General features: G+C 38.9%; 1 protein-coding gene across 3 annotated transcripts; it reads right to left on the reverse strand.

Annotated features, from left to right (window-relative positions):
- Window positions 1–5,509: 5,509 nt before the first annotated feature.
- LOC149197788 (uncharacterized) lies at window positions 5,510–77,111 on the reverse strand. 3 transcript variants are annotated; one of them, XM_089405972.1, is made up of 11 exons: window positions 76,552–77,111; window positions 76,344–76,458; window positions 10,029–10,139; window positions 9,760–9,932; window positions 9,110–9,436; window positions 8,852–8,977; window positions 7,974–8,601; window positions 7,526–7,602; window positions 6,509–7,364; window positions 6,291–6,384; window positions 5,510–6,153 (listed from the first exon to the last, which is right to left on the reverse strand). In XM_089405972.1, the coding sequence occupies exons 1-11, from the start codon at window positions 76,855–76,857 to the stop codon at window positions 5,976–5,978; spliced, it is 2,991 nt and encodes a 996-aa protein (XP_089262098.1). In that variant the 5' UTR covers window positions 76,858–77,111; the 3' UTR covers window positions 5,510–5,975. The 3 variants fall into 3 exon arrangements, with proteins under 3 accessions (XP_089262098.1, XP_089262097.1, XP_089262099.1); XM_089405971.1 differs by having other exon boundaries at window positions 7,526–7,617; XM_089405973.1 differs by lacking the exons at window positions 76,344–76,458; window positions 76,552–77,111 and adding an exon at window positions 73,674–73,987 and having other exon boundaries at window positions 7,526–7,617.
- Window positions 77,112–144,179: the final 67,068 nt, after the last annotated feature.

A 144,179-nucleotide genomic window follows, 5' to 3' on the forward strand; every position in this document is an offset into this window, starting at 1 on the left:
ACATTGGTTTGGAGAATGATATTTCTAGCCTAAGGAATGAAGGTAATATCCTTTTAATAGGAGACTTTAATGCTCGAACTTCAAACAAACAAGCTATTATTCTAAGCAATCATTCCAACCCTAATCCTCTTTGGTTGAACAAAGACCCTACTCTGGCTAGTAGGTACAAAAGGAGCTCTGAAGACCTCGCGGAGAATCTGTTTGGGTCGGAGCTAATCAAGCTCTGTAGTGCTTAGGATCTCATAATTTGCAACGGTCTAAAGTGGCCCAATTCTAGCCAGATGATCTACATCCATGGGCTTGGTAGCGGTGTGGTAGACTATGTTATTTCCGATCTCCCTTTATACAACGAAATGATAAATCTTGACATCTTAAACGACCACGAGCCTGACTCTGATCATAGGCCTTTACTTATAACTCTCAACTTTGTCATGCATAGAGATCCCATAGAAAATAATCCTTATAGCCAAAAGAACTTAATATTTGATAGAAATAAAAATGATCTCTTTCTAAAAGAGTTAAAAACTAATTTGCTTCCTTTATCTAGTATAGACAACATAGAAGACCTCTACCATAATTTTACTACAACCCTCTCATATTCTATTAACAAGTTCTCAATTGAAGTTTCAAATAATAAAATAAATAGCAAAACCAACCCATGGTATGACAAAGATTATAAAAATGTGAGGAGAGCTATTAAAGAATTTGTTGATGAATCTCTTAAAATGGACAAGATAAAAATATACAAAGCTCTAACTAAAAGAAAAAAGAGGCAGTACATTCGTAAAAGACAAGAGAATCTCTTACACCTCTCTAAGGTAGCTCCTAAGAAATTTTGGAGGCAGATTCTGACTAGGAAAACTAAAGATAATAATAAAATTGCTTTACACAATTGGAATTCCTATCTTAAAAAGCTCTATGAATCTCCAAATGTCATGGATAACTTTGAAACCCTACCCACAGCGAAAGAAGTTTTCTCTCTAGAAGACATTGATTTTGGGGTTAAATGCCTAGCTAATGGGAAAGCTACAGACATTGAAGGTTACCAGGTGAAAATCTTAAAAATTGGAGGCCCTGTCCTCATCCCCCACATCCACAAGCTTTTTAATCAAGCAGTCAAGCAAGGGTTCCCTAAGCTATGGACTGAGAGCCTCATTATTCCTATTTTTAAAAATGGGGATACAAATAACCCCTCTAATTATCGGACAATTATGATTAGCCCTCTCTTAGCTAAGTTATATGGTAGTATTTTGGAAAATAAGTTGAGCATATGGCTTGAAAGTGAAGGTAAGCGGGCTAAAGGCCAAGCAGGTTTTAGAAGACATCACTCAACAATAGACCACCTCGTTACGCTTAGGATCATTGTGGAGGAATGTCGTAATGATAAATCCAATCTCTTTTGTTGCTTTGTGGACTTTAGAAAGGCTTTCGATATGGTTCCTAGAAACAACCTTTGGAATAGATTAGAAGAGCTAAAGGTTCCTTACGAGTTGAGAGTTGTCGCTATTAGGTTATACAAGAATGTAATTCCCAAGCTAAAGAGCAATGAGGGGTGGTCGAAAGATATTAAGTGTAATATCGGAGTTAAACAAGGTTGCCCTCTCTCCCCTACCTTATTTGGAATTTACATTGACAAGCTCGAAGGTTATTTAGAGGAAGCAGGATGTGCTGGCATGATCTTAGCTAGGATAGTCGTCATCCTTCTTCTCTATGCTGACGATATTGTTCTCCTCGCAAGGTGTCCATCTGATCTTGATAAGCAACTTAGGCTTCTTAAGGATTTCTGCTCTACCATGGGTATGACTGTTAACACTGACAAAACAAAAGTTATGATTATCAAATCCAAGAAGGACACCCACACTAATTTTATGTATGACAATAATAACTTGGAGGAAGTGTATTCTTACAAGTACCTAGGAATTGATATTCATCACAAGCTCAACTGGAACTATAGCATTGAGAAAAGGATTAATGGGGGGTGGAAAGCTTACTTTGGTCTTGAAAATAATTGTAAAACGACAAACCTCATAATGTGGGATAAAAAGAAGTTCCTCTTTGAAACTTTAGTCACTCCAGTTATCTTATATGGATTTGAGGTTTGGGGTTGCAGCATCTCTAGAGAACCCCGGAGAAAGATTGAGCAAATCTAGAAACGCTTTATAACGTATAACCTGAAAATTAAAAGCAATACACCCTACCCTATTCTCCTTATAGAAGTAGGTCTTTCCCCTATCAAGAGCCTAGCTATGACTAGGCTTCTGTTGTACAAGCACAAGCTCAATAACATAGGAGATCATAGACTTCCTAAGCTAGCTTTAAATTCCAGCTAAAGCTCAAACGGCGGTGGTATAAAAACACAAGGGCCTGGTTATACCATTGGGAGATCAATGAGAATGATGCATTGCAAAACATTAATAACATTAAAAATATTGTTACTTTTAAATTCAAAGAAAAAATGTAGTGTGAAAAAGATTTAGCAGCTAAAAGAAAATTCAGTTATTATAAGAAGGTCATCAACCCCACCCTAGAAGATCAAAAATATCTCTCTATTTTAGCTAGCTCAAAGAAGAAAATTAATATAGCGTAGATTAGAACGAACTCTCATGAGCTCCATAGTGAAACAGGGCATTGGGCAGTTCCTAAAACACCATGGATGGAAAGGATATGCCATCTCTGTGAGAATAGGAACATTGAGGATGAAAACCACTTCCTCTTAGAGTGCCCCGCGTACAACCACATTAGATCTTAGTTTCATAATCTTTGTCGCAATACTAACCTTCCTAGCCTTTTACAATGTCAAAATTATAATGAGCTTGGGAAGCTTATCTCCAAGCTTTTTGAGCATAGAAATAAAATCTCAATTTCATAATCTTTGTCGCAATACTGACCTTCCTAGCCTTTTACAACGTCAAAATTATAGTGAGCTTGGGAGGCTTCTCTCCAAGCTTTTTGAGCATAGAAATAAAATCTTAAATTCAATCTAAACAATTTGTTTCTTTAGGTCCGATAGACCAAAGTTTGGTCTTAGTGGATGTTAACCACCATCATCATCATCATAAATTTATTTATTTAATTAATATAGATATATATAATTAAAATAAATAACAACTAATTCCTAACATTTAGTTTATAACTAAATATTATTTTAATTAATTTAATAACTAATTTTTAATGACTAATATATTTATCTTAATTAATTTAATAATCCGATGATTTATGAACTTGATTTGAAAAATAATAATCTCATTAATCTGAAAGATATTCTCATTTGCAATATAAATCACAAAAATCTAAGATCTAACATTTTTAAATCATCTTATTTGAAATTAAAAATAATTTTACTTTTATTTGATTTTAATAATTACTATTATTATTATTATTTATTTTTATATTTTTAAATCATCTCATTTGAAATTAAAAATAATTCTAATTTCACTTTTATATGATTTATTTGATTTTATTTCATTCGATTTTATTGTTATTATTATTTCTAATTATTTAATTTAATTTACCTTTATTTTATTTCATTTTATATATTTACTTAAATTTGATGTATAAATAAAAAATTATTTTTATTTTTATTATTTGTTGTTAACGTAATATCATATTAAAATATTATAATAAAAAAAATTACTCTTCATATTTAAAATATTTTTATTTATCTATCAAAATCTATATCTATCTGTTTCTCCAGAGAGTTGGCGTCCAGTTATCGTCCAGTTAAAAATCTCATATGATTTTTTCTGGAAAAAAATTAAAAAATTCCAATATAAACAATATCTTTGATATGTTTAACCAGCCATACCCACGGCTGGCTAGCGGATTACTTTTCCTTGGTGCCGACATTGAGAATTTCTAACAGTTATTAAATAGCATCGACTTATCACATAGCATAACGAGGACTATACCCTTTGAGGTGAATTATCAAATAGTGACTTCTTATTATTTCTGAGAAAGGGTTTCGCCACTTATTGTAATTGTCTACTTACATTGACTCGTGAACACACTTCCGCTTCTCGTTCAGTTGGCCTTTTTGTTTATTTTTCAGTTGTCATTTTTTTATCATTGCCTATATCAAAGACAGACGACAGCCAACAAGGAAAGTTATCCAAATATTCTGGCAATTAGTTTTTGGGATAATCTATTTAGCAACAGGTTTGTCAACAAGTTGAGAGTGTTTATTGTAAGACTTCACAGAAAAATAACCAAATACAAAAGCCAGATGAAAAAGCAATCTGTTCCATAGACTGTCTTTATCCTAGTGGATATTAAAACACTTCTTCCATATCCAACGCCTACTCAAACCTCCTTCTTCTTCCATATCCAACACCTACCCAAACCTGGTGCAACAAGTAGCATCCAAACGGCGGTTAAATATAACGATACCAAGCATATGGAGGCAACCAATGAATTGGCCCTCTAAGAGAAATCGTTTTCATTTTTTCTATTCGACTCGATACACGGTTGGCCACTGACTTATCTCTATTCAAAAAAATATTGCAGTTTCTCGGATCATCATTGGACAGGCCAATCCCTGGGTCTGGCTTGGATACCATATCAAATTATACACAAATTGAATACTGAGGACTGAAAAGTTCCATAAATTGTATTTATCAAATCATAACATGTCTTTTTTTTCTTTTTTCAGATCTAGGCTTTGGTTAGAGCAAGGTCAGCCCACATATTGGATCGAAGAACTATCCGCTCAACTAATATGAAATACTGTCACCAAGATCATGCAAGAGTTAGTCAAACCTGAATATCCCTTGAGACGATCGTGTAAGACAAGATCGAGCCTGGATATGTCTTGAGACAATTTTTATTCTTCACAATTGTCTCCAATATATCTTCTTATATACACAGAAATGAAGAGAAAAACATAATATACGCTCTTCCTGTTGATTCAGTAATAACTCTACAGTATTTACTGTACTGTGTGTTTGCAAAAATTAAATCACTAATAAATATCCATTGTTAATAATTACGCTAAAACTTCTTGAACTTAGTTGACTACATGTATATGCTAAAGCCATGTTGGGTGCACATATAATAACACAGATTCCATAGTAAAATTTCAGCGGACAATCGCATTGACCTCATGCTTTGCAAATTACCAAATCTTTTTTCCGTTGAAAATATCACTTGTGCCCTCATTTCATGGCAGAGAAATGTAGCTTATTTCACTTCAATTAACCATAATTATGTGGCTGTACATTTTATGTACAGTAAAATTATGTTAAAGATAACAAGAGTTCTTCGTATAAAGATTTTTCCTGACAAAAAAACTTGGTTAAGAAAATTCGTCAATTGGCTAAATTTTGGCCCAAGGAAAACCTATGATAATGTCTAGAATATCAAGCAAAATATTAATCCTCAGTGCTTCCACCACTTGTAACGGACCTAGGGAAAAATGGAAATTGCCAACATGTACACCTCTTCCACAAGAAGAGATAAACATGAGAAAATAAATTATGTTTATGTACCACTCCCTATGAACACATCCAAATAATTAGCTTGGGAATATCACAGGAACATCTCTATTGCCCAATTGCAAACACAAACATACATATTTCCAATTGACTACAGAAATTAGATGCTTCTCGGCTGTTTGTTTGTGCTGCTTTGTTCCCTCTTGCTGCTTCAGCCAACCAGACAGTTTTCAACCTGTTTGAAAGTTTCACAAACCAACTTATCTCTGTTTCCACACAAATCAATTTCCATCAACTTCTGAATGGAAAAGCAAATATCTACTCAGATGCGACTAAAGCCAAGATATGGGGAATGTATCGAAAATTGCATAGCTCCACTTCATTTACACCGTTCTACCCCATTGTACTCAATCAGCAAAAATATTGCGGTGTTTTCTCATTCTTTCTGAATGCTTTCTGGTAAGACATTCCACCATGTTACACATCAGATTTAATCTGGAAGTGAACTCAATGGACAACTCTGACAGCTTTATCTCATAATTTTGCCTAACCATTTCTCGCAATAGAACTCGGTCTCTGACCAAGAGTCCTTGCTTTGTTATTGGCAAGTTCTTGAAAAGGATTGCTGTGCCCACTGGAATCTTTCCTACTGAAGTCATTCATGCCATATTCAAATTGTAATTGTTTGATCTTTTTCCTTTTACCACGGTCATACTCTTCATCCCTACATGAGACAGGATATAATGATTAATGCAAGGCATAGAGACATTCAATAGATATTATGTCAAAAAAATCATTTTTTCTAACAAAATATAGATATCCCAGTACAAGATGTGATTTGAATTTCTAAAAAGTCCCTACCATTCATCCAATATATAGCCAATACTAGTGGATCGCTTGTCCCGAGCTCTTTCAATTTTCGCCATAAAATCACGTGCACCATCCCAGCGGGGAACTGCAACAAGCCATAGTACTCCATTGTCAAAAGAACGCTACATATTTATGTAAGCAATGAATAAAATTTGAAAGTTGCAATAAAATTGATTTTAAGATGTTCAAGAATAAATTCAAAGCTTTACCTGCTGCACCATATAATGTAGACTGTTGTGAAGAAGTATCAAAGATTTCTTTGGTTCTTTGGTTCTCTGGGTAACATGATTCTCTTTCATCTAAGGATCTTCTATTTAACTGCTGGGCAGGAAACGATGTTTTTCCCTTGCTCAGATCAGAGACAACAGAGAGACCCTCTACTTCTTTCCCTGGATAGGGTGTCACCAAAGATTCCTTAATAGTTTTAGAACTTGATTCAACATTGGAAATGCTGCTTATAAATTTACTGCTCGTCAAAACTGGTTCATTGGCTTTTTTTCTTGGTTTTTGAAGCTTGTGAATACCATTTTGCTCAGTTATGGCAAGGCCGCAGCCGTTTTCGGCAGAAACAGTAGTCATTCCAGATATGATTTCATGCGGGCCAGAAGTATGACAACATCTTCCATTTGACAAGTCCATTTCCCTGTATTGTAGCAGTCCCCTTTTATAGGCAGTTGAACTTTGCAATCTTTTCACATTTTCAGGTTCTTTTCCATTAACTGAGTCAACAGAGTGTTTCTTTTTAGACAAATCCCCAGCAGTCTTGATCTGCAGCTTGATGTGCTTCTTTTTATACAAACTTCTCTTCCTTAGTATACATATAGCTCTTAGAAGAAAGTGGTGTCTAGTTAAAGGGTGTGTCTGTAGAAACCAAGGCCATTTTAGATGCTTCTTAAACTTCAATTTTTTGCTTCTGCGAAGATGGTTACTGTCCTTGAGGTTCTCTTCCTGTTTTTGCTTAGAAACATGGTTAGGCTTTGTCATAAGCTTGGATGCTCTATCCAATTTATTTTTTATCAACTCCATTCCATTTTCCTTACAGATAAAGGCATCATTTTGATCCTCCTGCAAAGATGGGATATAGTCATCAAAATAAATAAATATGACACCACACTTAAAGTGAGAAAGGAACAAATCTCAAATGCAAACAAACAAAAAATGGCATCTATAAATGAATCAAACACTGTAAATCCAGAACCATTTTCCAAGAACAGAGGCTTAGCAACCTGATGCTTGTTGCACATCAAATCACCAGCCAGGCCACAACTTTCTAGATGTCCACGAGCAAAACGTCCATTCTTAGCTGCATAATTAACATCTGAATCATTCATGCAAAGTTCAGCAGCCAGAAAACTATTCTACTACCTATTAAAATTAACATTAGCATTTTCAAAATCAGCTCTACATGACACCATGCTTGAGCTAATTACATAATATTTGGCACTATGGAACATGAAATAATTTTTCGCAAAGCCAACACAATAACTTTGAGCCAAAACACATGTATTTATCCTGGCTAACATATCTCGTAACTCCCTCAACTATTCAATAAGTCCAGACAATGTACCAAGAAGTGACGGTACGAAAAGTTTACCACTATTAAATGCAGATGCTGCATAAACTATTTTTGGGAAAATACAAGCCACATAAACAAAAAGATCTAATTGCTAATACCTGTCAAATCCTTCCCAATTTGGCAAACATCACGATGCCTTGAAGCAACCCCAGAAGGTTTAACAGTTAAATGTCCCTTATCATCACCCAGAGTGCTGTCTCTGGAATGTTTAACAACCTCAATCGAATTACCGTTATCCACAGTATCCTTTCCCTTTAGCTTAAGACTGTGTTTCAATATCCCAAATTTATGATCAACCACATAACTATTAGCAGATTGTTGATGAGCCTCAAACATGTTGCTTTTACCTTGATTCACCAATGAATCATTGTTTGCTGTAGTGGCAAGTTGCAATGGCACATCTTGGTTATCTACAGGTTCAGGTACAGGGAATGAGATTCCTGCATTCAGACTGTTTTCTGCACTTTCTAAAATGATATCAGTATTTGCCATGTCACCCATTTTCTTTATTAATTTACTTTTCCTATTCACAGTCTTTGAATAAGAATCCTGTAATTGTCTTTCTTCAGGACATTCACTGTTCAAGGATACTACTTTACAAACTTTAGTATCCTTAACCTGCGATTGAGGACCAACAACTGGCCTGATTGTAGTCCTTTTATCTCGTATATAGAATAACATGTAAGCTTTCTGGTCTAGAACAGATTTTTCACTGATTTGATGAACCTGCAAGCCGAGGTGCCATGAGAATGTAAAGTGTTCCTCTTTGAATAAACAACTGCGAGATAAAAGAAAAGTATCCTCCATTATAGGAAAAAATTCCTCCTTTTAACTCTTTTGTATGTATTTAAAAAACCAATACATATGGATGATTTTAGACAGCAGTAACCCTAAGAGGACAACCAACATTGTAATGCAATTACGTATAAATGCACATCTTCATGATTAATTCAAATAATTAGTAGTAAATGAATACCCGGCTATCGTTCAATGCATGCCAGAGGCCTGTGGATGTACGAATGAAGCAGAAATAATGTCCAGAATGTGTGCTCCAACCTGCATGAACCAGAACACCATAAAGGGTATACTTCAAGTCACCTTCCTGTAAAACACAAAACATGCATTATAAATAAATGTCACTATTCCAGAACTCCATTTGCATGACAGATATGATCATACTTGTTTCCACAAAGAATGTGCTTAAAATAAAAGATCAAAATGACAAGTTACTTACATATGTACTGCTGGCAAACGGTTTCAGGTCCAATGTACACCCAAAGTCAATTTTCTTATCTATTTTTCCTCCAGATCCGCCTGTGCTGAATCGCTTAAGATGAATTGCGAGGATATATGGAGCTTTGTCAATTTTCAGCTGTTTGAGAGCCCTAACTTTTACTTTGCATTGTTCACATTGATACCTTTTCTCCCCCCCATCTAATTGCTCCACTGCAGTGAAATGGGATAGTGCTTTCACCAAAGAGTCTGCTCGATTGATTTGCAGGCTCAAATCTAAAAAAGGATCAAATTTATTGGAAGAATGAGAACACTCTGTGCATTTCACCTGCAGGCCAGGTTGTAACAAGCAATCACAAATTAAGAAGTATACATCTAAACAACATCTTGATGTTCTTAATCTACCAAAGATTAGGGAAAGTTTATTTAAAAGATCAAAATAAAACCTATTTACAAACTAATCTATATACAGAGAAGGCAACTGCATACAGGAAAACAAGGCGCAGTCACTTTCCAACCCCCCAGTCTCTTGTATCAGCAATTAAACAATTAAGATTAAAAAAATAAACTCTTCTAACATCATTCTAGCATTAATCAACCTTGGAAATACAAAGATGTCATGCACTCTTTGAGACTAAAGGAAAGGAATACCTGGCTGATGAGTCGGCCACCAAAAATTTTATGTACAAAGCTTTTCTCATACGCAACTGGTGATTCACTTGTTATCCCTGCAGGTAAACAGCATTTGTGCATTGCTTCCATTAAATTCATCATGTATTCATGGGCATCCTCTTGTCTTGATATCCGGAAATTGCGAGATATACCTTTCGACTGGTCAAGGGTTTCAGATTTTACCAAACATGCATTTCAATTGAGTAATATTGACAAATCCAAATCAAAACATAAACATTTTTGGATACATCGTAAGTTCCTAACAAGAGTCGTAGGAGACAAAATCTTGCCCGATGAATCTAAAGCAATCATGACATGGTCCTGGAGAGCACACATGGCACAGAATCCAGCTACACGGCCTTCAAATATTTAAAAAGAAATGCCCGTCAGTAAAAAGCATGGAATAAACTAATAATACATATACACTAGCCACAAACAAGCTGATTATTAGATTTAACATGTAAAAATAGCTGGAGCACAGATGATACATCACTACCACAGATCACATATAAAGCATGGTCAAATACAAGGGGTGATTTGTGATTGCAACTCTGTGCCTTGTACTAACTTGATGTTAGCTGATTTTACAATAATGAATTTACATGAACATTCTCACATCATGAAGCGAAATCAATAGCCAATCAAGTTGATTCTATTAATATCTTAGATATTCAACTTCATCTCAGTATGAACTTCTGGCAAGGCATTTCACACTTCAAATCAAAGCTTTTGAACCGGTGTTGTGGGTAAGCCAGCTCCCCCACACCCCCACCCCCCCTCAACCTCTCCATCCCATCCCGCACCCAAAGTGCACTCTAGAGTCTAAACAAAAGCAAGTGTGAAGCATGCTCCAGGATCACACAACAAACCCACTTTGGGGAGCATGCTCCAGACCCTAAACGAAATGCTACCTAGAGAATTTGGAATTTTATTTCACTTTTACCACTGAGGCAAATATCAACCTAAAATTATATTTTTAACATTAAAAGTTAAAAGTGGGATCCCTATTTCGGGATGTTTGGTAATGGACTCAGACCCATAGGAATCCTAATAGATATTGAGATTGTTTCCTGTTTTCAGCAATAGTTTTTTGACATTTCGGCATTTTATGCAACAGGACATTGCAAACCTTTCCCTTCTACACCACCGAGTTGGTCAAGGTAGTATTATGTGATCATAACTTAGGATCTAAACTCTGGAAAGAACAATCAAGAAAGTACCTAGGTAACATGTGCTAGTAAAGAGCTTCCCCACCCCATTAATACACAGGGTTCAATTTGACAAGTGCATTGTCTGGGTAAGATACTCAGCAATGTGCCTTAAAGAGCCAAATATGTAAAAATATGCCTTGGAAACAAATTGAATTGAAAAGATTAAGCTTAGTGGGTAAGTTAGCTTATTCCTCGTTGGCATATATAGAGCATCCACAGTTGTGTAGGTGCCATGTAGCTCATGGTGGTGCCCATCCCAGTGTGTAGAAATCTCTGGAATCTCCATTTATTGCGAATACAGAAATTTCACCTCAAAGTAGAGCATACACAGCTGCATAGGTGCCATGTGGCTCATGGTGGTGCCACCCCAGTGTGTAGAAATCTCTTGAATCTCCTTTTATTGCAAATACAGAAATTTCACCTCAAACTTGAGGTTTCCGGATATTTTTTCTGTCACTTTCAGCCTTAGGGCTGAATCTGAAATATTAATTTTCGCAGCAAACACTTCACTTCTCTTTAACCCAATTCACAAGGCAGCCCAACAAACTAAATACCAATCAAGTGTACTTCAATCCCACTAAGTTTCAGTCCTTTAGACACACTTTCCAAACATATAGCAGATCTGAAAAGAACTTATTACAGTATATTATTACGGCAGTGAATCTGCTCCTTATCTTCTAGATAGGTGTTAAATCACTTAACAAATTCAGCTCAATGTTATGTCAAATAAGCATGCATAACAGGTGCTAAAATCTACTCAATCATGAAATAACATAAAGCTGAAATTCAAATCTGCACATACAGAAAGTTTGGACAGCTGGAACATTTCATATATATAGAATACGCAGTACACATACATACCAACAGTTCAAAATATGCTGATACAAGTCAAACTCTACAAGTGCCAGTTAAGACATCAACCAAAATAGCAAACCCCAGTCATCAACTCCTAGCTTATAATCACTCCAGCTAATGTTTGTCACTCCAACAAAGATCCTCAACACGCTAGCATACACACTGGCAAGTCCACCTTGGCACCTAGACTTGCATCCCACAAGTGTAAATGATAGTATTCCTCTATCTTCTCCACACGAAGTACTCCAAGTAATACTAGGGTTTCCAAATGCCACCAAATCCTAACCTTCTTCTCTCACAAGAACTGCAAAATCAAGTGCTCCCTTTGCTCCTCTAGGGTTTATCCCAAACTTTAGCTTCCCTTGTCTTTTTAGGGAAAGACCCTAACCCTAGCCTTTCCTAGAATTCCTTCAAGAAGCATAGCACATAGACAAAGAGAGCAAATACAAATGACGAAGAATACGAAAAGGCTAGTTCGCTCTAACTTTCACATCTCTAACAAAAGGATATGGTTACATGAGTGAACAATGAAAGTTATAAAAAGATTCACTTCTCCCTTTATTTACATGAAAGGGGAGGGAGGCCAACAATAACAAGTGGACCTAACCAACAACAAGCAACCTAAATAATCACTAGATAGACCCACATGTGAAACACTCCAAACCTAAGTAATGCATGTCAAGCTCCACCGCATGCACATCCAACAAGCAAGAGTCCAATGCTCCTCCTCTAAAGGCTGCCAATGCTCCAACATTATCTCTTAAGCTCAGTGTTGCACATATCACAATAATATCAGAATTATTGTGATATTATTGTCAAACCTCTGCGCATCAATATTATCGCCTGAATTTATCGCAATATTTTCTATGCTTTCAAATTATCGCTACACGACACAAATTATCACCCTGCTGCTCAATTCAGTGAAATAAAAGCTCTGAGTTGGGTTTTTTGGGGTCATTTTGGGTTTTATGTTGCTAAGATTGAGCACTAAGGGTAGTGTGAGCCTTGTGACCATTTTTCAACCAGCAAACAAGGGAAAATCCATGGTTTTATTTGCCATTAGCTAAGCATTTGTGGAGTGGAGATCTACTCCAGCATACCATATCCATATTTCCAGGTATGTAAAAAAAATTGCCTTCATTTTCTTTGTTTTCAAGATCTGGTAGAGGGTATGCAATGCTTATTAGATATACCTCTTTTTTGCCCTCTTTGAATGGAGGATTGAATACTTATGTAGCTAGGGTATTTTAATTGGAGCATTTTTATGTTTTTTCAATTTTTTGGATTTGTATTATCTTTCTAAGTTCTCCTTTTTTTGTCCCATAGGTTTACAAATTCAATCAGTGCTCTAGAGTCTACACATTTCAAGAATCAAAATGCCAAAGCCATTGGATCCAATATGGGAGTATGGTCTACCCTATGAGGGTCATAATAGAATGAGGTTAAATTGCAAGTTATGTGGTATGGACATGTTTGGTGGAATCAGCCATTTGCAATACCACCTTGCCAAAATACTAGGGAATGAAGTGGATCTTTTCCCAGCATCCACCCCAGAAATTATCAACATTGCAAACCAATCGATTTTTCAAATGCATAAGAAGAGAGATCAAAAGGAAGAAGCAAGGCTTGAGCTAGCAAATAGATCTACAAACTTCTCAGGAATGGAGGAAAGCAAATCCCCGATCCCACATTTTGCAATGCCTAGCCCCTCAACATCCTCATGTTTGTGTTGACATTCGTGCCTAGGGGGTAACCTTCTATTCGATCAATGGTGAAATCGAAGGAGAAGGAAGAGGCTAACAAAATTGTGGTGAAATGATTTCTATGGAATGACATACCATTCAACATTGCCAAGAACAACCCATTCTACCATTCCATGTTTGAAGTTGCTACCATTGTTGGTCTAGGCTACAAGGGCCCTGTTACCACAAAATCTAGCAGCGCCCTAAGGGGAGAAAACCTACGAGACAACTACTAGACTAAGTGACAACAATGGGACAATGACCCACTATCACCACAGTAAAGGTCCCCTACTCTTTACGGACTTTGACCAACAGGAGGAGTTTCAATATGATTGTGATCATCTATAATAGATATTCTAGGTTTGAAGGTTCAAGGTGATTGAACTAGATCTCATTCGAAGAGAGGCTCAATAAAGATACGAGTCACCAAACAAGCAAACCACTCTCTAAGAAAAACCCTAGAAAAGGAGGTACTAGACCTAGAGTTTTGAGGTTTCTCGATCGTAATAGGCTATGATGCATTGGTTTTGGGGACAAGGGAGCAGCGGGGATGAGTCCCCAGAATGGCTAGAGCACACCCCCAAATTTTCAAGGGATGAGGGGTTGGAGACAACAATATATATATATATATATATATATAGATATATGCAAATTCGATATTAACATTTGTAGTTTTTTCAAGCTAGTATTATGCACAACCCTTACACTCGCAAATTCAAATCTCAAACAATTTGAAAAGGGGTTGAGTGACATTCCATTATAGGCCACTAGACATGAGCTTTAGCTTTAGGAAACTTAAGTGTAACTACTTTAAATTTGTAATAAGGTCCAAGAACAATTTATAAAGGAGAGTTGTCTTTATATTAGTTTTTTTCCTCATACTTCTTGTTAATGATGACTATGTTAAACACAAAAGGCATTCCCTTTTCAATAGGCTTTGAAAACTTTTATAGCTGTGTTGAAAACCACTATAAAATAATTTGATTTTCTAATGATATTAAATTCATATTTTAGATTAAGAAGGGGATTGAATAGGAATTTATTTAAACATTTGGTACTCAATCCAATTCACAATTATCTGATTGCTTTAACAATGCTTGGGGCTGGGATGATGGAAGCACTGAACTTGAATGAGTCCTCGAACCCCACATACAATATGTAAAAGCTAAGATGATCCTAAGAAAGAACAAAAAAAATAACCACAAGGATAATCCTTTTAAAACATTGTATTTTCTGTTTTATTGACATGGAGGGTACTTTTTGTAATTTTACCATTGAAAATCCAATATCTAAATCACTAGAAATCCAAAATGAAACCCATCATACAAAACCCATGTTTTGCACTGCAACTTGTACAAAAAAATTAGATTCAATGCATTCCAAAAAAAATGAATGGGAAAAATGATCATATTGTCCAATCATCAATGTCCATGATTGTCAAAACTGAAGCTTTGTGCCTGGATTATCCCTAAAACCTTCCCAAAACGTCCTTGAAATCTGCCAAAAAAATCCCTGAAATTTGTCTGGAACATCCTTGAAATTTGTTTGGAACGTCTTGGGTATGGCTAGCAAGTCCCCAACAGTTTGGGGACGTTTCCTAAGAGTCCAAGAGTCCCCGGAACATGGGGACGCAAGGTACGTGAGTATTTTTTGGGGGGGATGAGTCCTCATGCAACATAAGTAATAGGTATTCACAAGGTCAAGGCCTGAGAGAAGAAAGGACTTTTTATGATTTATTCCAATGAATACTAAGCTCATACAACCCTTAAAGAAGTCCCCAAGGTGAGAGAAAGACCTAGGTTTTCCCTCTTAGAGTAGCACCTAGGGCAAGAGATTTTATGGATGAAACTCAGGCAGATCCTCACCAAACTTGGAGCATAGGTAACCTAGACCCTGAGCTTGATGTTTGGACCCCAGGATTCCCGAAAAATCACCTCCTTGAAATTTCATTGCAAGCCCTAGATTTCTACCATACCTTTAGGGGACCGAAACTTAGCAAGAGAAAATATAGAGAAAGAGGAGTTTGATCACCAAAATCCTTGGACTAGTGCCTAATCCGTTGGGGTATGGAGTCCTAGATGCGCCAAATTGGCCAAATTTTCCCTTAAGGAGGTCAAAAGTTGATGCCCTAGCTACCAACCTTCAACAATTACCTACTATTAGAATATGGATGTTTCATGAAGAAAAGTAACATTTCATCACTAGGAAAATTCATTGCATGTTATATCATGAGAAACATATGCAAGAACCAACCAAATAACTTCCAAAAAGTTTCTTCAACAAAATTAGGGCACAATAGAATTTACATTAGTTGCAGCAATTACATATATTAGACATTTTCAAGAGAAAGATTTCATCAACAAAAGAACTTACAAGATAATCTTTTATCTTGCAATATATCCATCCATATTCAAGAAGTAGCTCCAACTTCCAAGACAAGTTCAAAAATCGGCTCCAAATATCGTAGTGCATCTAAGATATTCCAATAGCTTCCAAAGAAAAAGTGTGAGTTCTTTTACAAGAGAAGGATCCAAGTGATGATGATGCTCTCTCATAATGAGAGCTAGTTCTATTTATAAGAGACCTTTAGAGGTCAAATTCCTATTCTAAAGCCCCAACATTATTTTAATGTGCAAAAATAAGGCCTTGGTGACAAGCCCACCAAGTAGCTCCAAAAATTATGAATAAACCGTCCAATAGTAGACCGAAATGATGATGTCCTGATGAAACGAGGCCACTGGAAGGCCGCATTGAGTCCTCAAAGTGCCAAAATGAGAGAAAGGGCTCCATAAATGATGCACAAGGGAATGACCCCTTCATTTTCATGTCAGTCATCATGGAGTGCTCCAAAGTGGCTCTAGGGCACAAATACCGATCTTATGGGTCTCCTGGTGAAAGATAGGCATGTAAACTGCTCCAAATGAAGGCACTGACAATGGTGCTTGCCCTCCAATGTCTCAGGGGTGAGACAAACCTCCTTTAGGCCTTGGATCAACTATTAAACTATGTGTACATTGCTAAGCTGGCTAGGGGCAATGATGGTCCAAGTGCATCATCTCGCTAATAATGTGGGGCAATGAACAAGTCGTTGAAGGTGCTAAGGGTGCCCGTGAGATGAAATAATGCTCTATCACATGATAGAGTACCCTAGCTCTCAACGCACCTCCTACAAGTGTCAATATGATCCTTTGTTAGGCTTGGGCCCCAGTTAAGTTTCCAAACCCATGATGAAGCCACCTGCCAATTACACACAAGATCCACTACGTCTCCTCACCATCAGTTACAATAATTCATTAGTGCATCTAAATGAACCAAGCTTGTTAATGAAGGGCACGAATGAGACTTCATAATGGGTTGCCCTTTGGGATTTTCGGCATGTAATAGTGTTACCTCCCTAGGCAGGAGTGGCTAATAAACAACCCTATTAGGTGTTCCCAACCCCTAAAGGGAAAGAAATGTCCAAGGTACATCCTTCAAGTGATAGGGGTCATGTGGATGACAATGAGGTGGATTGGGCCACAGGGGTCTCAAGGCCAAATGCCATGGGTTCAAGGGTGGTAATGATGGGGGATGTCCACGCATTTGGGTGTATAGATGTAGGAGGGAGCAATCATGGTACATGAGTTACACTGAGCTTTATTTTTCCACCCTTCTTCATTTGCCTTTTGCCTTTTCTCGATAAATTTTTTATTATACTGCTCGAGGATTCAAGAGATGAGATCATGTTGTGTATGATATAAGCAATGATTATCCCCTTAAGGTCGGACAATTCATCGCCCACTAGGCGTTGGGAGTCGAGACATGCATTGATTCCTTAATGATGTGGGGGGCACTCAAGGAGCCCTAGGAAACAAGGTGATGGCCATAATGAAGGGGTAGAGCTTGTGTTTGGTTTTTACCTAGGCGTTAATATATTGTCCCGACCATCTTTTGCATTTTGTGATATTACTTTCTTTTGTATGTGGCCATGATATGCTTTTATCCCTTTTCTTAAGTTGCATCAACCTCTGCAGCAACATTTCCAGGCTCAACCCAGACATGTGGACAAAGGGAGTGGGAGAACCAGGGCCTTGTGGACCCAGTGGTCATGTGGACCTAGAGAGGGAAGATGATGAAATAGGGCATGTAATGTGCGGAGGGGAGTGAAAAATGTGAAATGAGAAAACAAGGCCGTGCTACCAAAATCGGAATTTCCCAAGTAGTGCCCATCCTTGAGCTATAAGCCAATAGGGGAGATCCCACGGGACTAGGGTTGAGGATTAACCCCCCATTTTAAGGTGAGGTAACAAGAGTACAGTCAAAACCCTTCCTTCTTCCAAGTCACCCAATAATCCATACCCAATGTACCCAAGGAAAAACAAGCATAAGAACCAGATTGCACAATGAAAAACATACATTTAGTATCGGATGGCCCACCTTCAAACATATGCTCTCAACAGATGGGCGAGGGGGCATATGATTAGCTCAAGGAGCGAAGATCAACTAGCAGGACATATCGGCTACATTGGCCACTATGAGGGACTGCTAGCTACCGGCTGAAGACAAATCTAGGAGACAAATTCTCCTATGGGGTCACCCACTAGTGGTGGGTAACATCTAGCTCCAACTAGGACATGAGCTCTCTGTGGAATGTACTAGCCATGTACTTGAACGGTCGTGAAAACACCAGCGATCCTCTGGGACTGTAGACCTATATCCTGCACATCACAAACAATTGTTGGAAGCATCTATCCTGGGCATACTTTATCGCCCATGTTTTCATCAAATAATAATAAAAACCATACAGTAAAATAAAATTTCGGCATGGAGGATTTTGTGATTCATGATTAAAGTAAAACTCTTCTAGATAAATCACATCAATGTTTTAGGATCGACGCACTTTGAACCCTTGTTGAGGTTCATCATCAAGACATGTTTAATTTAGAATAAAATTTATTTTAAGATGCAAGTTTAATCTAAATGCACCTAATCTAGCATAAGAACGTGATATGATGATGTTAGCTATACAAAAATCAGTATGCAATGCAACCTACGCTAACATGTGTGGCTACATTATATAGTCATATAGCCAATGTAACGAACATATCAATAGATCAATATAAAAACACTTGCCCCTATGATTACTCGTGATAAATCTAAGAGCAAGGATAAGAATAATCATACGAAGGATCACAAGGGTGGGAGGTGGGAAAATAAGAGATCTATACATCATGGAAAGGAGAAATCTATTAAGGGAAAGACACAAAGCTTGCAAAACTGAATCCTTTCCTATAAACACAGAATGGAGGATTGAATTACCAAGCTTATAAATTCCATGTCATGGACCTCCTTAGTGATGTCGTGCCTCATAGTTGCCTTTAGGTCATGATGGGAAGAAAAATGGGGTAGCTGGTATGGATAATCACAACAACTAGGTTGCTCAATGTGAGGATCATAATGGAAAGGAAAAATCATCACAGGTTCTTTATTTCCACAACATGGCTGGGAAACATTAACAATCATCTCATCTTGATGATATGAGAGATAAGGTAGGACAAAGGTCCTATCAATATCATCATCAGTATTATAAATAGGGTATTTTTCAAAGTGACAATTAATCACCTCCCATTGTCCTTCTTTAATGTGCAAGTGATCTCCAATGTCATCTTCTAAGAGGGGAATGTGATCACCTTCCCTTTTGACGATGTCAATAGGTACATTAGTAACATCCTTGAAAAAGGGAGGGATAATTTTAATGTCACCTTCTTTAACAATGTTGTAAACAAGGTCACTGTCGAAATGGTGGCTACTCATATCCCATTTTACCTCTTGTACTAAGAAATCATAAACATCAACCTCTAAGGACTCGATGGGATCACCCTTTTCAAGGTTCTCAAAAGATGCTTCATCATTAATAATATCCTTGAAAAAGACTTGGCTAGTCTTAACTTTACTTTCCAAAGATCCATTTTTATCATACTCTTCCTCATCCTCTTTGTTGTCATATCCAATTCCCCAATTGGCAGCCCAAAAATCATTCATATGTCCCTCATCAACTTGACTACCTAGAGAATCATGATCTTTTGGAGTTGTGGCTTTCTCAGAATCCTCCCACTCCCTTGGCTCATTTGGCTCTAGCATTTGATGGTTCTGCTGCGAACTATGATGTTTTTCTTGAATAGCATCACCAAGAGTGTTCACTACATAGTTTTGGTAATAAAGTTCTAGGAAAAGGACATCCATAGGATTTTCTTCATATTCACACCACATCTCATAGAGCTTTCCCCTTTCTTCACAAAAATTGGATAGGAGATCCTTATCCTCACACTCTTCTATTAGTTGCTCGTAATACTTCCTATATTCATCCATCCTTCCTTGTATCACTTGAAAGCTTATGGGATCTAGAGCATCATCATAATCTTGGGAAGAAATGCTTTCTAGTTCATAATTCTCTTCTTCAATATGGTCTTTGAGGTCTCCATCAATGGCCTCATCTCAATGATTTGAAAGGGGACCCTTTTCTTCCTCGTGGTCCTCCTCATGTTCACTAAAGGCTTTCTCAAATGTTGTGTCAAGGTTTGACATGCTTCTTCAATGGTTTGAAAATTTGGTCATTTATGCAATAAGAAGCATAAAACCAAAATAGAGAAAGAGGAAATGCTTCTAGGTTCACACGATTTAAGCCAATTAGCATCAAGAGCAATAGATAAGATAAAAATTCCATCGTGTCATGAACCTGAGTTATATTGCGTCTTGAGATATACCTTATGAAATTTATTATATGATTGGCTATGAAAAGTGGACTCTCATCGCATGTCAGCATATCCCTCATGTGTTTGTAACTTGGATATTGTGGAATCCATGGTATATCTATGGCAGGAAAATGCTCAATCAACATGTTATTTTCTATATGTTAATGACATGGGAGTCACCAGAAGAGGATGTATATATTGTCGTTGTAAGAAACTCCTCTTCAAATATTGGAGCTAGGAGGGAAACTTCCTTCCTCCTCGGCAATGGCACCAAAAATGTTACCACAAAATCTAGCAGGGTCCTAAGGGCAGAAAACCTATGGGACAACTACGAGACTAAGTGACAACAATGGGACAATGGCCCACTATCACCACAACCAAGGTCCCCTTCTCTTTACGGACTTTCATCGATGGGAGGAGTCTCGATATGATTGTGATCACCTATAATAGATATTATAGGTTTGAAGGTCCAAGGTGATGGAGTTAGAGCTCATTCAAAGAGAGGCTCACTAAAGGTACGAAACTTGAAAGAAGAAAAACACTATCTAATAAAAACCCTAGAAAAGAAGGCACTCGACCTAGGGTTTTGAGGTTTCTCGATGGTAATAGGTATTCACAAGGTCAAGGCCCGAGAGAAGAAAGGGATTCTTATGATTTATTCCAATGAATACTAAGCTCATACAACCCTCAAAGAAGTCCCCAAGTTGAGAGAAAAAGACCTAGATTTTCCCTCTTAGAGTAGCACCTAGGGCAAGAGATTTTATGGATGAAACTCCAACAAGTCCCCACCAAACTTGGAGCATAGGTAGTCTAGACCCTAAGCTTGATACTTGGACCATCGGATTCCCGAAAAAACACCTCCCTAAAATTTTGTTGTAAGCCCTAGATTGTTGACTTACCTTTAGGGGACCGAGATTTATGAGGAAAAAATATGGACAAAGAGGAGTTTGATCACCCAAATCCTTGGACTAGTGCCTAGTCCTTTGGGGTATGGAGTCCTAGATGTGTTAGACTGGCCAAATTTATCCTCAAAGATGTCAAAAGTTGATGCCCTAGCACCTAGGGCAAGAAATTTTATGGATGAAACTCGGGCAAATCCCTACCAAACTTGGAGCATAGGTAGCTGAGACCCTAAGTTTGATGTTTGGACCATCGGATTCACGAAAAATCACCTCCCTAAAATTTTGTTACAAGCCCTAGATTTTTGTCTTACCTTTAGGGGACCGAAATTTATGAGGAAAAAATATGGAGAAAGAGGAGTTTGATCACCAAAATCCTTCGACTAGTGCCTAGTCCTTTGGGGTATGGAGTCCTTGATGTGTTAGACTGACCAAATTTGTCCTCAAGGAGGTCAAAAGTTGATGCCCTAGCTACAAACCTTCAACAATTACCTACTATTAGAATATGGAGTTTCATGAAAGAAAGTAACATTTCATCACTATGAACATTCATTGCATGTTATATCATGAGTAACATATGCAAGAGCCAACCAAATAGCTTCGAAAATAATTCTTCAACAAGATTAGGGCACAATAGCATTTACATTAGTTGCAGCAATTACATACATTAGACATTTTCAAGAGAAAGATTTCATCAACAAAAGAACTTACAAGATAATCATTCAATATATCCATCCATATTCAAGAAGCACCTCCAAGACAAGATCAAAAATCACCTCGCTAATATTTTGCTGCAGGCACTAGATTTTTGCCTTACCTTTAGGGGACCGAAATTTATGAGGAAAAAATATGGAGAAAGAGGAGTTTGATCACCATAATCCTTTGACTAGTGCCTAGTCCTTTGGGGTATGGAGTCCTAGATGTGTTAGACTGATCAAATTTGTCTTAAAGGAGGTCAAAAGTTGATGCCCTAGCTACAAACTTCAACAATTACCTACTATTAGAATATGGAGTTTCATGAAGAAAAGTAACATTTCATCACTATGAACATTCATTGCATGTTATATCATGAGTAACATATGCAAGAGCCAACCAAATAGCTTCCAAAAAAATTCTTCAACAAAAATAGGGCACAATAGCATTTACATCAGTTGCAGCGATTACATACATTAGACATTTTCAAGAAAAAGATTTCATCAACAAAAGAACTTACAAGATAATCATGCAATATATCCAGCCATATTCAAAAAGTAGCTCCAAGACAAGATCAAAAATCACCTCCCTAGAATTTTGTTGCAAGCCCTAAGTTTTTTCCTTACCTTTAGGGGACCAAAATTTATGAGGAAAAAATATGGAGAAAGAGGAGTTTGATCACCAAAATCCTTTGACTAGTGCCTAGTACTTTGAAGTATGGAGTCCTAGATGTGTTAGACTGACCAAATTTGTCCTCAAGGAGGTCAAAAGTTGATGCCCTAGCTACAAACCTTCAACAATTACCTACTATTAGAATATGGAGTTTCATGAAGGAAAGTAACATTTCATCACCATGAACATTCATTCATATGCAAGAGCCAACCAAATAGCTTCCAAAAAAATTCTTCAACAAAATTAGGGCACAATAGCATTTACATTAGTTGCAGCAATTACATATGTTAGACATTTTCAAGAGAAAGATTTCATCAACAAAAGAGCTTACAGGATAATCATGCAATATATCCATCTATATTCAAGAAGTAGCTCCAAGACAAGATCAAAAATTAGCTCCAAATATCTCAGTGTATCCAAGATACTCCAATAGCTTCCAAAGAAAAAGTGTGAGTTCTTTTACAAGAGAAGAATCCAAGCAATGATGATGCTCTCTCACAATGAGAGTTAGTTCTATTTATATGAGACCTTTAGATGTCGAATTCCTACTCTAAAGCCCCTAACATTATTTTAATGTGCAAAAATAAGGCCTTGATGACAAGCCCACCGAGTAGCTCCAAAAATTATGAAAAAACCATGATGAAATGAGGTCATTGGAAGGCCACATTGACTCCTCAAATTGCAAAAATGAGATTGAGGGCTCCATAAATTATGCACAAGGGAATGGCCCCTTCATGCTCATGTAAGTCATCATGTGGTGCTCCAAAGTGGCTTTGGGGTCCAAATACTGGTCTTATGGTTCTCCTGGTGAAAGATAAGCTTGTACACTACTCCAAATGAAGGCACTGATGATGGTACTTTCCCTCCCATGTCTCAAGGGTGAAACAAACCTTCTTTGGGCCTTGGATCAATTGCCAAACCATGTGAACACTGCTAAGCCAAATGGGGGCAATGCTGGTCCAAGTGCATCATCTCACGAATAATGTGAGGCAATGAACAAGTCCTTGAAGGGTGTTGAGGGTGCCCGTGAGATGAAATAATGCTCTATCACATGATAGAATCACATGGCTCTCAATGCTATTTTTTGTATCATCGGATGGTGTTCTAGTCTAGAGACCTTGTGAAAAGGCTAAAACACAAGAGTTCTCCAAAACCTAGAAATCGTTTCTGGAAATTTCACCTAGAGATGGTTCAATTAAATTAACTAACATAGGAAAAACGGTTAAATAATAGTAATTAATTGAGAAAAGTGAGAATTCTCTAGAAACTCACACGGATCGACTTGGAGATGATCTCAACCAACAATTTAGTTTTAATCTTGGTCGTTGGAGTCCCAATTGGAGATTTTAAGAAGAGGTCGATGGATAGATGGGGAACACACTAGTAGCAGATACTCAGAGTTCTAGGCAGTTTGATTTCCCAGTTGCAAGTGATTCAGCAATAAGATCGAGTCAGTGATCAAGTAGCAGGTGGCAGAGGGGCAGCATAGCAGTATTCTAGAGGAGTTTCCATTTCTGGAGAGTCAAAAAGAGGCCAAAATTATTCTCCAGGAGGGTGCACAAGCATTGCGCAAAGCCTCAAGATAAACAATTCGATTTCGCTGAAGGGAAGTTAATTTTCAGTTCCAGAGGTCGGGAAGATTTTCCAGAGTACCGGAGAGATATTTTCCCAGTCAGCAACAAGCAGGAGGACTTGATTCAGATTCGGGCTAAGCGTGAGAAGGTCTGCATAGAGGTGAGGGAGGGCCTACGCAAAGGGTTTGGACGGCTAACTTTTCAGAGTTCAACCTAAGTCGAGGTTGCTTAGAGTGAGGGTAAAATTCCCTCAGATATTTTTGCCAGTATTTCTCTTGGATATAATTGCCAGTTTGGTGACATTTTATTGTATTCAAAAATTTTGCTACTACACAATAATAAAAACCCTCACCACTGCATCGGTTTCCCACATTGTGTTTCTCCGGGGACAATTGTCCAAAAATAATAATGTCAAATTCTTGTGTGTGTGTGCTAGAATTTCTCAGTTTCCAACATTTTTTTGCTTCCGCAATATTTTTATTTGTGAAGAATTGGAGTGTGAATTATTCGTTGTTTGTCGTAGCAAATAAATTTCTTAATAATTAACCAGTTAGAAAAATAATTTCTAATTGTTGCATTTCAAGGAATTTTCACATGGTATCAGAGCTAATTTGACGGACGAACGAGAAGCTCAGAAGCAAAAGAGAAAATTTCGTTGTTCAGAGGGAGCAGCAGAACAAAATTTTCAAGGGTTGCGCAATGCTAGCTAGGCAGTGCGAATTATTGGACAAGGTTCGATTTTCCAGTTGCAGGTGGCAGAAAAAAATTGATTTGTCCGAAATAGCGATTCCAGCAGGCAAAGGGAGCAGCAACTCAGTATTTTCGCTGAGCAGATTTCTTGTTTGGGCACAAAAGGCTTTTGCAGTAGGTCGCTAGATCAGAATCAGCACCGGGTGGAAGAGAAAGTTCACACAAAGAAGGAATTTCTCTCAAAGGGTTTCTAGCTTCGGAAATCCAAATTTCCAGTTGCAGCAGGCAAATTTTCTCACTCCAGAAGGGAGTGCGAATAGCATAGCTAGCGGCCTAGCAAGTGAAAGAGGGAGATTTCCATCCTAGTTCAAGTTTTTGTAGAAATGGCCACAGTTGGGCTTAGAGATCAGGACAAGTTGGAGGGCGCTTCCAACTATATCAATTGGAAGGCCAAAATGTCCTTCTTGTTGGATGAGCATGGCCTGAAAACCTATGCAGAGAACGTTATGGTAATACCTACTGATGTAGATCAACTGAAAGTGTACAGGAAAGAAATGGCCAAGGCGAAGCGGGGATGATACTGGATGGAGTACAGGACCATATAGTCTCACATCTATCTAGCAAGAACACTGCCAAAGAGATGTGGGATGCTCTCTTAGGGCTATATGAGAATCCTTCCACACAACGGAAGATGTTCCTGAAAGAAAAGTTGAGGAACACAAGGATGCAAAAGGGTGAGGGCATTGATCCCTTTCTCACCAGAATTCAGGATATTTGAGATCAGCTTGCAGTCGTAGGAGAAGTGCCTCAAAATACAGAGCCTGTGTGTTTGGCCCTAAACGGTGTCTCAAAGGAATGGGAAATCTTCATCCAACGCATTTTGGGACGAGATACATTACCAAGGTGGGACAAGATGTGGTCAAATCTGCAACAAAAAGAGATGAGGCGATCTCTAGTAAAGAGCTCCATCAGCAGCAGCAGCAAAGGATCGAAAGGTGTGGAGGAGAAAGATAATGTTGCCCTTGCATCAAAGAGGAAAGCAAAAGGTTCCAATTAGGGAGAAAAGAAGAAGATGAAGGATCTATCTAAGGTCAAGTGCTTCAAGTGTGGCGAGTTTGGCCACTACAGTACTTAGTGTCCTCAAAGGAAGAAGGACAAGTATGAGAAGCGGGATCAATGGGCAACATCCGCAGAGATAGAGAAGTTGTCCTCCAGGTTGGAGGAAGATTTCACCATGTACGCAACTATACCTCTAGGAGTGAGGTGAGGTGATATGGAGCTTTGATCCAAGAGTTGCGCAAAGATTTGGGTAGGATCCAATGAGGCAAACATCGAATGGTGTTTGCATCAAATGGTGTTTCCTCATGGATCATTACCCTTGCAACAGGGGCCCACAGTATTCAATAGCAGAAGGATCAATGTAAGTTGGCTCAGACAGTTCCAGAGTGACAGTTGCAAACCAATGGTAGTCAGATGTTAAGAAGCGCATAGCAATGTTGATAAGCAAAGCAGGAGGCTCAGTAGCAAAGTTAGCAGCAATGCAGATTTCTCAAGTGGGCAGTGCAAAGGCTAGAAGCAGTGAAATGCTCAGGAGACAATTGTAGCATAGAGACAGTTGATTGAGTATTTTGGATGCTTCTCAGTTGTACTAGCAGCAACAACAATGAGAGGGAGTGTTAGTTGAGTTACAATGCAGATGCAGACTTGGAAGCATTACAAAGTGTACAGTGCAGTGTCAACAGCAGCACAGATGAAACATGGTTCAGCCACAATTAGTCGCAGATGAATCAAAGTTAGCGCAGTGGTTGGTGGACAGTGGAAAGCAGCTACAGTTGTCAAACATCAACAGTGTGTATGGAGGATGTTGCAAAGACAGGGCGTTGTGGAAGATTGAGGAGCATTAGAGAGAAAACACTTTCGTTGCTAAGAGGGAGTGTTCGTTTTTGAAGCATCGGATGGTGTTCTAGTCTCGAGACTTTGTGGAGAGGCTAAAACACAGGAGTTCTCCAAAACCCAGAAATCGTTTCTAGAAATTCCTCCTAAAGATGACTCAATTAAATTTATTGACTATAATTAAAATTTTCCTAAGTCTAAATTAGGAAAAATGGTTAATTCTCTAGAAACTCACAAAGATTGACTTGGAGATGATCTCAGTCATCAATTAAGTTTTAATCTTGGTCATTGGAATCCTTTAACACCCCAAGTCAGATAATAACAACAAATGATGAAATTTAACTCAACAGTGAATTCATAACCAGAATTTAACAATTCACAGAAGCTCTAAGTTTGGAAAATTTATATAATTTTAACATAATTTATACTCAGAATATCTAGAGAAACTAAAATTCAACCATTTGTTTGCAAGTACTTGACTAAACATTCGTTTGAAGTTGTTTTCAAATTGTTATTGACCCAAATGTACTCCTGTTTCCAAAGTGACCAAACCTCCCTGCCACACTGGGCACAATCTCGATACCGAGCTCCAAAATACCTCAGATTGAAGCACTCTGGCCCCGTGCCCAAAAGCTTCAAGAACAATCAAGGCTTAAGTCTCTATCTGTGGCTCTCTGTTGTAAATTCCTCCTTTATCTCTCTAAAAACAAACTCCATAATGAATTTTCCCCAAACTCCCTTCCTCTCCTAAATAGTAGAGGTTCCTTCACCTCTACGTATCCATTCATCGTCTTATAAAAGAATATTATTTTATTTCAAATGGTCGCCGCCATTTTAGTGTTATAGAATTAATTTCGGGGCCTTTGTAAGACCCACCGCCTCATCATGTTCTTTGCATTCAACTGAATTGGTTGTTGACATTATAACATTAGGTGAAATCACTTTTAATTTTAAGTGTTGGTGTTTTGATTTGATATGATAGTATATAGTCATATAGTGTTAAAATGTTTTAAATAAGGTTTATTTTTATAACTTATCAGATTTAATAATACAATTTTGGATTTAGTTTATGTAATAATTTAAATTATATTTTGGGTTATAAGTGTATTTGTGTAATGCAGTATAATTATATATATTGGGTGGTAAACCTATGAATAAACTCAATATATAAATATTCACTACATATCTTACTTAATATATATTCATTCTATTTATGAGAGTTAGGTATTTAATTAGCACCTTCAATAATTAATCCATTTATCCTATATTTAGAGATTCTTCCTCAGTAATATATATATATATATATATATATATATATATTAGTGCAATGTATGTGATGCATGCATATGTAGCTATCATATGCATCCCTCACATGCATAGTAATATTGCTATGTTGCTCGTGATTCGATATGGGTCGTTACAAATCCCAAAGGGAGATTATAAGAAGAGGTCGAAGGGTAGATGGAGAACACACCAGTTGCAGATACTCAATGATCAAGGCAGTTCGATTTCCCAGTGGTAGGTGATTTAGCAGTGAAATCGAGTCAGTGATCGAGTAGCAAGTGGTAGAGGGGCGGCATAGTAGTGTTTTGGAGGAGTTTCTAGTTCTGGAGAGTCAGAAAGAGGAGGCCGAAATTATTCTCCAGGAGGCTACGCAAAGCTTCATGATAGGCAGTTCAATTTGGCTTAAGGGCGGGTTGTTTTCAATTCCAAAGGCCGAGAAGATTTTCCAGAGTGTTGGAAAGACATTTCCCCAATCAACAACAGGCAGAACGGCTTGATTGCCAGCAATCCTGAGCTAAGCGTGAGAGGATATGCGCAGAGGTGTTACAGGGCCTGCGCAGAGGGTATAGACGTCTAGTTTTTCGAAAGTCAGACTAAGTTGGGATTGCTTGGAGCGAGGGTAAAATTCCCTTAGATATTTTTGCCAATATTTCTCTTGGATAGAATCGCCAATTTGGCGACATTTTATTGTACTCAGAAATTTTACTGCTACATAGTCATAAAAACCCTCATCGATGCACCGATTTCCCCACATTGGGTTTTTCCAGGGACAATTGTCCAAAAATAATAGTGTCAAATTCGTGTGTGCGCGCGCTAGCATTTCTTAGTTTCCAACATTTTTTTCTTTCGCAGTATTTTTATTTGTGAAGAATTGCAGTGTGAATTATTCGTTGTTTGTCTTAGTAAATAAATTGCTTAATAATTAACCAGTTAGAAGAATAATTTTCAGTTGTTGCATTTCAAGGAATTTTCGCACTCAACGCAGCCCCTATAGGTGTCAATATGATCCTCCGGTGGGCATGGGCCCCAATTAAGTTGCACAGCGCATGATAAAACCACCCGTCAATTACGCATAAGATCCACTACGTCTCCTCACCAACAGGTACATTAATTCATTAGTGCATCTAAGTGAACCAAGCTTATTAATCAAGGGCACAAATGAGATTTCATAATGAGCTTCCCTTCCAAATTTGGGGCTTTTAGCATGTAATAGTGTTACCTCCCTAGGCATGAGTAGCTAATAAACAACCCTATTAAGTGTTCCCAACCCCTAAAGGGAAAGGCATGTCCAAGGTACATCCTTTAAGTGATAGGGGTCATGTGGATGACGATGAGGTGGATTAGGACATAGGGGTCTCAAGGCCAAATTCCATGGGTTCAAGGGAGTTAATGATGAGGGATGTCTACACACTTTGGGTGTATAGATGTAGGAGGGAGCAATTGTGGTACATGAGTTACCTCAGCCTTTGTTTTTCCATCCTTCTTCATTTGCCTTTAGCTTTTTCCTGATTTTTTTTATTATATTGCTCGAAGCTCCAGGAGATGAGAGCATGTTGTGTATGATACAAGTAGTGATTATACCCTTAAGGTGGGGCAATTCATTGCCCACCAAGGATTGGGACATGCATGCGTTATGCTGTGGGGGGCACTCAAGGGGCCCTAGGAACCAAGATGATGGCCATAATGAGGGGGTAGAGCTTATGTTTGACTTTTGCCCACGCGGTGATATATTGTCACGACCATCTTTTATATTTTCTGATATTATTGTCTTTTTTATGTGGGCATGATATGATTTTATCCTTTTTTTAACTGCATCAACCTCTGGGGCAACATTTTTAGGCCCAACCTAGACATGTGCACAAAGGAGTTGTGTGCTATTATTGAACATTTACTAAAGGTTCTTCGCTTGGTCGATGGCAAGAAACCTGTTGACCTTGTCCCTACACCTACCAGTTAGTAAGAAAAGCCCTTAACCCCACAAGGTGTGGTTGATGGCAAGAACTAAGAGAAGGGGTTGTCACCTATTCCCAACTCTCTCCATTTAAGCTATCTCCTAGGATAGCTAAAGGGGGTGGTCCCTAAATGAAAAACTAAGTTAAAAGAAATGAGGTTTCTAAGAGATGTTGGAGTGAAATAGATTATTTTTTTGAGATTACAAACAAATATAATATGAGCAATATGAGCTAAAATCAACTTCAATAACCATCAACACATGAGATAATAATAAGCATATGTAAAACCAGTGCCTTCAAAATATTGCTCAAAATGAATTATACTTGCTCAAAATAAAATAAGGTGTTTCAAACTGAAACACAAGTAATCCTGAAAATTAAACAAAAGATGTTAGCAAAATCAATGCAAGATATTAAAATGCTTTCAATATATATGATCACTTATTAATCCAAAGCATACAAGGAAAGAATATTTTGCAAAAGAAACCAATTAGAATTCTACTTGCTCAATGAGATGATACTTTCCCAAAGTATCCAATTCAACACATATTCATAAATGACAAGTGTAATGACTATTTGCAAGTAAAATAATAAGATGTGTTAATATGAAATGCACCTAAACTAAAATTGGATGCAATTATCTTGGTTATTTTTAATCTAAATGTCTAATCTTGGTGAGAGATCTTCCTCTTCAGCTCTTACCAAAGGGTAAAAATTGGTGTAATTGTAAGAAAGAGGGACTGAAGGCACGGTGGTGTCATTAACGATACCCTTCCCCTGAGCCTTACTAACCAACATGTGCCTTCATTCCTACAAGGGGAGAGGCCACCTTTGTAACTGCAGGATCACACGCCTTTACCTTACTCCGTACCAACTGGAAGAATTTTCCAAGAAAGTCTTTTTCCTATGATTTCTATCAAACAAACTTATGCTTGGACATTAATTTGCTTAAAATGCAACTAAATTAGAATGACTAATATGATATGCAAGTGAGTTTGCAAGTGCTATGTAAAAGATAGAATTGTTTCAAGTAAATATGCTCCACAAGATCACTTGTATAGTTGTTCAAGTAAACACAAGATGCATAAGTTTTGTGAACAATTAAAATTATGAGTTTTTAAAGATAAATGATGAACCAATAACAAACTAAAGCAAATGGAGCTTGAAATGTATGTGCTTGCAAAATGAGCAAATAAAATGCATGTAAAATTTCTCGATGTAAATTGCAAATGCTTTGAAAATTAATTAAGATAAGATTGATGCCCACAATAGCTCTACAAAAAAGAACTTTAAACTTGAGAAAAAAAAAGATTAGTTTGACATGAAAGTAAATAGTTGTTTTGAAAAAGAAACCTATCCAATACACAATGCTTCAATATACTTAAAATGGAAATGTGGCATAACAATAGAACATGAATTATTTAGACAAGTGTCAAGCTAAATGTATCAAGTTTGCTAAAAATAATAGAAATGCTTGCATAAAGTAAGAGTAAATTGCTTTGCAAATGGAAATGTAAACTTGAAACTTGTAGCAACAATGATAAGTGGTGCAAGCTTAAAGCATGTAACAAACTTGAAGAAAAGGAAATGTGATTTGTGTTACTTCCCAATTATAGCATGAATGTGATGTGAAAGAAAATGGAAATGGCAAAGCCAACAAGTCAATCCAACCACAAATTCTCTCCCCAAAATGGAGAGATAGGAATGCCAATGGATAGGACCCACGCTCCCACAAAAGAAAAATTTTATTTTATGGTTTACAATGATGGTTAGAGCCTCTTATAGGGTTGCCCAAGGAATTGATGGAGAAATACAAGGTGAGATCTTGAAACAAGAAGGAAATCCCTTCAAGTATGGGATCCTCGAAAGAGATGAAGAGGTTCTACAATTAGAGAATACAAGCTCCAAAATGATACACAGCCTAGCCCCTTTCACAAACTCTCCTAATGCCCACGACGTCCATGGAACGAGTCTTGAAGCTTGGAAGGACCTACAAGAAAGAATGTTAGGGCCGCAAAACTAAAACAAAAGTTAGTGTGAAAATGAGAGCATGTAAGTGGGTGATAATGCTATAAAATAATATACAAAAACTAAATCAAGTGACGAGAAAAGACCCCATCACTTGTCTAGCTTATAAGAATCTCTTGATTAGCTAGGTAAAGAGACAAAAGCACAATATCAAAAGTTATGAAGGCTTTTTTTATATTTTGACTTGTGCATAAACTATGTAAAAGAGAACCCTGCAAGAACAAGTACTTCTAAAGATTAGACTTATGAAATTCAAAGAACGATGAGAACTCCTTGAAAACAATTCCAAGAGTGGGTTGGTCTCTTGAAGACTTCCCCTCGCGCTTGCTAGTTGATTCAACAATTATTCTCTACAAAAATTCCAACACACACTAGCTCATATGGATCAAATCAATAAACAATGGTGAGATAACTCTAGAAATTTATATGAAAACAACTAAAGGTAGTCTACACCTATAGCATATTCATAAACCAATGGTAAATGTAAGATAGTTATACATATACAATTCTATAAAAGCATAAGAGCAAATGAAATACAACTCAAAGGCACAAGTAGAGAGGATTATACCATCAACGAACCAAATATATGCTCCAATGGAATAACAATCATGAATGAACCTCAAAGTCTTTTTATTCAAATGAAGAACAAGAGTATATAGAAGCAGAGCTTCCCCAAGCACAATAGCTCGTTGCAAAAGATACAATATGAGAGCCCAAGGCTCAATTATATAGGAGAATGGGCGGAAATCCCAATGAAGAACCAAATGCCAAGTGTGATGATGACAATCTCAAAGCTCTCTCATGCAATTCAAATTCCCCAGAGAGGCCCACGCAATCCTTGAGAGGAGCTAACTCGTTGTTGAAGAGGCACAAGTGTATAAGGGAGTGGAGTTGTAGGTGACCACTCTCCACTCATCTTTAGTCAAACTCCAAGTCAAAGCCCACCAAAAAGATGACTCGTCGAGGCAATTTGAGTTCCTCTCCCCAATAAATGTGTTTTTCCTTGGAAAACTTGTGGTCCCCTCCAAAAATTCAATTTTATTGGAGCACATCTTTTCCTTGATTTTAGTAGTCCACATCACCTTGGTATTTCACTTCAACTCCTCCATGATTTTGCATCTCATTTCCACATCATTTGGCATGTGTGGATATTTATTTTTCCCCATTTATTTAATTGTTGGCTTAATTTATTGCCACATTTTCCACTAAACTTAGAAAAAGTGGGTTTTGAGGGTCCAAAACATATTTTTAACCCATCAAAGTGTGTCTTAGAAGAAAGATGAGGGTGAGGGGTGCAATTTTTATTATTTATACTCCATACAACTTCTCTAAACATCACTTATTACATTTTAGATACAAATTTTATTCCAATTTCCGCTCGGAGGGAAATTTAAAAATGACCCTTAGACATAACCAAATTACACGAAACTTTACGAGTGATCTAATATGGTAATATACAACGACTCTAGACACTATGACTCACCCAAAGCCTCACCATCAAGTCGTACTCCGGCTTTGGGGTTATGCTTGGAGGAAAAACTTAATTAATTATTAAGTCCTCGTCAAGATATGATAAATAACCAAGTGAAAAAAACCTCCCAGAGTAATACTCACTTAATGACAAGGTACCAAGCTACCTAGGCATGTTACATGACTCAAACTCGTCATACTAGCATCACTTTACATCATCCCCGTAGGTCTTGTGGAATCTGGGTACAACAGAAAATGATAAGAAGAATAAGTAGAGTTGAAAAACTATGGTAATATGATGATCTCTGATGGTACAAACATCCTTTGGTACATCCTTGGGCATGGAGTTTTCAAATAATCTTCAGGTGCCACTCCAGCAGTCAATAAAGCCCACAACAGGGTACTTGTATGAAGCCACGAATAGGGCCAAGGAAGCTATCCATCGATACTATGAGGACAAGGGGGAAGATGGATTCACTAAACGAGACAAGAAATGGGGTGTGATTGATGAGCGATGGAACAACACTCTCCATCGTTTGATTCATATAGTAGGGCTTTACCTCAACCCTGCATTCTCTTATGCATGTGGATTTAGGTTTCATGCAAAGGTTATGGATGGATTTTACCAATTTATTTAGAGGATGGTGTTGACTTTTGCTAAACACATTGATATTTCCAAACAACTTGAGGTATACAAGGTGAGTTTTGGGACATTTGTGTATGGTATGTCTATCCAAGACAAGACAAGACAGCTAGGATGTCAGGTAAGCTACAAGTAAAATTTGTTTTAATTTTCGAAGTTTCAAATTTAGATGTGTTTCCTTTCTATATATGATTCTATTTGACATGTGTCTCTTAATGGAAAATTGAACTAATTAATTGTCTTTCCTTGGAAATTTGAATCCTTTCCATTTATTTGTTGTAGATGTTTGGTGGGCAAACTATGGTAAAAGAGTCGTAGAGTTGCAAAAACTTACCATTCGGGTGCTAAGTTAAACTTACAGTTCTTTAGAGTGTGCGTGCAACTGAAGTGTCTTTGAAAAGATACACTCCAAGAAGTATAACAAGTTAGAAATTTTCAAATTTAAATTTAAATTATTTTATAAGTTCATGAATATAATTTATGGCATATGTCCATGGGACATCATCATCTAATCACAAAATGCCCCTCATGCATGTTAGAGGTCCACCGCCTCAATGACGTGGTCTATGTCTACTACAATCTCAGGTTATGGGTCAGGCAGATGAGCAAAGTACTTGATACAGAGGCCATTTCATTAGAGGCACTTAACACCACGAGTTTGTGGAGGGTGGAGACCGAGAGACCTATCATGAAAGAGGCACTTGAGTGGTTGGAGCAAGAGGCTAGGGATTTGGAGGAAGAGGAGGAGGATATTCCACTTGTAGGAGAGACAAATTTGGCGTAGGGGAAGGATATTGAAAGTGTGTTGTAGTCAATGCCACCTCCAGAGACCCTGCCAACTAGGGCAAGATGTGGAAGACATCACACTTCATCTTCCACCTTTTACCCGACAGTTTCACCTTCCACCTCAGGCTCCGGCTCAACACGTCCAAACACTGCTTCTAGAGGAAGAATGACACAAGTGACCTTTCCCTGTAAAAGGGGTAGATGGAATTGTTGATATTTTAGTGCAGCACGATTATCCTTGTAGTGTCTAGATGCCTCATGATGATCATCTCATGAGATACACTTTTTTGTATTGATGTGATTTTCTTTTATCTTATCAGAACTTGTGACTCAAGGCAGAAATCATATTTCACTATTGATGTCTGATGTACCACTTGACATCTTATACATTTTATATAGTAGTTTTATCTTCGTATTTACGTAAATATATATTCCTCGTATGGAATATATAGCACTGCATATGTGAAAAAAAAAGTATAATGAATTGTTTCTCTAATTTCATTTCTTAACTTGTCACAAACGTTAATACTTTAGCTCACTTCAATGTTTTCAATGTCTAATATCAATTTTATATAAATTGGGAATGCAACCTAGTTTGTAAAGATTTTGTAAGATACCCCCCTGGAAATATGTCAAATTTACCCCCATTTTTCTGAGTTTGTTTGATATGGTCTTTGTGAAATTTCGTCAAACAGTTTGTTAACACATGGTTGTAGGTGCACTTTATGGTTGTTTAATCCCAACAGAGATACATGGTGACCAAATGATTGACAAAATTACTTTAAATCAGCAACAATATCTATTATCTTCTTATAACACTCAGGAATAGGACAATACATTGAATATACATTTAATCAACCATATAACTAAAAACAAGCAGCCATCTCATCAATTGGAAATAAGAGTTTATAGAGGGTAACACAATAGAGGAACCTGGGTGGTATTCAACAGTACAAATATTAAAAACCAGTCCTATTTTTTGTCAGATCTGAACCCTTCATAAACAGAGGAACTCTAGGTAACAAATGTGACCCCAAACACTGATACGCAGCTCCCAAAGGTACTGGGTAATGTTTTAGCAAAAATATAACACTGGCACCTTGTCGGGAGAGTTGTGGCAATGGCCTTCGAATCTGATATATAAACTCAGAAAATACCTCAGCAACTCGTTCCAGCGAATATACCAGAGAAACTCGTCCTCCAAAACCACTGAATGTTGGGGATTTCTGTAGATATAATCAGCCAACACACAGGAGTAGAAATGGGCCTATAGAGCGACCACAAAGCCACAGGTGTCTTCAGACTCAGCCCTCTTAATGACTGATAAAACTCAGCACTCAGAAGCAATACACTTGTCCCACTTTCTGCCATGAAATCAGCTCTTTAGTGACTATAAACTCAGCCCTTTTAATTCGACCAGCAACAATTAATAAACTCCACTTCTTTTGGCAGTGGGAAGCTCAGCCACTTAACCAACAAACTCGTTCAACAAACCCACAAGTAACTCCACACCTTTTCCAATAGAATTTGGCCAGCAATATGTAGAAAAATCTCGGCCCTCCTCTAGGAATCTCGACCCAAGGAACAGTGCTCAGCCCTTTGGAAATGGACGGTACTCGTCCCCTTGCTCTCAGCCTAAAAGAAGATTTAAAAAATACACAAAATCAGATCTTGAAATCAACCGATAACACTTTGAACACTTACTCCAACTCTGCCATGTTTTCTCCTATGAAGCATAATGATGAAATCTAAGTGATCCTGCTCCCAAACTAGCTAGGGTGTATAGTTTCAACACCGAAACTAGCGAACCAGAACGAGGGTTTTCAAAAACCCTAGACTCTTTTACAAGAGCTCTCCAAATTCCTTTTTCTCAACTGAGCAAATGCAAGAATGAGAAAACACCCCCTCATTCCCCTTTTTTTATAGCTCACTTGACCCTTTCGCCACCCTTTTTACCTTTTCCCTCCAATTAAATAATAAAAGCATTTTTCCTTTCTTATTTTAATAGTGTGACTTTTATTAACTAATTAAAGCTACTTTTAACCCCGGAAAATGCTTAATTCGCCTCCATGATCACACCGGCCACCCGAAGCCCCTTTTCATCATCCTGCCTTGTAGATCTTTTCACCTTGATTCCAACGGGCTATTACACTAAGATTTTCCTCCAAATAATCAACGCCAAATAGCACCTTAAGCGTAAATAATTAAAATGTCTATTAACCTTGTTTTACAGAAATCGTCGGAATGCAACAAAACCAAGAGTGAACCGTGCAAAATTGATCCTGATGATGAAATATGGTCAGCGATCCCACTCAGGCCCCATAAAATTCCTCCAAACCTGTTGGGCTCACCAATGGTGTAATTCTGCTCCTATGATCTGGCTGACACAGGCTTTGGGATCTCCCTTAACCCAATCACAAGGAAATCCAAAAATTGGGGACATTACAATCCTCCCTCCCCAAAATTGCTTGTCCTCGAGCAATGTCGTCACCAGCTGAGCTAATACTGAACTAATACTAGTATCCCAAATATGCCACTGAACCACTCCATACCACTGTGGCACCCCAACATAAATGAATCCCTCGATACCAAGGTCCCAAATCATTCTGATCAACGTGAAGCATTCCTTGTTCCACTCACTCCCCAACAAAGCATAGACACCAAAGGCCCTCTACATATTGTTAATAAGTAGAGCATATCGATAATGTAAAATGCAGATCAACTCTTTGAAAAGTTGCTCTACCCGAAAACCAATCCCATGTACCTCAAGAGTGAACTCTTGAAGGTACAATCCTCCTCATCTGCATCAACTAATCACGCCTTCATCCTATTGATCACACTGTCGTGCTAATGAGGCGCTCCATAATATGAACAAGTCACCTAGAAGTGAAATGCTTTCCACGAAAATGAGGTCCAATGGAAAATTTGAGTGATATCCCCCTGTAAAAACCAGCTCATCACTAATGGTAGTTGAAATGCCAAGCCCTGTAATGTCGGGGTCCCATGCTAATCTCAAAAAGAAACCACCGTGCTAACGTTGTGCTTCTTTGATCATAACTGACTGCCCATTGTTCTCATATTGAATCCTCCTCTCCTAGAACCTCTTAAAAAAAATATTTGTAAGGGCTAGACATGCCCTGCCAAGGCATCTCCACGATGTCAAAGCCTACCAATCCATGGCTAGTCTTGATCCTGAGCAACAACAAGGGAAACCTACCTCACCATATGGTAAAGGCCTCAGTGATCCCCCATGTGTCAACCCATGAAGGAACTGGATCACTTGCTATCATAACCCTACTCATCAAGAAGTGGAGTGATCCGATTATCAACTGGATCCTTAGATACCCTAGCCAAATCAAGAGTTCACAACTCCCAACCCCTACTGACTATGGGAGAGATGTTGAAACCCATTTGTGCCTCGTCTTTAATCCCTATATGCAACCAATAGATGAACACCATGTATCGATAATCAGCCTATTGCATGCCAAACCTCCTTGCTCCTGCCAAATCACGCAGACAAATCTATTATCCCATCTCGTGATGATGCACCCTAACACTACCTGGAGTCTAAACACCCTCTTGTAAGAGAGGTCTACCACCCATTGTACATGCTCATGTAACACCTTAGAATGTCCTTCCAAAAGTGTGTCACACATCTCCTTAATTGTGAGCTCAAGGACACAACCTATGTTATCTCTGCAGTAGATCGAGCCATCCCCAGGCCTGCAACTACTAACATGCGCCTTGACCATATGCCACAACTGGTAAGTCTCTATCCTGATGCATTGTGTCCCATCCAACTGTCTCAAGTGAGCCTCTCGCATCTTGTTGCTCGAGATGAGAGTATCAAGGGACAAAAACCAAATCCTTTGTGACTGTAAGCAATACAATGGAGAGATAGGTGTGTGAGTCCCTAGGGGGATGGACAAAAACCAAATCTTTTGTGACTATAAGCAATACAATGGAGAGATAGGTGTGTGAGTCCCTAGGGGTATGATCAAGAGATGCTCATTCATTCCTCATCGACACTAGGTAGGCTAAACCCAATGGTATGCCTAGCATCCTTGTCAGAAATCTCTCTGGACCTAACACTCTAAAATCTTGTTGTGTAACTTCATACACTATCGCATACAACCACGTAAGTTCATACACTATCGCATACAGCCACGTATCCTTGCACTCCTTTGCATAAAAGTGTACTCTGTGGCATATGCCTATGCACCATTGGATACCACTGCCTATTGTCGTAGCACCTTATATCGTCTGATATCCTGAAAGTGTCAATGTATCTGACACTTTGTTAGTGAACCCATTATGATGTGAGTCATATCTCCTCATCTGTTCTAGTAGACCTGAGTGGCATAACTCCTCACATGCTAATGAGGATGTCTTTGTCGTGTCAATCCTAGGTGGATCATGTGCTCAATACAACAATGGAAGAGCACTGTCTCCATACAATTCCTTGCCTGGTGGCATAAAGCCCTCCCATTCGAATAACTCTTGCATGTAACCCTGTACACGGACGATGTGCCAAGACATCTCGTAGAGTCTGCTCATAAATTGACTAGCCACTAGTGTTGACTATAACTCCGCTAAAGAATGTGTGCGCTCAGTCGTTGGGTCAACCATCCCACCAACGCCATAGTCATCCTGCACCTCTAGTATATGATGGAAAGCCCCACCTGGATCCCAATGCCACCCTAGGCTTCCAGTATCCACTCTACTCGTGTCAACTAAACCTAGATCCCAGATGGATGTATCCTCGTCTGAAATATACCTATCTCCACATCCCATGGGTGCATAATTAGAAACCTCTAGGACATACCTCTCTGCAAGTATCAGTTCATCTGGGTGTTCCTCGTGCTCAATTATCACAGGAGGCTCCTCTATCGAATCATGAGTGCCCCTAACATCCTCTTATGTCATGGTTCCCATGGTTAATTGATTGTCCGCGATAGAGGATGAAGAACGCACATAACTCAACTCCATAAAAAGTTGCTCAACTTGCAACTTTGATTCTTGAAGGGCCATTTGAGTGCTCTTCAAGGCATTCTAGGTAATCTCAAGCTCATGGTAAGCCTGTCAACTTCCTCCTCTTTCCCTACTAGCACATCGTGATATATCTAAACAAGCATGAGTAGGTGATTTTTGTCTGAAAGGAGGTGTAGGTAGTTAGATTTCATATCTACCAATGCCTTTCTAAAAGTTTGGAAATCTGCAAGTGAAGGCCCTCTTCCCAAACTATCATTTGTCATTGCAATTCTCCAACATTAATCTGCCACCACTATATGTGTATCATCATAATGCGTTGGTCAATAATTGTCATCGATGAAATATATACTTGATGAGCTCTCCTATTAGATGCTACACTATCACTGCATTAGTACATGATGACACTATGATCCTATGACATATCATGATGACATGAATCCTATGACGAAGCCATGTTGTCCCGAAAGAAGCCATGATGTCCTAATCATCCTCTACACTAAACAATTCAAGGGAAGTAGGAAAAAAAATTGGGATCTTGGAAGAAGCCTATCACAATGAATCCTATACCACCTTAAAGAGAATTTCTTCCTCTTTCGAAAGAGCCCTTACTCGCCTCCAAACTCCCGGCGGTTAGTGAGAACTTGAATTTTTAAGTTGGAATATATATTTACTTATGAGCCAACCCATACCCTACTCATGTCAGCCTATTTGTAGAGACATGTCTCTTCGTTTATCATTGCAAAAAACACTATATATTAGGCATCCGACTTCACTATTCTATCATCAATTCGATCATCAAAAGAAGAACAGTGAGTAATAGTTCACATCTCGTGAACTTTAAGGGAGGAAAACATAAAACTAGAGGAAGAGGAGCTCGAAACTTGAACAGGAGCTATCTTTCTAACTCGAAAAGGGATCATACACCTTGACAGGCTCGATTTCTAGACAGAGGCTCAGCCCCCCTGAACAGTGACTGCGGATACCTCGGCTTTGTGAGGATTGATCATCAGACTGTGCCTTCACCCTTAAAACTTCGAACAGTGTCTTCACCCTTAAACTTCGGACTGTGCAGCATTACAGACCTGTGATGATACATCTTCGGACTGTGGTGTAGAAGCTCGGATCTTGACTGAGCCTTAATAACAGTGGATCGAATATCATAAGTGTGCCTTCATTAACACAGTGACTCAGATTTTTGCCTCCAATATTACTCAAACTGTGGTAAAGTGTTTCAAATTACGACTTGTACACTCTTCTCAGATAGTGGTAATAGTGGTGGATTCTCTATGGTGCAGTGAAGTGCAATGACCAATTTGTACAGTGGCTTGGAGCTTGTAATGTAGCTGGGCTCTGGTATTATGAACTGAGTTTGCAGCAACAGTGAATTCTAGTGGTGGACAAGGTACGGTAAAGAGTAAGTGAATTCAATCTCAAGTATGTATGGAATAGTGAAGAATTTTGTCAAGGACATTCAAGTAAGTACATCACACATTCTCTATTAAAAGGAGACAAAAGGATTGGTGTCCTAGGGGTTGGTGCCTCTAAACACAAGGTTGGAGATTTGAGAAGGATAGAGTCGAAGCCCTAGAGGTTGGAGCCTCACTAAAGTCCAAGTTGGTGCTTGGCAACATGTTGGTGCCTGGAAAATTGAAGGGTTGGTGCCCTCAATTTATTATTGTACTCAATTATTTGAAAAGAGGATTGGATTCCTCCCTTGTTCTTAATAAAACTATTATTATTCATTTTTTCTAATTATAATTATGAAGAATCTAGTTGGTAAAAATAACAATTGAAAAGAAATATTGATAAACCCCCCTCTCAGTATTTCCAACAATTGGAATCAGAGCCAAGTTCTTCATTATCAACCTAACAGCTAGAAGAAGGATTCTTAGGTCACAATGAAGAATCAGGAAGTGACAGGAAAGATTCCCATGTTTGATGGTACAAACTTTGGTTTTTGGAAAAAGAGGATGTCCTACTATTTAATGTCCCTTGGACCTGAAGTATGGCAATTTGTTTTGGATGAGTACAAAGCTCCTCCCACTCCTCCGACTAATCAAGATGGAAGAAAAGCTTACATAATGCCAAAGAGCACTAAATTCCATAACTAGTGGAATCACCAACTTTGAATTCACGAAAGTCATGAACTGTGATTCTACTAAAGAAATGTGGGACAAGCTCATTGCTTTATATGATGGGGACTCCAAAGTTAAGAAAGCGAAGCTCCAAACTTATAGAAGGCAATTTGAGAGTCTTAAAATGGATGACGAAGAAGATATTGCATCACCCTTTCTCCGAGTGACTGAAGTCGTCAATTCACTTAAAGGCTTAGAAGAAAATATTGAAGAAAACACAATTGTTCAAAAAGTCTTGAGATCTCTTCCAGAAAGATTTGACTCCAAAGTAAGTGCCATAGAAGAAATGAAGGATTTGGATGTTTTAAAAATGGATGAACTTCATGGAATTCTCATTGCTTATGAAATGAGAAAAGGGATCCCAAATTCCAAGGACGTAGCATTCAAACCTTCAAAAATCAACAAAGGGGGGGAAAAATTGGAATACCAGCAGTGATGACTCCGACACTGAATCTGAACTGGGACAATTTGTACGAAAGCTAATAAAAGGATCCAAGCTAAAAGGTAAGTATCCTCTCATTTGTTTTAAATGTAGAAGAATAGGTCATTATGCTACAAAATGTCCTCATAAATGTGATAGTTATAATAAGGAGGAATATAAAAAGGGGATGTTCAAAAAGAAAGGATCTAATAAGAAGAACTTCTCCATACAAGACAATTCTAATGAAGATGAATTTGTGATCACCAAGAAGAAATCAACTAAAACTATCACTTTTCACAAAAGAGATGATGATGAGTCAGATGAGGAAAATGACTATGCTGGAAGCACAGAAGTATTATTCATGGCATTTACAAATGATGATGAATCCGAAAAAGAAGGTAAAGGAAGTGTTGATGAGTTGCTAATGAGTGCCACTGAATAAAATGAGAAATTACGAAAGAAGATCATTTCTCTCAAAGTAGAAAAGGAGGAAGTAAAAAGGAGGGAAGACTTCTTGAACAATAAACTAAGAGAGAAAAAAGAAATTTGAGAAAAAACGTGAAGCTGAAATTGTTTCCCTAAGAAAAGAATTGGATCAAGTTAAAAAGAGTTGGCAAAGTTCTCAAACACTTGATAACATTCTTAATACTCAAAGACCTCAATATGACAAACCTGGGATTGGTTTCAAAGGAGAATCATCAAGTACAAAGGAGAATGTGAATAAGGAAATCCAAAGAAGCTATGCTGACATTCTTTCTAGTCATCCAAAAGAAGAGAAGTCATCCCACCAAGAACAAAGGTCCACCTTTATCAATCCAAGGAATGAAGGAAGGACAACTCCAAGGAAGAATACTACTTCAAGTCAAGGTTATTCTAACAGGTACCAAACAATCTTTCTTGGTTATTGTTTTTATTGTAAAAACTTTGGTCATCAAGCCAAGCATTGCTACTCTAGAAGTCAATCTGCCAGTGAAATCGACCTACTGGTGTGTGTCTTCTCCAAGCCCCATCGAGTTTCTTCTTATAATCTCTCGTTGAGACATCAACGGCCACGATTAAAATTTAATCAATAGCTGAGATTAACTAGAACTCAATCCAAGTCTTTTTCTAGAAGATTCTCACCATGACTTAATTAATACCCTTTAATTAATCATATTTCCTAAGTTTAGACTTAGAAAATATTAAAAAGTCGTCTCTAGGTGGAATTTCCATAAACAATTTATGGATTTTGGAGAATACATGTATTCTAGCCTCTCGACCAAATTTCGTGGCTAGAACACATCCGATGCTACAAAATCTAACACTCATCTCACCTAAAACCTTACTTATTGGACATTATCTTTGGGTAATTTTATTTGGCAAAACTTAGAGGGTATTTATCCTAGGATATTTCAGTTACCTAATCTCTGAGATCTACTGGAGAAGCCTCCCTTATGGGGATAACATCCAACCACAAAATAGCAAGGAAACTATTACTAAGGTGACAGTGACGATTGGCACCGTTGTTTCTCTTGATTGCTCAATGAAGCTTTGCACTAGGGTACTAGATTTTGCGGTAACAAGCACTTTGCATGTTGACCAAGTTGTTATGCCTTTTCCTAGTAGTACACCCTCTCTTGGAGACTCTTGGTGTAATCCTTTTCCTGTTCCTGGAGGAGGCAATTTCTCTTTGAGAATATTGTGTCCACATATTGTGACATGGTCAACCGCGATTGAGGAGATATCCAAATAGTAAATTTTTTATTATTTCTTTGACTTGTCATGGAGTTCATTAGCAAAAAAAAAAAAAAAAATTGTATGACGAAAAAAGCTTCCTCCATAAAGAGGATCCTTTTCTTTATTCTAATGCTTGTTGAGGATTGAGGAGCTCTCCCATTGGAAACTGAAAATAAGATTGAAGATGTAGCATCTTTTATTGTGAGGCTTCATAATAGTAATGTTTCTCATATTGATTTCTACTATAGAAAACCCTTGTATTGTTTATGTGAAGGCCTTGTAATGATCCATGATTCATTAGGATAATGCAATGTGAGGATTTAACCCTGCTTCTTGTTGTTTTATCTAGCTTACAACTAATAAACCCATTTGTTGTTAGCACGATATAACATAACCTTCATACCAACGTTTTGAATAGCACGCCTATATTTCTGAGGACAATTTCTGCAATAGGTTTCACCAAGTTGATGGGCAGTGTTTGCCTAATTGACCACTTCGCAGCGATTTCCAGTGATAGAGAGTCAAATCAGGTTGAAGATGTGAAGGAAGGAGGTATAACAAAAGCCAGACATCAACAACGTCATGTTCCCACAGAGCAACAAATTGTAGATATACTCACGAAAGCTCTAGGGAGAGCTAAGTTCATCTATTTAAGAGAACAGATGGGTGTTGTGGAGAACATCTTCCTCACTAAGAGGGAGTGTTAGTTTATGGTAGCATTGGGTGGGTGTTTTAATCTCGGATGATGCTAAGAGGCTAAGGAACACTAGATCTCCAAAATCCATAAAAAGTTTCGTGAGATAAGCTTGGGAAACACCTTAATTAAAATTAATTTGCCATAATTAAATTAATTCCTAAGTCTAACTTCGAGATTGTTAAGGATGTTCGAGAATGCTAAGGATGTTTGAGATTTCTCTAGAGACTTCTATTGATGAAATCTAATTGATCTTAGTCGTCGATGGAGATTAAATCGTGGCCATTGAAGACTCAACGAGAGATTATGAGAGCAGGTCGAAGGGCTTGGGGAGAGCATCAAAGAGATCAGTGTGATCGAGTTGTGAGAGGCAGATCGAGCTACCCAGTTCACAACTTCAGTGAGGGTGCAGTTCAAGCCAGGAAAAGAGTATCAGAGAGAGGACGCAGCAAAGATTTGGGAAGAGCAGGATTCTGAAGAGTTTCCCAGTGATTCTCCAGTGTCAGAGAGGCAGGAGAAGGGAGGTTGAATTATCTGCAAAGAGGGCCACAGCAGCTAGTGTGAATAGCCAAAAACCCCAATACAAGTTGCTGGAAGGGGATAGATTCAGTTGTCAGAGGCCTGAAGAGTGTCCAAAAGGCAGAGCGATTTCATTCCAGACATAGAGGGAGGCAAGACGGCTCATCCAGAGTCAAATTCCAGGTGGTGCGAAACTCCATTCAGCCAGAAGTGTGCATTTCAAGTGGCCAGTGCAGGAAGTGCAAGCAAAGCAAAGGAGGTCAAGTTGATTGCAGAGAGAGATATTTTATCTCTAGTATTTCGCCAGTGTATTGTCGGAGGATTGCTAGTTGGGCATCCAGTTGTAATATTTCTCAGTTGCATAATAAAATAAACCCTCATCTGCTGCACCGGTTTTCCCTTCGAGGTTTTTCCAGGGACATTTCGTCCAAAAATATTGGTGTCATTTTTATTGCGTGTGCATCTATTTATCAATGCCTATTTTCTTCCGCAATGTTTTATTGTGAAATGCATCAATGATTTATTCGTTTTTAGCCGTAAACAAATAAACTGCTAATAAGTTAGACGAATAAACTCCAGTTTGTGCATTCAAGGAAATTTTCACAGGAAGCCCCCCTTAAGTTGGAGAAGAGCCATCCACAAGTGAGACGAAGAGCTGCTGTGGTGAGCTGTGACCCTCTATCTGTTATAATCTCCCGTGATACCCCAAATTAGATGAAGATTTGATGCTGATTTGATTTTAAGTTGCAAAAGACTAGTCCCTTGATGCTTGGGACTTGACATCATTTGTCAGTGCTCGATTTTGTTGTAACACAAACCATCAAGACCACTCAAAGTATCAATAAGCATGAAAGCTTGCAATACCTCAACAGTAACAGCATTACCAAAAACAGTTCATAACCAGATCCATGAAAGAGAGAAATGTCAGAGAATGTTATCACCCCACTGATAACTCCTCCAAAAGTTTCTCAGAATGCTGGACAAGCTATGCTGTTCAGCCTCAAGTGGAATGATGCACATGTATTTAGCTACATGCATTTTATAGGCAATCCATAGTACATACACCATGTTTACTATATCAATCTCAAATTTTATCAGCTTATTTGCAATCCTCTAATTCCAACTTTGTATTTGAGTTTTACAGCTTCTTGTCATTCCACAAATCTTATATGTACTGCTGTGGTAGGGAACACCAATGCCAGTAACAGAACTACCATCATGATAACAATGTTTAAAATCTAATGATCCTTTCAAATCATTGCTTATGTGGATCTTCTCTCTCATGACCCTTCTCTGATTTCAGATGATTATACCTCAGAATACCTTTCCTACAATCCAACACTGCTTTGCAGCGGTACCAAACACTACCATGCACCCATCTATTTGATATGCTATGATGGCTGGTCCATTGCCTTGAAGATTCATGTTATATACTGATAAATTAATTCCTGCTCATCAAAATCACGGATAAATAACTCGAAGGAACAATACAGTTCCAAAACCAATACGATTTATTTATTTAAGCTTCCTGTAGACAGCTATAACAAAAGTCTGGAATTGCATCCATCTGCTTCTTGTAAGTTTATGTCTGCAAATTTGCCATGAAAGAATCTTTAGAAATAATTGAACCTTAATTTACCATCTTGATCCACATGTCTGGGTGCATGTTTTACAATCTTGATCCACATGTCTGAGGGTGCATGTGAATTCATACAAAACCCTATCATCTTGCTTCAGCGTGGCCTTCAAAACCAAGATTCAAGCATTTCGTTGAATTTTCAGAAAAGGGTCAAAGTATACAGAGCTGGAAAGGGAATTAAACCTGTTAAAAGTAGAAGAAAATGGAACATACTTCTGCATAGAGGCAGCAAGCGTGCATTGGGAATTATCCCATTGGCTCCACCTACTATATTGCCACCCACTTAACAGACTCGGGTCCATTTTTCCATTAAATTTATGCTTCAAATCAAACAACCCATATAATCCAGCAAAAATTTCAAACCACGTCACAAAGGATTGGAAAATAAGTCTGGAGAATTTGAATAGCAACTGGTACTGTCCTTCAACAAGATCTCTGATTTTTCAAACGAAGCTGACATTCTTCCCTTGCAGCCTTAGCAAACTGAGAATCAAAATCTAATTACGAAAACATTGCGGTAAACAGGAGAATCAAAATCTGACAATCTTTAACAATTGTTGAGCGCCATATGGAAAGATAACTCGACGTATTTTGCACAGAAGAGAACTATTGTAAAGAAATATGCTGAAACAAAATACATACAATATTTTACACAGAAAAAACAAAATGCTATTATTGTATGAGTAAAATATACAAGAGATTGGAAGGAAGAGGACACCCCACCATAGTTTGCTCCTAAACTCCTGCACATTTCTTTGAAAAACTCCCTTTGCCCCTTTAAGAAACAGGGAAAAAGATCCTCTTCCATGCATGGCACTGCCCTTTTTCTAGCTGATTCTCAGTTACATTCCTTATGAAGATTTGAGAAGACTTGCCAACACTTCTGCTACCTCTTCAGTTACAAAACCATAAAATTTTAATTTTGTCTTGAATAGTCATGCCTTTCAGATTTCTATGGGTCAGCCTCGCTCACAACAAGCCAAAAATCTTATTGATTGACCAATTTAAATTTCCCTTTACGAATATCTTACCTCTTATATTTCATAATATGACAAAAATGCTTGGCACGGAAAAGCAAAAGCAGCATTGTTTTGCAAATCAATTGCAAACATTCCCTCTCTTTATAATATGTCGAAAGAGAAATGGGAACAATGGCGAAAAGCGTGAGCAGGTAGGGTTTCTATGGTTTCACTAGATCCACCCTGACATCCCTGCGAGCTTACAACCAGACGAAGGACTGCAGAACCAACCCACGGAGAATCTGCTGAAGAAGCAATGAGCGGAATGGCAGGGGAGGGAGAGATCCCCTCCTATCGGAATATTGCAGCAGGTGAATCGAGCCAGCATGGAGCAACTGGCAGCAATGGAGGAAGAGGAAAAGGAACACCGGTCTTTGGAGCTAAATGGAAAGCGAGCTTGGGAGGGAAATACTTGCCAAGAGCTGCTAAAAAACCAAGATTCGTTATCCCAAACAAGAAGCTAGAGGAATATCGAAAATACATGAAGGACCATGCCCTTATCTGCAAGTTCATCGGGGCATGGACGACAGAGAAAGAGTTGATAAAGTGGATTCAGCGACGGTGGCAGCTGAAAGGACACATCGATCTCAAGCTAGGGGCAAAGGGGTTTTTCACAGTGATTTTCTCTAACCTGGAAGATAAAGAAAGGGTTTTTGAAGATGGGTCGTATTTCTTCAATAATGCAGGACTCTTCATTAGACATTGGGAGGAATGCTACAATCCAGACCAGGAAAAGCTCTTGGCCACCCCAATCTGGGTACGGTTGTTTGGCTTACCAATGGATTTCTGGGATCCAGAAATCTTGGAAAAAATTGGTAACTCTATTGGAACCTTTGTCAAAGTGGCATATTCGACACGAAAAGGTAGATATACTTCCTACCCCCGGATTTGTGTGTACATGAATATCACGGAGCCGCTTCCAACTTATATAGAACTGGAATACCATGATGAGATATGGCAACAACCTTTAGACTATGAACATATACCTTTCAGGTGTCGACGATGCCATGAATATGGCCACTTGTACTGGGCATGCCCACTCAACCAGAAGAAGAACCCCTCTACGGATAAAAGGGCATGGGAAACGATGGCAAAGGAAGATGGGAGAGGTTTTTGTTAATTTTAGGTATGTTCTATGCTTAAAGCAATTTATTTCAATTTTCACAGTTAGCTCAATATCTTTTCCAGATTAGCAATCACATCAGCATTAAAGTAAACTGCAGATAGAACATAAACATAAATCGCAGAATACAAGCCAAGACAAGAGGACACAAGATGTGGCGCTAGCCAGGGACAAACCCCAATGTGGGGAAACCCTTGATCAATTCTTCTTATATGTTCTTCAATAGTTCAACAAAGAGAGAGAGAGAGATAGTACGTTTACAACGAAAGTCAACACTTTGACTTATCTAGATAAGAGCATAGATCATCTCTAAGAAGATGATACATGAGATCAATTGAAGACATGCTGCTTCAACTAATTCTCCAAGGTGACTCGTTCACCTATCGTTGTGTTGCATTTCGTCATCATGCTACACCATGCTGCACCCATCATCACTATGCTGCATCTCATCATGCTTCATTACCCATCACTGTACTGCATTATCTGCCATTGTTGCACCATGTTGCCATACTGACCTATGTGCTGGTTGCATCTTGCTTTCTTATTGTCCCTAGCTTGCTTGTTGTCCTTAGTATGTTTGTTGTCCTTTGCATGCTTGTTGTTGCATTCTAGTTGTCCCTTGCATGCTAGTTGTAACAATGCATGCTTGGTGTATTTGCTGCTAAGTACCATACAACTGTCCCCATGTTAGTTAGTTGTCCCTTGCATGCTGCTCTCCTTCGGAGACAGATGCTCGGGCTGTTCCGGGAGTTTCGGCAATTTTGGTTGTTCCCAGCAGTTCCAGCTATTCCCGACAATTCCGATAGTTCCGACTTTTCCCGGCAGTTCCGACCAATGTTTTAAAACTCCGACTCAGCCGAGGGTCGACTCTGACTCGGCCGGCTCGATTTCAGTGACTCGGTTGTTGTAAAAAATACATTAAATATTTATTTTTTATAAAAACACATCATTTTAAAGATTTTCATTCATGTTTCCAAACACACAACATTAGAATATAGATAGAAGACAACATATGATCAAAGTAAGCTCATGAATATATCCATTATATCAAAATGGCAGCCAGTGCACTGTCTAATACATACACGATGATGATATAGAGATCAAAACAAAAACACATAACTGAGGAAGCTAGAAATGGCATTTACAACAAAAGTCCGTGACCAGTACTACTGGCTACTGCTAGAGTTGCCAACATCATCTGGTTCAGTGTTACTTGGGAGCTGAAGCGAAAGCGGGGAGCGGGAGCGAAAGCGACATTTTCATAAGCTCCCAGTTTGGAAGCGAATCCCGGAGGAGTTCAACAACCAATGTCACTAACATCAAGGTACATAGAGGGATTGGTGCTCTTGATTAAATACGAGTTCCATACCCTAATACATGACAAAATTCAATGGAAACATTGCAATCCTGAAATCCTGAAAAACTGATAAGTTTGTTGGATTTTGAATGAAATCTAAAATTCTACTTTCTCCATATGAAATCCAATGAGGCCGGAACCACTCTCAAACATCCTGAGTCATTTCATGGTAATGTTAAAAATTTAAGTAAAAGGATGAAAATGAAGATTAAGGAGAATGTCAATTTTACTTTAAGAATTTAACATTACCATGAATAGTATATCAATACTAGGGGTCAGAGTCAGACAGGGAAACCCATGAATCAAACAGGGAAGCCCAGGGAGTCCCCCACACTCAGAAAAAACATAACAAATTGCGTTTTTGGGGGTTCACTGGCCGTTGTCCGTGACCCGGCCGAGTTGATACGGACTCAGCCGAGCCGGCCAGGTTAATACCGAGCCGGCCGAGTCATGTAATGACTCGGTCGGCTCAGTATTAACCCAGCTGGCCGAACCAGTCCAAAGGCCAAGTTGAAATTTTTTTTACCGACTCGGACCAACTCAGCCGAGTCGGTTCCGAGCCGGTTGGGTTTTAAAACAATGGTTCTGGCAATTCTCAGCAGTTCCGGCTTCTACCCTCTGCGTCAGCTTTCCCGGCTGTTCCGACAGTTCCAGTTGTTCCCGACAGTTCCAGCTATTCCCAGTAGTTCCAACAGTTCCGGCAATTCCGACTATTCCCAGCAGTTCTGGCAATTCCGATTTCTGCCCTCCTTTATGGCTATTCTGGCAGTTCCGACTTCTGCCCTCTGGATTAGGGCAACGTTATCGCTTAGGATCTCTCCTCCTACTAAAACCCAAAGACAAGTAAAGAGGAAGAGATCCCAAGTGTGTTGAAATGACTTGAAGGCCACCTATATTTGTACTAAAACGTTGAGCACAAGTGGGGTTTACTTGGTTGTTGGCTGACCTTGACGAATTGTCCCATAACACAAATAAATTCATATCTCCATGAATACTTATCGGAATTGGATGATCTTTAGATCAATCCTACACCTCTCGATGAGAGGGATCCAAGAAAAATATCAGCTTCCCTTAATAAGATGACCCACATGGAGTTTGGCCCTAGTTGCCAATTTTAACACTCCCTCTCAACTAGGGAGAACTCCATCCGTTGATCCATATGTTTGAATGTACTATCTCTTGCATCAGTGCCCTGCACTGCTCTGCTCTACTCTGTTGAGCTCTGCTTTGCTCTGCTCTGCTGAACCATGAAGAAGAAGAATTGATCGAAAATGTCTCATACCATTCTCTACTGACCCGAAGTCAGTTTCATCTGAAGAGAGTGTGTCACATCACTCTTACTGACCCGAAGTCAGTTTCATCTGAAGAGAGTGTGTCACATCACTCTTACTGACCCGAAGTCAGTTTTATTGATCCCAGATCAATATCACAAGAGAGTGTCTCAAACCACTCACACTGATCCCAGATCAATGGAGGTCATCCCAGCATAGGGACTACGGTAGATACATCGATGCGTCCATCGATAGTACTACTATGGTCCCTAACCCCATTTCCCTGCTCATTGATCAAATGAGAGGTACTTCCCATGAGTCCCAGACTGCATGGGTAGGATGCCTCAACAGGAGAACTAATCATCCTATCCACAGGAGAACGAATCATCCTGCCCCACAATCGCCACGGGAGAACTAATCATCCTGGTCCACGGGAGAACTAATCATCCTGTTTCACAGTTGCCACAGGAGAACAAATCATCCCAGCCCACAAGAGAACTAATCATCATGTTCCACAGTTGCCACGGGAGAACTAATCATCCCAGCCCACAGGAGAACTAATCATCTTATTCCACAGTTGCCACGAGAGAACTAATCATCCTGACCCACAAGAGAACTAATCATCCTGTTCCACAGTTGCCACAAGAGAACTAATCATCCCGGCCCATAGGAGAACTAATCATCCTGTTCCACAGTTGTCACAGGAGAACTAATCATCCCGACCCACAGGAGAACTAATCATCCTGTTCAGCAGTTGCCATGGGAGAGCTAATCATCCCAACCCACAGGAGAACTAATTATCCTGTTCCACAGTCACCACGAGGTATCACAAGGGAAGGTTGAACCTGTCATCTTGTACATAGCGCAGCACCAAGAGAGGGTGAGTCGCCCTGTGGTCGTATGTTGCTCCAGTAAGTACCCCAAGCCCCCCAGAGCTCCCAAAGCTCAATGCATGCAACATGCAGGACCCTTATAAGGTCTCTCAATGACTCCAAGTCGTTTGGTAAAGTCACAGATTTGACCTTTCCCCGTGGCTTTGACAAAATGTCTGCGACCTGTACATCAGTCTCAATGCAATGGAGCCTCCTTGCTCATCGACTTACCATATCCCAGATAAGGCAATATTTGATGTCTATCTGTTGGAGCAATCATCGAATACGGGATTCCTCAATAATTGAATCCCCCCTCTAGTTGTCACAGAGAATCACAGTGGCATTCATCATGTGCACAAACAACTCACTTAAGAGCTTCTGCAACCATGCAGCTTCACACGAGATCATACTCGTAGCTATGTATTCGGTCTCGGCGGTGCTTATAGCAACCGACTTCTGCTTCCTGCTCATCCATGATATTGAAGCAGAATCCAAAGAGAACCAGCACTGAGAAGTGCTCTAGTGATCCTCCACACTGCCTGCCCAGTCAGCATTCAAATAATCATGCAGTTTCATATTTCCGACAGCGTATCTCAATCCATAAGAGATTGTGCCCCGAAGATATCTCAGAAGATTCTTGACACCAATCCAGTGAGGCTCAACCAAATATGAGCTCACCATGCTAACTGCAAAACATATATCCAGACAGAAGTTCACCAAGAACATCAACGCAAATGAGTTTATGAAACTCAGAGGCATTTCCCAAATCTGGTCCGACATAAATACCATATAACTTCTTAAAGTTAAGAACCTCGAGGTCGTCACAGGCTTGCAGTTTATCATTCCACATCCGGAATCCAACTCCCTCTTACTTCTGCAAATGAGAGGGTCAGCACCTGTCAGAAATAGGTCGTCCTCATAAGGCACTGGTATGAGAGGTCTATCATCCACAACCTTCAAACAATGGTTTGGATCAGCTTCACTCTTAGTGAATCTCAGCTTCATCTGACAGCTATCAATCCTCTCATACTACGCTTGGGGAGTTTTGCTTCAAGCCATAGAGGGCTTTCTTCCACCTGCATACGTGAGATTCTTGATCATCAATCTCAAACCCCTCGGGTTGTTCCAAACCTGTGGACCTGCTACATGAGGGGAATGGTCCCCTTGTAAGATTTTCCTTCAGTACATCTCAGACATGTACTTTCATGCTCTTTTTGAATTCAGGCATCCCTGTCACCATCTGACTCACAGACCTCTGGTGCTATGTGTCAATGGACATGGTCCCCAGTGGACTTCCTGCAACTTGATACAACCTTGATCTCAAAAAAATCTTTGAAAATTCTATTTTCAAATACGTACCTTTCCATCGATGAGTGCCACCTCGTAACCTTTGACTTCCATTGCTGAAATGGACACCAGATTCTTCTTGCAATCAGGTACATAAAAGAGATTCTGTAAATGAATCGAGTTACCCTCATTCAATTGAGGGGTAACATTCCCTACACCCTTTCCGAGATAGGTGGCATCGGCTCCAAGTATAATCCCACGATTGTTTCCATCTCTACCAAATTAGAGAGTGCACCCTTCGATCCGATGAAGTGCCTTGAAGCACTACAATCAATAAACCAGATTCCCAAAGAATTTGAAGGAGAGAGCCAATACAAGATAACACTTCTTTATCTTATCAAAAACAACATTTGATTCTTCATACCTGGGGTTCCTTGCTTTCTTTGAAGAGTCGGCCATTTCCTTGATGACCTGCATTACCTATCATTCCTTTGATCATTGAAGATGTCCTTGGAATGATTGTTATCTTCATCAAGAGATGTGTCTCTGCCATTCGGACACTCCTTCGCATAATGGCCGAACTTATTGCAACCAAGGCATCTGCCTTTCCTTCCACCCTTAGATCCGGACTTCCCATTGAAGTGATCTTTAGGTAGGCCATCAGAAACTTTTGTTGCGCTATTCTGATAATATTCTCTGCTTCGACTTCACCCTCGGTGAATTTGAAGAGGGATGAGGAATCTACTAATCCTTTGGTCCTTTCCCAACTATCTTCAGTGATAGCTCTTTCACTCTTGCTTGGGCATTGTCTTCACCTCAACTCCGATACCATGTTAATTTTAGGAATGTTCTATGCTTAGAGCAATTTATTTCAATTTTCACAGTTAGCTCAATCTTTTCCAAATTAGCAATCACATCAGCATTAAATTAAACTACAAATAGAACATAAACATAAATCGCAGAAGACAAGCCAAAACAAGAGGACACAAGATGTGGCACTAGCCAGGGACAAACCCCAATGTGGGGAAACCCTTGATCAATTCTTCTTATATGTTCTTCAATAGTTTAGCAAAGAGAGAGAAAGAGATAGTACGTTTACAACGGAAGTCAACACTTTGACTTATCTAGATAAGAGCATAGATCATCTCTAAGAAGATGATACATGAGATCAGTTGAAAGGATGCTGCTTCAATTGATTCTCCAAGGTGACTCCTCCACCTATCGTTGTGCTGCATTTCGTCATCATGTTGCACCTCACCATGCTGCACCATGTTGCACCCATCATCACTATGCTGCACCTCATCATGCTTCATTAATCATGACTATACACATCACTGTACTGCATTATGTGCCATTGCTGCACCATGTTGCCACACTGACCTATGTGTTCGCTGCATCTTGCTTGCTTGTTGTCCCTAGCATGCTTGTTGTCCTTTGCATGCTTGTTGTTGCATGCTCGTTGTCCCTTGCATGCTAGCTGTAACATTGCATGCTTGGTGTATTTGCTGCTAAGTACCATACAACTGTCCCAATGTTAGTTACTTGTCCCTTGTATGCTACTCTCCTTTGGAGACAGATGCTCAGGCTGTTCCAGCAATTTCGACAATTTCTGCTATTCCCGGCAGTTCCAGCAGTTCCGGCTATTCCCAGCGGTTCCGGCAGTTCTGGCTTTTCCCGGCAATTCCGACTTCTGCCCTCTGTGTCAGCTTTCCTGACAATTCCGACTTCTGCCCTCTGCGTCAGCTTTCCCGGCTGTTCCCGACAGTTCCGACTATTCCTGGCAGTTCCGACAGTTCTGGCAATTCTAGCAGTTCCCGCAATTCCGACAATTCCCAGCAGTTCCGACTTCTGCCCTCTGCATCAACTTTATGGTTGTTCCAGCAGTTCCGGCTTCTGCCCTCTGGATTAGGGCAGCATTATCGCTTAGGATCTCTCCTCCTACTAAAACCCAAAGACAAGTAGAGAGGAAGATATCCCAAGTGTGTTGAAATGACTTGAAGGCCACCTCTATTTATACTAAAACGTTGAGCACAAGTGGGGTTTATTTGGTTGCTAGTCAACCTTGACGAATTGTCCCATAACACAAATAAATTCATATCTCCATGAATACTTATCGGAATCGGATGATCTTTAGATCAATCCTACAACTCTCGATGAGAGGGATCCAAGAAAAATATCAGCTTCCATTAATAAGATGACCCACATGGAGTTTGGCCCTAGTTGCCAATTTTAACAGTTTTCAGGAGGTGCAGCGGAGGAAACGGAATCAAAGACAGACAGCGAACCAGAGAGCAAGCCAAAATGAGAAAGAACAAAGAACCAAGAATCGATTCGTTGTTCTACAGGAGGATGAAATGGGAGAGCTCACGCCCAACAGCACCGTGGAAACGGAAAGCCAAAAAGACAAGGGACCGAAGGATAATAAGATGAAGAATATGGAGTCAGGAGCAAATAAAGGAAAGGAGGGTACCATGCAAATGGCGGAACAAAACCTAATGGAGATTGATAACCAGAAAGAGGGCCTAAGTGCTGAGGAGCAAGTGATGAAACTGTTGTTATAGGAATGGAGGCATTTGGATGAACAGTTCATTCCGAAGACCGAAAACAATTCTATAAAAAAACTTTCCAACAGTATAAATACAAACAGGGTTCAGCTATTATAACCCAGCCAAACCATCCAGGGTCTCAAGTCAGCCAAGGGCAAGACACAAGAACACAAGGGGGAAAAAAGCGGGGAAGGAGAACAATGAATGAATCCATCCAAATGGTTGGTGACCTGCTAGTAAATTCTGGAAGAGTAGGTCCATTGTCAGAAGTCTTCCAACAACCCTTAAAATTGTTGAAATGATTATTACAACCTGGAACATTAGAGGCCTCAACAGCAGAGGCAAACAGAGGTACCTTAAAGAGAGATTGAAGAAAGATAAGCCCAGTATTATGATAGTTCAAGAAACCAAAATCAATGAAAGAAAACTTGAAGAGATTTTGGACCACTTTAAACCTGAGTATCAGGTCATGGCCCAGGACGCTAGTGGTAGTGCAAGGGGATTGGTGATCTTATGGAATCCTGAAGAAGTTTGGTTCGAAGACTGGGTCAGCCTACCAAGAATTCTATCAGGAAAATTCCAAAATATAGATTCCAAAGAATGGGTGCTGCTTACAGGGGTATACGGACCTCATATCCCTGGAGAATAAGGCACATTCTTACAAAAGTTGGCAAACTTGAGAAACCTCTACCCAGTGGACTTGTTGATAGTTGGAGGAGACTTCAACATGATCACAACCCTGGCAGAAAAGAAGGGAGGAATGCGAAGGGCGGATGCAGATATGGAAGCCTTTAGCGAAACCATAGCAAATCTACACCTCATTGACATGCCAACAATCATTGGTGTTCACACTTGGAACAACCGAAGAGGGGGTCACATCAAATAGCATCCCGACTGGATAGGTTCCTCCTCTCAGAGCAAGTCATAAGTTGAGATATATTCATGGAAGCCTCGATCCTCCCATGTATGGGTCGGATCACTGGCCGATATGACTGGAAGTGGACCTAAAAGCAAGACCTAAGAACCGACCCTTCAGGTTTGAAGCCTTTTGGCTAAGAGATCTGGAGCTCATTAAAAGAATCGAGGAATGGTGGAAAATGAGTGAACAGCATGGCAAAAACTGTATGCATACCTTCCAGCTGAAACTTAAAGAGCTGAAGATGAAACTCAGGAAATGGAATAAAGAAGAATTTGGACACATTATTAAGGACCAAAACAAGATAAACAAGAGTATGATAAAAGTCCAACAACAAATTATCTAGGAAGGGAGATCTGAAGAGCTTGTCCGAGAAGAAGGAATGTTAATAAACAAGATGGAGGAAGGAAGAAAACAGGAAGAGATTCTTTGGAAACAGAAATCTCGAGTTCACTGATTGCGAGAAGGTGAACGAAACACAAGATTCTTCCACAAAGCCATGGTGCAACACTGACAACATAACATAATATACTACTTGAAAGATGAGGAAGGGCAATGAAGAGTCCAACATGAAGAGATGGAGGAGCTCCTTGTACACCACTTCAAAGACCTTCTTTCAAAGCCCCCAGAAAACAAAACAGAAGCCATACAAAGAATTATGCAACACATACCCCAACTAATAACTCGAGATCAGAACATGGCCCTGATGCGTGCTACTACCCTGGAAGAAGTGGAAGAGATAGTCAATGGAATGCAAAAGAATAAAGCCCCAGGACCTGATGGGTTCACTGCAGAATTCTATCAAGCCACCTGGAAATTCATGGGACAAGATATCCTAGAGGTTGTCGAGGAATCTCGTCGTAACCAAAAGGTATGCCCTAGTTTGAACTCTACTTTTATAGCTTTGATTCCTAAAACTTCGAAATCTGAAGATCCTCAAGGTTTCTGACCTATAGCCTTATGTAATGTTATTTACAAAATCATTGCTACTCTTATTGTAAAACGGCTAAAACCTCTACTGTCGAGCCTCATCTCTCCGGAGCAAACAGGATTTGTAGAAGGTAGGCAAATCCTAGATGGATTCATCACATCTCAGGAAGTTGTCCACTCCCTCAAGGCTCAAAGGCTTCTTGATATGATGATAAAGCTGGACTTATCCAAGGCTTATGATAGGCTTAGTTGGGGTTACCTGTCGGGCATCCTCAAAGCCTATGGTTTTTCCCAAAGATGGATAAACTGGATCCTCACCATGACCTACTCCCCTATTCTCTCTATTCTGCTCAACGGGACTCCTACCTCGATGTTTAATCCAACTCGAGGCCTACAGTAGGGGAACCCTATATCTCCTTTCTTGTTTATCATTGTGGCGGAAGGGCTAGGCTAGTACATTAAAAATAAGGTTAGAGAATCTAGGCTTCGAGGCCTAAGGATATGGGGTAATGACTTAACCATCACCCACCAACAGTTTGTATATGATATCATGCTCTTCTGTCAGGTCTCCCTCGAGGAAGCCCGTCAAATCAAGGAAATTCTTAGCACTTTCACGGAGACCTCGGGGACAAGGATAAACAACAAAAAATCTTGTATTTTTTTCTTCAATACCCAAGGGAATGTCAGGACCCATCTAGCCAGAATCCTTGGGTTTAGCACAGGAAATCTCCCGTCCAGATACCTGGGTATGCCCCTATCAAATAGCCCTTTAAGGATATCCTGTCGGCAGCACATCCTCGAAAAATGACAAGGAAAGCTAAATTGTTGGGCCTTTAGATTCCTCAACATTGTTGGCAAAACAGTCCTACTCAAAGTTGTGCTGCAATCGATACCCATTTACCAAATCTCAGGCATGGCAGCCCCCAAAGGGGCGTGCTTCAAAATGGTGGATATATTCAAGAAATTCCTATGGAGAGGGGCTCAACAGATCAAGAAGTGGGCACTAGTATCGTGGCAAGGCTTGACAAAAAATAAAATGGGCAACAGGCTTGGTCTCAGAGATCCCTATATCTTGAGTCAAACAATGGGAGCAAAACTATGGTGGCGATGGATTGGAGGGGGAATGGACCTATGGAAACAAATATGGATAAGTAAATACAATATGCTAGAGAGCACAGAGGATATCTTGAGATATCAAGACACCCCAAAAGGATCGATTGTGTGGAATTTGGCAACCCAAAATAGACATCTTATTAACCAGCATGCCTTTTGGGAGATATGTAATGGCAAAACAACAAGATTTTGGATGGACTCCTGGCAACAAAGGGAAAGAATGATAGATAGGCAAGATCTCAGGGACATATACCAATATACCAAGGACAAGAATATGCATTTGGTTGAGCAATTCTGGAAAGAAGATCAAGGAATGGGAAGCTGGAGGAGATGGAAGAAAAAGGAAGACTAGGACCAGGCAATGGAAACTGAACAGTGGACAACTCTAGACAAAGAATTGAAATCAAGATAACTAACAATCCGACATGATCCAGATATTTTGAGATGGGGGACATACCACAAAAGGAACCTTCACCATAAACGAAGCCTATGACATTCAAGTAAGACAAGATCAGGACAGGCAAGATATCATATGCAAAAAAAAATTGGAAGGGAGGATGGTGGCCCAAGGTAACCCATTTCCTTTGGATGGTTTGCAAAGGGCGGATCTTGACCTGGGATCAATTGCAGAAAAGGGGATTCCAAGGCCCCTCCTTTTGTTGGCTATGTCATCAACACAGAGAAGACATGGAGCATATACTAAATACATGCCCGTTTGCGGTGCAGAAGTGGAGGCAAATGCAAGGAGTGTTTGAAAGAATGGACCAAGATCAAAATAGCATCAAAGAAGCAATTCTCCTCTGGAGAAGCCATATATTCTCAAGTCCAATGTTAAATCGAGCATGGGGCTTGGCCCTAGGATTCAATCTATCGGCGATATGGAATGAATGAAACCATAGAGTCTTTAAGAATGAAGCCACAACTCAGGAGAAGGTGTGGGAAGGAATAGTCCAGAACATCAGGGAAACAATCTTGTTGAGCAATGGCACCAAGAAGACTGGCAAGTGCCCCCCCAAGAAGCCTGTATCCTACAGAAACTCAACCTATCCCCGGAAATGATAGCCTCTTTGGCCTGGAAAAAAAACCGGGCAGGCTCGATATCCCAAACTCATTTCACTCCTCCTGAAGAAGGTTTCATGAAACTTAATTTCGATGGAGCGTCTAAAGGGAACCCAGGTGAGGCAGGCCTGGGTGGCTTCTTTAGGGACCCCCAGGCTAACACCCAGCTAATTTATGCTAACTCTTGCAGGATAGCTAGTAACAATGAGGCTAGGTTTGCAGCAACACGACAAGGACTCCTAATCCTGTCAGAATGGGATACCGAAACTTAGTGGTGGAAGGGGACTCAAGCCTGGTCATAAACACGTTGGCAAAACTGAACAATGGCACCAAACGGGACAAGCTCAACCAAAGCTGGAGGACAGCACGACTCATCCAAGAAATAGGGGAAATAATTCCTAAGTTCGACTACATTCTTGTGAGACTTGTCACAAGGGAGGGTGAATAAAGTGGCAGATTTTCTTGCGAATTGGGGATGCAACCACCAACACCATATGTTGGAAAAACGGTGGCGAGTCCAATATTTGGATGAAAACTTCAAAACCCTTGGGGAAATTCTAGAAGAGGACCTTAGAGAGAGCATGGATAGTAGCCCCCAGTAACTCAAGACCCCGTTCGAGATGTGGGCCAACAGTTGGGACAGCCCGGTCTTATTAATGATCGGTACCTCTCAAAATAGTACCACTGCCCCCCACATGCTCAAGGAAATGGTTGCAGTGACCCTTGGCATGAATGCATAGAGGAGTGGTGGGAAAGGTGGAGGGACACAAGGTGAGGTGATAAATAAAGGAAGGTAATGCAAAAACGCGAGCATTGTTAAAGTGTATGCTTGTGGTAGAAGGTGGTGTTGTAGTAGCTCGAGAGGGAGACGGAACCTGCGACTCAAAGCTTGACGACAAACACAAATTGAACCCGAGTATGTTATTTGGCCTCGCTCCTCCACTGTAATTATGTTATGGTTGGGGTTTTGCTGGGGTGAGAGGAGGGTAAATAGGAAGAAGTCCTCGTGGGTAGAGAACTCTTGGTGGCAATGGGGAAGGAAATTGGTGGCAATTGCCTGGTTCTGCGTCTATATCCTTTGCCAGTTGGGTAGTGCCTATGGTCGTTGGGGGGATAATCTCATGCTGTCGGGTTTGGAAATACCAGGCTCCTTAAACCACGCTTGGGGCGAGGCTGACTATTGCAAGCAAATGGGTGAGGGCAATGAGATGGAAGAAGGGGGAAGGGGGGAGCAGTCGATAAGTTGCATGGGAAGCAGACATTATAGCTGTAGGCAAAGCAAGTGTTGGGTTAACCGGAATTCCTCTCCGGACTATGGCAAGGCCAGAGAACCCGATTGGAAAACTAAATGGGTGAATGTGAGAAGCAACCCTATTACTCCCTAGGCAGAGGGGGCAAGGGTCCCAATTTCTTCCTGGAAAACTGTAAGGAGGAGGAGGGGACTGCATGAATGGCTTAGGCAAGGGAAGGTTGACCTGCATGTGAACGAAAGTTATGGGGCTTGGAAAAGGGGGAGCGACAGCGGGTTCGGTCTATGGACCACCCCATTGTCGAGTTCAGTCTATGGACCACCCCAGCTCTGAGGCCAAGAGAGCAAGAGGAGAGGAGAAGCAGGGGGTGGCACATAGTGCTGGCAAAACAATTCAGAAAAGGTCCCAAACTGCAATGCTTTGTTTTGGTTTAACAAACCATTGTTGTCACCAGGGTTCAAGAAATTTGGACATGGCTCAACCTACGAGGGGATGCGATCGTGGAAGGAGAGGCTCGGCACCTAAGAAAGACAAAGAGCCAAGCACATCGAAACCTCGAAGGGGCGGAAAGTTGGTAGAACACCTTATCACTGAAGAGGCGGAGGCTTACCACGAGGGGACGGATGAAGGAATCCGAAAACTGTTAGAAGAGTGGGAGGAGGAAATAAAACAAGGCAGTGAGACAGAGGAAGACATGGACAACTGGAGGACTTTAGTCCCGGATCCGGGCAACACCCGAGGAAGAATTATGCAGTTCAAACAAACTCTTTACCTCTATTGGTTAATGAAGAGTTTATTAGGCAAAGCAATGGAACAGATTTTTGTGGGAATGGCAGTGACACTCCAAGGTATACCGAGTTACAAGCAGGATTTACAGAAAATCCTATTCCAACTTCATAAACAAGACATCAGGCTGGATAGAATTGACCACCACATTCCTTACATACTGGAATTGAATGAGATGCCTGGGCCATCATCGAAGGATCCGACACTTGTTGAATCTTCCTCAGAGGAGCAGAAGGGATAGACTCTTACCTATGCATATTTTTGTTTCATGCAGATAGCTTTTAATTTCTGTTATGCAAATATCAGTTTAGATAGATATGTAGTGTATGGACATGAAACAGAGACATATCTAGCTTGGCTAGAGAGATTAAGACTGAACTGTTTTTGGATGGCTTACAATGCGGACAGGCGGCCAACAGACTTGGTTTCCCTTCGAGGCCACCTAGTCAATCTATGTGGTGTAAATTTGTCTTTGTTTAATAGAAAATGGAATGGTCCTGCTAAGCTTAACAAAAAAAAATATGACAAAAACGTTTGAGTCAAATTTTTAAAATGTTGCAGATATGATGATCATGAAATGTGTTAACACTCCTGCTCCCAACATCACCGTTTTGATTCTTGAACCAATACGATCATTACTTGTTTTCAAATTTCTAAAAGAGAATTTTCAAACAAGGTATAAAATGTACATATCTTTTGCAAAATACTGACGTGTCACTTTTATATGCACAAGAGAAAACAAGGAAGATACAATGAAATGTAAGACAGATCTAAGATACAATACAATCTTGGATCTTTCCAAATCACCCAACTAATAGAACAAGATCAGCCCAACCACTGAAAATAGACAGCATAGATGGATCCACAAGTATACAGATGCTAGCCAATACATCAGGTCGTTAATACACTGAGCAATTTATGCTATTCAGATAGGCAACATAGGCTGTCAACTAAGAATTTTGTGTTGTAATCAGCCTGGAGAACCAAGACAGCTTTGTTTGCCTCACGTAGAAAGTATATTGTTGGATATACATCAAGGAATACATTCAGATAGGCAAATTAGGTAGTCAACTAAGAATTCTGTGATGTAAGCATCCTGGGGAGTCAAGACATAATTTTTTGGCTCACTTAGATAATGTACCAAGCATTCCACTTACCCTCAAGCTTCAACATAATTCAAGGATGTTCATTCACTAACACAGTTCCAACCCAGAGAGACTCATCTCAAATAAGGAATATTCCACTAAATCTTCTTCCAGTGTACCTCAAATTTCGGGGAAGAAGATATGATATACCAGTTAAAACCTTTTACAAATCTGGAATCTACCTGCATTGACTATCAAAAAGTTGCAATCAAAAATACTAAACATAGAGCCAAAAAAAAACCGAAACACAATTCCATAGATAAGATAATAAGAAGAAAAATTTATTAATGTTCAATGAATGCCCACAATAGTAGGTCAATGGAGCTTAAAAAGGTACATACAGAGTAGGTACATGGTGGGAGTGTGAAAGCAACTCCTATAGTGACACTATTAAAAGCAATGTTCCACCAAGTTTCCAAGAAGTGGGGACGGGGGAGCGGGGATACACAGGAGCAGCCTATGCAAAAGCTCCCCACCATTTTTTAGGAAACATGGGGGGACCTCGGGGTCCTTAACACAAAGGACCCCGACAAAAATAGTAAAATAAAAATACTAAAAACTTATAAATATATCATTGAAATTTTATAATTTAAGTGTCTTTATTATTATATAACACTTACGTCATGAAGGATAAATTGATGAATTATATAACTGAAACAAATTTAGAACGAAAAGCGTGATACAATCATACATCATACATGTCATTGTACAGTGTAACAATGTACAATGAAAATAAAAGTTTAAACTGTATTGAAGTTCCAACTATAAATATTGAATATTGAAATAAAAGTCAATTTTGATACATCAAGAGTCAATTTTTTATAGAATCAAGTCCAATATATCATATATCAAGACTCAAAACAAACTGAAGTCTGAAACAAAAAAGCAAATAACATAAGAACATATCAAATGACAAATGAGCATAATTGCTCAAGGTAATGCCCCACTAGTCTTTGCATCCAGCTATTGCATGAATAAATCAGGATCAACCATGTCACCATCTGAATCAGAATCACTTGCATTCTCAAACATGCTAAGTGGCACACTAACCAACCCCATCTATGTCTCATCAAGTCTCCATATCTACCTTTGCATCATCCTCTGGATCAACATCCCATCGTGTTGTTGGTCCCTTCAAATACTCAGGTGTCTTCCTATGCTCAAGACGTAGGGCATTGTGCATAGCAACTAACTTCTCCGCTCTTCCAAAGGTAAGCTTGTTCCTCTTGATTGAGTGGATGAAGCTATATGTGGACCAATTCCTCTCTGCTACAAAGGAACTAGCAATCTGAGACAACAAACGCATAGCTAGATGTTTGAGCTCTGGAGCACCATCCCCATGCATCCTCCACCAACCAATCAGGTCATCTTGGGCTAGATCTATGTGATCTACCCGAGCACCATGTGTGTTGAAGGGACCACTAAGAGAAGCAAACTGAACAAATTGCCTTCGAAGTTTTTCCCCCTCCTACTCATTGTACATCTTTGCAATTACATCTAGGAAGCCATTCTTTACCTCATGATCATCAATAGGAGGCACTCTACCAGGCCTTTCAACATACCATTTTGGTTTTAATGCATATGTTGCCATGTGCAAAGGTGTGTTCATGCGATCCCACCTACGTTGAATGATGGGTCGAATCTAGGATGTATAGAACTCTAATGAGGGCTCCCTTTGTTGAGTGGTTGCCTTCACATGACCCAACATGCTATTAAAGGTCTCATAGATCTCTCCAAGACTAAGAGAATTTGAATTAGTGTAATGAATGACCTCCACAAAAGGGACCAAGAATGACACCAAATAAGAACAATTTGCCCACCAATCATTGTCCAACACCTGAATCCTGACATTCTTCCCCAAGTTTGTCTTTGATTCTGACCACTTTCCCCACTATGGACTGACAACCAAGGATTGTAGTGGTGCTTGTACCTCTAACATCCTCTCCAATAAGAGAAAATAGCTAGCATATCTAGTATCGGTGGGCTTGAGGAATTCCTTCCTCGTGTGAGCCCTATACATGGCCAAGGAGGTGTGGTGGTTGTAGATAAACATTTGCACATCTCTAACATTTGTCACCAAATATGATATCCACTGAATTTTGCCAATGTCCTTCAGTGCATGCACACAACAAGAATCCAAAAATTATGTTGATACCTGCTTTGAATCAATAACCCGTTTGATCTATAAACTGCTATTGCATCTATCACAACCTACACCACACTATCAGCCCCAACATCCTCTACAGCTTCTCGAAGAAGCTCAAATTGGAAAGATGCATCCTTGCGCTTTCCAGAATAGTCAACAACTTTAAGAAAGAATGGACCTTTTGCAGATGTCACTATGATGTTCATTAGTATGCATTTTTGGATGTCAGTCCATCCATCCAAAACAATAGAGCAACCAAGCCTCAACTATGTTTGTCTCATTCTCTCTTTTTGCACATTAATTTTGGACACTTGTCTATCTAAAATTGTTGTTCTAAGCTTATGTTCTCTGGGTGGTACATATGAAAGCCCTATTTCTGCAATTGCTTGGACCATTTCCTTGTAATAAGGAGAACGAACAACATGGAAGGGAATTCCATTGGCAAAAAAAATTTGCCAATTGCATCATTTGTGTCATTTCAATCTAGAACATTGTACATCCCGGACATTGTAGCACACATTGCACAAGAACAAGATGTACCAATAGAACCCTTTGTCTTTTTTGATGCAGCACTAGATAGAGGCATATTTGTGCATGGATCAACATTTTTGCTAGAAAACGATCATTTTCCCCTAGCTGCCCTTTCTAGCTTCCCAAGTTGTTCTCTTTGAGTTGGGTTTAGGTTCTATGAGGGACATATATTGACTCCTTTACCTGTAATAGCCAAAATATATTGCTTCACCCTAGTATAGCTGCCAACAAAGTGATGCCCACAAATATTGCAGACCCAATCACGTGAGCCACCACCAACTTTTGGATTTTTTTCGGTTGTTTGGTTACATAGATTAGAAGCAATTTTAGAGGATTAAATGTCCCCTTTGCAAATTTTGCCAGATCTTTTGGTGGGCCTTCAAAATCTACACCATGCAAAGACCTATTTTGATTTCCTGCCCTCCTGTAATTGCTTTCAATTTCTTCTTGTGCATCATGTGACTCACTACCACCGTAGTTGCTATCACTATTCCGAGAATAACTCATAGTTGTAACTTGTAGGTTGTAACAAGGGTTTTGAATTGATTTAAAAATTAAAACAATAAATATTAATAAGGTTTTATGTTGAAATTTGGTACTGGAGGACAAGTGGTTCCCTTAGGCTTTGATCTTTGGCCTAGGGAAAAGTGTCCAAAAGAATTTAATTTTTCTCCTAAAGTGACTTTATAATTTTATAAAGTTAAATCTAATTTAAAAGTGACTTTAAGTGATAAAGTTACTAAGTCTAATTTTAAAGTAACTTTTATAAAATAAATGAAAAATTAGAAAGGAAAAGTGACTTTGGAAATAAATGACTAAGTGGGTCTTTATTAAAGTGGGGTGAATTAAAAAATAGAAAGTGAGATTTAAATGAGCATTTAATCTCAGCCATTGATCTAAATCTATTTCAGCCATTGGATTTAGAGATCACCCAAAAGTCACTTGGATCACCCAAAAGTCACTTGGAGTTATATTAAAGGAGGAAAAGGTCATTCATTCTTTCATGAGCAGATTGGGAGAAGGAGAGCAAGAGAGCAAGAAAGATTTCTGAGCAGGGAGGAAAAGGAGACAGCAGCTTGGCACACATTCCAAGGCAGCAGTTGAGCAGATTTGTACAGCTGATTCAGCACATAGTGAAAGGCAGATTTTTGCACAAAAATCGAGGAGCAGTTTGCTGATTTTTCTGCACACAAAACGGAGGCCGTACAGCATTTATTGCTGTCCTGTTTGCTGTAATTTCCAGATTGCTATGAGGCACGGGAAAGGAGATAAGTTGTAAATTTGCTTGCTGATTTTTTGCTGAATAATTCTCACTGTAAAAAGGCAATTTTCAGAAATAAAGAAGAGCTCTCAAACTGGTTTTCCCCAAGAGTTGTAGGGGGTTTTTCCAGGGTCAAGTTGACCAAAAATATCAGTGTTTTAATGTGTTTTAATGGCTGTTTTTTATTGCTGATTTTTAATTCTGCAATTTCCAGCATTCTGAAAAATTTCCAGAATTTGTGTTTTCAGCAATATTTATTTTTTTCAGTCTGTTAAATGTATGGTTATGGGAATGGGCATTTAACTACATGGGAGAAATAAGGAGAAACTGAAAACCGGGGTTGGAAAACAGAAATTTTTACATGGTATCAGAGCTTGAGTGCTGAAGGGCAGTTTGGGACAGCAAAAGGAAAAATTACAGTTGCTGATTTTTCACTCAGAAAATTCCAGCAAGCTGATTTTTTCATAAACAGCGGTTTTATCTTTACTACAGCAGTGCTATTTTTCAGTTTTAGGACAGCAGGATGTCATTGGGATTGAGGGTGGAGGATAGGCTGGATGGGCATATAAATTACAGCGTTTGGAAGGAGAGAATGCAAAGTATCTTTGAGGAGGCAGAACTCTGGGATATCATGGTGCATACCACACAGAACCCTGTTGTTGTGTCCATTGATGTTACTCAGTTGGCTGAGTATAAAAAGAAGAACAATAAGGGTAAGAGGCTGATTCTAGACGGAATCAAAGACCATTGCATTCCTCATGTGAGAGGAAAGAGCAATGCCCATGAGATGTGGACAGCATTGTCCAATCTCTACCAGAGTACCAATGAGAACCGGAAGATGGTCCTGAAGGAGAAGCTGAAGAACATTAAGATGGGTAATGATAGTGCAGCTGGATATCTCACAAAGATTACTAATGTGAGAGATGAGTTGGCAGCGATTGGAGAGGCCATTCCACCCACTGAGTTGATGCGGATTGCAGTGAATGGCCTCCCCCGTTCATGGTTGAACTTTGCTGATGGGGTTTGTGCACGTGAGACCCTTCCCACATGGGAGAGGTTTTGGGATGATTGCATTCAGACAGAGATCAGGAAAGGTCAGCTTGGGGCAGCCAAGCCAGTTGAGCAGGATGAGGATGTAGCACTGGTGGCAGGAGGCAAGAAAGGCAAAGGGAAGAAGCAGGCTTCCACAAGCAGTGGTGGGGGCAAAGGCAAAGGTAAAGGTAAACAGGGGAACACACAGAAGGACTATTCCAAGGTGAAGTGTTGGAATTGTCAAAAGATGGGACACTATGCAGTTGTGTGTCCGGAGAAGAAGAAGAAGAAGGGGAAGAACTAGGACGTGGCAGCTTCAGCAGAGATTGAGGACTTTGCTGGTCGTTTTGACCGAGAGTTTGCGTTCACTACGTGTGAGTCCTCTAGTGCAGGATCACCTGCCACACAGGTTCAGAGGGAGCATGCTTTTCCCTCGATTAGCGGAGCATCTTCAGGTATCTGGTATGTGGACAGTGGGGCTTCACGTCATATGACAGGAGTCCGTGAGTACTTCTCAGAGCTTTCAGAGAGTGGTACTGATATTGAGGTAGTACTCGGTGATGACAGAGTTGTTAGAGCAGTCGGGGCGGGGACAGTGACATTTCAGAGGGAGTCCAAACCTCCCTTGAAGGTGTCAGAGGTTCTTTATGTGCCAGGGATGAGGAAGAACCTCATATCCGTCTCAACTTTGGAGGACAGAGGATATGAGGTACTGTTCAGGGGAGGACAGGTGTTGTTGTATCCCAGGGGCGCTCCAGCTGATTCAACTAGAGTGATAGGTGTACGCCATGCAAAGGTGTACAAGTTTGCATTCCAACCCCTTTTGGCATTGAGCAGTAGTACCGACAGCAGAGCTAGCAGTTCTGAGCTGTGTGAGATTTGGCACCGCAGGATGGGACACATGTATCATGGAGCCTTGAGGACATTGCGGGAGATCACCACAGGTGTGCCAGATTTCAGTACTGATCACTTTGATACTTGCAGAGGTTGTGCAATGGGCAAGTTTGCCAAATCCCCTTTTCCCAGCAGTGACAGCAGAGCGACGGGGATACTTGATTTGATTCATTCCGATGTGAGCGGTCGGATGTCTCATGTTTCCTTAAGTGGATATGAGTACTATGTCTTATTCATTGATGATCACTCCAGGAGGACCTGGATTTATTTCTTGAAGACCAAGAGTGAGGTCTTCAAGCGGTTTCAGGAGTTCAGAGCTCTTGTGGAGACTCAGACAGGTCGAAAGATCAAGTCCCTGAGGTCGGACAATGGAGGAGAGTACACCCTTGGAGAGTTTGTTGATTATTGTGCGGAGGCAGGCATTAGGAGGGAGTTCACTGTTCCTTACAACCCCCAGCAGAACGGGGTTGCGGAGAGGAAGAACAGATCCATCATAGGGGCTGCCAAAGCCATGATACATGATCAGGGGTTGCCATTGTTCTTGTGGGCAGAGGCCTGCAACACAGCTGTTTACTTGCAGAACAGGAGTCCGCATCGTGCCTTGGGGCACATGACTCCGGAGGAGGCTTTCTCTGGGAAGAAGCCTGATCTTGGTCATCTTCATATCTTTGGATGCATTGCATACTCCTATATACCCAAGGAGAAGAGGACCAAACTAAAACCGCCGCAGAGAAGGGTATCTTTGTGGGCTACAGTGAGACCTCAAAGGCCTTTCGGATTTACATTCCTGCACAGAGGAGAGTTGTTGTCAGACGGGATGTGAAGTTCGAGGAGGACAGGGCCTTTAGGAGGTCACGGGAGTTAGAGTATCTGGATCAGCCAGACCCTCAACAGCAGTTGAGTCAGTCGCAGGGATCCAGTGGGCAGGGATCAGAAGGATCAGGAGGTACATCTATGAGGATGTCAGGTCCGTCAGTGAGCAGTGGCTCATCGAGCCAGAGGGGTGGTGCTCCGGGCAGCATGCAGAGCAGTTCACAGAGCAGTTCACTAGGGAGTCCACTGATGGACAGTTCACACAGTACCTCAGCTTCTACAGGTTCAGGTGCAGGCAGGAGGACAGCAGACAGACAGTCAGGAGTTCAGGCTACTGAGGATGATGAGGAGGAGGAGTTTCATTCTCCGGTGGGAGAAGTGCGCTCAGGGAAGAGGAAGCCCAAGTGGCTTCAGGACACCTTGAGAGATGCCACATCTGTTGCTGAGCCGAAGAGGCCGGTCAGAGAGAGTAGACCACCTGAGAGGTTTTGTAGCTATATGGCGATGGTCACCAGCATCCTTGACTCTGAGCCTTCTAGCTATGAGGAGGCAGCTAGCCAGCAGGTCTGGAGAGAGGCCATGCAGGAGGAGTATTCTTCTATCATGAAGAATGATGTTTGAGAGGTGGTGCCGAGGCCTGAGGGCAAATCCGTGGTTACTTCCAGATGGCTTTACAAGGTAAAGCATGCTGCAGATGGCAGCATTGAGAAATTCAAAGCAAGGTTTGTGGCTAGAGGGTTCTCCCAGGTAGAGGGAGTTGATTATGAGGAGACCTTCGCTCCCGTGGCTCGATATACTTCGATGCGCTCCATTATATCGATAGCAGCAGAGATGGGTTGGAAGATCCACCAGATGGATGTGAAGACCGCATTTCTCAATGGCTTCATATAGGAGGAGGTGTACATTGAGCAGCCACAGGGCTTTGAGGTGCATGGGAAGGAATCCCATGTGTGCAAACTGAAGAAGGCCCTTTATGGCCTGAAGCAAGCTCCCAGAGCTTGGTACTCCAAGATAGATACATATTTGTAGGGGATGGGTTTCACAAAGAGTGAGGCAGATCCGAACCTTTACTTTATTGTGATTGGTGAGGAGCCTCTCATTCTGGTGTTGTATGTGGATGACTTGATCATTACAGGTGCAGAGAGACTCATAGAGCACTGCAAGAGAGATCTTGCGGCGGAGTTTGAGATGAAGGACATCGGTTTGATGCATTACTTTTTGGGTTTGGAGGTGTGGCAGGAGGAGGGGCATTTCTTCCTGGGGCAGGGGAAGTATATTGTGGACATCCTTAGCAGATTCCACATGGAGGATTGTAGACCCATGTCGACACCGATGATCACCAACTGGAAGAAGCTTCATGCTTCGGATTCCGAGTTGGTGGATCCCACATTGTACAGGCAGCTGATTGGTTCCTTGATGTATTTGGTCAACACTAGACCAGATATCTGTTTTGCAGTCAACACGATGAGTCAGTTTATGTGTGAGCCTAGGAAGGTTCACTAGGTGGCTGCAAAACACATTTTGCGGTACTTGCAGGGGACAGTGGATTATGGTCTGGACTACAGGCAGGGAGATGGAGTGAGATTGGCAGGATACACTGATTCTGATTGGGCAGGTTGTGCTTCTGATAGGAAGAGAACTTCAGGGTGCTATTTCGGGTTGGGTTCAGCAGTAGTGTCATGGTTCAGCCGGAAGCAGCAGTCAGTAGCACTGAGTTCAGTGGAAGCAGAGTATATGGCAGCCAGTCTAGCTAGTTGTGAGGCTATCTGGCTTCGCAAGATGTTGTTTGGCTTATTTGGTCAGCCGTTGAGACCTTCAATGATTTACTGTGATAATCAGAGTTGCATTAAACTCACGGAGAATCCAGTATTTCATGATAGGTCAAAGCATATCGGGATCAGATATCATTTCATCAGAGACTATGTTCAGAAGGGAGTTGTGAAGCTTGAGTATATTTCCACTGATGAGCAGGTTGCAGATATCCTTACCAAAGCCTTACCACAGGGCAAGCATGTCTACTTCAGGGACAAGATGGGTGTGGTGAGGAACACCTTCCTCGGTAAGAGGGAGTGTTGAAATTTGGTACCGGAGGACAGGTGGTTCCCTTAGGCTTTGATCTTTGGCATAGGGAAAAGTGTCCAAAAGAATTTAATTTTTCTCCTAAAGTGACTTTATAATTTTATAAAGTTAAATCTAATTTAAAAGTGACTTTAAGTGATAAAGTTACTAAGTCTAATTTTAAAGTAACTTTTATAAAGTAAATGAAAAATTAGAAAGGAAAAGTGACTTTGGAAATAAATGACTAAGTGGGTCTTTATTAAAGTGGGGTGAATTAAAAAATAGAAAGTGAGATTTAAATGAGCATTTAATCTCAGTCATTGATCTAAATCTATTTCAGCCATTAGATTTAGAGATCACCCAAAAGTCACTTGGATCACCCAAAAGTCACTTGGAGTTATATTAAAGGAGGAAAAGGTCATTCATTCTTTCATGAGCAGATTGGGAGAAGGAGAGCAAGAGAGCAAGAAAGATTTCTGAGCAGGGAGGAGAAGGAGACAGCAACTTGGCACACATTCCAAGGCAGCAGTTGAGCAGATTTGTACAGCTGATTCAGCACATAGTGAAAGGCAGATTTTTGCACAAAAATCGAGGAGCAGTTTGCTGATTTTTCTGCACACAAAACGGAGGCCGTACAGCATTTATTGCTGTCCTGTTTGCTGTAATTTCCAGATTGCTGTGAGGCACGGGAAAGGAGATAAGTTGTAAATTTGCTTGCTGATTTTTTGCTGAATAATTCTCACTGTAAAAAGGCAATTTTCAGAAATAAAGAAGAGCTCTCAAACTGGTTTTCCCCAAGAGTTGTAGGGGGTTTTTCCAGGGTCAAGTTGACCAAAAATATCAGTGTTTTAATGTGTTTTAATGGCTGTTTTTTATTGCTGATTTTTTAATTCTGCAATTTCCGGCATTCTGAAAAATTTCCAGAATTTGTGTTTTCAGCAATATTTATTTTTTTCAGTCTGTTAAATGTATAGTTATGGGAATGGGCATTTAACTACATGGGAGAAATAAGGAGAAACTGAAAACCGGGGTTGGAAAACAGAAATTTCTACATTTTATGCATTTTCATAAATTATGTATATTATAAATTTAAAATTTTCATAATTTTTGTATTATTAATGCAACTTCTAAGTTCTATACATTATTAATAAAATTAAATTCTTGTTAAAAAATTTAAAAAATAAATGCACATTGCACAGGCATTCAATCTAGACGTGTTTACTTTAGCTGAGAGAGTTTACTTACAAGTTACAATGGCAAATGCTGAGACTTGAGAGTAACGATGGCTAAGAGCTGAGTCCCATCCAACAGTGGCAAATGTTGAGAGAGTGCAACGACAACTGAGAGTCGAGTCCCCTCCGGTAGTGGCAAACGCTGAGAGAGTGCAACGGTGGCTAAGAGCCCTCCGGCAGTGGGAAACGCTTAGAGTGCAGGGCAAGGAACTTCGTGCAACAGCTTACACGACGGCAACTTCGTGCAGTGGCAGTGGCAAATGCTAAGAATGCAGGGCAGGTGACTTCGATAAGGACGTCTTCGTGCAATGGCTTCCACACTTCAAATGCAACTTCCACAGCTTCCACGAAACAATGAAAAACATAAGAACCCTTCCACCCCTTCATAACAAGCAAAATTTTAATGTTTAAAAAAAAATTGCAATTTCAGTTTATTAAGAAAACAAACCCTTTTTTTCTAGGAAACTACCCCAAATTTTGAGGAAACGACCCCCTTTGAAGTTTCTATGTGTGCCCTTTTTTTGGGAGCATTGGGAAACGACCCCTAGATGACCCCAAGTCCTCAGAGCACGAGGCAGCGAGAAATTGCGATTCCCAAAGTGGGGGGATGCGACCCGTGGAACACTGATTAAAAGCAAATAAAGAAAAAGATCTACATACCTAGCTAAAAGAAAAGGTACTAATACATGATAAATTCTAAAGATCAGAAGTGATGTGCAGTACAAAAAGAGAATTTCCAGGCATGCATGAGGATGTCCATGATTTTGAAATTGACTTTTCGTCCAAAATCTAATACAACCAGCAAGGGCTTTAAGGACCAGACTAGGCCATAATATGACATGGTCAAGAGATAATTCACACATTAGTTCATGGCTCTTCAAGCTAAAACTAAGGATACACACACACATATATATGGACCACAACAGTCTTCCAGGAGTTGCCACAGATGCTCAGGCTTTCTGTTTGCTTTGATTGCCACAGATGCTCAGGCTTTCTGTGTGCTTTGATTCATGGGTTCGCACAGATGGGACATTTCACATTCCAATCTGTAATAATGAGTGGGGCTCCCTTGCAATGAGGCGTGTCTTGCCATAACATTCCAGGTTTTGGTTGCTGGTAACATCTCAGCCGTTCCATCAGGGGTCTCGCCAACATAGGTTCCACAAATGTGGAAGCAGGCAAGTAGGTGAGTGAGCAGGAGATGAAATAGGTCTACACACATGACCAGCACAATGATGTTCCTCGGTCACCTTTGGATGATGACATTGAACAAAGGACACACATACACATACATATGGACCACTCCAGTCTTCCAGGAGTTGCCACAGGTTTTCTGTTTGCTTTGATTCATGGGTTCGCACAGATGGGACATTTCACATTCCATTCTGTAATAATGAGTGGGACTCCTTTGTACTGAGGTGTTGTCTCTTGCCATAACATTCCAGATTTTGGTTGCTGGCAACATCTCAGCTGTTCCATCAGGGGTCTGGCCAACATAGGTTCCACAAATGTGGAAGCAGGCAAGTAGGTCAGTGAGCAGGAGATGAGACAGGTACGCACATGACCAGCACAATGAAGTTCCTCGGTCACCTTTGGATGACATTGAACAAATTTCTACATATCCCACATGTCGTCAAAATTCCCAACGAGAATGACGATGGATAGATGCCGTTAGTTGTTTATTAACTGCCTCAAGCAGCTGCATGGCCCAAGCCTGAAGATGATGAACCAGATCCTGCAGCTTTGGCGGTCTGTACCTAATCTAATGTTCATGCTTTTTGCTAGTTCACCCCTGGGTACTTGGCCTGTCAAGTTTTTCAGGTATTTTGGCTCGATTATGGAGGGGATTTTGCATGTTTAATGACCACGTTGAATTTTTTTAATCCCATTTCATGAGGAAAAATATCTACTGGGCAGGCAAGCAAGGAGGAAGCCGCAAACCAGCCTTTAAGAAAGCTCACGTATATGGACCCAGCGAACTTGCGGAAGCCTGACTGCTATGTGGAAGTGCATACCACCGTTTTGAGATGTACGTACACAGGGATAGTCCTATCCAGCATATATTTAAGGAGGCGACTAAGCCGACATCCATCTCCCTTCCATTTCCAATGCGTAGCTCTGATGGCTATGGCTCTAATGCCGGGTGGGTGTCAACGTTCTATTCTGGATGATATCTGTACATATTGTAACATTAATCGAAATATAGAGAAGCATTAAATAAATAAAACACAAAAGCAAGCACATATCCTCTGCACATAACCAACAAGAAACCAGATAATACATAAACCATGGTCTTTGTGCGAACACATAACACACCTACTAGCACCAAAAATTTACAGCCTAAACTGCAAAACAATATTTTTTTATCCAACGCAAAACGACTAAAAGGAACCTGCTGAATACAATGTGTAGGATTAAAAGGATATAACAAAACGACTAAAAGGAACCTGCTGAATACAATGTGTAGGATTAAAAGGGTATAAGCACACACAAGACCTAAAATAAAAACTGGAAAAGGTTAAACTCTGAAGCAACCAACTCTGAAGCAACCATTTCTCCCCCATTCGTGAACCTTTTCTCCCCAATCCATGATCATTAGCAAGAATGTACTGAATACAATGTGTAGGGTTTTGGATTCGAGTGTTTAAGAGGGTTTAAAAAGGGTATAAGGAAGGTAGATTACATGTCGCCTTGTGTCGGCCGCTTCGAAAATAGGCTATCAGAGGCTGCGTATACGTGAGACACTGGAGAACAGAATTCAGGAAGCATGTGTTCCCGAGGTTCGCAAGACCGGCGCCCTGCTCACAACCCCAAATGCCCTAATCAATAAATCCCATGTGCAAAACCATAAAAAAATACGTTCTAGATTGAAGAAATCACAATTAACTCACAATTCTTCGAAGCTCGAATCCTCCGCTTGGCTCATAATACAACAGATCCTCCTGTAGCTCTTCGGTTCTGTGAGTTGCAGGCTCAGGAACACTGGGATTTTCGATCCCGGAACTCGGAGTTACACAATCGAACTGCGGATTGAGAGGTTCCATGTAGAATGCTTCGGACCCTTTAACTGTTTTATCCCGGGCGGGATGAAACAATATTCGTCGCTGGAGAAGAGGATCATTGGCGGCGCTTACAATACCGTCTAGAGGCTTTTTGACCATGAATGGATCTTGTTTGCCCTTCATTTTACCCGCCATGAGATGCCCAACTCAGTATTTTCGCAGTATGAGAATTCTGAAAACGGGGTATTCTCAGTTGTAGTCCACGAATTTTCTGCGATTGTATCGGTGCTGTGTATTATATTCTTGCTCCAAACAACAGTAGGATGAGATATGAGAGCCGGTTAACGGATCTATAAGGTGGCGAAATTATATGATTCAGTGTCCAGTGTTCAACCAGCGGGGAGACTCGCACTCCATTTTGGTAATCGCGGATATTTGTTGAATTGAATTGAATTGAATGGTTTTTAATGACGTCGACAGACATATAACTTAATTTATATTTAGGTTTTTTACTTAATTTATATTTAAACTTTTTTAGGTTGATTTTATGGTTATGGATTTTGAGTAAGAAATTTGTTGTTTTGTGAAGTTGTGTTTCCTCAAAAAGCTTACTCAGTGAGATTGTTTATTTTTAGGATGTTATCAAATTGACCACGAATAACTTCATATGTTGCACACTCTTTGATAAAATGTTATTTTGTTTTTACCGCTTTTATGTTGCAAAAAATGCAAGTTTGTTCTTCCCAATGTTCTTTAGGGACTGCCCATCTACTAGTGTCATATCTTAGATGATGGGAGTTAGTCCTCAATTGAGCAATTAAAATTTTAGTTGTTCTCTTGATTGAGGAATTCAAATACCCTTTATGATCATGTTTCCATGTTGGGTTAAATTTTTTGACATAATATTGTTTTTTTTCCTACCTGCTTTGTCCACATGGTAGTCTTAAATTTCTAACACCCACCTTTTTATCTCCTCCTTAGCGTGAGGGCAATCATGCAGATTTATGTCTCATTTGCCCAACCACTTTCTGTTTTGCTTCATCCATGTCTTTTTCCAGAGATTTAGCTCTGCTTCAACAACTAATTTGGGTCACCGATGCTTATCCATATTTTCAACCTTCTTTGGATAACTTAGCAAATGAATGATCATTTAAGCCTCAATTGGAAACATGCCAGCCTCCGCTAAAAGGATATCATATGGGACCGTTGATTTGACTTTGAGGTTACTTGTGATTAGGTGCTTTTGAATTCTTTCTATTTGTCGTCATTTGTGGCTTGACATGTTGCTCCCCCATATTTTGTAACCGTAGAGGATAACTAGCACCACTAATAGACCAAAGAGGGTTTTCTTAGTCTTTCAATCTCATAGTTATGCTTGTCTACGCCTGTTCTGAAGAAGGTACAAAACTTTCCACCGTCCTTGGATTCTCTTTGATCTACATGTCTCCCAACTAAGCCTATAGTGAAAGTCAATTCATAAATACTTGTACTCATATACAACCTCCAAGGGGTTGCCCTCAAAGAGAAAAATAATCTATTGTTTCTTTCTTTTCAAAGAAAATATCATGACTTTAATTTTGATGGTATTTACTTGCATTCTCACATCTCGACAAAAGAGTTACAAAGCTTTCAAGTGTTTTCTCAAACCTAATGCGATTTAGTGATAAGAAGAAGGTCATCTACATATAAAAGTAGTTTCACCACATATCTTGCCAGCTAGATACCTTCTCCTTCGATATTGCTTATCCACTCTTCAAGATTATCAATATATAAACCAAACAATGTGGGGGAAAGAGGACATCCATGTTGACTCCTATGTCACTGCCAAAGCATTCAGACATGCCTTCCTTTGTTCTGATTTTGGCTCTAACCCACTCATAAAGCTTATGAATAGTTGTCACATATTCCTTTAGGACCCTTAGTTCTTCCATTATATGTCATAGCTTATCTCTAGGGATAGTATCGAAGGCTTTTTTGAAGTCAACAAAGCAACAAAATGCTTCACCACCTTGGTTGTCCCAATATTTTTCAATGAAGTGTCTTAGAGTGACGCAATGATCAATTGTAGAATGTTTAGGCATGAAGCTAGTATGTTCTTTTGCACTTTTTCCCTCTTCTTATGCCCATTCGTTGATTTTGCGTTGTAGCATGCTCCCAAAAAGTTTTCCAAGAAGAGGGTTGATCATAATAGTATGGTAGTTAGAAGGGTTACTAATGTCTTTAGTTTTGTGAAGAGGTATAACAACACTAGTTGTCCACTTAACTAGAAAGCTATCTTGATTGACTCTGTTAATGATCTCTTTGATGTGTGGAACTAAAAGCTTCACTCCCCATTTTAAAAATTATGCCTGTAAACTGTCAATGTCTTGCGCTTTACCATTTGTCAGTTTCTTTATACATTGTTCAATATCAGCAACCGAAAATAGCTCTGTTGAGTAGACAATTATGGGAGTCTTACTTTTCTCATTCGTTCGCTCATATAGAATTTTTGCATAGTCTAACCACTAGACTTTGTGATATTATTTTCTATTTTCTTTTTCTTTTTCTTTTGTTGTAGTTCCTTCCAAAAACCTTTGGGATTATGTTTTCCCAGAGAAATTAATTCCTTCCTTCGTGAAATCACATAACTTTTTATTTATTTTATTTTATCAATTGTTTATATATAATCTTGTTTTCTTTGCTTGGCTTTTCTTTGAGGGATCTTTTTGCATCCTTGCATTCCTTATCATACCAATGATTAGCTAGGAAGGTATTTGAGATCCTCTTCAAAGGCGTAGAACTCTTACATACCTTTAAAGCTTTATGTATTAAGGGAATCAGCATACTACTGCATATATATATATATATATATATATATTATCTCTTTTGTTATCCTTGTAGCCCTTATTATTGTTTTTGGTCAGCTGGAGGTATTCTTTAAGAATAGCCCTAAAGAGCTCTAGATTTTCTTGGTTTAAGATAATTTTCCCATGCTCATACACTTTTTTGTGTGAATGTTGGGGATGTTCCCCCTTCCGGTCTTTTTTATTTATACCAAGCTTAATAAGAAGAGGCAAATGTTCAGAATCTGGCTCTACAGGGTAACACTCGATATTAAAGTTCAACAACTTGGAAATAGACCTTTGAGAGCATATAACATAGTCTACTATGCTTTGCCAGTTGTATGTTTTACAAACAATACTATTGGACTTCAGTCAATTTTTCATGCCATTACATATAACCATGTCATTTAGGCTTCAAAGGCCTAATAGTTCTGCTCCAAAGTGTGAAACCTTCCCTTTCCCATCTTGTGATGTCCTCCTCCACGGGTGCTCTTCATTCTCTTTAAGTCACAGTGAATTGTTATCCTCTCCCATATTGCTGCCCGACTGAACAGATTGATTATTTGTTGTTCTAGCATTAAAATCACCAATTAGGAATATTTCTCCCTTAGTGCTGAAGTTTGAAATATGCTTCTTTATACCAAGCTTAATAAGAAGAGGAAAATCTTCAAAATCTAGTTCTATAGGGAAGCACTCAATATTAAAGTTCAACAACTTGGAAATAGACCTTTGAGAGCATATAACATAGTCTATTGTGCTTTGCCCGTTGTATATTTTACAAGTGATACTATTGGACTTCGACCAATTTTTCATGCCATTACATATAACCATGTCATTTTGGCTACAAAGGTCTAATAGTTCTGCTCCAAAGTGTGAAATCTTCCCTTTCCTATCTTGCGATTTCCTCCTCTAAAGGTGCTCTTAATTCTCTTTAAACCATAGTGGATTGTTATCCTCTCCCATATTGCTGCCCGACTGAACAGATTGATTATTTGTTGTTCTAGCATTAAAATCACCAATTAGGAATATTTCTCCCTTAGTGCTAAAGTTTGAAATATGCTTCTTTATACCAAGCTTAATAAGAAGAGGAAAATCTTCAAAATCTAGTTCTATAGGGAAGCACTCAATATTAAAGTTCAACAACTTGGAAATAGACCTTTGAGAGCATATAACATAGTCTATTGTGCTTTGCCCGTTGTATGTTTTACAAGTGATACTATTGGACTTCGACCAATTTTTCATGCCATTACATATAACCATGTCATTTAGGCTACAAAGGCCTAATAGTTCTGCTCCAAAGTGTGAAATCTTCCCTTTCCTATCTTGCGATTTCCTCCTCTAAAGGTGCTCTTAATTCTCTTTAAACCATAGTGGATTGTTATCCTCTCCCATATTGCTGCCCGACTGAACAGATTGATTATTTGTTGTTCTAGCATTAAAATCACCAATTAGGAATATTTCTCCCTTAGTGCTAAAGTTTGAAATATATATTTTTTAACATTGCATAGGGGTCTTCATTATCTAGGTTCCTTTTTTTGTAGAATTTTGAGTTGTTTGGAGCAAAATAACAAGCAACTGGTCATATTGTTGCATCCGTATCTATTATTTGCAGCCATATAAATAGTTTATTTGGGTCTTCTTTCTCCAATTTTATAATCCCATGCCATATTTATTTTATTAGGATTGTTGCTCCTCCATGTCCTTTACCTTATTTAGTTTCTTCATTCATAACAATATTTTAGTGTGTCCTTCAAAGTCTAGAATTATACATCCATTATGTTTGTGTGTTTCCATAAGGCAAATAATGTCTTTACCCTCAACTATGGGCCCCAACCTTGGTCCCCTTCTCCATGGATAACCTCTACAGTTCCAACTTACCATGTTTAGGTACTCCCATGGGGCCCCGGATCCCTATTTCTTGTGCGTTAATCTATCAGTGACTTAGGCTTTCTTGTTTTTCAACGACGCCCACTTTCCTGCCTCTCTTGTTGATTTTACTTTCTCCCATTCTTTCCTCCTTTCTTCTTGTTGGGTGAGTGTTAATTCTTCATCTAAGTATATGCAAGTGCCTTTAAGCAGCCCTCTATTCTTTAAGATCCTAGCCTTGTCCTCCATGCTTCTTAAAGTAACTCTCACATGTTTATCCCTTCCTACTCCCATAATCTTTCCTATCTTGTTTGCCTATTGAATCCCACTTGTCCATTGCAGCTCATCCTTGAGAAAATTTATTGTTGGAATATTTGTTCTCTCTTTTTCCCCAAAGTCCTTCAAGCCTTTGATGATGATATTTATCGTTTTTTCTTCTCTGTCCTTTTCCTCTCTCATTTGTCTCTTGATTTGTTTTTCTATAATTTCCTTTTGTTCACTTGTCAGTTCTTTTACCACATGAGCCCAGGATTTAGCCTCTTTTATTTGCTCCATTAGCTTGTTTTCTCTTATTTCCATGTCTACCATTACTGACTGAAACTTTTCCATCTGAATTGTGCTAGCCGCTCGCAGAAAACCAATCTTCTTTCAGACAGTGAGAAAAACCAATTTGGTTGGGAATGTTCTTAGAAACCAATTTGGTTGGGAATTTTAGGCTGAATTATTATTGGAATTATTTAAGAGAATCATATATTATTTAAAATAATTGGTTAATACCATATTACTTTTACAAATATTATTTTTGAATGTGAAGAAAATATATTTTTTATTTATTGTGTGAGTATAAGTTTTTTTTCACTGTAAAATGTTTTTTTTTGTTATTCATTTTGCATAAAAAAATTACTATAATGCTATTGTGTTTCATAAATTTTCAGCTTAAACAACAAGCTTAAATCAGAAGTGCAATCTTGTTGTAGTTTTCATAACTGTTCAGCTTATACATTAAGATGTAAATTTCATCTATATCCTAACAGTATGTAGAAAACTAAAATTACATCTACATCAAGGACAAATTTGGAGCTGAGGTACAATTTATGCAAAAATTGCAGTATTGGTAAGAGAAAAAATAGAGAAACATTGAAATTTATTGTTGTTATGTCTGTGGCACATAAATTGAGCTATTGTCTCTTCAAACTATTCAACAAGGATTTGAATAATTGTGGATCCGAGAGGCAGGGGCATGTTACTGTTATGTTGAAATTTTGACTCTTTTCTCTGGAGTCTGATATGAAAGCAGTATATAAAATGCCAAGGGATCCAAGTTAGAACATGAGATCCAAAGGAAAGAGGTGAGTAGCTTGGACATAACCACTAACAAGCTCCTCCATGAAAATAGTGCTAAGGTCCAAGGATAAGGCGCTTTTTTATAACCTATCAATTGTTTTGTTAAATTCCCTGTAAATGTGTTGAAACATGATCTTCAGGAAATTGTTTTGTGCTTCGGTAGTTTTGTGCTTCCAAGCATCCAAGTTTAGTACCTCCCACTGGGGTTCTCCTTCCAACTAGTCTATAACACATATGGAGTCATCAGGAATCTAGTTATAGTTTATATTTTCTCTCTTAGCTAGCGTCACAAGTGCCCAAGTTGCAATCAACTCCGCTTTAGTGTTGGATCCATTTCCAATTCCTATTTTGAATGTGAGAGATCTGTTTTCATGTAATTTTATCCAGCCTCCACCACCACATATATGATTTTGTGTAGCACCATCAAATAATCCCACTGCTAAATCATAAGAGATAGATGGGAAGGGACTCTTTCTAGAACTTTCGTATTGCTTGGAGAGGTATTCTCTAAATAGAGAAGTGACCTTGGAGGATAGGAGGAGTATATTTATGTTCCTGTGTTAAAAAATAACCTTATTCTTGAGTTTCCAAATGCCCTCGGTGACAAAGATGGGAAGGGTATTTAGAAATTTATGTTTCTTGGCCCAAAAGCACAGTAAGTCTTCAAAGGTGGACTGTTCCAGATTTTCTTTGGTGCCCATAATTTTTAGGAGAAAGTGCCATATTTTTTTAGATGTTTGGAATTTGACAAAGAGGTGGTCTATTGTTTCCTCGTGTTGTATGCAAATGCAATAGTTGTTTGCTCCACAAAACCATGTTTCTGAAGGTTCTTCCAAGTCAGAATTTTATTATGTAAGACCAAGCAGGAATTTTTTTTGTTTATCTTATTGGGCATATGCCATTTCTAGATAAATTTATTCCACCATCTGATGTCCTAAGCCACAACGATGTGAGAAATAGCTTCATAGGCTTGTTTGCCTTTGGCTTTACCAGATGAGGCATCCCAGGTCCAAACCAATGAGTCCTTTGCATTGTTTAAGCACGACCCATTGATAATCAATTCCTTAACAAAATGGCTCCATTCCTCTGCTAATTGGTCAGTCATACCCAATTCAATTGCGGTCAACCAGTAGCTCTTTTTGGGTAGAGAAGAGACAATTATTTTGACATCTTGCAAGTGATAGAGTCCTTTAGAATATAGGCAACTGAACAAATATAGGGATAATTTCTAGACACTGGCTTCGCTTATAAAAGGGTCCTTGCCTAGAATAACCTGCCTTCCATCACCAACTTTCCAAGCTAACCAATTGCAGAGGAAGGGGAAAGAAGCAATGAGTGCATTATAGACAATGGAACCTCTTTTAGCTTGTTTTTTGACTTGAGATCTTAGCCAGTCCACCACCTATATATCTTTTAGATATTTTATTTTTAATACTTGACTCCAAAGATTCTCATTGAAGAGACCTCTCCAAAGATTCTCCAGGGCCAAGGCTTTTCCAAACCAGACCAGATGTTATAAACCCCCTCCTCCAATGTTTTTTGGAATGGACAAGGAGGCCCAACTAACTAGATGTATACTTTCTTTACAATTTTTACCAGACTACAGGAAGTTGTACATATTGTGTCCAATGGCTTTGAGAATTGCCATGGGAATCTTGGCCAAGGATAACTAGTAGATAGGAATATTTTCCATAACTGATTTAATAAGAATCAATTTGCCCCCTAAAAGGCAGCCAATTGTAACACCATAAATTTATCTTCCGTTCAATTTTCCAGATGAGCCACATCTAGTCCCTTTTATGATAATCAATTGGTTTTAGGAAGAAACCAAGATATTTTAAACCAAATTCCAGGGAAAAGGACTAGGGAGGCAGGAAGGATTGTATGGATGAGATTGTTTTAGGACTTATAATGTTTTGATAAAAGGAGGATTTGCTTAGGCTAGCTTCCATGCCCATGGCATTGTGAGTATAAGTTTGTATAGTTTGAATTCATATTATATATTATTGTTTCAAAGAAAAAAATGTAATATATATGTAAAATATGCGGACATTCCATTTATAATTTCCAATAACAATAGTTTTGAGTATATCTCAATTGGTCAAGTTCTCATCGCTAAAGCACATCACTAATGGGAGGTCGCGTGGTCAATTCTCCTTGATGCCCTCAGGGTTAAGCTCTACTAATAAGTCAGCGGGATGTGACCCCTTCAGGTGGATTCGCCTGGATATTTCCTTGGAAAAAGAAAAAAAACATTTCCAATAACAATGACATATAATATAAATAAATATAATTATAAAATTTATTTTAGAATTAAAAAATAATATTATAATTTTAAATTTTAAATATTGAAAAATGATATAAATCTAACAAGAGGAATAAATGCCATGTAGCATACTCCTAGTCCCTACTTCTACCACTAATTAATTGATTAAAAATTGTACTCTCATAATGAATGCTCTCGACATAAAGCTCTACGCACAAGCATTAGTCAATAACAAATACAAGCGTGTCGCGATGTTTTGCACTTCCTCATACATATTATTAGTAACACTTTAATATTAAATAATACATATCTTTGTATTATGAACATTGTTATGTTTCCTGCTGATTAATCTTCGGACAAAAATTCTGCACTTTCGTATGCATTCTCTCTCCGCATAGTTCTTTCACATCATTATTATTATATATTATTGGTAATATTTTAATTCAAAATACTGTTAATTAATGTACTCTACGTTGTGCCAAGTGTGGAGAAAACTCTACATAATGAAAACTCTCCACACAATGAAATCTCTTTGAAAATAAAACTCTCTCCACCAAGGGAATTATGTTCCATCAAGAGCCCTCAATTTTAATTGTGTTCAGTAGAAAAGCGGAATCTGAACTTTTAGTGTAGAAAACGCAAACTGAAAGAACCCTACCTTAATTAATTTGTATATTGAGCAAATTTGTATATATGTAATAGGAAAATGTGAAATATCATTACATTGTGGATTAAAGTTATAAAGTTTCCTACGCCTCCATTATCTAGCACATATCTCATCATCCATACATCCTTTATTCTGCACAACTAAATCTGTAAAAAAATTAAATGGAAAATAATTTAACATTAATTTTCCCTCTGCGCCCCCACTCTCTCACACATTCCTCGTCCTCCGCACAACGAAAGCTTTTCACAAGGAAACATAATAATATTAATTCGAAAAAATTTCATTTTCAAATTAATCATGCATCGACGTTATACATTTCCCTCTACACTCTTGTTTTCTCGTATATGCCTCATCCTCCACATGTCCTTCGGATAATGAACGTTTACATATTGTAGATTTTACATTATCACCTCTAATTTTCTTGATTTTTTGGTGCCTGTCGATTGAGCCATCATTAATGACAAAGACAATGGCTTAAAATCAAGGAAAGTTAGATTGATGGTATTTGTATATTCTTGGAGTGACTTTGCAAGCACAAAGTTAGGGATTAGAGCCATGATTTACCAAGTTTAGTAGCAAGTGTGGCACGGGTTGAAATTTATGGAGAGTGATTCTAGAGTTGCAAAGCAAGAGCTCAACATTTCTTTAGTTAAAATGATCAGTGCTCTAGAATTTCTCATCGCTTTGGTCTCAAAGCATGTTGAGATAAATCTATTTGAAGCACAGGTCCATTTCGAGCTTTTGAATCAGAAATGGCAATATTGGAGGTGAAGTTGGAGCAGTTGTAATTAGCAAATGGAATGCTGAGTTTTCATGTGGATAATTTGGCTTAGGTAGGGGATGTCAATGCTGAAGAGGACAATAATGAAGCAGATGCGGATATCATGGTGCAGCATGGGATTTTAGCGCAACATGAGAAGAGTAGATTTGATTCTACCATTGACCAGGATTCCCCTCCTTCCCAACTTGAGCCAGAATTTAATGAAGCTTGGGTCGCTTCTGTTATGGAGTATATGTTGTGAATTAGATAGTTGTTAGTTTTTTTGTTATGTTATGCAAATATATTGTGTTTGTAGGTGTGTTTTGAAGATTGTATGGAGAAATCAATTCAAAATAGGTTTTGTAGTCCAATTGTGAACTATGTCAACCCTTCTTGGAGTTTTTTGGACATTAGAAGAATAAATTTTGGTTGATGCTATACAAGGTTGTGACCTTTCACCTTAGTTCCTTATCTAATTCAAAAATAACAAAATTAATTTCCATGTGTGACATTTATCTATATTTCTCTATTTAATTTGTTAGCCATACCCTACGTCAAAGTAAATCGTTGTTTTGCTTTCGGTGTAAAATCTTATTTTGCTAATATTTTCAGAAACCAAAAAATATTTCTCTATAACTTAATTTGCAGATTTGTCTATTTCCCTTTCTGGTTAATGTAAGCATTTATTTGGAAAATGGATATTGTATAATGATTATTGCCTTTTAGCAAATCAATCACTAGTATAAAATATTATTTCCATTGTTTATTCAACAAATGCATGGATAAACATTGTTCCGCAACCAATTTTCGTTATGGCAAAGTAAAGCGATGCGTGGAAAGTAATATGTGCGGCAAAATCTTCGTTCATTGTTTTTATAGTTTCGTATACGTTATCCGTGAGCACATAGCAACATTTTGGAGCACAGATTACTGAATATTAAAAATTTAATTAAGGCTAATAATGAAATCATTATGCGACAATAAAAAACTTCGACTCTATCTCTGCGCTCCACAATAACGACAAAGTATTGTGTGTGGAGAACGGGTATGTGCAGAGATAAGGGAGTACAAAGAAGCATTTGGCACAATAAAATTTCGAATATACCTACACATTCCGCAATAACAACAAATTACAAAAATGTGAGCATTCTCGAATAATGAGAAAATGTGATCCCTACATATAGAACCATGGCCTTAAACAATTAATTAGCAGTGGAGGTAGGGTCAGTGAGTGATCTTACATTATTATGACCGAGATTGTTAGTGCTTTGTCCAATGATGCCAAAGCTCAAAGGAGTTCCAAATATGCATAAATAACTTTGAAATGGTATATTGTGTGCAAAGATAAGGGAATATGGAGAAGCACTTCACACAATAAAAACTTCGACTCTACGTTCGCACTTTGCAAGAAGGATAAATTCAACTCCCAATCAAAGTTGCATGAATTATTCTATCATTAATAACAAAAATAGTAAATGATAACTAGAACACATGCAATAAGAACAAAATCCATAATCCATGTAATTTGAACAAATAATTGTAGATGCTTTATTATATTCAATGTGATTTTGTCTAGGTGTGGTTACATTGTCTAGCTATCTGATTTTGACTAGACGCATCAATGACAAAAGAAATATGCAAATAGAAGTGCACAAAGGACATTCACACATCATTTCAATTTTCTATGAGGCATACTGATTGCAGAAACTCGTGCATATACTTGAATTCTCTAAATAAATGTTGAAAATTTATTTTTATAATATAGATAGATATGATTTTATTGATATCAGAGTAAATGTTATTCAGAATTTCAATGATAACGTGATTGTGTATCGTTTTGCTGAATAGATATTAATAGCACTACCAAGCATTAATTAATTCTTCAATTTTAAGTGCAACTTCATTTGCAACGTAATTAGTATCTACATTCTCTCTTCGCACAATTCTTTCGTATCATTATTATTATATATTATTGGTAATATTTTAATACTAAATCGTATTTCAAATACCGCTAGTTAATTGATTAAAGGTTGTGCGAAGTGCAGACAAAACTTCACATAATGAAAGCTCTCACTTGATCTGAAATTGATTGCTAGTTAATGTTGTGCTAGTATCATTTCCAGATATAAAATTTTCTTTGCTTTGGTTTGCTTATCCATCAAGAGTTTATCCATGAGCATGTGATTGTCAATTCATCAAACTTGGTGAAATTTAGTGTTTTGCATGAACTTAAAAGCATGAATTTAAATGGCTGAACAACAACATATAAAAACACAGCAAGCACAAATAACAGAGCTCAATACACAAATTTTTGTTGAAGGAGTTCACCCCTCCTGGGCTACATCTCCTTGGTCCAGCTTCATAGTGTGGGCCTTTGTATTAGCTTCAATAGTGCTCAAATTATTGTTACATGCATTCAATGCTCTTGGAACCTATTCCAATGAGTTTAAAACATTAAAATCTATCATAAATGACTATTTTTTTATTCAATTTGGTTACCAGCTGCTCTGGGAATGGCCTCCAACACCTGGTGGCCTTGGGCTTCAAAAATCTTCAAGTGACCAAAAACACCTATAGATGACCTCTTCTGCCTCTGAAACCTACTCCAATGAGTTCCCAACATGCCAATTAGCCAAAAATGACTATTTTTTTACTCAATTTGGTTACCAGTTGCTCTGGTAATGGCCTCCAACACCTGGTGGCCCTAGGCTTAAAAAATATTCAAGTGACCAAAAACACCTGTATATGACCTCTTCTGCCTCTGCAACCTGCTCCAATGAGTTCCCAACATGCCAATTAGCCAAAAATGACTATTCATTTTCGAAATTTGGCTGAGAATTGAGTAAGTTATGGCTCAAACAGTTTTTCCTAGAAAACCTCCGCTAAATCTGGAGAGACTCCAGTTAAGTCCGCCAAGTTTGGTGGCAGTTCCGGATTTAGTGGCTCTGCCATAAATTCTGCCAACTTAATTACAGATTAATTAAATTCTAAACTGATTAGTGGCACACTAATCCCGCTTAACAGTTGGCCCCTAGCTCCTGGTTCAGGCGCTTGGTCACATGGGGTGGGGGCTGGCCTCGTGGGGCTTTTTTTTACCAAACTTTCAGAAGCTCTAACTTTTGCATACGATGTCGTTTTTTCGAACCATTCACGGCGTTGGAATCCTGGAGATTAACTCTATCCATTCATTCAAGTTTGAAGCAATTCTGAGCACTTCATTTTTTTAGCTAAAATATTGATCCCTGATCATTGCACAATGAAATTTCTCTCTGCATAGTGAAAGTTATTAGCTCAAATCTCTTCGCACAGTGAAATCTCTCTGCACAAAACTCTTTGCATAATGAAATCTTTCCACGAAAGCATGGATAATATTGATTTTCCCACGCTACTGCATAATCAACTTCTTCTACACTAAAGACTCTGCACTCTAGATTTTTTCTTGGAACACATGTGGGAGTGTGGAGCTTTGTTTGAGTGGAGAGAGTGAGTGTGGATAAGTTCATACCAACATACAATGTTGCACAATCATCTTCTCTACACTTCAAAACCAACATACAATATCAAATCTCATTTATCAAATTTAATGTCGCATATTGTACTCATTATTTGTGCAGTTTAACATTAGTGTTTATAACATATTTTATTACATAATCATTCTAATGATAACAGGTAACGTACAAACTGTTGAAAGCATTTAGTACTAGATCATGTGAGAAAGGACAAGTGTGTTATGTGCAAAAACTATGTCTAGATGCTAATATTTATGAATATGTGGAAACTTGGAATTCACACTTAGCATTGAAGAACTAATTAATGATTAACAGTGATATTAATATCTATTCAACAAATCGATATGTGATTATGTTTTTGTTGAAGCACTTAATAGCATTTACTCTGATGCATTGTGGAATGATTATTGATTGCAACATATCAATAAAATCGCATCTATCAATATTATAAAATACTCTTTTCGATATTTATTTGGTGAATTCAAGTATACATAGAGCTTTTAAAAGAGCGACTTTGGATAGAGATGTAGTTGGTGCTGGTGTTGGTGATCGATAGTTTGTATCTACATGTGACCAATCATGGAGGTTGGTCATAGACGAAATATATGTGGATGAAGTACAATTTATAAGTTAGATATTAGGTTGGAGGCCAAGTGATGTGTTGAAAATAACAACAAGAAATGCTAAAAATAGAAGTGCTAAAATTAGCACTGCTATAAATAGCATTTCGGGATACATTCCAATTTTAGATAGTCCCTAAACTAAAATTGAGAATTAAAATTCGAATTTGATCTTAGTAGTTGTTTGTAATATAATTAATTAATTCATCTTGAGTTGATTAGTTGTAGAAAATCAAACATGAAGTCTATGTGAAGACATGCAACAATTTCTCCATTGATTGAGGAAGTTATCCCTTGATTAAAGGAGATTATGATGAGTTGTACTTTGAGTTGTAATTAGTTAGCTCAGTTAACTAAGTTAAGTCCAGTTAGACTAGTTCAAATAGTTTGTTGAACTAATTGTGAGTTCAGTTAGTTAATGCATGCATGCATGTAACTGTTGCATTTCAGATAACTGAATATTCTCTCATAAATAACTCATGCATGTCAGTTCAGACAAAGACCCAGTTGAGAATAGATGATGGGGCAATGTACTATCAGTTGCAGGAATATTCCATGGAGGATATCTCTTGCATGCAGAAAGAATCCATTCCTTGGAGATTGCACAATTACTTTTGGGTTTGATGAGTGTGTGATGAGGCCAATTCACACAAGTGGCAGCATTGGACCCCAAGGAAAACTGTGCAAGGAAATAGGAGGATTGGAGGGCTGAGGGAAGGCATATCTTGTGTCTATTCAGTGTGTGAGCTGTATTGTTGGATTGTACTAAGAGCAGGATAGCTTGTGAGCTGATGCTTTGTGTAATTTGAACATATTTCCACTTGTATGATAATACAGAGATTGAGGTTTTTAGCTGAGGCTTTCCCCAGAGTATTCTTCTGTGTTCATGTGTGATTGATTTCTCATTCTCAATTATATGTGTTCTATTTGATCTTGCTCAAAATCGATTAAGCTTCCACAAGTTTGTTGTAAAAGTAGATCTTGTATTTTGCTTTAGTATATTGCATAATCTATTGATCTACAGTGAGAAATTCTACATGGTATCAGAGCAAAGGTGATCAAAGCGAAGAAAAATATACAAAAAAGGGATAAGTTCGAAGTTTCAAGTTCCTGATTATAGAATTTGAATTCTTATCACATCTCAGTTTCACCAATGGCGTTCAGCAGTTTAAGACTCAAGTATGCCCTTGATGGCAGCTCGAATTATATAGCCTGGAAGGATCACATGGAAGTAGTATTAGAGGACAATGGTCTAAAGGACTTCATTGATCAAGAAGTCCCCAAGCCGACAACAGCTAATGCTATAGAATTGGCGGAATGGAAGAAATGTGTGGCTAGAGCGAGGAGAATCCTCCTGGAGGGAGTTCGAGACCACATTGTCTCGAGCCTCCATGGGAAGGAGACACCGTTTTCAATGTGGAAAACATTGAAAGATCTATATCAGAACAACAACGATCAGAGGAAGCTGGCACTGAAAGATAAGCTTCGGAAAATCAAGTATGAAAAGGGCGACACGATCTCTACATATTTGAACAAGCTCACCACCTGCAGGGACAAGCTTGGAAGTGTAGGGATCACGACAGCCGACGATGACATGGTGAGTCTTGCTCTCCTCGGTCTTCCTAAGAGCTGGGATAGCTACCAAGACTCGGTTAATGGAAGAGAGAAACTGCCAGATTAGGAATGACTTGGGTTGGATCTAATGCAGGAGGAGATAAGAAGAAGCACCAGAGATGGATCTTCATCAAAACAAGATGATGAAGAAAATCTAGCCTTAGCGAGTAAGGCAAGAAAAGGGAAAGGGAAGGCGTCCCATCCCAAATCCAGTTCTTATCATGGTGGGAAGAAGTTTGACAAATCGAAAGTGTGATGCTTTCATTGTCATGAGGTGGGCCATTATGCTACAAATTGTCCACAGAAGAAATGCAAGAAGGGATCCTCGAAGGGCTCAGACGGTGAGGCACTGGCCTCACAGTTCGAGTTGGATTTCTCTCCCATCGCATGCGTGGTTTCATCCATGGTGGGATGTGTTTGGTACCTAAACAGTGGAGCCTCTTTCCACATGTCCGACGACAAGAATCTTTTCAGTACCCTGGAGGAGAAGGATCTCCAGATGTGGATCGAGATGGGCGATGATGGAAAGTACTGTGTTTCAGGTGAAGGTACAGTTGTGTTTTAGAGGGAGCATGGAGCTCCTCTCACCCTGACTGATGTAAAGTATGTACCGGGTCTGAAGAATAATCTTGTGTCTGTCGCTATGCTAGAAGATAAAGGCTATGATGTAGTCTTTAGTAAAGGAAAGGTATTCCTGAGGCATATCAGTACTGGACAGACCAAGAGGATTGGGATTTGAGTTAAGAATCTCTACAAGCTGGAGGTAGACGACTGTGTTGCACTGAGTTCCAAAGCAGAGGTGGTGCAAAGCCAAGATGTTGGCGAGCTATGGCATAGAAGATTAGGCTACTTGCACCATGGGGCCTTGAAGATCATGCAACAGATTTCTACAGACTTCCCAAGGGAAATTGGAGCAGACGAATACATGCAAAGGTTGTACCTTGGGTAAGTACATGAAATCTTCCTTTCAGGATCGAGATAGTAGAGTTGGAACAATCCTGGAGCGAGTTGACACAGATGTTTGTGGACCATTCTCTACAGCCTCCACTGCTAAACAAAGGTACTATGTTATTTTTATTGATGATTTTTCTTGTAGATGCTAGATCTACTTTATGCAAAAGAAGGATCAGACCTTCTTGAGGTTTTGTGAGTTTAAAGCCTTGGCAGAGAAAGAATCTGGAAAGAAAATAAAAGCCTTGCATAACGACAATGGTGGAGAGTATGTCTCCCAACAGTTTAAGGACTTCTGCGCTACAGAAGGAATTAAACGAGAGTTGACGGCACCCCATAACCCACAACAGAATGGGGTGGCCGAAAGGAAGAACAGATCGATTGTGGGAGCAGCTCGAGCGATGTTGCATGACCAAAGCCTACCACTACATTTGTGGGCTGAGGCATGCAATACAACAGTATACTTGCAGAACAGAAGCCTGCACCGTATACTGGGAATGAAGACACCTATGGAGGCCTTTTCCAGGAAGCGACCAGATGTGAGTCACTTCAGGATCTTTGGATCATCGGTTTATTGCCATGTGACCAAAGATGCCCGAAAGAAGCTAGATCCAACAGCTGAGTTGGGGATACTTGTGGGGTACACTGATACACCCCACAACTATTGGGTGTACCTGCCTACCAGTCAGAGGACAGTGGTACATAGAGATCTGAAGTTCGACGAGCAGAAAGCCATGCGAGTATCACTTGAGAGGGAGCTCAAGTTGCATGCAGAGGAGGAACTTTCAGTTCCTAAGGAGGAGGAGCCTCAGATTGATGCGAAGCAGCCGCATGCAGAGGATCCGGGAGTGGAGACATCCACTCATGCTGAGTCTTCTAGAGATGGGTGGAAACGCTCAAGGGAAGCTGACAGGTTGATGATGGATGCGCAAGAGAATGTGGGACAACCATCTTCTCAGTGCAGATAGAGGAGGTCACCTAAGCGGTACACTGGTTACATGGCCTTGGTTGGGGAGTGTGTAGAGTCTAAACCTTCTTCATTCGAGGAGGCAGTGCAGCAACCAGTCTGGGTTGATGCCATGGTATAGGAGTACGACTCTATCATTCAGAACAGTGTGTGGGATGTTGTCCCAAGACCTCAGGACAAGTCAATGGTTAGTTCCAGATGGCTTTACAAGGTAAAGTAGGCAGCTGATGGCACTGTTGAGAAACATAAGGCAAGTTTTGTTGCCCAAGGTTTCTCACAAGTTGAGGGGATCGACTATGATGAGACCTTTGCTCCTGTAGCAAGGTACTCATCTATCAGATCAATGTTGGCACTATTAGCTTAGATGGGTTGGAAGATCCATTAGATGGATGTGAAGACAACGTTCCTCAATGGGAAGATTGAGGAAGAGGTGTACATTGAGCAGTTGGAAGGTTTTGAGACCTTCGATTGTGAGTCACATGTGTGTCGACTCAAGAGGGCTTTGTATGGGCTGAAGCAAGCACCTCGTGCTTGGTACACCAGGATCAACAGCTATTTCACCGGGTTGGGCTTCACCAAGAGTGAAGCAGATGTGAACCTTTACCACATCATGGTAGAAGGTAAGCCATTGATCATTGTTCTTTATGTGGATGATCTGATTTTGACAGGTGATGATCAATTGATCAAGTCTTGCAAGGAGGACCTTGCAAGAGAGTTTGAGATGAAATACATGGGTCTTATGCACTACTTTCTAGGCATAGAAGTGTGGCAGAAAGATGGGGAAGTATTTGTGTCTCAAGGAAAGTATGCCAATGAGATACTTAGGCGCTTTCACATGGAGAAGTGCAAGCCCATGCAGACTCCTCTAGCTGGGAACTGGAGGAGGGAGGATGCTACTTCAGGTGAGGTAATAGCTGCAATTATTTATCGGCAGCTTGTGGGTTCACTTATGTATCTAGTGAACACACGACCAGACTTATGCTTTGCGGTGAACCAGCTGAGTCAAGCTATGGTTCAGCCTACCAAGTTGTTTTGGAAGGCAGTGAAGCATGTACTGAGATACCTCAGAGGCACATCTCAGTATGGATTGTGGTACAGACAGACAGAGGGAGTGAAGCTTCAGGGCTTCACAGATGTAGATTGGGCAAGGAGTCCATCAGACTGGAAGAGCACTTCTGGAGGAATCTTCAACCTTGGTTCAGCGACAGTTTCCTGGTACAGTAAGAAACAGAGGTCAGTTGCACTTAGCTCAACAGAGGCTGAATACATGGCTGCCAGTCAGGCAGCATGTGAGGCCATTTGGATGCGGAAGATTCTAGTGGGATTGTTTGGTCAGAGGATGGATCCAACTGTGATCTACTGCGATAATCAGAGTTGTATCAAACTCTTTGAGAATCCAGTTTTTCATGACAAGTCCAAGCACATTGATATTCGGTATCATCATCTTTGAGACTGTGTGGTGAAGAGGATCATGTTGTTGCTGGATGTTTCAACTGAGGAACAAAATGCAAATATTTTGACTAAGGCATTGTCAAAATGCAAGTTCGAGTTCCATAGAGACAGGATTGGGGTGACTGATAATCCCTTTCTTGTTGAGAGGGAGTGTTCAAAATAGTAACAAGAAATGCTAAAATTAGCACTACTATAAATAGAATTTCGGGATACATTCCAATTTTAGTTAGTCCCTAAACTAAAATTGAGAATTAAACAAGTGTTTGTAAAATAATTAATTAATTCATCTTGAGTTAATTAGTTGTAGAAAATCAAATATGAAATCTATGTGAAGACATGCAACAGTTTCTCCATTGATTGAGGAAGTTATCCCTTGATTAAAGGAGATCAGGATGAGTTGTACTTTGAGTTGTAATTAGTTAGCTCAGTTAACCAAGTTAAGTCCAGTTAGATTAGTTCAAATAGTTTGTTGAACTAATTGTGAGTTCAGTTAGTTAATGCATGCATGCATGTAACTGCTGCACTTCAGATAACTAAATATTCTCTCATAAATAACTAATGCATGTCAGTTCAAACAGAGACCCAATTAAGATCAGATGATGGGACAGTGTACCATCAATTGTAGGAATATTCCATGGAGGATATCTCTTGCATGCAGAAAGAATTCATTCCTTGCAGATTGCGTAGTTACTTTTGGGTTTGATGAGTGTGTGATGAGGCCAATTCACACAGGTGGCAGCATTGGACCCCAAAGAAAACTGTGCAAGGAAATAGGAGGATTGGAGGGCCGAGGGAAGGCATATCTTGTGTCTATTCAGTCTATGAGCTATATTGTTGGATTGTATTGAGAGCAGGATAGCTTGTGAGCTGATGCTTTGTGTAACCTAAACATATTTCCACTTGTATGATAATACAGAGATCAAGGTTTTTAGCTGAGGCTTTCCCCAAAGTATTCTTCTATGTTCATGTGTGATTGATTTCTCATTCTCAGTTATATGTGTTCTATTTGATCTTGCTCAAAATCGATTAAGCTTCCACAAGTTTGTTGTAGAAGTAGATCTTGTATTTTGCTTTAGTATATTGCATAATCTGTTGATCTACAGTGAGAAATTCTACATGATGGTTATGCGAATGAACCTACATCTGTTTCTTTGATGGTAGATTGAATCTATTTCCAAGGTTATTTCTCAACTAAATAGTTTGAGACTCATTTCTATTATTTTGTGCCTATATGAAGGTTCAACATGGAGATAGATGGTGTTATTTAGTCTTAGCTTTCAAGTGATGTTCGAAGTAAAATGGTATTTGGTAATGTTCCTAAAAGTTTTCTAGATCCTAAAGTTTTGTTAACTTGTTATCGACACTGTAATATCTGGTTTGAACACTGTCGATTGTTCAAGTTTTTCCTCTTCCATCTTATTTGATTCTTTTAGTCAAATGAAAGTAATGTGAATGCTAGTTTTTAGCTTAATGCAAAACGATAGAGACCATACCATGTTATAAACTATTACTTAATTGACTCAATTGAGTGAACAAAGTTCACTTAATAATTGGATAATGCCACAAAGGTGATAAGGCATCTAAGTCACGAATTGACATCTAAGATTTGAAATCACTCCATCCTCCACAAAGTAAAAGATGGCCGGTAGCAAAAAAAGTTTACATAGTAAATGTCTTAAATACACATTGGTTCACTGAATAAATGTCGAGAAGACTTGTATTTATTGGCAGGAGAGCTTTAGTTAATCAAAATAGAATGTGGTTTAGGATACTAATAAAATAGTACCTCGATATTGATTTATAAAGCGTGCGAAAACCGATCAATCATGAAACATAATCGTATCAATTGGACTATCTCGAGTTGGAATTTAAGTAAAACGCATATGATTTAAAGTAACTGATTTCACAACAGTCTTTTCTGATCAAAGATCAGACAAATCAATACTGGTCATATTGATGACGACCAATGGTTATTGAATACCATTAAAATCGATGGTAGTTAAATTTCGTTTCAAAACTTAGATACAATTTGTGATTTAGATGACTTATTGCCTTTGACGCATTATATGTAGGCTTGTTGCTTGTGAAAGCAATTTGTCAATGTTCATTTTGTTGTAGAACCGTTAGTAAGTTCTAGACCACTGATTTGCTTTGTTTGTTCTGAAATTTTTAAGTGTTTTCAGGTTTTGTTTTATAATTTGTCTATTGTTTTTTGAATTTGTTACTAAGAGCGAAACAAATGGCCTAAAGAAACAATGACCAAAGCATATAGGAAGAGGTACATGTAAAGAGCTAAGATATCTTAATGCTTAACCAAGATATTTTAATGCTAATGGATAAGATATTGGAACTTCAACAAAAGCTTAGGCAATTCAAAGATGAGCCAGATGTCGTAAGAATGTTGTTAGAAGAATTCTTGCCAAACATGAATTAAGCAATTAGATCTCCATTTTGGCAAAATAATCAGTAGAAGAATTAATCTCCAGAAACAATGGTTGATTAGTAAATAAATCATTACCAAATTTTGTTATTTGCTCAACCAAATTTGGATTTGAGTACATGCTAAAGGCTGTGTATTGTAATATTTTTTGCATAGTTAAAAAAAAAACATATCGAACTATTATGGAATACAAACGTATATATAGATGCAAAATATTTTATAAGTTATATCATAGTCTTGCTTATTTGATTTAGAAATTTGTTTAAACTCGGTATGATAATGATTTATTTAGATATTTTTTTAAATCTTGCATGAAACAACTTTTTTTTTATAGAAATGATCGCAAATCTAATAAATCAATAAAATAGTGTAATAAATTACATTGGAAAGAATCACACATGACATAGGACAATGAAAAACATAGTAAATGATATTAATAAGCAACATAGTACAAGCGGGGGGGGGGGGGGGGGGGGGTTCGAGGGGTAGGAGAGCATTATGCAGAGTGCGAGCGGCAAAGCGACACAGTGGGTGGGAGAATAAATCTCCTTCTACACTATGTATCAATGTTAACAGTTCAACGAACAATGAAAAAAAAATATTGGAATATTATGGAATATACATGTATGTGTGCATGCAAAGTATTTTGTAAGTTATGTGGTACTGTATCACTTCTTGAAATAAGTATTCTTTTTACAAATTTGTTTTAGTTCTCTATGATAATTATTCGTTTAGAAATTTCAAAACAAATATGGAATAGAACAATGAACTAATTAGACATTAGAGTTAAACTAAAAAGCATGATAGTCATTGTCAAATATTATTAAACACAACTTTTGCTTTATAGAGACGTCAAACAAGTATTAAGTATCCATATTCCCTGGATTAATAGTTGCAATAGGCATTTCCATAAGGAGAAATGGATTGGTTTAAGCAAGGCACAAAAATTGAAATTCCATTTGTTGTAGATGTGGATTACGTGTTGAAGCAAGAAAACCATAAGTATGGAAGACATTGTTTCATCACAACAAGTGGAGTACTTATGCGGAATGCAGAATGTAGAGGCCTCCACACATCATAAAATTTTCTGCATAGCTGCACCTTAACACTTCCGCTTATGACATCATTTTTTTTTTCTCGTGGAAAAAGTCGTAATTTCCTTTTTTAATAAGAAAATTGCATTTTGTAGATGCAGAGCATATTCATATGGTAAGCCAACCTGTCGATCCAAAATCTAAAACTGGAGTACCACCTCAGAGGTGGAGATGTTCAAAAAATAAGCATTTGTAAATGCTGATGTACTCTTCGCAGAGAGACCAATACTGAAGTAAAAACATAAAAACTATGTGAATATTTACATATGATCATTTAAATTAAGAGTTAGATCTAAAAGGTATGTTTATGCTCTGGGGTCTATAAACGGCCTGTGATAATACTGATATGAGTTGTCGTTGCGTTCCTCTTGAATCAACCAAGTAGCATCATCCCTGAGTGCTGCTTCCTTGGATAGGTGGTTAATAGCTGAGTTGCGTTCCCTGTAGATGAGATGGCAAGAGAAGGAGTCAAAATTTGTTATGAGTCTGTGAGTTTCATTCAGAATATGTTTTAGAGAATGTGCATTGCATTGTGATTTTTTGTTTATCCAATTGCATATTATTTTAGAGTCACCAAATCGCTGTAAATGCAGACATTGTTTGATCAATGCATAATGAATGAGGTTTTTGGCTGCAAGAAGCTCAACATAGTATTTGTCCCCCTGCCCAATCCCATTTGTATTTTATAGGAGTGGGTTTCAGATAGGTGTAAGATTGCACCCCCTCGACATCTAGTCTCTTGAGCCGACCTGTCAAAATAAGCCCATGGCTGGGAGGTGTTGATGGATTCCGGAATTATAATCCTATGAGATGGCTGGGTACCCTCATCAGGAATAGAGCTGTAGTCGGCTATGATTCTGGTAGTTATGGAGGGCCAATGGGGGTCCTTTTGCTGGAAAATAATTTGGTTTTTGGCTATCCAGATGGTGCAACAAATGAGGAGAGGGATGTTCTCTTCTTTATCAAATGCTAAGGTCCACCAACGGTTCCAAGTGTCTGCAAAATTTGTACCCTGCCATCGGTGTGAGGAAGAGAGTGAAGTAAGGAGGTTGTTCCAAAGCTCTTGTGTGCTGGGACAAAATAGGAAAAGATGGTCTGTGTCTTCACTACCGCTCTTGCAAAGGTAACACTAGAAGGGGCCTAAGAAGGATCATTTCATCAGGTTGGCACCAGTCAGGACCTTGTTCTAGAGAATGGACCACATAAGGAGTCTCGTTCGGGGTGCCGCCTTCAGCTTACATAAATGCTTCCACCATAGCTCTGAGGTTGGTGGCTTATAAGGTGCCATCCGCACCTGATACCCTATCTTGGGGGAGTATACTCCATGTTTGGCAAATGCCCCAATAAGTTCATCATCCCCCTCAGTTTGTCTTATATGGGCCTCAGTTAATGCTTTTGTGTAATTCCGCCACTCCTGCTGCCAACACTGCGGTAAATTTAGATCATGCACTGATTTCCAGGCTTGCTGAAACAGAGAGGAGTGAACATTATCAGCAATATGACTAATATGCGAAATGCCTTGTTCTGAAAGATGTGTTCTTAGCTCCTCAGATAGCTTGTGGGCATTGCCGCACCCCACCCAGGGGTCTATGCCTAACCGCACCTGTGCTCCAGACCAGATCCTCCATGTCAATCCATTTCGGATGAGTTCCTTAGTGTTTATGACTACCTTCCAGATAATGGATATGTTGGCAGTATTCCTGTGGTCTTGTCTGATCCAGTCAATGATATTAGAGGGGGATATATACTTAGAGATGGCCACCTTCGTCCATAAACTATGGTTATTGAGTAATTGCCATCCTAACTTTGCTGCCAATGCTTTTGAGAATATATCTAGCCGCTTGATCCCCCATCCACCCCATCGCTTCGGTAGAGCCAAAGACTCCCAGTTTGCCCATGCAAAGAATCTCCCAGACTGTTTCCCTTTCCATAAGAAACGACAACAAATGTTTTGTAGACAGGCCAGAATGCCTCGAGGGATCCATGCCAACGACATCCAATATACCGGTGTTGCTTCCAGGATGACTTTAATGAGGACCAGCCTCCCTGCTCTAGACAGGTATTTGTGATACCAGATATTTAGTCTCCTCTTGAATTTTGTAATGAGCCAAGTCCAATCTGCAATTTTATAGCCGTGTGGTTTTAGCCTGTACCCAAGATACCTCAGTCCTTCTTCGAGTGATGCTTCTGCAAAGGCAAATATCCAGAGAGCAAACTGTAATTCGTGTTGAGAGCAACCTATGGCAATGATAGTGGACTTTGCCTCGTTTAAGACCATACCCGTAGCTCTTAGAAAAATTCCTAGGGTACGATGGAAGGATGTGATGTCTCCAATACCCCATTAAGGAAGACACGCACATCATCCACAAATAATAAATGGGTTAAAGTGCATGCTTCTGTGATTTTGATTCCCCTTATTCTCCCTTGTCTGTGTTCCTCTCCAATAGTTATGCTAAGGCCCTCCATAATGAGTAAAAAGAGAAGAGGAGAAAGAGGGCAACCTTGCCTCAGCGCTCTTTCCGCATGAAAGAAGGGAGATGCAGAGCCGTTAATTAGAACACTGTAAGAAACATTTGTAATGCAACACATGATCCCCTTGATGAAGGAGTAGGGAAAGCCTAGATGGGTTAACAGGATGCGGATGTAAAGCCAATTGACTTTGTCAAAGGCTTTGGAAAGGTCGATTTTCAAAATCATTCCTTTGAGACTTTTGGTCTGAACAGAGTGAAGGAGTTCCTGAGCTGTGCCTACGGCCTCATGAATTTGTCTGTTCTATAAAAAAGAAAACTGCTCAGGGGAAATGTGCAAAGACACGACAGGCTTAAGGTGATTGGCGATGATTTTTGCGATAATCTTGTATATGTAGTTGCACAAGGAAATAGGCCTAAAGTCATCATAGGTCAAGGGGTTATCAGTTTTAGGAATAAGAGCTATGAACATGGAATTGAGGCTTTCCCACATCCTTCCCTTCCTATGACATTCTTCTATCAGTCTTAAGAGATCCAGCCCTAGAATGTTGAAGAAAGCAGTGTAGAATTCTACTGTCCATCCGTCTAGTCCTGGGCTCTTGTCCTTCTTTAGCCATTTAAGGGTTGCTTCCAGCTCTCCAAGGGTTACCTCCTTTGTTAGTTCTTGCTTTGCCTCTTGATCCACGAACCTGGGAAAAGGCTGTGCAATGCACATGACTTCGACCAGGGTAGTAATGGGAGGTTCCTTGTAAATGCCCTTAAAGTGTGTATTCGTCAGGCCTGCCAATTCACTGGGAGTCCTTAAACATTTTTGAGTTCCCAGATTGTGTTGATCTCCTTTCTCCCATTTACATGCTTTTGAAAGAATTTGGTGTTGTCATCTCCTTCCTTGAGCCATATAGCACGACTATGGAGTCTCCAGCTCTCTTCTCTGTCCTTCAGAATTTGTGTCCCTTTTTGTAGAAGAGAGGTCATCTTGTCCTTTTGTTCCTGGGAGTCTATGATTCCTCCAGTACCCTCTTCCAAGGTAGCAATAGCCTCCTCTGTTGTTCTGAGCAGTTGCTCTTCCTGTTCCCTTTTCATTTGTGCCCATTATTTTGAGAGGGATTTCAATGCCTGCATGTTTTGAGAAAACCCTTCTGCTATGTTGCCCTCTGTGTCCACTGGGTGAGCCTTCCAGAAGTTGCCCACTGACTTCATGTAACCAGCATCCTTTAACTAGGTGGAGTTAAATTTAAAGGGGGCCTTGGGTTTTTTGACGACATCTTGTATTTCCAGGTAGATGGGCCTGTGGTATGATAACCCTCCCGAGCCAACCCATTGTCTGATGTGAATGCCACTGCTAGCCAGAGCTTCTTTGATGAGGAATCTATCTAGCCTTCTAACCAGGCTGGCCTCCCCTGTTCTATTGTTTCTCCAGGTGGGTTGTATTTTAGTTGAAGGGATGTCTATAAGGTTGTGATCTTCCAGCAGATTCTCAAAAAATACAGATAGAGAGTCCACTTATGCCTGTTGTCCCCATGATTCCGCAAACCCCATAGAGAAAAGGTCCCCTCCAAGGATTAGATTGTCGCATTGCATAATAGATGAAGATAGCAGCTTCCTCCAGAAGTTAGCCCTATCTCGGTAGGGGCCATATACGTTAATGATCCTGTAGCTGGCTTCTAGGGAAGATGAGAAGATATCCGCTCCCAGGTAGCCATTGCCCCCCCAGACATTAATCAGTTTGATGGAGCGAGTACAGATGCCCAGGGCAACCCCTCCAGATCGACCCGTAGCATCAAGCGAGTGAAAAGTCCAGCTCGGGAGCCAGGATTCAAGGAGAGAGGAGATAGAGCAAGCTAGACCAAGGGTTTCTTGGAGAAAAATGATGTCAACAACTTCCGAAGAGAATAAGCGCCTCAGGGCTAGTTTTTTCCCGGGACTAGCCATCCCATGGCAGTTGTAGGAGAGCAGCTTCACGGGGGGGGGGGGGAGGATAGGGTTTGCTCTACTCTAAGACCCCAGGGAAGAGTTTTCTATTTACCCGTGGCAACCTCCTCCCCAGCCTGATTTTTAGCCCTGGTTAGAGAGGAGGGTCGGCCCCAGGGGAGCTTGGGAAGATAGGGAAAGGAAACCACCGCAAACCCTACCGCATCGTGGCCTGGTGTTCAGAACTTAGAGCGCGTAGGATAGCGATGGTTGGTGCAGGAGGGGGGAGCGGGATGCGGGGAAGAAGGGGCCACCAGAACGGAAGGCTGAGGTGAGGGGTAAACAAGGGGGGATGGCGCGATGGAACAATGTTGGTTGATGAGGATTTGCCAAGAGGGTTCGGAGAGGGGAAGGGAGACCGGGAAGAATGAAGAAGAGCAGAGGGGAACATTCATAGGGGGAGGGACACTAACATGTGAATGCGAGAATGTAGATGAAAGTATATCAGATACAGAGAAAGAAAAAGAGAGAGAAGTGTTTTCCATACCCGCAGTGAAAGCGTCCCCTGAAGCCGCCCGTGCTCTCGTCAGTGGAGGGGAGTGTGACAGAAGTGGAGCTTTCCCCCGCTTCTTCTTGGGTCCTTGTTCCATCTCCCTACTTTCCTCAGTTGCAGCTTGCGGTGGCTGCTCCTCGAATTCCTTTGCATGCTAGGAGGGATCCTGAGAGGTGTCGGTATTATGAGCAATCTCGTGAGACCTCTGTTCCCCTTTGGCGTTAAGCGGGCAGTCCCTAAACACATGGCCGACCTTGTGGCAGCGTCAGCATCTGTAGGGCACTCCTTCATAATCTAGCATTTGCTTCCAGGTATAGGTCCGCCATTGGATGGTGATGTGCTCCTGCAATTCCCCTCTTGTGTCCATATGCACCAAGACTCTGGCATAAGCCATCTTACCAGTAGAGAGGTAGGATCTGTCGAAACCCATATATGTGCCGAGGGAATTTCCAATGCGCTTGAAGATTTCCTTCAACCAAAAGTGAGGGGGGAGCCCTGACAATCTGATCCAAATTGGGTCGACCCCTATCTGCTCTGATTCTGGATCAAAGAGGGGTGACCAACGCTTCAAGAGAATGGGCGCATGTTCGAAATGCCAATAAGATGATAATACCCAGTTGGTATGATCCAGCCTATCAAACCTGAATGCAAACTAGCCCTTCACAAAGGTTTGGACAGTAGGAAGGTCTGTTAGGTGATGCCCCCAGACCTCAGAAGCCCAAGCTTTTAACCGCTTCGCAGAGTGGTTTTGTCCACGAATCCTTCCGACCAGGACTCTGTCGGCAATTTCCATGGAATCCGCTAGTTGAATATCTTCCTCCAGCCGCAGAAAGATGTTGTCAATTTTAGATCTACATCATCGAGCCTTCTTACGAGGCCTCACTTTCGTAGATAAGGTCTCCTTTGGAGCAGAACTTAGCCCAGAGACAAGGGGGTCCTCGGAACGAGGGGAGGGTGCAGATGGGAGGGCGTCCTATAGGGTTGGAATGTTAGTGAAACATCTAGAAGGTGGGGCGAGAAAATGAGACGAGGACGGAGGCACTGAGGCTGAAGGAGTTGACGAGCTGAGCAAAACAGATGCAGGTCCGCAGGAAGAGGGTTTGTGAGGAGGGCCAGCCCAGGGCTCCAAGGGATTATGGTTTAGGCAGTCGGTTACAAACCCTAACGAGGAAGGTGACAACAACAGAGTGGATAGGGACGACCAGGTTGGGAGGTCATCCGGAAGGATAACCAGGCAGTTAAAAGGCCCAGAGATCGGAGGAATATCGGCCATGGCCTCGTTCAGTTCGCTGCTAAACGGGACACGGTCCTCCTTAGTGGAATGTGGGGATGACCAGATGGCTCCCTCCAGTAGCGGGTCCTCCGAGTAATCAACAAGTTTGATGTCCATAGCTGTCGGAGACTCGAAAACACCAGCTATCTGTAATCGCTAAGAAACTGCAGGGTGAAAGCGAAAGAGTTCCAAGCCTAGACGGAGGGTGCGAAGCGGAGATGGTAGAAACGACACAATAACAAGGTAAAAACTCAAAACCAAAGTGCTAATGCCATATTAGGGTGAAACAGTAGCCCCAGGCCATGCGAACTACGTGGATCTGTCCTGGACTGCCATCTGCTGCACAATATTGCAACCACGTCGAGTCATCCGTATTCTCCTTCGCGTCGCAGAGCCATCTTTCACTGTCTATTCATTGCATACAACCTTATTCATATGTCATCATATGTAAGACAAAATAGTCATTAATTATAGGCAATGTCACTGGGACGACTCCATTAATTAGCAACAATGTCACTAATTAAGGACTAAGTTGTAATATTGTCTAACTAATTATAGAATTTGCAAATTTGATAAATCAATAAAACAATGTAAGAAATCATATTGCAGGAAAGCAGACACGACACAACATAATGAACCAGCTACACATAACAATCAAAACATAGTAAATAATATTAGTAAATAGCATAAAGTAGAAGACGATTTTAAGATTGCAAGGCTGATATGCGAAAGCACGAAAATATGCACGATGTTCCACCCTTTTCTAGCAGTCAATAGTACATTGCTTGATAATGCAAGCATAAAGAATACTAGATAAACTAAATATAACATTAAACCATATCCCAATCATCTAATAAACTGAAAGAGTTGTTCAACAATAGTCAAATTCTTCAACCAAAAAGTATAAGGTAATGTTAAGATTGCTTGACAATGAAAGCAACGAGAACTATATTGCTACTGGATTGGTCAACAATGTAAACAAAGAAAACCATGATTGTAGACTCCATTAATTAACAACAATGTCACTGAAAAATGATTCATCGATTATCCCACATAACCAAGTTGTAATATTGTCTAACTAGTTATAGAACTTGCAAATTTGATAAATCAATAAAACAATGTAAGAAATGAGATTGCAAGAAAGCAAACACAACATAACATAATGAACCAACTACACATAACAATCAAAACATAGTAAATAACATAACATAGGACGTGAACAAAATAGTTCATTGAAATACGTTCCTGTACAATGCCATATTAGCATTTGGATTGGTAGAAGTAATCACCTTGTTTTCTCTAATGATTGCATTCCCAATCTTGTTCTCATAAGTATAGTATATTGCTCAACAATTTGAAATCAGATCCTAATCATTCAGTGAAGCGAAAGAGTTGTTCGACAATAGTCCAATTCTTGAACCAAAAACTATAAGGCAATGTTGAGATGCTTGATAATGCAAGCAACAAGAACTATGTCGTTTCTAAATTGCTCGACAATGTAAACAAAGAAAATTGCCATTGTACTATATAATCATGTTTTGATTATTTATTGTAAATGTGTCATGTGCCTTGAAATTGGACAACATATCAATAACAACAGATTTGTCCATGGAATATTGCTCAGAGGAAACTTTTCGTAGTTCATGTAATACTTTTTCCAGTTCCACGCCTCTCAGAACACACTATATTTCAGTCCTAACATTTGCATGTATGATACAATTTAATCGATGGAAATAAACAAAGCGAGAGTCTTGCTTGCAAGTGGTGCAATAAAGCATAGTTTTATTCATAGTTTTAGCACTTGTAATTGGACTACTGCATTTCACACATACAATCTCAAATGGATTCATATATGCACTAGTCATTGTCAGGTGTCCTTGGAAGTACTGTAAAATTGATATAGAAAACAAAGACTTCGTAACATGAAATTAAATGTCTTTTTATCTTCTTCTTCTTATTTATCTATATCTATATAAACAATATAATAAAGTTTACCGTGCATATTTCACTTGGTGAAGAAAGTAGTTTTCTCAGATTCTCGACTTTCTTTCCTATTTTCAATGGACATATGAACGTCGACTATGAAGGTCGGAAAACTCTTTATTGTTTTCTAGCTATATTTTGTAGCAAGATCAACAAAACATCGTTTTCTTGCAATTGACTTTGAATTGAAAGACATGTCAGAATACGTTTATCATGTACTTGAACCTGTTACATATGCAACATTTGTAAAACAATACATGAAAATTGTATAACAGATGGACAATAAATTTATAACAATGAAACATTTAAATAAATCAAAGATTAATGTTGCCCTGTCCTCTTTTGCATTATCATATTTGATTTCCAATACATATTGCGTTGTTGTATGCGTTATTAAAATTGCAATAACACTTATTGTGATAATTGGAAACAGATCTTCATTACGCGACAAGTTTGCAATCATCATATTTGGAAAGAATTGATACTCTACACAAACAGGACAAACGTTTTCTACAATGCTAAAACTATTTAGGAAAACAATTTTTTCACAATCGCCATTGTCGTATTTATGCTTTGGAATTACTTTGAAATCTCTAATAGAAACACGAAAATTTGCAATAAGTTTTGTCTCAGTTGTTCGATAAATTGTGTTGGCACAAGAAATGTTATTGTCATTTTTTATTTTTTATCTGTTAAATATGCACAAAGTTTTCCTTTCGTTTTGTTTGCTTTATCAAAAAATGTTCGATATGTAACCAAGACAACGCCATGAAAAATGCTCCGAGTTATTGTAATATTCCAAATAGAAATTTTACAGAGATAATCAAAGACATGCACAGAAATAACAACACAATAAGTTTTAGCAAACACCCACGAACAGAAAAATGCTTCGGAACACCAAAATGGCCAATTTTATTATAGTAAACTGTTGGAGTACAATAAATTGGAAGGAGTGGACCTCGACTTGCTCAGGGCAAGCTACAAGCCCAAGGTGATCAATCTCTCAATACCCAACTGTTGCAATAGTTTGGACCTCAAGAAAAATGCACAGACCCAATTTTTATGCACTGCTGGCTGACTTGGCCCCTTAAAACTGCCCAGAAAAATCTGTAAATTTAGGGTTGTGATCCTTGTCAAAAACCCAGAAAGGGTTTGCTATAGTTTTGACCCTCCAAATTCGACCCCAAATAGCTTGGCCCTCCTCAAATATCAAAACGCTCCACCTGTAGCAAAAAATGATGAATTTTTGCTCCAAAATGTTAGCAATCTCCCCACATTCTCCCTCCAAATGAAATCCTAGCAACTCAACCCCTAAATCCTCCAACCGACACCCCACACAATAATCACCCAAGAAGAATTGCACAAGCCTGTGAGGGATGATGCGGTAGCAAGCTTCAACAATTCGTACAAGAGTGAGGGACCCCCTTTTGCTTCCCAAAATCTCCCTCCTTTGGCTAGAATATGACCAAGAACACCCCTGCAATAGTAGAGACTCCAATTTCCAACACCAATTCTCCCAATGATTGTGTGGCCTCTCCCTCTGCATCCCATATAAACCAGAATAGTGTGTACCTATCTGATGTCTCTCTCCCAACCTCCAAAGCAAGAGAAAATCCTTCCTAGGGTGGCCCTCGAAGTCCCTCGAAGAAAGGTTGAGCTTCACTCCTTGGGAAGATCTTGTGCTAAGCAACACTTGTAACTCAGCTAAACAGCTAGAGTGACAATCAATTATCAAAATGTAAAAATCCCCTAAAATGATGTCTCTTCCTTCTATTTATCTTTTCTACCCCCTTTCTATCCTTGTGGGCCCCACCAATTCGACCTCCTTCCCCCTAGCTCGATTTTCCTAAGGGGTTCGAATTCCCCTTTTTGGGTGGCGTCCACATACCACTACCAATTTAATTTTTCCTTTTCTCTAATGTCGCTGGCCTCCATCTCTCCAAAAATTAAGTGTAGGCTCCTTACACCCACTTTTCGTAAGTTTACCTGCCAAAATATTTCCCAACACCCAATGGCAAAAAATGGAAATTCTTCTTAGCAAAATTAATTTAATTGGGGGCATTACAGTTATATTGTTACCGATATCTTCGATCAACACCGGCATAGACTCGATTTATTTTTTCCTAGTCATGAGCATTGAATTGAAATTAATTCAAAGAAAAATAACAAAAACATAGAAAAGAAATTTGATATACAATTAACTAAACCTGCACAAAAGTACATCTTTGCTTTTGTTTTTCGTTGGTTTTTGTTTCTTTTCTTTTGTTTATTGCAATATTTGTTTTTATAGCACTGCTCATTGTTATCTCTACACGTTCGTCCATCTCTATTATCGCATCATTCAAATTTGATATCTTTTCCCTGCTCACAAATAATACATTGAAGTCACTACTTAAAAGGACATTATAATTGATACTAAGTAAGAACTCACTAATGAAAACAGAATCAGATAACGCAAACACATTGCTAATGTAAATAAATTCAAAATAGATTTTAGTTTCAACAAATACTACTTTTTTCCTTGTAATTGTTGTGAGTGTTATATTTTTAGTGAAAATTAAAAAAGCCTTGCTTTTAGTTATAGTACATTCAAAATGTAGCCAAAAAAAAAACATTGGGTTGTCTAATGTAAAGATAATCTAATGACAATAAATAGAAGAGAAACACGCTTCTTAGCAAAGTTATCATTGTCTTTAACTGTATATGTTTTATTTGTGTTCATTTCCATTGCTCTGATGATATGAGTTAGATCGAATATATAGAAATAAGAGGTTCCAATTTCATAGCATGGAAGTAATTTAGAAGTAAGATCTATATGACAATAACATATCTTGTGTGAACATGTTTAGCACTATCACATTATCGAGTTTTTGAATGTTGTACCTCATTGATACAAGACTGTATTGTATATTGTATAAACGTTCTAAGTACTCGCATATAGAAGAAACAATGCATTGTTTACCTGACAAAAATGCTACATGTTTTGCACCTTCATTCAAAATGAGCTTGCAAAGATAATCCCTCATGACATGCAACTACCAAAACAACATCGTACAACCCATACAAGGAATCTATTTGTAACCAACTCATCCGAAAAAAGTGAGGTAACATGCATTTGTAACATGTATGCCAAAAAAATTGCATGATGGACACTTGCCGAATGCTTCTACAAACAACATAACCAAAATTAGTGGTTACAATTGTCATGTTACCTTATAAATATTCAACATACGTATTAGATAGTCAATGAACTTCGATGTGCAGATAGAAAAAAATGTAGTAAAATATATTTGATATCCAATAGACTTTTACCACGATGTGAGTGTTATAGTTTACAGTGAGGTGAGTAATAATAATAATAATAATAATAATAAAAGTTACACAAAATATTGAACGACCAACACATTTTGTCCACAAACAAACTGCTACTAATAACAAAGAATTATCATTAAATAAATTTGATTTTCTCATAAAGTTAAACTTAAATTTAATTTGGTCATAGCCAATGCATCATTGCACTGAGTAAAAAAGACAATTCCTCGAAATTATTATTGTCATATATAAAATTGTCATAAGTGAATAAATATGAAAAAGTAGCTTTGAAATATTAATCTAATTTGAAATATGGGAAAATGAACACAAGTATAACATATACAATTAGAGACAATGGTACACAATGATAACTTTGCGAAGAGGTGCGCTAATGTCTGATTTATTAAAATAAATCTTAAAATAAGCAAATATGTAAAAGTTTTAAATGGAGAAGAGTTTAAAATTCATTGTGTGTTTGCGGAATAAAATCTGCTTTGCATTCCCATTCTCCCATACATATCTCGTCCTCTGCACATTCTTCATTTCGTACAGATTCACAACTCCCATAGATGCCCCGACCCCTACAGATATTTCGTTCCGCACAACTAAATTTGTAAAATAATGAAAGATAGAAACAATAGCAATAATTGTCTTACTGTAAGTGATACATCACTAATCAAGGAAACCCCCCACACGATGAAAGCTCCGCACAAGAAAATCTTCAGACAATGAAACATGCTAAAACTGACTGAATATCGTTAGTTCAAAGTACATGCTAAAAGTGACTAAAAAGTTGATCGTTATTGCTAAAGAAGTCACATTGTGTGGAATGCTCATAGATTATATGAAATCTTAATACTGGTTTATTGTCTCTAGAAATCAAGTAAAATCAGAGCTACATGGCAAAATAAAAGATACCAATGTTACATTATTATTTTGTTTAATTAGGCTAGTTTTGTGATATGTGGAGGGAAGAGAAACATTGTAGGGAGAACTACATTAGAAAGGTTGTGCGAGCAAAATTGGGAAGAAATATGCGAAAGTAGCTTTGAAATATTAATTTAATGTGAGATATGAGAAAATTAACACAAGTATAATAGATACAGTTAGAGATAATGGTACACAACGATAACTTTACTACGAGGTGCGATTTCTCCCACACATACCCTATTCTTTGCACATCCTTCATTATGCACAATTAAAAGATAAACATGTTAGCAACAATTGTCTTGCTATTAGTGATAGAGCACTAATCGAAGAAACGCCTCCCCCCTCTCCTCGCTCTTTCTAGCTTTGCCTATTACATTCTGAATTAAATTTTTTGTTCCTAATTAATTTAAATTCGCTTCTACGGAGTAAAATTCCATTTGCACCTCGGTTCTCCTACACATACCACGTACTTTGCACATCCTTCAGTCCACACAAATTCATAACCCTATGCCACTGCTCTTCTGCATAGCTAAATCTGCAAAAGTCTTAAATGGAAAAGAGTTTAAAATTAATTTCGTCCCATTTTATTGTTATTATCACATTATACAACTCCATCTTTTTTATTATATCTTTTATGTACTTTGTAACATGTAATTTTGTATATAGAAAGGCACACAAAAATGTATATAGACATACGAAACATTATATAACAATGTTTCTGTTGCCTATCCCATAGAACCATTCTTCCACACAAAAGAGGTAGTTCACTTAATATTGCATAAAACTCTGAATAAGAGCATCATCGTTCCTTTTCTCATAAGCAGTAGGAAATGTAATTTTTTCAATATCCTTTTGCCAATGTTTCCTAAACAATTTTGCATGACTACTTCCTGGTTTGAAAGTCTTTCCACTCCACAACTTGCCCCATTTTTATCAAATCTACTATTAATATTAATTAATTATGCATATGCATATTAATTATGTTTCTAGAAAACTGAAAAGAGTCTTTTCACTCCAAAACTTGTCTCGTGTCCTTCGAATCTGCTTTATCCAATTGTTGTGCATATATAAAATAGAACAAGCAGTTGTATTAACGATCCATATAATCTTTAAGAACTCTCCACAATGTGTCAACATTACTTGTTCTGCACCTTCGCACAATGTGTCAACATTACTTGTCTTGCACCTCCGTACAATAATATAAGTGAATTTATATAAGTGATAATATGATGTTAAAGTTAAAGCTAAATTTGATTTTGTCATAGTCAAAGTTTCATTGCGCAATTTTGGCTTCCTTTTTAGAATTATAATAGAACAAAAAGATTTTTTGATACATTGTACAAAATGTAAAGGTGCCTATTCGTACATTGTTCAAATTTATACATTGTATTGAACATAGTTAATAGTTAAAAGGAGACTTCATTTGATATTAGATACTAAGGCTGCAATGCAAAAGTGCAGTCAACATTTTCTTTGTACGAAGTGCAAAAGTAGACTCGAATGTGCTTATCTCCGCACATATATCTTGTTGCAACCTCTGCAGTTTGCACATGTAGCCCTTCAACAATGTATCTTGGATACTAAGGCTATTTTTCTTTTTGTGAGGTAGAAGTGCGGAATGTAGAGGGGTTGTGTCTGAAATGCTAATGTGTGAGTCCATACATTGTACTGAACATATTTAATAGTAACACATTAAAAGGAGAGTTCATTTAATATTAGAGCTGCGGGGCTCGCATTTTCTTGTGCACAATGCAAAAGGGCAATGAATATTTTCTTTGTGTGTAGTGCAGAAGTGGAGTCGAAAATTTTATCGTACGAAGTGCTTCTTTGCTTTTTCCTATCTCCGCATATAGATTTTTTCAACACCTTCGCACTTCGCACATGTGGCCGCTTAACATTATGTATTAGAATTATAAGAAAATGCAGAGGTGCGAAATCCTTCATTATGTGACGGGGCAGTGAACATTTTCATTGTACAAAGTACAGAGGGGAAACAAAATTCCTTCTACAAAGCTTTCATTGTGCGGAATGCATATCTCCGTCATGGAAGAGTAAAGAGATGTGCGGAAAGCAATATGTGTGGCAAAAACATCATTCATTATTTATGAAATCTCTCTACACAATGAAATCTCTCCACACAAAGCTTTGCCACTAATTAATTGATTAAAGGTTGTGTAGTCTACACAATGAAAGCTTTTTGCACAAAGAAATTTTTGTGCACAAAAATTTCCGCACTTTTTTTGGAACAATAATGCTTCGTGTTGCATGAAGTTCTTATTCTTCTTAAGATCAAATCATTTTGTATCAAGCAATTGTATACCCAAAAATCGAAATCACATAAAATCAATATATCAATTTCATTTCAAAATACAGAAACAAGCTTCCATTATGCACAGTAGGGAGATACGAGGAAATCCTAAAGAAACTTGTAACACCCACCCCACATTTACCCACTTTACAAGCTCACTAGGGTAAACATGAGCTGAGAGTTATGACTTGACAACCAAGTTCTAATTATGGAAGTGGGGCTTACTATATTTAAATTTTACTACAACCTCCTAGGGACACCTGATCACCCAGATGTTAGACAACACCCACTAGTGATCCTTCCCTGAGCTTGAAATTTCCTTTTTCCTAACCTTACAACCCAGCTACACACATGCCATGCCTTACATGCAGCCAGAAGTCTCCTGGCGCACACACAAGCTGTCCTTCGTGCAAATACAGCCAAAAATACCTAGTTCTATGCCTGCAGTCACAGATTCAATGCCTTAATTTCAAGGCTGACCCACAAGCCACTGCCCAAAACTACCCAGAACTTTCCAAGAATCAATTCTATGATAATCACAAGTATGCATAACCTGTACTTAGGCTCAGATCTTTGCTAGACAAGCCAAACACATGATAAACATTTAGACAAACATATGGTAAACATAGTAGTTATAGGTCATGAATGCGTATCTATTCATTGTCTCATAGTTTCACTAGAGAATCATCAAGAAGGCCCACTACCTTCTCAATCTAGCTGCATCAAATACTTGTTAGCTTGTACATTCATATAACCATTCACTAACTTATCGAATCAAGAACAAGATCCATAACAAGAACACGTCATTTAACCATGCATATAACTAGCATTTAACTAGAATGAAGCCATGACAAACCAATCATAAAATTAACACAATAACCAATCCATGTGCTCATTGATATCAATAAGAAATAACACATAATAATATATGCATACAACTAACCAAGTTAGAGACTTCCACGTACCACTTGACCATAAATTTAGGTTGAACCAAATCTCTCTTTCATCCAATCACCCTCGTGCCATATTCCAAGCATGAATGTGGGATCTCATGGGATAAACCAAACCAAAACCAACCAGGGCATCCAGAGGTTAAACCACTTCAATCCTCCACCACAATGATTTAACCTAAACTGGTCCAGAATTCACCAAACCAACATAAGCTTGGATGCCTCGTAATTTCTTCACCATACCCAGAGGATTTTTCCTATCTCCACCCACCTGTCAAGGGCTTTTCAGAGAAAACTATATCCACCCCCAACGCTTGGAATTTTCTTGACACCACCTCACCCATATCCAAAATCTTTCAACAATCCAAACCTCAACCAAGAATGAATCCCATCACACCATGGCTATCCAAGAAATGGAAAGGAAAGGTTGTAACCACTGTCAATCCAAGAAAACCCCATGCTAATGACAACAAAGTAATAATGTAAACCAAATGCATGCACCATGTATTAGCACTGCATAAATTTATCCAGTTGAGGAGAGAAATCCTAGAGGTAACCACAAACCTCTTTTGGACCAGAATCTAGCCCTTCTGGTCTAGAGAGGGCTCTCTCTATAGGGTCTTTCAGTCAATTAAACAATTGAGTTTTTTAGATTTTAGGCTAGCTCTTAAGGACAGGAGAAATGAATTTGTTTTAAGTTTTTAAAAGTTTAATGACAAAGTGACAGAGACATGCATTGGGCATCCTTGTTTAGAAAATCTCAGTGATTAAAATGGGATAGTGAGAAGTTCTTTACTAAGGGAAAGATAGCCAACACTTTGGATCTTTAAAATCAGTTGTAGTATATGGTGGAGGAAAACAATATTACAGTCCACTAAGCATAAAGCATCCAGGGATGAATTTTATACTCAGTTTCAGATGAAAGACATGAAGATTATTTGAAAGGAAAACAGAGCACATATCTCAGATGAGATTTGCATTCTATTAGGTCCCTATACTACTACTGCAACCCCCTATTGTTATTAGTACAACCCCGTTATTATATTGTTGTGCCTACGTAGTCCCCATATTGTTATTATTGTGCCCCATAGAAGCCCACTATTGCTATTGTTATGCCCTTACATTATTATTGTTATGTCGACTCTAATTATATTATGACCCCTTAGAATCCTATATATAGAAAGGAGGTCTTGTCATTTGTATCATCCAAGAATTGTTCATTTGTGTAATGTAAAGGAGGTTTCCCCCTCGAAGAGGCTGATTTCTAAGTCGTTGATCTATCTTTTCTATTTTTTTTGTGAGATGGTTTCATAACACATTCATTAACTTCTTTCAAATAATAAAGACAATTGATTCATGAATAACTGAAAGAAATGGAATATGAATAACTAAAATCAAAAGGACACATAAGAACACAAGAAAACACATCACCAAAATATGTTGACACATTAATCATTGAAAAAAATAACTTTGGTATTCTTCATTAATCACTGAATAATCATCACAACATACATTAAACTTTGTCTCTTGTATTTTTCGATCAACCCTTCTTCATAGCTTTTGGCGGTATTAAATACATTTTCAACATGATAAGCACATATGATTAGATACATCACAGGACTTATCCATTTAGTGGATCAAATTAGATCAAATTTAACAACATACTGTTTTTTGAACCCAACAAAAAAAACTAGATAAAGCTAACAATAAAAACTACAACATTTATCTCTTAAAAAAAAAATAACACTTTATCCTATCTAGCTAACCCTATCTAGATAATGACTTTATCTATTAAGTTTCAAAGCTATCCTTCTCGATCATGACAACATTGTTTTGGATCCAAAATAAAAATAGAAACAACAAAAGCATCCACAGTTGCGTAGTCAGCTCCAGCTTGGCGTGGCTACAGGTTGTCACTAAAAAATGAGCCGAGGGGATGATGATAACATTGTTGAGTTAGAATGGGACCCTCCAGATGTCTTTTCCCACGCGCATATCCTTCAGAATCTACCTAGTCAGCACTTGTGCAACAGTGCATAGAAAAATTTGAATTCTCTGAGGTTGGGTTATCCTTCCCGCTTAAAAACAAAAACAAGACCAGGAAACAATCACCTATGCCTTATGACTCCCAGCATGCCTCAAACCTTCCAAAAATTCGAATTCACAAATTGAATTTCAAAAAAAATCATCATTTTGTCAGCAAAACATTGTGGAAATGGGTCTTCAAGTGATACCTGTAATTCCGAAAATATACCAGCTATATAAAAACCGAGATAGGTTTGTGTATAATAACTTGTTTTTGAGATAAATCTCTCTTAGTTTCCTTAAATTATTCCCCGACTCCTTAGAATATGTTCCCTAAAATCATGGCTAAAACAGTAAACTACACTTTGAAAAATAGGCTTTAAAGTTTCATTTGAATCTCCCTATATATGACACTTGTGCATAAACTGAAGGAGGTTTTTGTTCTTTGGTCTATTCTAGACAAAAACCTCTTTTTGTTTTCCAAAATTCATCTCGAGTTTGTTGAAAATTTCTTTTTAAAATGGTAGCTAAAACAATCACTTTGTGCAGCAGTATGTGGCAGACCTCCAAAATTTGACCAAATACTAACCTCCTTTGCACTTTTTCTTCCCTTCTAGAGTCTCCATATTGACTGTACAGGACTTAGAAACCCCCCCTCCCTCCAAAGACAAAATATGTGCAATGAATATTAAGAACGCATACATGGTGAAACAGGGTATTTTGCGTAGCAGTTGCGCAACGACAATGTGAGTTGAGTTGAAACCTTCGCTTGATTCTTTTTGTAACCTTCTTGGAGCCTCATATTTCTTCAAAATTCAAATTCTTCTTGAGATAGATGATAAATGAGGATAGTTAGTTGAAATTTTTTAGTTGTATGCCTTGTACATGTCCCTTTCTTGTAATGATGATGAATTTTGAGTGGAGGGATGAGGTGAAATGCAAAGAATATTGCAATGATGATAGATACACCTCACTAACAACTTCATAACCAATTTTAACCAGTTGTACCTAATTGACATGACTCACCAATGGGACCTATGATAGATGAAAACTCATGAAACGACCCCTAAAGTCTAATAATGACACCTTTTCTTTTTATGAGTGCAAAATTTAAAAACAGACCCCCTCATGAACCTTAGACTCTTACAAATATTTGACAACTTTGACCTTTTTACATAAGAAACTCTCTTTAGATTGTGACACACAGTGACTCATAGGCTAGACTTTACAAAGTACCCACAAAAATAATAGTAAGAGGCAAACATACTTTGATCCCTAAATTATAAGACCCTAACACCATGCATTCAAATCCCAGCAAGGAAATCACACATGCAACTTATTACCTACAAAATCCTCCTATTGTAGCTACCCTTCCAATCTTCACATTGTGCTCCCTTTCTTTCCTTTGCTTTCTTGTATCCAAGTGCTCTCTCTCTCCTCTTAGAGTTCGATTTCTTCCTTAGAAAAACTAAAGCTGAAATTGATCAAAAGTTGTCAACTGTTTCTCGGATGCCTTTTTAACATTGATTTCTGGTGTCTCTTCGTTTCCCTTTCCTTTTTTCTTTCATTTTCCTATATTTTCTCTTTAATTTCACTTACATGCATATTCTTGTCTCTTCATCTTCCTCTTCTCCTCTTTTCCTTTATTTCTTTAATTAATTGCCATTTATTGCCCTTTTCCTTTTTCCAATGCTAATGGAAATTTCCATAGCCATTAATTAACCACAAGTGATACCCACTTTAATGTTTTTCCCTGTATTCAACTTGGAATACATGTCCCATGGCCTTGGTCTTATTTTTCCTTTATAATGTCTTTCCATTTACATGGAAAATCAACCTGGGTGTGTAATAAACCCCTCCCCCTTGGGGGAACACTGCCCTTAGTGCTCTATGACACTTGTGACCAACAAGCTGTTGAAAAGAAAACATATTGCTTATGGAGCTTTACAACACAATTCTTTTCAGTATTTACAATGGCAAATTGTTGAAAACATAACAAACATATTGCTTATTGGAGCTTTATAAACACAACTTGATGCAATATTTACAATGAAACACACACACACCAAAAACTCATTTGCTTCAATGGTAAACAAAACATACTACTTATGCTTCTTATGGAGCTTTATGACACAACTCATTGTAGTATTTACAATGACAAACTGTTGAAAATATAACAAAAATATTGTTTATTGGAGCTTTATAAACACAAGTCGATGTAATATTTACAATCACACACACACACACCAAAAACTCATTTGCTTCAACCAACAAATAAAGAAGGATATAAAGCCCGCATTCGATTAGTCATCTCCCATGTAGCTTCATCGACCCCAAAGTTCTTCCACTGCACTTTAACTTTCTCTATTGCTTGATTCCAGAGCATGAGTTGTTTCCATTGTAATATGCATAGTGGCTCTGGTTGGAACTCTCCCTCTAGTTCCACCTGCAATGCAAAACAATCAACCACATGATCAACATCATGTACGTATCTCTTAAGCAATGAAACATGGAAAACATCATGGACTTTGACAAGTGGTGGCAAAGCAAGTTTATAGGCCACCGGTCCAATCCTCTTAAGGATCTTAAAAGGCCCACAATACTAAGGTGCTAACTTGGCACATGAACCAATGCTCAAGGAAGTCCTTTTGGGATTGATGCTCAAGTACACATGCTCCCCATCCCGAAACTCCTTGATTGCTCTATGTTGATCCACATAACTCTTTTATCTATCTTGTTTTGCCTTTAAATTCCTTTTAATACCCTGCATCTCCTGCTCCATCTCTTCCAACATATCAAGTCTATTCAACACCTTTCTCATTGGATCACTCTAGCTGATAAGAGTATTACAACTCTGCATATAAATAGCCTCAAATGGACTCATCTTCAAGGATTCATGATACCCATTATTATAAGAAAACTCCATATGTGGAAGATAGTCCTCCCACTTCCTCTGCTAATGCATGAAATATATCCTCAACATATCCTTAAAGACCCTGTTAATCCTCTCTATTTGGTCATCTGTCTGTGGATGATAGGTTGTACTGAAGGTTAACTCTGTCCCCAAGCCTATGAACAACTCCTTCCAAAACCTGGAAGTAAACTTGGCATCTTTGTTTAATATAATCTTCTTGGGAACTCCATGCAACCTCATTATCTCCCTGATGAATACTTGAGCCACTTCACTAAATGAATTTGTATACTTCACCACAATGAAGTGAGTTACCTTACTCAACCTGTCAACCACAACCATGATGGAGTCATGTTGCCTTAATGTCTCAGGCATCCCTGTAATGAAGTCCATGGAAATGACCTCCCATTTCCATTATGGAATCAGAATGGGTTGCAACAAACTAATTGGATGTTTGCATTCAACTTTTACCTATTGACAACCCAAACAATTTGCAACAAACTCAACGACCTATTTTTTCATATTTAACCAAGAGTATAACTTCTTAACAATTGTCAAAGTCTTTTGATATCACGGGTGGCCTGAATATGGTTTGACATGAAACTCTTTGAAAATAAGCTTCTTCAACTCGTTGTTATCTGGCACTAGATCCTGCACCTGAATCTGACCAAGCCATCCACTGTGAGGTGATACTCCTCATGCTAATCACCCTCTCCCTACTTCTGTAATATTTGCTTCAACCACTGATACTTCTCATCATGTTGCCTTGCCTATAAGATCCACTCTCATAAATCTTTCCCATAAGAGCTCATAGCTTAAATATTGTTCACCCGCACTCTCCTTCTGAGAGCATCCAAAACCATGTTCTCTTTGCCTTTGATGTACCTGATCTCAAAATCAAACTCACTAAGAGTAGCTAACCATTTAGCTTTCCTTGCATTAAGATTGGGTTGGTCAAACAAATACCTCAATCCATTGTAATCACTCATCAAAATGAACCCCCTACCAAGGAGATAATGTCTTCACATCTTCATTGCATGAATGATTGCTTCCAACTCAAGATCATGAGTCACATAGTTATGCCCATGCTCATTCATCTTCAGTGATTCATGGAAAACCACTTGTCCTTCCTGCATAAGGACTCCACCAAGTCCTTCCTTAAATGCATTTGTACAAACCACAAACTCCTTATGAAGATCTGCAATCTTCAAAACTGGAGCATTGGTAAACAAATGCTTCAACTAATCAAAGCTAGTTGCACACTCAACAATCCATTCAAACTTCTTTCCTTTTCTCTGATGTAATAGGATAGACAATCTTAGAGAAGTTCTTAATGAACCTTATGTAATAATCTACTAGTTCCATGAATGATCTGACCTCATCCACATTCTTCGAAGCTCGTCACTCCATGATAGCCTTAATCTTTTATTGGTTCACTACTATCCCTTCCTTGGAAACAACATGTTCCAAGTAATGAATCTGAGATTGAAATAAACTACACTTATTGAGCTTGAAATACAACTGATGCTCTCTCAACAATGTCAATCTCAATACCATTGCTAAGTGCTCTGGATTCTCCTCCTCATTCTTTGAATATACCAATATATCATCAACAAAGATTATCATAACTTATCTAGGTAAGGGTGCAACACACTATTCATTAAACACATGAGGGTGGTTAGAGCATTGGTAAGACGAAAAGGAACCACCACAAACTCATAGTGCCCATACCTTGTAAGAAATCCAATCTTATAAATGTCTTCTTCTTTGATGCACACCTGATCATATCCTGATCTCAGATCAATCTTTGAAAATATTACTGCTTCCTTTAACTGATCAAACAAATCATCAATTTGAGGCAGTGGGTACTTGTTCTCGATGGTCACCTTGTTCAACTATTTGTAATCAATGCACAATATGAGAGTACCATCCTTCTTCTTTACAAACAACACTGGTGTACCCCAAGGCGACACACTTGGCCTTATGTATCCCTTATCAAGCATCTCTTTAAGTTGCAACTTCAATTCCACCAACTTCAAAGTGTTCATCCTATACAGTGCCTTAGATGTTGATGTTTCTCTCAACATTAACATAATATAGAAATCCACCTCTCTACGAGGAGGAAACTCTGGAATCTCTACAGGAAATGCATCCTGAAACTATTACAAGACTGGATACTTCTTCAGGACTTCATCATCCTTCCCTTTGTCACTGGAAATATGAACTGCAAACAATACACACCCTTTCCTGTAGTTGTTCTTGCATAACTGTAACAATTCTCACTGATGTAGGCTTCTTATTTCCCTGCAAAATTATATTTTCTCCATCATCATCCAGACACTTAATGGCCTTCTCATAAAAATCTACCTTGGTTGTGTGAGTAACAACCAATCCGTGCCTAAGAGCATGCTATATGAACCCAAAGGAATCACATTTAGGTGTGTTGTTGTAAGCATGCCATTAAAATCAAATGCACAAGATCTCACCCAATGATGAACTTTTCTCTTGGTCGTTGTATCCAACTGCAATAGCCAAGATTTTGCATTCACTTCTTTATTCAAATGACATTGATCCACTAGGTCAAGATTAATATAGCTATAATTAGATCCAGGATCAATCAAAATGGAAAAAACTTGATCACAAAGCTTATCTTCCATCTCAATAATAGATGGTTGATGGTTTGCCTACATGTTATCAAGTGTTGCATAGATTTAGGGATGCTCTGATCGATATCCCCAACTGTTTGCGCCTCCTGCGTACTATAGATTCGTGGCTTGCCTCCCTGGTATAGTGGACACTGCTTCTTACAATGTTCTTTACCACAAATCCAATACTTCAATAGTTCCCTGCCAGTGTCTTTATTCTGTTGCTCTCTACGCTGAGACCCAAGTCCTTTCTCAGTTGCATTAAACTTCTTATGAGGGGTTGCATTTTCCTCGTCACCTGCATCCTGATATCTTCCTCGCTTATTAGTCCATTTTACTTTAGTCTTCTCATTACCTTTCCAGTCACGCTTGAACTCAAGCTTATGGCACATATCTCAACAACTCTAGAAATATGGTTGTGTACTCTTCATCTGTCATGGCACATATCTTGAGTTCATAAAACTCCTTGGCCTTTCCAACATAATATCTCTCAAAAAGGTACTTCTTCCTAAAGAGTCTTTCAAACTCAGCCTAAGTCAACTTCTATTCTCTTATGCCTCTAATATTCTTAATATATTCCCACTAGATATCTTCTTTTTCTTCAAGACTGAAGGTAGATATCTTAGCTTTCATGTTCTTTGAGTAATCATGCAATTTGAAAATTTTCCTCATCCCAAGAAACCATGCTTCTGCATCTTTTTATTTCTTCATTTCCCCATCAAAAGCAGGAGGTTTGGCTTTCTTGAATTCTTCTGGAAAATACTCACTCATCCTATGATGTTGGTGGTGATGGCGATGATGTCTCCTAGAAGAAGAGTTAGGATAAAATCCACACATACCGGTCCTCTTGTCAGGTGTATCCAAGAGTCTACCACTCTTTATTGTATCATAACTATCCATCCTATACCTTCTCTGAGACCCAATTCCATTCACCCCATTAGTCTTCTCCTCCTGCCTATCTCCATGATTGGTCCCTAATTGTCCCTACTTCAGTAAGTCTGAAAGCCTATGAAGAATCACTGCATTGACTTCAGCTTGCTTTTCTTGAGCCTTTGGAAATCTTTCCTATGCCCCAATCTGTTGAAAATAACATTGCTATAGATAGAATTTCAGGATATATTCCAATTGTAATTTTTCCTTGAATTAAAATTCGAATTTAGTCTCACTAGTTGTTTGAAAAAATAATTAATTAATTCATCTTGAGTTAATTAGTTGGAGAAATTCAAACATGAAGTCTTTGTGAAGACATGCACCAATTATCCCTTTGATTGAGGAAGTTATCCCTTAATTAAGGAGATTAGGATGAGTTGTATTTGAGTTGTAATTAGTTAGCTCAGTTAACTGAGTTAAGTCCAGTTAAATTAGTTCCAAACAGTTGGAGGAACTAATTGTGAGTTCAGCCAATTAACGCATGCATGCATGCAACTAGTGTTCTTCAGATAACTGAATATTCTCTTATAAATAACTCATGCATGTCAATTCAGACAAAGACTCGGTTGAGATTAAAGGTAGGGACACTGTACTATCAGTTGCTAGAATATTCCCATGAGAATACCTCTTACATACATAAGGAATTCATTCCTTGAGGATTGCGCAGTTACTACAGAGGTCAGAGCAGTGTGTGAGGTGAGAATGACACAGGTTATAGCTGGAGGACCCAAGAGAAACTGCGCAAGGAAATAGGAGGCTTGGAGGACAAAGGAGAAGGCATATGTGTTGTCTATTTTGTCTATGAGCAGCAGTGAGGGATTGTAATGAGAGATGGATAGCTTGAGAGCTAAAGCTTTGTGTAATCCTGAGATATTTCCACTTGTATGATAATACAAATAGCGGGGTTTTTAGCTGAGGCTTTCCCCAAAGTATTCTTCTGTGTTCCATGTGTGATTGAATCTTCTTCTCTGTTATATGTGTTTTGTTTGATCTTTCTCAAAATCGATTAGGCTTCCATAAGTTTGATTGTAGAAGTAGATTAAGTATTTTGCTTTAGTACATTGCATAATCAGTTTAATCTACACTCAGAATTTCTACATGGTATCAGAGAAAAGGTGATCAAAGAGGAGAACAATATACAAAAAAGGGAGAAGTTCAAAGTTTGAAGTTCTTGATTGTAGGTACAAAATTGATTTCTTATCACATCTCAAAGTTCACCAATGGCGTTCAATGGATTGAGACTCGAGTATGCCTTGGATGGCAGCTTGAATTACATAGCATGGAAGGATTGCATGGAAGTGGTATGAGAAGACAATGGTTTGAAGGACTTCATTGATCAAGAAGTCCCCAAGCCAGCAGCAACTAATGCCCAAGAATTGGCGGAATGGAAGAAATGTGTGGAGAGAGCGAGGAGGATTCTTCTGGAGGGAGTTCGAGACCATATTGTCTCGAGTCTCCATGGGAAGGAGACTCCGTTTTCAATGTGGAAGACATTGAAGGACCTAGCAGCGACCAGAGGAAGCTGGCGTTGAAGGACAAGCTTCAGAAAATCAAGTGTGAAAAGGCCGACACGATCTCTACATATTTGAACAAGCTCACCACCTGCAGAGATGAGCTTAGAAGTGTAGGAATCATGACCGTTGATGATGATATGGTGAGTCTTGCTCTCCTCGGTCTTCCTAAGAGCTGACATAGCTACCAGGACTCAATGAATGGAAGAGAGAAACTGCCAGATTGGGAACGACTGTGGTCGGATCTGATGCAGGAGGAGATCAGGAGGAGCACCAGAGATGGTTCTTCATCTAAGCATGATGATGAAGAAAATCTAGCCTTAGCAAGTAAGGCGCGGAAATGGAAAGGGAAGGCTTCCCATTCCAAATCGAGTTCTTCCCATGGTGGGAAGAAGATTGACAAATCTAAAGTGAGATGCTTTAATTGTCATGAGGTGGGCCATTATGCAACTAATTGTCCATTGAAGAAATCCAAGAAGGGATCCTCAAAAGGATCAGATGGTGAGGCACTGGCCTCACATTTTGAATTGGATTTTACCCTAATCGCATGCATGGTTTCATCAATGGTGGGTTGTGTTTGGTGCCTGGACAGTGGAGCCTCATTCCACATGACCAATGATAAGAGTTTATTCAGTAGCTTGGAGGAGAAAGACCTCTAGATGTGCATAGAGATGGGCGATGATGGAAAGTACCATGTTTTAGGTGAAGGTATGGTTGTGTTTCAGAGGGAGCATGGAGCTCCTCTCACCCTGACTGATGTAAAGTATGTGCCTGGACTAAAGAAAAACTTGGTATCGGTCGCGATGTTGGAAGACAAAGGCTATGATGTAGTCTTCAGTAAAGGAAAGGCGTTCTTGAGACACATAGCCATGGGTCAGACCAAGAGGATTGGGATTCGAGTGAAGAATCTCTACAAGCTGGAGGTAGATGACTGTGCTGCATTGAGTTCCAAAGCAGAATTGGTGCAAAGCCAAGATATTGGCGAGTTATGGCATAGACGGTTGGGCCACTTGCATCATGGGGCCTTGAAGATAATGCAGTAGATTTCTACTAGACTTCCCAAAGGTAAACTTGAGCAAGTGGACACATGCAAAGGTTGTACCTTGGGTAAGTATGCAAAATCTTCCTTTCATGATCGAGACAGTCGAGCTGAAGCAATCTTGGAGTGATTTCATACAGATGTGTGTGGACCATTCTTGACAGCCTCCACCGCTAAACAAAGGTATTATGTGATTTTCATTGATGATTTTTCTCGTAAATGTTGGATCTATTTCATGCAGAAGAAGGATCAAACCTTCTCAAGGTTTTGTGAGTTCAAAGCCTTGGTTGAGAAAGAATCAGGAAATAAGATCAAGGCCTTGTGAAGCAACAACGGTGGAGAGTATGTCTCTCAAGAGTTTAAGGACTTCTGTGTAGTAGAAGGAATTAAACGAGAGTTGACGACACCTCATAACCCACAGCAGAATGGGGTGGCCGAGAGGAAGAACAAAACGATTGTGGGGGCAACTCGGGCGATGCTGCATGACCAAGGCCTACCACTTCATTTGTGGGCTGAGGCATGCAACACAGCGGTTTACTTGTAGAATAGAAGCCCGCATCGCATACTTGGGATGAAGACACCAGAGGAAGCTTTCTCCGGGAAGAGACCAGATGTGGGTCACTTCAGGATCTTTGGCTCATCGGTTTATTGCCATGTGACCAAGGATGCCCCGAAGAAGATAGATCTGACAACAGAGTTGGGGATACTTGTGGGGTACACTGATACTCCCCACAACTATCGGGTGCCTACCAGTCAGAGGATAATGGTTCGTAGAGATCTTAAGTTCGATGAGATGAAGGCCATGCGTGTTTCCCTTGAGAGGGAGCTCAAGTTGCAGGCAGAGGAGGAACTTTTTGTTCCTAAGGAGGAGGAGCCTCAGATTGATGTGAAGCAATCCAATGCAGAGGTTCTAGGAGTGGAGACATCCACTCAAGTAGAGTCTTCCAGAGATGGGCGGAAGCGCTCAAGGGAAGCTGACATATTGTTGATGGATGTAAGAGAGAATGTGCGAGAGCCATCTTCTCAATGGTGATAGAGGAGGTCACTTGAGCGGTACATTGGTTACATGGCCCTTGTTGGGGAATGTGTAGAGACCGAACCATCTTCCTTTGAGGAAGTAGTGCAACAGTCAGTTTGGGTTGATGCTATGGTGGAGGATTATGACTCCATAGTTTGGAACAATGTTTGGGATGTGGTTTCAAGACCGGAGAACAAGTCAGTCGTGAGTTGTCGTTGGCTTTGCAAGGTAAAGCAAGCTGTTGATGGTAGTGTGGATAAACATAAGGCAAGGTTTGTTACCCGTGGTTTCTCACAGGTCGAGGGGATCGACTATGATGAGACTTTTGCTGCTGTAGCAAGGTACTCATCTATCAGATTGATGTTGGCACTATTAGCACAGATGGGTTGGAAGATCCATCAGATTGATGTGAAGACTGCGTTCTTCAATGGAAAGATTGAGGAAGAGGTGTACATAGAGCAGCTGGAAGGATTTGAGACCTTCGATCATGAGTCGCATGTGTGCCAACTCAAGAGAGCTTTGTATGGGCTGAAGCAAGCACCTTGTGCTTGGTGGACTAGGATCGACAACTACTTCAACAGGTTGGGCTTCACAAAGAGAGAAGCGGATGTGAACTTGTACCACATCATGGTGGAAGGTAAGTAGTTGATCATTGTTCTTTATGTTGATGATCTGATATTGACAGGTGATGATCAGTTGATCATGTCTTGCAAGGAGGACCTTGCAAGGGAGTTTGAGATGAAAGACATTGGTCTCATGCACTACTTTCTAGGCATGGAAGTGTGGTAGAAGGATGGGGAAGTGTTTGTGTCTCAGGGCAAGTATGCCAATGAGATACTCAAGAGATTCCACATGGAGAAGTGCAAGCCCATGCAGACTCCTCTAGTAGGTAACTGGAGGAAGGAGGATGCTACTTCAGGAGAAGTAGTAGAAGCTACTGTGTATCAGCAACTTGTGGGTTCACTGATGTACTTAGTGAACACACGACCAGATTTGTGCTATGCGGTGAACCAACTGAGTCAAGCTATGGTTCAACCTACCAAACTATTTTGGAAGGCAACAAAGCATGTTTTGAGATACCTCAGAGGCACATCTCAGTATGGATTATGGTACAGATGGTCAGAGGGAGTGAAGCTTCAGGGCTTCACAGATGTAGATTAGGTAGGGAGTCCATCAGATCAAAAGAGCACATAAGGAGGAATTTCCAACCTTGGTTCAGCTGTAGTTTCTTGGTACAACAGGAAACAGAGGTCAGTTGCACTTACCTCAACAGAGGCTGAATACATGGCTGCAATTCAGGCAGAATGTGAGGCCATTTGGATGCGGAAAATTCTAGTTGGTTTGTTTGATCAGAAGATGGATCCAACTGTGATCTATTTTGATAATCAGAGTTGTACCAAATTCTCTTAGAATCCAGTATTTCATGACAGGTCCAAGCATATTGACATTCAGTATCATCATCTCAGAGACTATGTGGCGAGGAAGATCATGTTGTTGCAGTATATTTCGATTGAGGAGCAAGATGCTAACATTTTGACTAAGGCATTGTCAAAGTGTAAATTCAAGTTCCACAGAGATAGGATCAGGGTGACAGATAATCCCTTTCTTGTTGAGAGGGAGTTTTGAAAATAGCAACAAGAAATGCTAAAAATAACATTGCTATAGATAGCATTTCAGGATATATTCTAATTTTAATTTGTCCTTGAATTAAAATTGAGAATTAAAATTCGAATTTAGTCTCACCAACTGTTTGAAAAAATAATTAATTAATTCATCTTGAGTTAATTAGTTGGAGAAATTCAAACATGAAGTCTTTGTGAAGACATGCAACAGTTATCCCTTTGATTGAGGAAGTTATCCCTTAATTAAGGAGATAAGGATGAGTTGTATTTGAGTTGTAATTAGTTAGCTCAGTTAACTGAGTTAAGTCCAGTTAAATTAGTTCCAAACAGTTGGAGGAACTAATTGTGAGTTCAGTTAGTTAATGCATGCATGCATGCAACTAGTGTTCTCCAGATAACTGAATATTCTCTCATAAATAACTCATGCATGTCAGTTCAGACAAAGACCCAGTTGAGATTAAAGGTAGGGACAATGTACTATCAATTTCTAGAATATTCCCATGAGAATATCTCTTGCATGTAGAACGAATTCATTCCTTGAGGATTGCACAGTTACTACAGAGGTCAGAGCAGTGTGTGAGGTGAGAGTGACACAGGTTACAGCTGGAGGACCTAGGAGAAATTGTGCAAGGAAATAGGAGGCTTGGAGGATAGAGGAGAAGGCATATGTGTTGTCTATTATGTCTATGAGCAACAGTGAGGGATTGTACTGAGAACTGGATAGCTTGAGAGCTAAAGCTTTGTGTAATCCTGAGATATTTCCACTTGTATGATAATCTAGATAGCGGGGTTTTTAGCTGAGGCTTTCCCCATAGTATTCTTCTGTGTTTCATGTGTTATTGAATCTTCTTCTTTGTTATATGTGTTCTATTTGATCTTGCTCAAAATCGATTAAGCTTCCGCAAGTTTGATTGTAGAAGTAGATTAAGTATTTTGCTTTAGTACATTGCATAATCAGTTTAATCTACACTCAGAATTTCTACACAATCAACCTGTTATTATCTAATTTACAACTTCTAGTATCTTCCCTCATACTTCTCATTATATCTACTAGATTAGGAGAATATTCCTCTCCTTTCCGCTCAACTAACTTTTCCCATTCTACTGATTTCAATTTAGGGCTGTACAGGGAGTCATGTGAATTGTAATACACCATTATATTGATTTCACTTTGGGGTTGTACGAGGAGTCATGTGAACTATAATCCATCATTCTGCTCTTCAACTTTTGGCTTTCTATTTCCTGCAAACATACCATGTTAGAAAACCAAATAGAAGACATAATCAAAATCATACCTCAATGTATCTCAGGGGAGGCTATTACATTTGCGCAAGTCAGTCCAGATTAGCAAGATATATAATACTAGCAACAACATATCAACATCATGCATGAATCAATATGACAATACAAAACTGAAGCAATAAAAGCATGCATGACAACCATAACCATTTGCATTTACCCTAGGTTCCAATACTATAAACCTCACTTTGATACCGCTCTATAACATTGGTACCAGAGAAAGGTTTATAGGGAACGAAACTGCTCTTATACCACCCTATAACACCCCACCCCACATTTACTCACTTTTAAAAGCTCTCCAAGGTAAATATGAGCTGAGAGTTACTATGCATAACCCGAAAACCAAGTTCTAGTTATGGAAGTGGGGCCTACTATCTTTAAACTTTAATTCAACCTCCCAGGGACACTTGATCACCCAGATGTTAGACAACACCTAATCCTTCCCTGAGTTGGAACTTTATTTTTGCTTGACCTTACAACCCAACCACACACATTCAAAGCCTTCCATGTGGTCAGAAGGCTCCAACAACACTCACAAACCATCCTTCATGTGGCTGCTACTGAAAATACCCAGTTTTGTGCTTGCGACCACAGATTCAGTGCTTGAATTTCAAGGCTAGCCCACAGGCCACTACCCAAAACTACCCAAAAATTTCTAGAATCAATTCTAAGATAATCACAAGTATGCATAACCTATACTTTGGCTCAGATCTTACCCAAACATGCCTGTGACGATTGAGGACATGTGTGTCGCTGGGCTGAGAGCTCAGTTATATCTTTTATCAACACCTGATCACCCATATACCACCCTGCAACACCCCAACCCACATTTACTCACTTTAAACGCTCTCTAAGGTAAATATGAGCTGAGAGTTACTATGCATGACCCGACAACCAAGTTCTAGTTATGGAAGTGAAGCCTACTATCTTTAAACTTTAATTCAACCTCCCAGGGACACCTAATCACCTAGATGTCAGACAACACCCACTAGTGATCCTTCCATGAGCTGGAACTTTCTTTTTGCTTGAACTTACAACCCAACCACACACATGCCAAGCCTTCCATGTGGCTAGAAGGCTCTAGTTGCACTCACAAACCATCCTTCGTGTGGCTATTGCTGAAAATACCTAGTTTTGTGCCTGGGACCACAAATTCGATGCTTGAATTTCAGGGCTAGCCCACAGGCCACTACCCAGAACTACCCAAAACTTTCCAGAATCAATTCTAAGATAATCACAAATATGCATAACCTATACTTAGGCTCGTATCTTACCCAAAAATGCTTATGACAGTTGAGGGCATGTGTGTTGGTGGGCTGAGAGCTCAATTATAGCTTTTGTCAACGCCTTTGCACTTCGCACATGAGGCCACTCAACAATGTGTCTTAGAATTATAGGGAAATGCAGAGGTGCGAAAGCTTCCATTATGCAACGAGATAGTCAACGTTTTCATTTTGCGAAGTGTGGAGGGGAAACAAACTTCCTTCTATAAAGCTTTCACTATGTAGAATTCATATCTCCATTATGGAAGAGTAAAGAGTTATGCGGAAAGCAATATGTGCAACAAAATCTTCTTTCATTGTTTATGAAATATCTTTGCACAATTAAATATGTCCATAGAAAGCTTTATTGCTAATTAATTGATTAAAGGTTGTGTAGTTTGCACAATGAAAGTTTTTTGCACAATGAAATATTTCCGCACAAAAATTTCCACACTTTCAATTTTGGAATAATAATGCTACGTTTTCTATGAAGTTCTTATTCTTCTTAAGATCAAAATGTTTTATATCAAGCAATTGTATACGAGAAAATTGAAATCACATAAAATAAATATATCAAATTTATTTCGAAATACAAAAAAGAGATTCCATTATGCACAGTAGGGAGATACGAGAAAAGCGTAATAAAAACTGTAACACCCCATCCCACATTTACCCTCTTTACAAGCTCTCCAGGGTAAACATGAGCTGAGAGTTACTACGCATGACCCGACAACTAAATTCTAGTTATGGAAGTAGGGCCTATTGTATTTAAACTTTACTGCAACCTCCCAGGGACACCTGATCACCCAGATGTCAGGAAACAGCCATTGGTGATCCTTCCCCAAGCTGGAACTTTATTTTTTCCTAACCTTACAACCTAGTTGCACGCATGCCAAGCCTTTCATGCAACCAAAAGGCTCCATCTGCACGCACAAGCCGTCCTCCATGTGACTACAACAAAATATACCCAATTCTTTGCTTGTAGATGTAGATTCAGTGCCTAAATTTCAGGTCTCGCCTATTACATATTCATTACAATTACAAAATTACATTACTATCGGTTCAATAACAATAACATTTCTCACATGCTTTAAAAATCACTTATTTGAATATTCGATAATTAGTCTTTAATTCACAAATGTAAGAAGTAGGAACAGGTGTGTGAAAGAAATTTGTCGACGGGAAATTTATATGTAAAACCGCAATATTGCTAATGAAAGTTTTTGTTATAGTATAAATTAAAGTTTATGTTCCTTGCTCCATGCACCCATTCTACCGCACAACACTAACTGTTCACACGCGTTAAAAAGACTCTTGTCACAAATGCACGTAGTATTCAGAAATATTCTGCAAAGAGCAAGCGTTACACATTCCACTATTTGATAAATGTTATCGACAACATGTTCAAATACAGTTTCAAGCACAAAATGTTGAAATAGGTAACTAGTGTTGGTATTCATAAATATGAAATGTACTCTTGAATCTTGTATATTGTAAAAAGAAAGAAAAAAATATTATTATTATTTTTTGTAGCATAGGTTTTTGCTCAAGGTTAATTTATTTGTAGATCCAAGCCCCATTGAGTGCTTCTAGGGTTTTTCATAGAGTCAAGAAGTCAATTGAGTCATTTTGATATATGAAATACCCCATTGGGTCAAAAAGTGTCAGAAGACTCCCTCCAAGATCAAGTCGGCCTAGTCGCAACAAGTCGGCCTCATGAAAGGGCAATTTGACCTCCACAGGAAGCCTATATATACAAATTGTTCGACCTCATTGGAATACTATCCAAGCAGTTCGTTGCAAAATAGAAAGAGATCAAGAAGAGGAGAAGGAATAAAAGATAGATCAAAGTTTTAGAAGATTGTTTTTGGGCTACTCATCTCACACATGCGAGGAATCTAAGGCAAATTTTTGTTAGGTCCCTATAATACTAGTGTAGCCCCTTATTGTTGTTGTTAGTGTAGCCCCCTTATTGTTATTGTTGTGCCCATGTAGTCCCCATATTTTTATTATTGTGCCCCATAGAAGCCCACTATTGTTGTTGTTGTGCCCTTACATTATTATTGTTATGTAGACTCTGATTATATTGTGACCACTTAGACTCCTATATATAGAAAGGAGGTCTTGTCATTTGTATGATCAAATTTTTTTTCATTTATGTGATGTAAAGGAGGTTTCCTCCTCGAATAAGCTAATTCTCAACTCATTGATCTATATTTTCTTCTATTTTATGAGTTGGTTGCATAACATTTGGTATCAAAGCTTTGGATTTTAGGGTTTCACTGCTTCAAACATGTCATCTTGATATTTTCGCTATAACATTTTTTCTACTAAGCTTCAGAATGCAAAATTTCGATCACATGGAGCAAACATTGTGGTTAACTTTGTGTAAAAATTTAAGAGCTTGATTCACTATATTTCTGGATATATGATCTGAGGAAGTTAGGGTTTTTGCAGCCTCCATAATTCAATCTCAAACAGGTGACCTAGGGAAAATCATCATAAATTTCTCTCCGAGCATCGGATTTGAATTTCATAAAAAGTGGTTGAAAGTGTATGGAATATAGTTTCTTGTGTATCGTTTTTAGTGCCGAAGGTAGAAAAAATGACACGTGGAACTCCGTACAAATTCACTCTACTGAACCAGTCTATAATAAGGTCATTGTGGGAGATTGAGAATAACTCTTTCTTGAAGAATCCAATCTTGGTCTCACTTGTGGGGTTGGAAAGAAAACACAGAGGGCTACCACAGGACGAAATTTTAGACCTTGTAGATCTAAAATTACAAAGATACAACAAATTCAATATCGAACTCCTAAAAAGCAAGAAAAATGTGTGTATTTTTTAAATTTTACATAAATTTTGTCTAAAAAATCAGTTTGAAGTGATTCCAAGGGCATGTTGGAGAATAGATATCAATATTGGGTTCTAAAATGCCTCCCAAACAAAAGAGATCTACACCCATTAATCCCTCACAAAGCTATACTATGACACATGGAGAGGAAGAATTGCAACATGATAAAACAAAATTACGGGACCAAGTGCAACAAATTTCACTCTTACAAAGAGAAACTAAAGATGAACTATGTAACAACCCTCGTTAAAAATACATGTAAAAATATATAAGACCACGGTCATGGGGCATGTATTCCAAGCTGAATGGTGGGAAAAACATCCTAATGGGGTGTCACTTCGGTTTATTATGGCTAACGAAATTGACAAAGGCAATGGCAACGGCTTTGGAAAGGCAAGAGGCATTTATTTGTCATTTTATTTATGAAAATAATGGAAATTAGGAGAAAAGGAAGGTGAAAGGTCACACATTGCATGTGAGGAGGAAATTGAAGGAAAATAATGGAAAATGAAGAAAATAGATGCCTCATTGATAAAAAGGCTTATGAGGATCAGTTGGCAAGCTTTTCTTGACAGGTTTTGGTGGAGCTCTCTTCTATTCTCTCTCTCATACTCTTGGACACTTGGATTTTCTTAGAGCACTCTTGGAGGAGTGTGGAATATTTAGGATTTGGAGAAAGAAGGCAAAGGGAAGCAAAGATCAAGAAAGGAAGAGTTGGATCAACGGCTACAACTGGATTTCTTTGTAGGTATCGAGTTGCATGTATGGTTTCCTTGCTAGTTTTGGCATGCATGTGCTTTCTTGGTTATGATCTGTCATTGACATGGAGGATTGCCTGGATGGACAGTGGATTTGAATACCTTTCCATTTTTGGGATAACCACGGTGTTGTGGGTTCATTTCTTTATTTTTCTGGTTGGTTTTCATGTTTCCTTTAGGTTGGGTTGAGTTATTAGTTCCTGGAAGCCCTGGTTGGACAAACGCTTTGGAATCCCTGTAACATTTTGGGTTGAGTTACTAGTCCTGGAAGCCTTGGTTGGACAAACGCTCTAGAAGCCCTTGGTGGGTTGAGTTACTAGTCCTGGAAGCCCTGGTTGGACAAACGCTCTGGAATCCCAGAGAAAGTTGTGGGTTGAGTTAATAGTCCTGGAGCCTTGGTTGGAACAAACAATCTGGAGCCCTGGAAGGCTTGGGTAGAGACCAATCTCGTGATGGTTTGTGATGTCTGACCATGAGGTGGAATCATTGTTTTACGGGTTGAGGTAGTTTGGCCTTTGGAATCCCTAGATGGTTTTGATTGATTTGTTTTATGAGATCCCACATTCATGCTTGGAATATGGCATGAGGGTGATTGGCTGAAGATAGATTTGTCTCAACCATGTCTACAGTTGGGTGGTTCGTGGAAGTCCCAAACCTGGTTGGCCTTTACATCATTAATATGAGGATATTTCTCCTTTTTATTTCATGAGTATTGTATTGGTTTGTATGTGGATTATATGGCTGTTGTTTCCCTGGTATTTCTGTTGTTATTATGCTAGTTATGAACATATATTATGACAATGGCTATGTATGGCTCTCATCATGTTTTTACTTGTAAATGAATGAACAATGTACCTATGGCCTAATAGATGAAATTGTAGCTAATATGTTGAGGAATCAATGGCCTAATAGATGAAATTGTAGCTAATATGTTGAGGAATCAATGCTTCTTAGCGATTCTCAGATAAGTATGAGACCCCTATGCTCATATATGTTGTTTAAACCTATAGATTACATATTTGTGACACGTTTGACGAAATGCATGTCATGGCTAGTAGGGGTCTAATCTAGTCCTTGTTCAAATAATTGAATTTGCATCATTGTTCTGTTGTTATATTTCAATTCTGAAAGTGTCATTGAGTTCTGGGCAGTGACGTGGGCTCTGGGCCTAAAAAGGTGACACAAATTCTCGAGTCACAAGCACAGGTATGAGGAGAAAAGTCCTCAAATGCATGCATACCAATGTTGTGGGAGCGTCTGGAGCCTCTTAGATGCATGCATGTCCATATCAAGGGAGCGTCCGAGGGTTTAATGGTCTAAAACTTCAGTTGGTCTCAGGGGCTAGTTACCTGAGTGGTTGGGATGGCTCCTGGGAGTTCTGTTGCTGATGTGGAAGGTATGCTTGATGTGTTCCGCTGGTTCCACTTCCTTAACTGATACATAGGGAGTTGAATCATATCATAGTAACTTCTCGTCACATGTTTACCGCGGTTGGTCGGTTACTTGGGTAGACATGGGAGGATGGTGTTACAGAGTGGTATCATAGCATTGTTCACCCCTCAGACTGGATGGGCAGTGTGTTGGTCATGCATTCATGTTAGTTTCACATGTGTTCCTTATGCTTGTAGTCCATGTTCTTGTTGCATTTGCATGGTGTTGATCATGGTTGTAGTGATGTCACCATGTGAAGGTTGATGGTGTTGTTGTGGGATGTGTCATCATGAGTGTATGGTTGTATATGCAATTGTTATGCATGTTAGTGTCTATAGGTTGTTGTGCATGCATAATAGGTTAGATATGCATTGTGAGGTCATTGGATGTAGTTATGTCATCATGATGTCGTTGTTATGTTATGATTCTAATGTGTTGACTAAGATAGAGCAGGAGATGCAGACCATCAAAGTGAAGTTGCAACATTGGACCTCGAGGCAAGAGCATGTCGTCATACAAGTTTGTATGTTGGGCATGCAGGTATGTAGGTTAAGGATTGCTATATGCATTATGGTTATGCGTATGCATTTCATTCTATTAATGTTATGGTTACATACATGATAAATGCTAGTTGATTAGTGTAGTCATATGCACATGTGTCAGATAGTCACGAATGATATTAACCTGTGGTTGTATACATTGCTATTGTTGTTTCTTGTTAGATAACTTGATGATTATGTTATATGTTGTTGATGAGTATGCTATATGTTAACTTGTTGTTGTTATATGCTAGTAACTTGATGATTAGAGTTATTACACTAAGATCTTGATGTTATAAGTATCTCGCTAAGTTGGATTGGTCTATGCAAATGGTTAGGGTTATGACATTCAGGTATGAGTTAATATGTTGTGATATTATGTCATACTAATCTAGACTGATTGTACAGATGTGATTATTATGTATGAATGATAATTGTTTATAAGTTTATGATGTGAACATGTTAGCTAGTTATTGTTATGGATACCATGATCCTATTTATGTTTGAGTTGATATGTTGTGAAGTTATATCATTTTAATCTAGATTGATTGTGCAGATAAGATAGCCTCCCATAAGACACATTGAGGTATGAGTTTGCTTATGTCTTCTATTTGGTGTTTGAGTGTTTGATGTCTATTATCTTGTATAGTTGATTTATCTAACATGGTACGTTTATAGTTTGTTTGAATGTTTGATTAATTGCATGATATGAGTAGGTGTCTATAAGATTGCATGAAGGAATGATTTTGTTTTAAGATGGCTGTACTAAAACGTATGTGTTGAGACAACTGATATGTACTATAGAGTAAGTAGGTGATAGTTGTAGCACAATGTATTATGGCCGATGAATGTAAGTTTATTGTTGATTATGACATGGTCATTAGAATTGGTAAAGATTGATTTCAAGTTAATATACATGATGTCTTGATCTTTAGAATGTGAGGTTGACATGTGTGAGCAGTTGCAGAGCAACATGCTTGGTATTAGCTTGACAAGGAAATAGTTGATGTGTTATATAACTAATAGTTGGGTGATGTGATAGTGCATAGTAAGACTCGATTGCAACAAAGTAAAAAGTGAAAGAAAGGAATTGGGCAAGAATTCCTTTGGCTATGTTTGGAAACCCTAATTCCAAACGAATGAGTGCTTTGCATACAGGAAGTCTTCTTAACCTTGACTTTGTTTGACATTATGTGGATATATGTTATATTCATGAACATGTATTTGATAGGTATAATGATTGGTTTCCAACTATAGTCGGACTCATCAAGGAATTGGAGTTCCTTGAGAGGTGTACATGTTTAGTTACAAGGCAACTTGCTTGGCACAATAGGGTAAGGTAACTAGTATGTTGTTATGTGTATTTATGCACTAAAAGTTATGTGTTTATGGCAATATGATGCAAGGGATTTCATGGCAAAGAGGTTGCCATGAAATCTCGAAGAAGGCTCAGGTTGAATTTTCTTATAACAATGGGTATCAAGAGTCACTGAGGATGAGTTTGTTTGAGGCACTGTATGGGCAAAGTTGTAATACTCCCATCAGTTGGAGTGATCTAGTTAACAAGGTGTTGATTGGATTGGATATGTTGGCAGAGAGAGAATAGGAAATGCAGGTAATCAAGAAGAATCTAAAGGCAAAACAGAGTAGGTAGAAAAATTATGCAGATTGGAACAGGTTGTTTAAGGAATTTCAGGTTGGGGAATAGGTGTACTTACGCATAAAGTTGAAGAAGAGCTCCTTGAGGATCGAATCATGTGCCAAGCTATCACCTCGATTTTGTGGACCTTTCAAGATCCTTGAAAGGATTCAACTAGTAGCCTATCAACTTGCAGTGCCTATGACAATGAAAGTCCATGCTGTTTTCCATGTATCATTGCTTAAGAAGCATGTTAAATATGTTGATCATGTGATTGAATAGTTTGTATTGTAGGTGGATCTAGATGGAGAATTCCAATTGAAGCCTCAGTGTATAGTGCAGCGAAAGATGATCATTCTCCAGAACTGAGCAATTGAGTAGGTTAAAGTGCAGTGGAAGCACTTTGGGCCTGATGAAGCTACATGGGAGATGGTTGATTAGATGCGGGCTATGTATCCTTTTCTCTTCATTGGTTGAGCGAATGTTTTTGGTATATGTTTGGTGTGATGTTTTTGGCATATGTCCATATGTATATTGATGTAAATACCATAATGAGACGTGTTATAAATATCCAATAAGTGGTATGGGTGTCATGTTGTTATGTTTGTTATGTGTCATGTTGGTTTGCTTCTCATTAGGTTGATCATTGTAAACACTGCATCAAGCTAAGTTATAAAGTTCCATGGGCGGTATGTTTTACTTCTCAACAATCTTGTTAGTTGTAGGTGTCTTTGAACACCGAGGATAGTGTTCCCCCAAGGGGGAGGGTACCATAGCAACCATGGTCAAAATTCCATGTAATAAAGTTAATAAAGGAAAAATAATAACCAAGGTCACGGGACATGTATTCAAAGTTGAATGTTGTGAAAAACATGCTAGTGTGGGTGTTCATTTGGTTTATTATGGCTAAGGAAATTGGAAAAGGGAAAAGGAAGTCTTTAGAAAGGCATGAGGCATTAATTGACATTTTATTTATGAAAATAATGGAAAATTAGGAGAAAAGGAAGGTGAAATGTGACAAGTTGCATGTGAGGAGGAAAATGAAGAAAAAAGAGGCCTCATTAATAAAAAGGCTTCTGAGGATCAGTTGGTACCTTTTGTCAATTCGGTTTTGGAGCTCCTTCTCTATTCTCTCTCCCTCTCTCTCACTCTTGGACATTTAGAGTTTTATTGGAGCACTTCAGCATTGGATCAAGGAAAGCAAAGAAGGAAAAGAGGAAGCCAAGATCAAGCAAGGAAGATCAACATCTAGCAGCTACAAGAAGATTATTTACAGGTGTTGATTTGCATGTGTGATTTCCTTGCTAGATTTTGCATGCATGGTACATGCATGCGTGTATTTGGTTCTCTTGATTTCATTGGCATGGGTTTTTCTAGGTGTGATCGTGTTCTTCAACCTTGCCTTGCCATTTCTAGATATCCATTGTGTGATGGGTTCTCTTTTACTTGGTTAAGATGGATTGCCAGATAGTTTTGAAACTGAGTGATGTGGTCTCTGAAAGAAAAAACACATGGCTTAGGAATCCCTAGACTAGACTATGATTGCGGTAAAGCTGGATTTTGAGTGCTTCGGTGGGCTTAGGAATCCTTAACTGGTGAATGGCGGGATATACGGTAAATCCTAGAGGTATGTGCCCTCGATCAGGCCTAAGAATCCTTGACTGGTGAATGGCGAGATACACAATAAATCATGGAGGGTGGAGTCTTGATTAGGCCCAGGAATCCTTGACTGTTATATAGTGGGATATACAGTAAAGCCTAGAGACTAAGAGAGAGGAAAATTCCTCATGGTGTAGGTGGAGAAATCCGGTGGCATCCATGCTTGTTTAGGGCCTAGAGATCCAGTGGGGATTGAGGTAAATCCTAAGGATACCTGGTTTGGTTTGATTTGGAGTCCCACATTCATGCTTAGGATATGGCACAAGGGTGATTGGCTGAAAGAAAGATTTGGTTTAGCCAATCTATGGTTGGGTGGTTCGTGGAAGTCCCAAAACTGGTTGGCTTTTGCATTCATTAATAAGAGCTCTTTCCCTTTGGTATTTCATATGAAAATGTACTTGCTTATATGAGGATTTTATGGCCATTATATCCTTGTTATTTCTATTGGTTATATGTTGGTTATGAGTATGATTTATGACATAATTGATGTATGGATATCATCATGTTTTGTTTTGAAAATGAATGTACAATGTATACATGACCTAATACATGATAATGAAGATATTGTGATATGGAAACAATGATTCTTATGAATCTTAGATAAGTATGAAACCCCTATGCTCATATATGTTGTTATGACTTGTAGATTGCATATTTGTGGCATGTTTGACGAAATGTTTGTCATGGCTAGTAGGGGTCCAGTCAAGTCATTGATCAAGTGTTTACATTAGTACCTTTGTTCCAATGTTATTTATCACTTCTGAAAGTCTCATGAAGTTTTGGGCAGTGGCCTGAGTCCTAGCCCTGAAAAAGTGTCACAAAATCTTGGATCGCAGGCTTAGAACTAGTTGAAAAAGTCCATAGTCGCTAGGATGCCTTTGTTGTGGGAGTGACTAGAAGGCCTGAGTCATATGCATGGCTTGTCATGGGAGTGAATGAGGGCCCAGATCAATGAAATGTCAAGTTTCCTTAGGGGTTGGTCACCTGGAAGGGTTGGTTGACTCCTGAAGGTTCTGTAGCATGTGTGAAAGGTAAGTTTGGTTTGGTTATGTCGGTTCCACTTCTTTAACTATACATGGGGAGTTGAATCACATCATAGTAGCCTCTCATCAAAATTTTACCCTAATAGACCGGTTAAATTGGGTAAATGTGGGAAGAGGGTGTTACAACTTCTAGTGTTTGTCATAGAGTCAAGAAGTCAATTGAGCCATTGTCATGTATGAAAGACCCCATTGGGCATATTGTATCATGTTAATAAATTATGAGTAAAAATGTGTCATAAGACTCCCTCCAAGATCAAGTTGTCCTAGATGCAACAAGTCGACCTCGTGAAATGGTTATTTGACCCCCACAAGAAGCCTATATATACAAGGTGTTCGACCTCATTGGAAGACCATCCAAGAAATTTGTCGTAGAAAATAAAGAGATCAAGAAGAAGAGTGAAGAAGAGGAGAAGGAAGAAAATATAGATCGAAGTTTTAGAAGATTGTTTTTGGGATAATCATCTCACACATGTGATGAATATGTTCTCTTTGAAGGGAGTGTTGTTTGAGAGAGCCTTTGTTTAGAGAGCTTTGAGAGCTCAAGAGAAGTCTTTTTTAGGTATTGAAAAACTGCTTGTAATGTGTAAGTCTTGAAGACTCTTTGGTAGTAGAAGGAAGCTCTAGGTTTCAACCCTTTTTAATAGAGCATTGTACACATACCTCTTTTGAAGAAAGACAATAAAGTGATTTGACCTTTAGAGGCGAATCCAGAGATGTAGTGCAGTGGAGGGGGTGAACTCCGTTATCATCTTTATCTTGATGCTTTATGTTTTTCCTTGTTCATAATTTGGCTGAGTTATTATTGTGCATCTTAAGTTACATTTTTATGTATTAATTTGCATGCTTATGTGATAATTTTGTAACTTAATTTCACAAGACCTTACAATCAAGTAAAAGGACTTTGTTACAAGTTTTCTACTATGAAGTTTTCAGATCATTTGGTATCAGAGCAATTGATTGTTTGGCTTAGTGGGTACATTTACCAAGTTTAATTTAAGCAAGGAGAGGGAAATTGGTTGAGAAAGTAATTTCAGAAAATAGGTCATTTTTCTAATCCTTTCTTTGAAAATATTTTTCAAGATTCAAAGGTTTTTCAAGGATTTTTAACCATGAAGAAAATTGTAGAGGACTTGTATAATGAGGATAGAGAAAGAGATGAGTTGCGAAAGCAGATGAAGATATTGGAAGACGAAAATAAAGAGCTCCAAAATAGACTCAAAGAAATGGATTTGCAATTGAAAGTTGTGAAAGAGAACCTTGCGAAGTGTCAAATGCTAAGGTAAACAAGGTAAGAAACACTTGTTCGCATTCATTTTCTTCACAAGAAGATGATCGTTTTGGTTCCTTCAAGAATCACTCAAGGAATTGGATCAAAATTGTTATTGAATATGGGTTATGAAGGAAAAGTCTTGGGAATCCATGGCCAAGGCATAATAGATCCCATTAAGGTTAAAGATCAACCTCAATATGCCATGATAGGATATGACAAAGAAGAGGTTGGAGAGTCTTTCAAGACCATTGAAGCAAGTGATGCTTCAAAGGGAACTTCTATTTCATCGAGTTCACCTTGTCAAAGTTGTGAAAAAGGAAAACATCAAAGGTATAGCCCTTATAGCCCTGACTACATTAAATTTTCTTTCAATTACAAGAAACATGGCAGTAAAAATATTGTTTTTTGGCATAAAATTCCATGCTCATTTTGTGGGCTGACCAATCATAAAGTTTCCAAATGTTGGAATAGAATGACGATGTACTAGAAAGTCATGAAGGAAAAACGACAAAAGGATTAATCTCCAGATCATGAGAAAGATAATGGCGAGAGGAAGTCGCAAAAGCAGAATTGTTGCACACATTGTCATCGAAGTGGTCATTTGGTTAATATATGTTGGAAAATTTATTTGAAGTTTCACCATATGCCTAACAAGAATCCAGAACAAAAAGACATTCCAAAGGACGTTGCAAAATTGGAACATGTGATCAGTGTTCATGAACAAATTCATCAAGAAACCAAGCATGACAAAATGCAGTTAAAGAAATATCCATTCAAATGGTTTGGTAAAAAATGGATAACGTTTCTACATAATTAAGTTTAATTTGTAATTCATATAGAAGAGACTTCCAGTGTAGGAATTGAAGAGACTTCGAGTGTAGAATTGTTATAGATAGAATATCCTTGCTCCCTCTTAATCCTATCACAGTGGAGGCTCTATAGTTTTCTATGGATTTCCAAAAGTGTCAACTTGATCTTGTATCTCGGTCGTAGCTTCAGCTATTACTTGTGCAAGATGGAAAGCTATTTGGTATGGATATTCTTTCTGATGTTATCTATAGAGCTATGAAAATTCTGCACCCAGCAAATAACTAAGACTATCAATGAAATGATTCAGTAATACAAATTGGATGACTTATTCCCAATTTATTTTGAATTCTTTGAACCAACATTGCATATTAACACTGTAAATTTGGTAAACGTTGGCAGGAATGGGATTCCATGTTGCATCCGGTAGAGATGGACTGTAACAAGCTACAAGAAGGCACTTCTAGTGGCTCTCATGGCGAGGTCATATGGATGAGGAAAATGAAAAGTGGGGCAATAGAACAAACTTATTGGATCATATGTCATTTCCTTATAGTGGGATTTTGAGATCCATTCTTGCGAGTTACCGACCAATGCAAGTCTCCCTTCAAATCCTCCAATATTGGTGGGAAAATACGTAATTGGGATCATCCATGATCAACCATATCAATTATTATGACGACATGCAAACGATGAGAAAAACCACGTCTACAGTCCACGTTGGCAAGGATTCAACGACAATGATTCTGGTGGAAGAGTATGGTGCACAGTGGGATTAACCCACAAGTATGTCGAGAGAAAAGATGTTATGTAATGACATATAACGTTGAAAGGTGTATTGGTCCACATTATAATGAATGTAATGATAACCAGTCGCAAGAATGGTTTTACAGATAAGATCCATGTATATGTTATACACTAATAGTTTGCTTCCCATGACGAAACAAGCCAACACATTAAACAATGTAGATGCCAACAAAATGGCGAGTTGATCCAAGTAACGACCCCCATTTCAGGGGGATAAGGCACACAACAAGAGAGTTTAGACAACTAGGTCACGATGGATCCACGATTAACAACGGATATGAAAGTCAACAATTGGCAAACTTTTATATTGAAGAGGGAGTTCTTGTTGTTGTTCAACCAAATATTTAGTTTGCAAATGAACCATTGTCAATGCATTCGTTACCTGACA

The sequence above is a fragment of the Pinus tabuliformis genome, chromosome 2_2 (assembly GCF_031772625.1).
Source record: "Pinus tabuliformis cultivar Carrire ecotype Pingquan chromosome 2_2, CPIR1, whole genome shotgun sequence".
In the NCBI taxonomy this organism is placed as follows: Eukaryota; Viridiplantae; Streptophyta; class Pinopsida; order Pinales; family Pinaceae; genus Pinus; species Pinus tabuliformis.

What these genes read in the sequence shown, in the direction of transcription:
- LOC149197788 (XM_089405971.1), bottom strand. Translation starts at nt 76,857, where the DNA reads ATGGCGGGTAAAATGAAGGGCAAACAAGATCCATTCATGGTCAAAAAG. An exon ending in TCTTGTTAGGAACTTACGAT is followed by an intron (nt 9,933 to 10,028) that starts GTATCCAAAAAT and finishes ACCAGTCGAAAG; the next exon opens with GTATATCTCGCAATTTCCGG. An exon ending in TGATGTGCAACAAGCATCAG is followed by an intron (nt 7,365 to 7,525) that starts GTTGCTAAGCCT and finishes CCATCTTTGCAG; the next exon opens with GAGGATCAAAATGATGCCTT.